At 40.2% G+C, this 121896-nt stretch overlaps 1 protein-coding gene across 1 annotated transcript; it reads left to right on the forward strand.

Moving 5' to 3' along the window:
- Positions 1-35115: 35115 nt before the first annotated feature.
- Positions 35116-108847, forward strand: LOC124798376 (neuroguidin-A). Its single transcript, XM_047261746.1, has 8 exons — positions 35116-35223; positions 35501-35641; positions 51078-51192; positions 59600-59760; positions 60364-60472; positions 69816-69993; positions 81368-81567; positions 106537-108847. The coding sequence occupies exons 1-8, from the start codon at positions 35215-35217 to the stop codon at positions 106560-106562; spliced, it is 939 nt and encodes a 312-aa protein (XP_047117702.1). The 5' UTR covers positions 35116-35214; the 3' UTR covers positions 106563-108847.
- Positions 108848-121896: the final 13049 nt, after the last annotated feature.

Here is a 121896-nt window from a genome sequence, read left to right on the forward strand (position 1 = left end):
TTAAAGAAGCCACAGTTGATCTAGAGAGTGACAAGGATCCAACCCTACATTTAGTTCTACCGTGGTTTTATGCCTTAAAACCTCACTGTACCGTACGGAATAACGATGAAGAGGTTTGTAATTTTATTCCATCTGAATATTATAGAACCACTTGTGAAATATGTATGTTGAGAAAATGTATTTTCAGGACATGAAACCTTTGAAACAAGCCGCTGATGCCTTCCTAGAACAGAAAATGTGCGTTAGTATGTTGCATAAAATTGCAACGTTTATGGTGGCTAACTACCGCACATTAAGAAAGTTAACCGAGGATGAAAAAATTGAAGTTTACCAAGCAGCACGACAGATGTGTGCTGAAGGTAAGCTCCTAAGATAATGCATATATTCTTCATCTACATGTACATGGTTACTCTGCAAGACACACGCAAGTGCTTAGTTGAGGGTTCATCGAACCACTTTCAACTTATTTGTCTCTTTTTCTCGAATTTCACGCGGGATAGAACACCTACAGCTTTCCGTCTGAGCGCTGCTTTTTTGTATTTTATTCTGATGATCATTTCTTCCAATGTATATGGGACTCAATAATATCTCTTCGAATTCGGAGGCGTAAGTTGGTGATCGAAATTTCATATATAGATCGCGCCACGTCATAAAACGCCATTGTTGTAATGATTACCACCCCAACTCTTGTGTAATTTCCGCGACACTCTTTCCCCTGTTTTACGATAATACCAAACCAGCTGCCCTTATTTAGACTCTTACGACCTCTTCCGTCAATAGTAAGGCTCTCGAACTTCGTAGCAATGCTCCAAAAGAGTGTTTTGTCATTAAAACGCCTACAGTATTTTCTGTGTGTTCATTCCTATTTAAGTAGGTCGTAATTGTAATCAGAGGTATTAAGTAGAATCTACAGCCTTTAGATTTGACTGGTTGATCTTGTAAACGAAGTTTAACGGATTTAGTTTAGTACATACAGGGATAAACTCGCTCTTGTCATTATTTATTGCCAACTGCTAATTTTCACACCAAAAATATATACCTATTTAAATCGTCCTGCTGTTAGTTTTGATCTTCTGGTGACTTTACAGGACGATAAATGATAGCATCATCTAAAACCTATTATAATTTCAACTATGTGTAGTACGATCTTCACATTATTCTGCAAATATTAATTGGAACCTGTACAGTTTCAGTACAAGTGCCCAATCACAGCAACCAAGAAACAAATCCAGGGCCGTACAAAATGGCGAAATTTGAGGACTGGGCAGAAGAGCCTCCTCTCCTACATGATGAAGTCAGCAGATACTTGCAAGAACACTGTGTGAACGAGGGAGATATTCTACAGTGGTGGAAAAATAACTCCCAACGACTTCCTCGACTTGCGTGTGTGGCAAGAAAAATATTAAATATACCAGCCACTAGTGCGTCTAGTGAGAGAATTTTTAGTTGCGCTGGAAACCTAATTAGCGAAAAACGATCAGGTCTTAATGCAGACAGACTTAACGATCTCGTCATAATTAATTCAAACACTAATCAGCAGACACATTGAAAATACAGTAGAACATTAAACGGGAAACTATGAGTTTGAGCGCAAATTTACTAATTAAGAGTGCAGATTTCTTTCTTGTGCTTTCTGGGCGTCAATTTCTGAGATAGAAATTTTGTAATGCATACAGTTCATTTTTATTTTAGACTAAACTTTTTGATTTCAATCCTCCCAAGTGACATTAATTATTGTTTGTAAACCATTTTCTGTTACTTGGATTTGCAAAAGTAGCCAAATATTTTTAGGAGTATCTGGTTTGGCCTAAATAATACTTTCAGGGGAACTGACGGAAGATTTGTAAAGATTTTATGTTGAAAAGTGTTCTGCAAAATAAAATATTCATTTGTGGAGTAAGGCAATACACATTATGAGTTTAAATTACAATTTATTTTGTTGAGTTCCACACACATTGCAAAATGTAATTTTATTCTTGTATTTCTATATTAAGGGGAATTCCACATGCAGAGTCAAGATGCTGAAGACCTATACACTACAAATACTCCTAAAATGAAGAGCGTCTTTTTCCATGAATGTATTGCAGTAGGAATATAATGGAAACTCTGAGCCACTCTCCACATCGTCTATATCTGCATCATGAGGATTCAGACTCGTCGTTTAGGTCTGTGTTATGAGGGTCTACAGTCGTCGTTTTTGATTTGCATCATGCAAGTAAACACTCGTCGTCTTAGTCTGCATCATGATGGTCCGAAATATGGTCCCTCATGATGCAGACCTATACTACAAGTGTGGACTCTCATGACGCAATCGTAGGAGCCGCGAAAAATGGCTCAGGGTCGCCATTGTATTCCCAGTACTATAGTTTTTAGACGAACTGGGTACGAAACAAGTCTTTCGATTTTGTTAAAATGCATTTTGGCAATTTAGAATGATTTTGCCAACTTTGAATGAATTCACAGAGCCAGTAAAATACATCCTGGAAACGTAGTTAAATATTTATATAATTGGTGTCATACTTGGCTGAAACATACTAAAGTTAAAGAATCTAGACTTCCAAAATCTTAATTTGGTTCTCATTGCAGTACAGTGGTTAATAGGGGCGTAGATAATTTATTCTTCTGGGGAGGTGACCAATCTTCTTTTTGGGGGGTGGAGGTTCACTTCTTTAGTACAAATATCCATCCGTTTCGGTGTTGAAAAGTGCAGCACAGACTGCATTGCGTTGCCTGGGCATTTATTTATTCCATACTCTCGTAGTCCATCTTCCCTCCCGTATTTTCTCTCTATCCATTTAGTCCTCTCCCACTATCTCTTTGATCACCTCCCCCCCCCCTCCCCATCCCTTCGCCGGCCGAAGTCGCCAAGCAGTTCTAGGCGCTACAGTCTGGAACCGCGCGACCGCTACGGTTGCAGGTTCGAATCCTGCCTCGGGCATGGATGTGTGTGATGTCCTTAGGTTAGTTAGGTTTAAGTAGTTCTAAGTTCTAGGGGACTGATGACCTCAGAAGTTAAGTCCCATATTGCTCAGGGCCATTTGAACCATTTTTGAACCCATCCCTTGGCCCATCTCCCCCCCCCCCCCCCCCCACCCTCTATCCATCTCCTCATCCTCTCTCTGTTGGATTCCGCCACCTCAGTTCATCTCCTCTTCACCTATCTATGAAAACTCATATATATCTGTCAACTTTTGTGGTGATCAGTGAATCAATGTCAAAGTTTATTGCTAGGTAGCATTTATTGTAATACTTTTTGATACGCAGCATTGATAGTTTTGTTTTCTGGTGCGTAAACAAATGAAGTTGAAGGTGTCCCGACAGGGGAATATGCGACATACAAATAGCCATGTGAAAAACATGATTTTCAAGATTGATGCCACAAACATATAACAACTGCCCTTGCGATTTATCTATCGACATGGCAAATGTAAGCTGCACTGGAAATTATAACCGTTTAAAGTCGAATGGCATGTCGGTCGGAATCTTAGTGATACTGGAATCAAACTGTCCTCACCTTTGTACTTTCCTTTTAAAATTGTGGCTTCGATTACGTTGTTCCTTAACTTCTTCCCCGCAAGCCGGGTGCCATTACAAAGACGTGGTTGGTTTACCTTTCGCAACATGATTGCCGATCCGACTTAATTACAGATTGGGAGGCGGTAATCCGGGGAAATCCAGCGAATTTAAAAATTCCGTAGGATAGTTGACTACATCATCTTGGTTAGTAACGGAATAAACCGACTTGTATGTCAGCAATTCGCCAGGTGTTATATTTTGAATCTGAAAATTCATATCGTTAACATCAAGGTTTCTTGCAGCCAATATAACACGTTCACTCAACCAAAAATGGTTTGCAACTGTTAAACGACATTTGCTGTGCGCAAATTGTCCAACACGATGACTGTGAATGTGTCAGACAGCTCTCAAATTTCAAATAGATCATAGTCATTTCGTTTAAAAGAAATGTATGTATATACATATATATATATATATATATATATATATATATATATATATATACACTCATAGGCAAATACATATATATACATATACACATACAGACATATATATATATACATATACATGCACATGCACATGTAAATATTAAAAAACCTTCTCCATGGAAACATGCGTACATAGTGAACTTTCATGGTGACCCGCAAACAATGTCAAAATCTTTTGTAAGGTACTCTCTTCAATGTACTGTCCGAAATATTATGTAGACAGTGATGTTCCTCTTGATGGTCAAGTGTGTAAAATTTCTTCAAGATCGGAATAAAATTGTAGGTTGGTGTAGAAATGTGTAAGTAAAGTATCCTCCGCCATGCACCATTCAGAATTTTAAGCAGACAGCGCCCTTCATCCTGCTTTGAATATCAAGTGTGCCAAATTTCATCAAGATCGGAATAAATACGTACAATTTGTCGAAATCCGTTATGTAAAGGAACCTCTGCCATGCACCATATGAAATTTTATGTAGACTGTGACCTTCCTCTTGGTTTCATGGTATAGTGTGCAAAATTTCATCAAGATTGTATGCAATACAAACACACGGACACAATGAAAACGCACTTTCAGTTTTTGTCAATTTTTCCAATTTTTCGGTCGATTTTCGAAAAATTTTATTTCATAAAAACCTTGTCCTGAGAATTACGAACACAGCAAAAAAAAATTTAGCCGAACTGGTCCAGGCGTTCTCGAGTTTTACGCTTATCAACACATTTGGCAATTAATTTTTATTTATATAGATAAGAAGCCCGAAATATACGCGTAAAGGAAGAATATACAAATAAAACCAATATTTTTTTACCTGAAATTAATGCATATATATAATGTTGGGGTTTGTCTTTTGGTGCTCAGGTAAAATAAAAAATTTTGATTAACGTTCATAATACGACAATGACGCGCGTAGACTAAACGGCTGCGTAGCGCAGCTCAGCAGTAATATGAGCAGGCAAGCAAGTTTCCCGCAGCCTGCCCGGGTTGGGTTCTGCTTGGCTTGGCTGGGAGTGAAGCAGCCTGCCCGTTCTGTTGACAACGAGCGGCAGCCTGACCGCCTGGCCACCGGGCAAGCATGGGCGGGTTAAAAGCGGGACATGTACACCTCTACTGCAAGGGGAATTTGTACACCTCTACTTATAACTCAGATTCCGCGGAGTACTACACTAACAAGGGGAGACCGCCAATTGTGAAATTCAGATTCGATTCATACTGCGCATAATACAAGCTCATGGCCAGAGGTGTAATGTGGCAAAGCACCAAGATGCACTTCTCAGCCGTTGTCGAGAAAATCGACAGTTAAAAGAAACCGTTGCCGTGAAATACTCTCTACGATTAATAATTTTCTACAGTGTCGTGGCACAGCGGTAAGCGCTCGGGTTCGTAATCCGAAGGTCGCCGGATCCAATCTCGCGCCATGTAACCCTTTTTTTTAGTATTTGTTTTTTGTAATTCAAATATATATTTAATTCCCGGCAATCAGTTGCAACAATTCTGCATATAATAAGTTGTTGAAAGTCGTTTGTCGTGGAAAAACTGGCGACTTCGAACATCATTATGTTTTCCGCAAACAAAGTTGTATTTCACAAATGTTATTAATTGTCTTCATAATGTTAACCACGTATAGTTAACGGAAGACGTAGAAACGGTATTCCGAAACGAATAAGTATAGTGTAAGTCAAGCGTTCGAATTAGAATAGAGACCCCGCGAACACAAATTTGCTGCGGCAGGTATGAAATATAAACTCCGTTACTCGCTCGTTACACTTGAAGGACAGATGTTGAATGGGCCGAAACGAACCGCCGCATAACAGCGGAGTTGCCTGCTAACTTCGAAAGAAGGTAGATGCGGTCCCTAGCGCGGCTTATAACATCGTCGAAAATTAGTGCGGACGGGAGAGCTTTGGTACACCCTGTTAAAAAAACGGAAAAATGGAGGCGGTACAATTGGAGAGCGATCCGCCTTCACCAACATGCATAAGCAATTCATTATTTGAATTACAAAAAACTAATAATAAAAAAAATTGCATAGCGCGAGATTCGATCCGGCGACCTTCGGATTACGAACCCGAGGGCTTACCGCTGTGCCACGACGCTGTAGAGAATTATAAATCGTAGAGAGTATTTCACCACAACGGTTTCTTTTAACTGTCGATTTTCTCGACAACGGCTGAGAAGTGCATCTTGGTGCTTTGCACATTACACCTCTGGCCATGAGCTTTTATTATGCGCAGTATGAATCGAATCTGAATTTCACAATTGGCGGCCTCCCCTTGTAAGTCACATTAGTTCCAATTGGCGGATGTCTGTTGCATGGTTTTCACGAAGTAGTGCCGTATTTATGCGGAAGGTCTATTGATGTTTACGTTCACTTGCGATGTGAGCTCTTGAAGGGAAGTCGGAGCCCACCTTGCTTCTCTGTTGTGTGGGCCCTCTAGCTGATAAGAGGCCACTACGACACGTCCATGAATGGTTTCTGTGGGCTATAAACGCTATATCACTGTCAAACGATCTTCCACTTCAAAGCAAAACAACCGCCCATTTGCTACTACCAGCAACAAGTTATAGCAGACAAGCAGACCAGAGAAATTAACGCGAGGGTTAGGAGAGGGGAGAGAAGGAGAAGGATAGGAGGTTGCTTCTCCCACCACCCTCCATCTTTCAATTGTGAACTTGCTTAATTGGTCCTCTGACACCTAGGTGAACACTTGCAGCTGCCTCCCTGTTCTGGCTGATAGCTTTTATTACAGTGATTTTTCGTGATTTTTTTCGATGTTTTGGTCGATTTCAGGTGTTACCACTGTGTATAATGATCTGAGAGAAGGGCAGATGGTGTGTTTCATGACAATTAATGGCTTCTCACGACAATTTCGAGTGGTGGTTGTATTAGAAGATCTTCCTGCTACATATTCCTTCAGATGTGGCACTGTGATCTGTATGTTTCGAGCATCAAGGTAGTTTGCCAGTTCAGTTATAAGATCTGTTATTTTAGAGCTTTTCCTTGTTGATGAGGTTTTCGAAGGGTGCACTGTGAACTAACTCTCCGCTAGCCCTCTGGGACAGTGGAATAGGATGACGTCACCAGAAAGCATCGATTAGAGAACCAGGGCTGTAGAGTGTTTGGTGGAATAGGTGGGTGCTCTTTTATCACGAGAATTGCGGTACGAAGATGAGGTATTTGATAGCGGGTATTGGGGACCGCCTAAATGCAAGCTCGTGTACCACACATGCCTATGCGGTTAGCCAAGTGCTACCATCACTGACCCGGCAGCTGAGCCTTTGTTCGTGGTCTAGACCCTTTTAATTCCAATCTCAGTTACTTTTCTGTTAACGATGAGTTATTAAAGATTTTATTTGTGTGTTAAAGATATTACCTCTTGCACCTTTTCATATAAAACCATACGCAGTAAGAATGGCAGAAGAAAGCTTGGTATGTCATGAAATTACCAGAATGTTTGCATGGAATGTTACAGAACTATCTGATAGTTGTTACAATATCCCATTAGTTGTAGTTGCAAAATCACATAGACCAGTGCAACTGGTACTTGATACAAGAGCAGTGGACAGAATAACTGAAATGGAATTAGACAGGAACCCTGTCACTGAGGAATTGCTAACTATATTTATGGGAATATAATACATAAGTACTACGGACTTAATAACAGGTTATTGGCAAATACTGCTACATGTGGAGTAACGAAAACACACTTCAGTTTTGTTTAAAAGGAAATGTTATTACTTCAAAGTTTTATTATTTACACTTAATGTTTCAATCTCAGTTTTTATTAGAACATTCGGATGAGGCTACAGGACGTCACTTAAGGGACAAGATCCTAATCTGTGTAAATAATATGGTAGTAGTATCTTAAGCTTGGTCAGAACATATTCAGATCCTAGATCAGCTATTTTCAATATTACATTCTCGGGGAATAACAATAAAGCTCTCAATGTTACAGTTTGGAAGTAGTGAGGTAAAATTTCTTGAGTACATTATAAGAATACATCAAGAAATAAACCAGATACTCACAGATTCGATGCAATTAGCCACTGTCCAGAACCATCTAAGAGAAGACCACTTAAATCATATTTAAATTTAGTCAGGTTTTACAGATAATTCATCCAAGAGCCTATTTTAAATGCACTACATATGATGTCATTACTCAAACATAACTTACCTTGGCAATGTACACAGAATTGCAAATCAGGGTTCAGTTTAATAAGAAAGAATTTAGTCACACTACCATCCAGATTTCAATTGACCATTCCACTTAGTAACGAAAACTTCAGGTTATGGTCAAGAGAATTATACATATTTGGATATTCAGAATTGCACAATAGGTTTTGCAACCAGAATTTTGACCAGCCAAGAGAGAAATTAGCTGTGATGTGGTCTTTTTACATTTTTTTTTACCTTTTAGCTGGATATAAAACAATAGTACATAGTGACCATAGCGCATTAACTCTGTTGTAGGAAGGTAGACTTTTAAACAGCAGACTCACATGGTGGACCTTGTTCCTAAAAGAATTTAATTTCATACTGCAGTATGTCAAAGGTGTAGACAGTTTGGTACCAGGTGCCATTTCCAGACTACCACTGGGATAGTAGTCTGAATATCCAAAGTTAGAATACTTTTGCAATTTAGTTGTAAAGGTAAATAAGTATGAAAGAGCAGCAGATCTAATCATAAATTAGGTTTAGCACAAGTGTTGGAGTTGTATGTTAAAGAGACACATTCAGCCATACTTAGCAAAGCCCATACGAAATTAACATAAACTGGAGTGTATACAAGGACCTACTTTTTCACAAGAGTAACAAAACAAATAGATGGTAGTCATGCATTCCAAATTAACATATTATGTTATTATCTTGGTATTCACATCTGGGTTATGAGCATTTTGGACCAAAGAAATGCACGCTGTATATAAGAAAGCACTATTATTTTAGGAAGTTGTCATGACATGTTAAGGAAGTCGTGCTTAGTTTGTCAAGATTCAGACAATGAAGATGAATATCTTACTTTATCCTATTATTCCTGTGGCTTTGTGGGATTTGGTGATCATGGACTTTTTTGGCCCTCTGCCTAGATGGAGGAGAGGTTTGGTGTACATCTTCATTGTCTTAGAATGTTGGTCTAAGGTAGTGACATTGCATCCTTTGATACTTGCAACTACACTAAGTATAATTTCCAAACTAAGAGATGATCACTTTGAGAATCTAGCTAAACTTAAGGATTTATTGTCAGACAGTGGTGCTCAATTCACTGTTAAGTGGTTCCAGGAATTTTTGGGGACAGGTGTGAACCACGTATTGATTTCAAAATACTACCACAAGCAAATGTGATTGAAAGAATTAAGTGAGAACTAGGTAGGTAATGTAGAACTTATTGTGTAAATCATCATTCTAACTGAATAGATTTTGCAAGAGATTTTGAGCAGGCCATGAATGAATTGTCATGTTCTGTAATGTGTATTTCAGTGATAGAAGTAGAAGGGAAGCAAATTGAAGCGGAATAAACAGATAAAATGGACAGCAGATGATGATGATGATGCGCTCATGCTGGGAGCAAATATTAAAGAAACATTAATTAAGGAAGGAGTAAGAAGAAGAAAGAGATGGGAAAAGGGAGCTCCAATATTTTGAGAGGTAAGTTTCGTTCTCTTAGTTAAGAATCAAAGAAAAGCGTGAAAAGTGATAAACTAATAAGTAAGTCCTTTCCCCTATACGAAGGACCTTTGTAATTATTAGAATACCTCGTCTGATAATGGCAGTGTTAGCTGACCCGGCACTGGGAAGGGAAAGGCAAGCATAGTATACAAGGCTTACAGCCTTTCATCAGAAGTCTACCTGTCATATAATAAAATTATCAAAATTTGAAGTAAAGGGATGTCCAAAAGGACATTGTAACTGCTCCAGGGAACACTTCAGATATGGATATTAATTGGACTAAGTTATATATAAAACTATATTTAAAAAGAGGACTTCGGAAGTTTAGTTGATGAAATATGATACTGGAAGCTTTCATAGTCGGTGACTGTGGATAAGGTGTTATGGCAATGGACTTTAAATCTAGAGATTCATGAGATCTAGAGATTCATGAGCCCAAACTGAGAGGTGGCACATGGTAGGATGAATTAAAAAGTGTGGTAATATAGTATTAGCGACGCTGGGGTATAGCTTTATGATAGCATGCTACTAGGATTATTTGACTTAGGTGAGAAACTCTGGGTGTTAGTCCAAGGTATAATTAAGTAATAGGGGAATTCGAAACGAACTATGGGAACACCAACTTGTTGTGGCCCATATAGTGAATTAAGCGATGCCTATGACTGTTGATCAACTGATGAGGCCGAAGTTTTCCCTCATGCAAGGTCTTCAAAATGGTTCAAATGGCTCTGAGCACTATGGGACTTAACTGCTGTGGTCATCAGTCCCCTAGAACTTAGAACTACTTAAACCTAACTAACCTAAGGACATCACACACATCCATGCCTGAGGCAGGATTCGAACCTGCGACCGTAGCGGTCACGCGGTTCCAGACTGTAGCGCTTAGACCGCACGGCCACTCCGGCCGGCCATGCAAGGTCTCTCCTCTTCCAATTTAGTGTTAGGAGATAAGAAGGCTGTTCTTGTAGTCATAGTGACAGTAACATCAGGAGTATCACTACAACCAACCATTACGAGAGCCATATTTGTTACTATGTTACCAGGTTCCTGAGTGTCACTCCAATGTAGCCCTAACTTTTGCTGTGAAACGATGCGACAAACGATGAAAACCTAAATCAGTACAACTATTATATGTTTATGATTACAGGGTAAGTCATTTCTACTCTCTCCAAGTAGTTAAAATTTTTGGGATGGATTTCTATAGTTTCCTAGGGAAAGGTAGCTGTAAATAAAATAAGTACATTAAGACTTAGATGTAAATAGAGGGAGCTAATGTTATCACAGGCATATTAAATGCATTAATTGGTGCTAGTAGTGGAACAAGGGGGGGGGGGGTGCCACCCCACTCTCCATTGTTGCCAGATGTATCCAAGATGGCGGCGATGACGTCATCTAAGAAGGCACCCTGCAGACTTGGCAACAGCACATGACGTCATCCAAGATGGCGGATTTTGCCAAGAAGTTTGGACTTTGGTGGGAAGATAGGTCAATTGGGCTACCTCCAATAATCTGATCCCCCTCCCCTCCCATCCCCCAGAAAATGATGGGAAGTTGAAATTACATCACCACAATGCAACACACTTCTAATAACCTAAGAAAATGGCGGGAAAATAGTTCACTTGGGCTACCTCCACTAACCTAAGTCACCTGACTGCCACCTCTTCCTAGGAATTGGTGGTAAATTTGAATTTTGGAGGGAAGATATGTCAATTGTGCTATCTCTACTAACCTAAGAAAATGGCGGGAAAGAAAGGGCAGTCAGACTACCTTCACTTTAGTCAACCAATAGCCATCTCATCCTAGGAAATGACGGGAAGACGGCTCAACCTGTTCTGGAATTAAGTCTTTATTTTTCATGCACTATTTATTTAAACAATTAGAGGCAGTACCACCATCAAGTGTGGTCGCCATGTGGTATGGAGTCCAATTGACCTAGTACACAGCACTGCCACCAGTGGGGACTGCCGTCCATTCTGTGATGTAACCCAAGATGAATGTCTGGAGGGCAAAATGACTCAGCCTGTGCTGGGCTGCTCAAGAGAGGAAGGAGTGTACTTTATTTATTTTGGAACAATTTATTTAGCGATGGAATTTAGATAGTATATTTATTACACTGATACAAAACACACGTTCTGACATGCTTGGGATCACACCACACAGCCTACAGACCTGTAAACTACTCATAAATAACTTAAATAATGCTCTGCAGACACACAAACAACTCCTAAATTACCGAAATAATTTCAGTACACAGCACACAGACATGCAAACTCCTCATAAACGATGCAGCACACTGATGTGCAGACACGAAATCTATTCGTACTCTGTCTAAATAACGCATAGCACAGCCCACAGACCTGGTCACAGACACCCAAACAACGTGTGCAGGCACCGCCTGCCGACCCCCTGTCCACTGGACCGCAAATGAGGCTACTGCACACGCTCCCAGAAGTGTAATGGCCGTCAGCTGCCAAGACACATATAGGTGTCCATTTGGGTCCCTCAAGCATGAGACGGCAGCATCCCTTTCATACTTGACACCCGAGAAATTCCTCTCGAAATATGAAATCACCTAGACACCATTGCTGACATGACCAGATGAGAGCGAAGACCAACTTGCAGAGCGCAGACGCCCCAAGGGCGCGCATGCCTGAGCGCTGCCGCGAGTCACTGCCAGATGCAAGCCAGCACGAACCATCACTCTCACGCCACTGCTGCCTTCAAGTGTTATACTGACGTCACAGAGCTCCAAGGCGCGCTCACGCCAGTCCCACATGTGAGATGCCTGTGGGTAGCACTTTTGTTGGCCATCACTGACGCAATACCTGCAGATACTGACGTCACAGAATAGCACAGGGTGCAATGTTCCTAGCGATCCGAACAGGACATGTGAGCTGCATCTAGCCGTGCACACGTACCTAGTGTGGCTGACGCATCACACTAAATGTTCATCCTGCTGTCAAAATACGTCTCAGGAACGTTAAAAGTTATCACCACTAAAATCCTGTGCATGCTCGCGAATATACCGTTAACAATAAAAGCATTCTTGTTGTTTGGAAAGTTAGCACTCTCTAAGCATAGACAGGGGGAAATCAGAACAATTACACAAACAGAATTCGAAGCACTGTCTTACAGAAGAGAAAAAAAAAGAGTGGAATTTTCGGTATCCTACAGCTACAGCTCTGGAGATATCCTAATGCCACAGTGGCGGATGAGTGACGGCATCCCCGCCAGAGATGGATGGCCTGCTTCAACTTGTCTCTGAACACTTGCTTTCTCAGAACTTTCTGTACAAACCTTGCCTACATCTTGTTCGAATCAGTTTGTAGACGCTCCTATGTCCCAGCACAAAGAATGTCTTGTGCATGAATAGAGCATTATGATTGTATTTTGTACAGATCACCATATTGCACCGACAATTAAAGCCTGCAAAGTGGCCTACAAATCGTCAAATACGAACAGACTCTTACTCAATTACACTGCTCTCCCACTGAGGACAGGAGCTTGAATATTTGAGGGCAAAACAAATCCTCAACCCAGAAATATATCAACGTGTACCACGTCGATGTAGTAAACATGCAATTTGTATCCCGCACCATACAAAATCAGCCCTTTTATACTGTTCGTACATATACCGCGATGACAGACAGCACTGTATACGCTCCTCGCAGAACTGGATATTTCCCTCGGCAGTCATCCACTCCCGACAGGTGGCCGGGGCGCCCTCAGCAGACCAAAGTCACTCTCAGAACTGTTCTACAAATTTCGGCTCGTTCCCCCTCGTCACAACCGCGTTATTGTTTCTGGTCCGGACCTGCTTGCTTTTTCTACACCCATCTCCACACTCTGGGATTACAAGAACACATGCATTTTAGCATGTTTTGCCATAATATTATACCATTTTCGCAGTACTTCTCGATATCAAACATACGGCAGTATCCTACCGATCGCTTGTGCAACATAATTCCGAAGATATAGACTGGAAATTATTTCTCTATAAACCCGAAACTTTAGCTAGGTAGGGCACACAATAAACCACTGACTTATCACGTCTGCTAAGACATTTAGGCGGAAACTCGAAAAAAAAGTAGAGAAAACTGATATTCCCACTCGTGAATACCGATGTTGGTGATGCATCACATTCCAAATCATCCCTATAATTTACAAGTTCAACTGAGGTGTTTCTCATGTTTAGAGAACTGGCAAACGTGTCTTCCAAATGCTAGATGCACGCAACACAATCGATCTTCTCTCCACTAAATAAAGCAGCGAAATGTGCAGAAGCAGCCAACTGAACAATTTTCGTGGGAGGGAATAATGATTGAGCACAAACACACCTCCATATTCAATCTTCTGAAGTTGCCACACGATCACGAAAGCTATCCAACACATACTAAGTATTAGTTCTCTATTCGGTCGTGTAGAGGACAACACGGTTAAGTCATTTACATTCCTACACTCCAACAGGCCTCTCCATTCAGACAGCTCCTACCGTTAAAGGAAATGTGCATCATCCCCGCACAGGTCACTGGCGTTGCACGTCAAGCACACACAGGTAGAGTCATCATCCTAAGAAATCTGTCACATATATATTTTATCCCTGTACTTACAACTAAATGTTACAATCACGGTCTCAGTTGAACGACATTCGACAATGAGCGAAGTATCGGAAATACACCCTGTTGACACCCTATGGCTCTGTAAATAGAAATATCAGTACCATTCTTATGACCTGACATACTCTTCCCTTTGCTATCACAGTACTCGATGTCAAATCCATACCTTCCTTACGAATGGACATAGTCATTTTCTTTGTACATGTCGGAACACAAACACATACTTTATAAGCCTGATGCTCAAGGTGAACCTATCATGTACCCGCTACTACTAAGTGTAATACGTCATCAATAATTTATCACTCGCGATACGAAATAATACTGACCATAAATCAACGATGGGTGGACATATCTCATAAGTTTTTCTTTCAAGTGCTATCACTGTGTCTTACAAAGAGAGGTTTGCATTATTTTGTGAGCAGGTCTGTAGGCGTTGTTTGGACAGTTTACAAGTTGATGTCGTTTCTCCACATCAGTGTACTGTATTATTTAGGAGGAGTTTGCATGTCTGTGTGCTGTGTATTGAAATTATTTCAGTAATTTAGGAGTTCTTTGCATGTCTGCAGAGCTTTATTTCAGTAATTTACGAGTAGTTTACAGGTCTGTAGGCTGTGTGGTGTGACCCCAAGCATGTCATAGCATGTGTTTTGTGTCAGTGTAATAAATACACTATCTAAAATCGATCGCTAAATAAATTGTTCCAAAATAAATAATGTACACAACTTCCTCTCTCAAGCAGCCCAGCACAAGCTGGGTCATTTTCCCCTCCAGACAGGCATCTTGTGTTACATCACGGAACGGACGACAGCACCCTCTGGTAGCGGTACTGTGCACTAGGTCAGTGGTACTTCGGACCCTATGGCGACCACACTGTTTCTCACCATTTCCCCTCGCCATCTTGTATTACATCACAGAATGGACAACAGTGCCTCTGGTGGCAGTACTGTGTATTGGATCAGTTGGACTCCATACCTCATGGCGACTACACTTGATGGTGGTACTGCCTCTAATTTTTTAAATAAATAGTGCATGCAAAATAAAGACTTAATTCCAGCACAGGTTGAGTCCTCTTCCTACCATTTCCTAGCATGAGGTGGCGGACTACTTAGATTAGTGAAGGTAGTCCAAGTTACCTTTCTTTCCCGCCATTTTCTTAGATTAGTAGAGATAGCCCAATTGACCTATCTTCCCTCCAAAATTCAAATTTCCCGCCAATCCCTAGGAACAGGTGGCGGTCAGATGACTTAGGTTAGTGGAGGTAGCCCACATGACCTATTTTCCCGCCATTTTCTTAGGTTAGTAGAGGTGTGTTGTGTTGTGGTAATGTAATTTGAACTTCCCGCCATTTTCTGGTTGAGGGGAGAGGAGGGCGTCAGGTTAGTGGAGGTAGCCCAATTGACCTATCTTTGGGCCAAAATTCAAACATCCTGGCAAAATTCACCATCTTGGATGGCATCATCGCCGACTTCTTGGATACATCTGGCAACACTGGAGCGTGGGGTGACACCCCCATTGTTCCACTACTGTTGCTATGTTGCTCAAAACAATTACAGGAATAGTGATAATCCATGGAGCATTTCTTAATCTATGAAGTGGCTAGATCTAGATAACTATTATTCTACAATAATGACAAACCGAATTTTTTCACCACAGTTATTGAATCTGATGGAACTAATTGTTGTATTTGTGTGTATAGTGAACAGTACTAGACAGGATAACTAGCAGTTTCAGAGTCTGGCATAGTAACATCCGTGTATCTTCCTTACTCAGGTTGTGGTTGTAGGGCAATTGTTAGTTGTAGTAGTGGGCAGTATGCTGGTTAGAAGCTAAGTTCTGCCCTACAAAAGTATGGGATAAAACACATTTGTCTTATTCAAGCTACTCCAACCAATTATAATGTAATCACCTTCCATGGCTACCAAGACAGTATACTTGCTGTTTCTTTATGATTGTAATTTGATTGTGAATCTCTTCGCTACAAATTCCTCCACCTGTTTGAAAGTCTTGGGCTCCACATAACGTAAGGATCGACTTGTCAGGTTGATCAAAACCACTAAATGACGTGGCTGAAACGAAAATGTAATTACTTGTTCATTTGCACTGCAAAGAAAACATAACATTAATCCAACAAATTTTGAGACAATACTGGCCATATAGTCTGTCTGTAAACACATGAGCATGCAGCTGTTTTGGTTGAGGAAGTTCACCTTTACCGAAGAACACAACGGCTGCGGTACAGGCACAACCAAAATCGGTTGTACGTTTCCTGTCCAGCAGTGTAGGGAAACGAGAGATGATTTATGTTGATTTTATTCATGTGACTTTAGCTATCACCATTAGCGATTTTATTTAATGTATTCTATGATACACTTAGTTACTCAGAAGTAATGGATGAGAGTACTATATTGCAAGATAATGAGCACCATATGAAGATGAGGTATTTTCCAAGTAAAGAGCGCTTGGTCATCTCTAATGTAATTACGGCTTGCATTAAGCTGTTGGTACAATAAGAACAAAGGGCTAATATTACCAGTTCCAATCGAAGGGCTACTTTTATACAAATATCAGCCTTTCCACATCGAAAAGGAATGCAAAACTAAATCATGTAGTTTACTAGAATCGTCAAGAAAGAGCCTCAAGAAATTTGGGAAAAAATACATCATTTTAAACGGATTTCCAAAATCGGTAATTCGGCAAACGGTGAAGAACTTTCACAAAAATAAAAAATAGTGCCAACATTAAGCAAATTACTTACTGCAGTAGAACAAATAATCAGTTTTCCTTAGCAGAAAGATATTTTGCACAAGACACTGCGTGAAATTGAATTTGTCATTAAGAGAGAGAGAACTGAGAGAGAGAACTGATGTAATTGACTGGCGATGCAAATACTTGATACAAGTAAGGAAATTAAGAGTGCAAGACGGTGAGTTACCTTACATCGACAATACTTGGGTGGACAACAAACAACATCACTATCAGAAAACGTTGGCACGGTTATAGCGTTAATGCCAGCAGGGATAATGGCAGTGGAAGCAACAGTGGTAAACATTGTACCCAATACTGGGTTTATTTATTAGTCTTTATCAATGTTATTCTCACCAAAATCTTTCCCATTATATACTTTACATTTATTCCAGCGCTTTTTCCAATTCCCTACACACTTCTAGAACTGTATCTTTGGAATAGCTTTTAGTTCTCTCAACGATGAATTTTGAATTTCATCTATGTTCGTAAAAGACTAGCCTCTAAGGTTTTCTTTATTTCTGGTACAAAAAGTCACAGGGGACGAATATGGAGGCAAGGGCATCGCTATAGTATCGCTTTTGGCCGAAAACTCAGGAACACGCAAGGAAGAGTAACCAGGTGTGTCATCATGGTGCAAAAACCATGAATTTTTCCACCACAAATCCTGACTTTTCTGTATTACGTCACGCAGACGGCATTGAGCTTGTAAGTAGTACTCCTTATTGATTTGTGAATGATGATCAGTTTTATTCAGACGAAATATGGTTTTGCATTTTTTTCGAATTTTTCATTTCTGATTTTCTTTCATATTATCTGTATGGTAAAGCCTCTTTGGTGCTACTGTGGCTGTAGCTGGGCCTGCGTTATACAAATTATTTGCATAACACCCACGCTCAGTCCACATGAACATCATCCCACAGTAGTACCACTGACAAGGGACGCTATGTTTCGATACCGCTCATGGAGGGACGCCCATTGAAGCACCCTCTGCCCGCCAATGGGAGTACTTGGACCAGTCACATGAAGCGCACCAGGCGGGTTGGTGAGACAGCGTCGTTATTTGGGGCTCTCTCTTGCCTGCCAGCTCAGTCCATGACGATACGTGTCCACTATTTCTTCCCTTTGGGAGTTCAGTGCCTCCCAGTTTCGCAAGGCGTCACTTACTTTAATCATAAGTATATGTCTGAGTAAAGCTAAACCTGATTATCTTCATAAAGAAAAATTTTATCTTAATTTTATATAAGAATTAGTGAATTTACTCATGGCACTTTTGTTGACATATTCCTGTAATCACTTTCAGAACTCAAACTAATAATCAAATTAACTAAATGAATAAGATTGAACCTTAAATTGCTGGTGTACCTATTACCACCACCGTAAAATAAAAACAGTGACTAGTAGATGGAGTATGAATGAAAACGCCTATTTAAATTCACAAAATAATGACAAGTTTTATTAAACCTTTAGTAACTACAACTTGCCCACCCTGTTGGCCGTGTGGTCTAACACACGGCTTTCTGGGTGGGAAGTGCCTGGTCCGCAGCACAAATCCACCCAGCGGATTTGTGTCAAGGTCCGGTGAACCAGCCAGTCTGTGGACGGTTTTTAGGCAGTTTCCCATCTGCCTCGGCGAATGTGGGCTGGTTCCCCTTATTCCGCCTCAGTTACACCATGTCAGCGATTGCTGCTCAAACAAGTTCTCCACATATGCGTACACCACCATTACTTTACCACGCAGACATCTCGTGTGAGACATTCCCTGGGGGTCCACCGGGGGCCGAACCGCACACTAACCTTGGGTTCGGTGTGGGGCAGTGGAGGAGTGAAGTGGACTGCGGTATTCGTCGTGGGGTTATGGACCACCGCAGCTGCGGCGGGGATGGAGCCTCTCCATCGTTTCTAGGTCCCCGGTTAACATACAATACAATACAACTACAAGTTTCTGGAGAACCAGCTGACAAATCTTACACAAAAATGACAAACACAAATACGATTAAGGTACGTGAACCATGAATTTTTACTTTCAAAATCTTTTCTTAAAGAATTTACTTTATTTACTAGCGATTCACCAAGAACATTAACACATTTAATCACACTAGGTGTCCGCAGCTTGTAGTCATGCGGTAACACTCTCGCTTCCCATGCCCGGGTTCCTGGTTTCGATTCCCGGTGGGGTCAGGGATTTTCTCTGCCTCGTGATGACTGGATGTTGTGTGATGTCCTTAGCTTATTTAGGTTTAAGTAGTTCTAAGTTCTAGGGGACTGATGACCATAGATGTTAAGTCCCATAGTGCTCAGAGCCATTTGAATCACACTAGGTGAGCGTGGAAATAGTTGCCAGGAAGTAACTGATGGAAAATAAAATGACCTTTAACAAATGTAAATTTTATTCCTAAAAGCCTTTTCAAAACATTTAAAATTAGAATCAGAAAGCACCCTCTAAATATCAAGTTACAATAACATGGCCGTAGTCACGACCGCCCACAACGACCTCTGAAAAACTACATTGGTGCAAATCTGCAACACACCAGATTACTTTAAACTAAAAATTTTAACAACTCACACAAACGCATTAACTATGCACCCTGTAACAGGGATGGAAATGATACAAACACTCACACTAAGAAATTATTTGCCACCAAAAGTGCAATTTGTTTTTACAAGGGCTATTACGGTGGAAGGGTGGCAACTTTATAGAAATGACTATTTAAATAAAACCCATGAAATTAAGACTTACATAAAATGTACAACATGCTCTACATTACACATATACCGTCTCGCAAGATGATAGGCAAGATAAAAACATATTTCAGGAATTCGGCCTTTACCTTAATTCTATAAATTCGTTAACACCGAATCCGACAAGCATGACAGAGGCAGCTATTAACGTACGGCAGACCGACAGACAGACAGACAGCCACTAACTGCCTAACCAATGTGGACGAGAGACAGACGAGCAAGCTGGGGACGAGACACTGACCAAGAACACAAGTAGAATTTAACAAGTAACTGAAACAACATATCACAAAACACTTAACTTCTAATAACTGCGATTTCTGGCAAAGACCTGGCGCAGCACCCCCAACACGCTCTCCCGAACCGACCGCTGCCAGCCACTTCAACGGACGCAGGAAGGCTCGCCGATCTCCCGCCTCACGGCGTCGCAGCTCGCCCGGGCCAGACCAATGTCGTGGGTTAACTCCTGTTGCTCTCGTGTTGACCGCGAAGCCACTACACCTCGCTATACGGCGCGCCCACTGGATTCACGTGGCGACCTCACATGCGCCGACGCTCCAGGCGGACAAGTCATCTTGTGTCCCAGTGCGCGACTCACCAACCGATCGATCCAACCGCCAATGCCCGTTGCCTGAGCAAACTCGAGCAGACTGGCGTCCTAACACATACTAGCACTCTGGACGACCGACGGACACTAACCGCCTCACCAGTGCAGACGAGAGACAGACCCAGACTAACTTGGCTGACCAACTGACCAGACTCGCCCAGACTGACACACTGCCCTGGCTGGCCAACTGCCTCCGACTGACTGACCGACTGTCGAGTTCATAGCGCCACTTAAATGCACGTTAACAGACTACCTTTCCCCTTTCACACCAGAGGGAGACACCAAACTGCGATTGCCACAGTGGCGTCACCGCCAGAAACGAAGGGCGACTGCTTTACACTACGTGCTGCGGCGCGCTCTTCAAAAGAGGAAATTTTACCACGGCTCAGTACGGTGTTTGATAAGCAAAGCATACATTGGGGTGGAAGCTATACTAATTCTCCCCTAATTAATCCCTTTTACAATGCAATCTGACATTGTTCACGTGATTCCACTGTGAGGCACAACTCTATTCAAATGAAATAACTACGATTGGGTATACCACAAACACTGGTTCACCCGAGAACAGGGAGATGTGAATATCATTTAACAGCCCTATGCCTTTGTAGCGATGATTTACCCTTTCACCTTGATTAGGCAGCGGCGTGAAACAGTGTGCGGTGGGCGAGGAGCAGTGCACTGTGGCAGCTGTATGTGGTGACGCATCCAGGAAAATACGCAAACTATGCGGCCTGGCGTTCTCATTATCAGAACTCAGGAAACTTCCCTATCAGAACCCTGAAGTCCTGGCATATTTCAGTGTGAGTTGCTTCCGTTCACTGATATGGGCAAACCCATTTGACTCATAGGCACGACAATGCGTGCTGGAATTGTCAATCGTCAGACTACCAATTCAGGGTGAATAACTTCACCCTCGTGACACACAATATATCGGAGATGATACGCAGTTCCACTGTCAGTACAGTTGGAAACTGACATTGACTCAGAGTCCACCACAAGATACAGACCACAAGTCTTATGCACTAGGGAAAGACCTGGAGCTTTCCACCAGGGGAGAACCAGAACAAGATGAAGGCAAAGAATCGCAACCGCTTTCCACCAAGCATCGGTAAGGGAGCCGATTTACAAGAACGAAACCGACTCCGCATTGCACATACCAATCAAATTAGCCTCCACTCATTGAATCCCCTCTCTTGACTGTTCTGTTGGCCTGGTAGCCAATCCAGACACAGCACCAGGGTTCACACGCTGGGGGAGCAAGCCTCTACTTTGCATATCCTGAGAGGAGCCAATCAGTAACTGAAAATCTGTCTTGGCTGTAAAAAGAAGATTTTAGACTAGGGAGGTATTGTTCTCAAGATGCACAGGAGCATTTATGGAGTGATCTAATCTTTCTGGGTCAACCATTTCCAGTTTCTGAAATAAAGCTGTGAAGCTTCCCAGATAGTCTTGTAGTCATGAAATATATGTTTTTGCCGCTCGCTAAGAGACTTCCTGTCATGGGGGGGGGGGGGGGGTTACAGTCCTGCCTCCACTAAACACATACACGAGAAGCTCTGTCTGTATTGTCACAGCTTCAAACATGAGAATGCACAGAGTTTTATGACATCCCCACTGTCTGCACAAAAGCTCACTTTACAGCAGTCATTCTTAAATGGCTTCCTCCACCCACTTTCAGCCACCCAGCCACCTTTGCGACGGACTGTCGCCTGGCCCAGGTAAAATGTTTTATGAACTGACGCCCTTTTGTCCGACCCTAACCGGAAGGAGGAAAGAGCTTTGCCAGAAGTCTTACAGGTAAGATCCACTGAGTGCTGCTAGCCAAAATCACACACACCGCCAGGTCGCTGCATTCAGCACATGGCTCCCTATTCATCTCTCTTCATGTTCTCCATCACTTCCACTACGGCCCCTCAGGTACAAGTTCTCTACAGACTACACAGACTGCCCACAATTTCCTAATGTAGAAAAAGGCATAAACCACACATAGCAAATGAGGTATTCGAGAACACCAAGATCATGGCGTAAAATATATGAATGTTAATCTGACTGAGAACGTTATTAAAGTGAGAGAGTGGCGAGTTCACTCCTTAGTTTAACTGTGGCAACCTTCCATTGCTGTAACGAGTTTGAGTTTGCTGTACCCCATAGGCATTGTCTATTGGAGACATAAAATCTCCACTTTTTAAGTTTTTCTCCTGAAACAACCGGATGCCCCACTTTCCGCTCATTTCCCTATCTGACCAAGTCCCACACATACAGATCGTTTCACCTCTGGTAAAAAGTCATCGTGCACTATACAGTTAAAATGGAAGAACACTGTGAGAAGCACAAAACTGGCATTTGACCGCTCTTGTCAAACATTTATCGGTCTTGGCGATACAGAATGGTACCAATGGGACCACTGAACCTTAGTTTCAACGTGAACTCATGTTTCATGTCCTATTATGACCCATTTCTTCATCTTCACCTTCTTCAAATCGTTTATACGAGTTGCAAACCCTTGTTTTACTCATACTGGACCCACCAAAGGCGGCATTTTACGTCTAATCGGCGATACTGCTAACAACAGACTAAATATCCAAGATGCCTAACCTTATATAGATTCTTTTCAGACATGTTTACCAACACAACGACAAAAATGTCGTGCGAATCGGACTAATAAAATACGTCACCTTTACAAATTCCCCATTACTTCTGAACAGTTTTCACATAGCTAAAATTGTTACGTTTCAACACACCCCCTGCAAAGAAAACTTCTACCCCTTAGCAGGAAAACCACATATGTGTAAGCCTTAAATTGTACAGTATAATTGCAAAATATTGTATTCAAAATCCTATTGGAATATAGCCATATGTTTAGCAGGAGGTACTAGGTGAGCACACATACAGATGAATAGGCATTCAATTCTATATTTGTAATAGATATAGGAAACCTGCCTTAAGCCTTATGCTACTTCGTTAATTTAATTTATTCTGTAATATTGTGTTTTGGAAGAGACCAAACATCTTATGTATATTCCAGCAATGTTGAGCTGTTTATCTAAAAATAAATGCTGCCCATGGTATCAGCACACTGTGTAGCTACTGATTTAAAACATGCACCATGGGAGGATCAGTACAACATTATGAAATACCATGTAGAAGCACCTTGTGACATAACTGGATAGTCAGAGTGGGGTCTCACTCGCTCAGACTATACCAGGTCTGCTGCATTGGTCCATATATACCTTACAATAATCGGAATAAATATACATTCATGGTTAAAAACAGTAATTGTGAAGTTTTAAGTTAAAAGTTGATTAGGTTTCTAAAAGGAGGTGCAGAACTTGAATTTACAATTTTTTAAGATATTTTCAGAACAATAAACATGCTAAAATAACTCACTTATCATTTCCAAAATATATGCATTACCTTTCCACAATAATGTTTGATTCAGAGAAGCTTATAGCTCCTTAAATGCAGGTTTGATTTTGATACTAACATGAATCCTGGATCTTTACACATAACTTAACTAAATTTACAAATACGTTTCTCTGTAAGAATTTTGTTAATACAAGTTCTAACAATTGTTTGTATTTGTTATAATGTTTTCGAATAGAAACTATATTTCATCATAATTTTACTATATTTCATCATTGTTATGTTCTAGGAACCTCAATTTAATTAATTCTGTCAACTAATGTCATTAAAACAAGTGCACATTTAGTTACATAGCTTTACATATTCATCACAAAATAGTATCCTGTACTGCAATATGGTCTATATCACACTCGTCCATAAGTGTCGACCCATTTTGTTATTTTAGACCCTAACCCCTTCGCCACGCACACACATAAGAACTATGGGCCAAACTTTGCTGTAGTATGCATGCACCAGAGCAAGAGCATATTATACTCTGATTTAGACATCTACATCTGCTTGTGTCTAGTTGGTGGGGAGTATTATCAACCAAGTATATAACACAAGCATATAAAGCAAAGAACAGTTTAAACAAATGTATACTCATTGTCTTTACCTAAGTTGTTAAATATTACTTCATTTTACAAATGTGTTTTCTCCATGTCCTTTCTCTTCTCCATAGAATCATTAGTGCTCAATGTGTCATCAGTAGGCATCTTACTTCCCCTTGAGTCAAAACACAGCTGTAGATAATTTATAATGATTTTTTACGTGATCTCTGCATGAATAAAACCTTACAAGTTTGAGTAGCATACAATTAAAATCTGTAGTCTCAGACAAACTTACTATCTACTAATACTGACATAAGACAAATGGTATCATATGTACATTCTTAACAACTAGATTATTTGTTCTAGCAATGGGGATTCATATGGGTATTTGGAAATAAAGTTTACAAAATTAATTAATCATGAAACGTAGTACTAACTACATACAATTCTGGTGTTTTGTCAATTTATCCAGTAGTAAGTACTGTGTAGTATAGTGGATAAACTTATATTAGAATTTTCCATTTAATCTGAATTTCATATCTATTACATGGTAACATTTTCCACATCAAAACCATCATTAGGAAAATCATGTATTCGTATTTTTAATAACTATTTCATCATCTTGAAAAGGTTTAAATTGCGTTTACTCTTAATGACATTTACTGAACTTCAGTGTTATGTAATATTTTCCAAAATTGTATTTTATAGAAATAAGTATTAATGTATAAGCTTCATAGTTCACTCAGAATAGTCTTGTAAGCATTTTATATATATATATATATATATATATATATATATATATATATATAACTCCGCCTAAGCCGGTCCCAAGCCCGGTTGTAAAAGGAGGAGGGGGAGGAGTAACACCTCGTAAAAAAACCTTGGTTCACCTGGCCCGGGTGATAGTACCTTGTGGGGGTCCCTTGCCAGGGATACGGCGAAGACCTCAACGGTAGTGAAGACGGAGATGAAGATCATCGGTACGGCGGAACTGGCGGAAGAGGCAAGCATTATCAACAAGATAAAGCATATTGAAAAGCCCAGACACGTCTGTGTGGCAACCACCGGTACTCTGGCCAGCGTCTGTTCACCATGTGAGGTGCGGCTGAACACCAAGCTCCAGGAACTAACAATCCCTGGTTCTAACTACCCAGCATTAGCTGGAACTTAATTACAAGCAGTATGATTCGTACAAGTAAAATTAATATTACCCCAGGTGGCCAATCCACTCGCCCTGTGGCGACAACCAAGCTATCGGATTCTGGGGAGCTTGGGCTCGTACGACAGAGAAAGTCGGAGTTCTCTAGTAAACGTCCACGAAAGTCCCATACATTTATTGGCACTTTTAACATTCAGACACTAATTCAGACAGGCAAACTTCATAATCTTACAACAGAACTCAACAAACAGAAAATTCAAATCCTTGCTCTCCAAGAGACCAGATTCACTGATTCAGAAACAATAGACTACAACAATTACCGTATCTTTAAAAGTAAAACAGACAAGAAAATTGGCAAAGGAGCTGCAATATTTGGCATGGCTTTTATTGTAAATAAGGACACCCTTGACTCTGTTATAGACATGAATCAAATCAGTAACAGACTAATGACCATGCGAATCAAGCACACCAACAAAATATATACATTTATTAATGTTCATGCACCTACCAACATTGCCAACAAAAAAGAACCGGAGAAGACAGAAAAATTTTGGGAAAAACTCGAAACTGAAATGTCCAAAATTCCAGAGGAGGATGTAAAAATTCTTCTACGGGATTTCAACGCGCAAATTGGCAAAGAGAGGAAATATAAAAAAACAGTCGGTAATTACCCTGCACACAAATTCACAAACAAGAACGGCATGAGACTCATCGAGTTATGTCAGCAAAACAACCTAAAAATCGTGACAACATCACTTCGAAAAGACCCCAAGAAACAAAAAACATGGAGATCACCAAACCTTCAGCTTGGTGAATTTCAAATAGACCATGTTGCGATCTCCTATGACTTCCAGAAAGAAATACACGACGTTCAAGTCCGCAGAGGGGCAAATATAGATTCTGACCACTACCTTACCAGAGTTAAAATTAAATTCACTCCAAAAAGGAAACGCCAAAGGAAATCACCACTAATTCCCAAATTTGACTTGAAAAATATCAAGGAATCAGAAATTACAGAAGCATGGGATAAACAACCAACAAACAACTGGAAAGATTTCCGAACGAAAATTATACAGAAAGCAAGAGATTTGATTCCGTTAAAGAAAATATCCAAGCATCCATGGTGGAATTCGAATTGTGATAACGCATTAGAAGAGAGACAACAAGCCTTTTTAAATTACAATTGTGACAAATCAGAAACCACACAACAAACATTTTTCAAAGTGAGAAAACAAACAGCTAAAATACTTAGACAAACGAAAAGAAAATACCTTAATGAACAGCTAAACACAATTGAAGAAAACTTTAAGAACCACAACACTCAAGATTTTTATAAAATATTCGCAAATCAAATCAAAGGATACACTCCACAAAATCTCTGCTTCCGGAAGCAGAATGGAAAATTGGCACTAACTAACAAAGAAAATTGCCAAGAACTAGCTAAATATTTCTCACAACTCCTAAATTGCCCACAACCAAGTACAAGATTCCTCAGATTACAACCAGAACACACGAATGAGACTTCACTACCACCATCTCAAGAAGAAATTTATAGTCACATTAGAAAACTCAAAAATAATAAATCATCCGGAGAAGATGGAATTGTAGCTGAACTACTGAAAAACCTTGGTCCAAATTCGTTAAAAGAGATCACTAGCATCATCCAAGAAATTTGGCAGACAGAAAATATCCCAGAGGAGTGGAAGTGTGCACTAATTCACCCATTGCACAAAAAGGGAGAGAGATCAGACGTAAACAACTACAGAGGCATTTCACTTTTACCAGTTACCTACAAAATTCTATCTGCATGTCTCCTAAAGAGGGCACAAGAACAACTAGAACATACAATTTCAGACTACCAAGCAGGCTTTCGTCCTAATAGATCATGCCCGGAACAGATATTCAACCTTAAAACTATTTTAAAGATTAAAGCAATCAGGTCAAAACCAATAATCTGCACATTCGTTGATTTCAAAAAGGCATACGATTCCATAGACAGACAGTCTCTATGTCACATTCTCGAAGAACGAGGCCTAGACACTAAAACCCGAAAACTAATTGAACAAACACTAACAGAAACCAAATCAAAAATTAAATTCAGAGGGGAAATTTCGGAACCATTCTCAATTAAAACAGGAGTAAGACAAGGAGATGGGATCTCACCACTATTATTCAATATAGTTTTGGACAAAGTTATGAAAGAGTGGGAAGTAACACTAAGGAAACAAAGCTTTTGGAAGCCAATTGAACTAGGAAGAGGTAAAGGAAAATTGAACATCCCTTATTTAGCGTTTGCAGATGACTTGGCAATTATAACTGACAGTGAAGAAACAGCAGTAAAACAAATTGAGACACTTAAAGAATGTGCTGAGAAGGTTGGCCTGCAAATCTCCTTTGAGAAGACAGAATTCATCTGCTCAAAATTAGATATTTCGAAACTAAAAACAAAGTATGGTGAAATAACTAGAGTCAAGCACTTTAAGTATCTCGGTGAAGTTATTGAACCAACAGGACTTGAGAAAATAGCACAAAAAAACCGATTACAGAAAATCAAGAAAGTATTCGGACTTATTCAAAATATATATAACAAGAAATGTCTATCAAAAGGCACTAAAATCAGACACTACAACACAGTCATCAAACCAACAGTCACATATGCAAGTGAAACACTCTCCCTGAATAGAAAATTAGATTTACACGAAATTAAGAAAGTAGAGAGAAAAATTATTAGAAAAATCCTAGGACCACGATACACACAAGATGGATACAGGCTGCAGACTACCGAGACAACCGAAAAAATATCAAACATCGAGGCAGATATCAGGAAGAGGCGGATGAAGTTTTATGGACATATAGACAGATTACCTGGAAACAGGTTAACTAAACGTCTATTGGACTATATGACATCACTTAAGGCAACAATACCCTGGGTAACTGAAGTTAAGAAGGATTTGAAAAAGGCAAAAATTGACATAACAAACACATCAGACCGGGATACATTCAGAAGAAAAATCGACAAGTGGAAGTTTACTCCAGAGACGGAATCTAAACCTTTCCGACCAAAGTGGACCGAAGAAAGGAAGAAGGCCTTTGGGGAGGCAATGAAGAAATACTGGGGAAATAAGAAGAACATTAAGAAATGTTAATCACCTGCTTATCGTTCTCCCATGGGGACATTCGCTAATAATAATAATAATAATAATATATATATATATATTCAAAGGAATACACATACAAGTTAGAGTAAAAGTCAATCATATTTCATCATGTGTAAACTTACATTAGTGCTGCTTTCAGAAACTTGTAGCTCATTTGTCGTATCACAACTCATTTCCTTTCCTCTGTATATCTTCACAAGTGTAAAAAACTGTTTGATCCAAGCATACACTTTTTTAGATTTATTTCATTTGTTTCACATTGGAATTAGCGAGGGTGGGGAGAATTTATTTGCAGATCGATGTAGTTCACATCAAGCCTGACATATAATAACTTGAAAATAATTAATAACATGAGTAATTGTGAACCTTCATGATAATGTAAACATTTCTGTTTTGCAAGATCAGTGAATCACTGTTCATATGGAGGCACGTTAGTGGAACCGTCAGACCCGAACATGAACCCATCACCCACAAAGAGGAGAGTTTTGATGAACAGGTTGGTGGACCAGTCAGTCTATGTTTGGGAGTGTTTATTAGCAGACCCTGTCTCAGTGGATACTTGTCTTGCTTCAAGTAAGTACATATCCTGACTCAAAATATGTGATGTGGTTGTGCAACACACTGCAGGTGAGTGAACAATATATCTCTAATGTTTGGTTTATTTTTAACACAATCACTTATTTGTATTACATGATCATAACTGCTTTCATCCCATAATGGCCATCTTCAGATGCTGCATAACGTCAACAAACGTTCACTGTTGAATTTTGTCCACACATGATCATTTGTTTCAAATGCCACACATAGCATATGGAGATGGCCATTGTGGGCCAAAACCAGTTATGATTGTATTGTAAAAAAAGGTTATTTTAAAATAACACAGCCACCATCTCCTTAAGGGGACATTGTACGTGAAATTCGTTGAAATTTGATATTATCTGTTTTCTACTCTAGGTTAGTCAGGTACCTGTTCTTTTGAAAATGATGATGATGTTTGGATTGTGGGGCGCTCAACTGCGTGTATATCAGCGCCCGTACAAATGCCCAACCCTTTCTCGGTCCAATTCTGCAACTTGCATGCATGATGATGAAAGGGGACAACACAAACACCCAGTCATCTCGGGGCAGGTGAAAATCCCTGATCCCGCCCAGACTCGAACAGGGACCATGTGCTCGGGAAGCGAAAACGTGACCGCGATACCACGAGCTGCAGACTCTTTTGAAAATCACTCCACAATTTTGTTTTGTTGTCAGCTGTGACGAGATTAGTTACAAACGCTAGACGATCTATAATCTGCTGTCCTCATTCGTCGCATCGACGATTTGGCACTTCAAGAATCGTTTCCTTTGCACCCAATGAGTGCACTTGGTGCACATTACTCATTATTCCTTCGTTATTGAGGCAGTTTCTTTTAGTGCTCGATAAATTCCTCAGTGATATTATCTCCACAGAGGAAACAAATTTTTCGGGGGTCCATGGATCCTCTTGATAACACTGAAGACGACAGTTCAGGAGCTGTATTGCCTCCACGACGTACAGTCGCCGCAACGTTACTTTCAGTACCTCTTCCTGCACGCATCATGCACAATAACTTCATCTAACGCTTGTTGACTCTTCTTAAGGCCATGCTGCACACTCTGTTCAATTAGCGAAAGTACACTATGTGATCAAAAGTATCCGGACACCACCAAAAACATACGTTTTCCATATTAGGTGCATTGTGCTGACACCTACTGCCAGGTACTCCCTATCAGAGACCTCAGTAGTCATTAGACATCGTGAGTGAGCAGAATGGGTCGCTCTGCAGAACTCACGGACTTCGAACGCTGTCAGGTGATTGGGTGTCACTTGTGTCATAAGTCTGTACGCGAGATTTCCACACTCCTAAACATCCCTAGGTCCACTGTCTGCGATGTGATAGTGAAATGGGAACGTAAAGGGACACGTACAGCACAAAAGCGTACAGGCCGACCTTGTCTGTTGACTACTAGAGACCACTGACAGTTGATGAGGGTCGTAATGTGTAATAGGCAGACATCTGTCGAGACCATCACACAGGAATTTCAAACTGCATCAGGATCCACAGCAAGGACTATGAGAGTTAGGCGGGATGTGAGAAAACTTGGATTTCATGGTCTAGCGGCTGCTCACACACACATCACGTCGGTAAATGTCAAATGACGCTTCGCTTGGTGTAAGGAGCGTAAGCATTGGACGATTGAACAGTGGAAAAACGTTGTGTGGAGTGACGAATCACGGTGCACAATGTGGAGAGACGATGGCAGGGTGTGGGTATGACGGATACCTGGTGAACGTCATCTGCCAGCCTGTGTAGTGCCAACAGTAAAATTCGGAGGCGTTGATGTTTTGATGTGGTCGTGATTTTTGCGGAGGGGGTTGCACCCCTTATTGTTTTGCTTGACACTGTCACAGTACAGGCCTACATTGATATTTTAAGCACTGTTGAAGAGAAATTTGGGGATGGCAATTGCTATTTCAACACGATCGAGCACCTGGTCATAATGCACGGCCTGTGGCGGAGTGGTTACATGACAATAACATCCCTCTAGTGGACTGGTCTGCACCGAGTCCTGACCTGAATCCTATAGAACACCTTTGGAACGCCGACTTCCTGCCAGGCCTCACCGACCGACATCGATACCTCTTCTCAGTGCAGCACTCCGTAAACAATGGCTGCCATTCCCCAAGAAACCTTCCAGCACCTGATTGAACGCATGCCTTTGAAAGTAGAAGTTGTCATCAAGGCTAAGGGTGGGCCAACATCATACTGAATTCCAGCATTACCGATGGAGGTCGCCACGAACTTTTAATTCATTTTCAGCCAGGTGTCCGGATATTTTTGATCTCATTTGTTAGGTCACTTCACATTTTTCACCACTGTTACATGATCTCCCTCCAGTGCTCTTCAGCGAAGAAAACAAACACCTGACGCCCTCGATATTTTACAAAACTCGCTGAGGAGCTTACAGCGCTGAGAACTGAATGCCACTAAAAGTTGAAGATGCAGGGAATGGGCAACAGAACTTTAATAATGAACCTTTTGTTGCGGCAGACAGGGCAGCATTGCAACATTATAAAGAAGCGAAGATTTACTTTATTTGTTCAAACTTGTGTGAGTCCACAAAACTTATCAGTTTTTATAACATGCGTAATTCATGTAAACATACAATACATCCTTGAAACACCATGCTATGCATTTTACTTTTGTTGAAGGCCCACAATTTCTTATTAGATGTGTTTAGGCTCATTTCTTCAAATAATTCACTTATCTGACATTTTATTATTGTACTACTTCAAGAGAACTGCTAGGTCTGGAGACTTAATTTTCTGCTTAAATGAAAGTCAATAAAATTTTCTACAACCTCAATTCTCCTGAAGTTTCTCGCAGGGTGAACGGGTATGACGATACTCGTCCAGAAACAAGAGCAAAACTTAAATTTTTTGGTAAAAAATGGCTGATATTCTCAGAAATTACAGAGTTGCACTTGGACTTAAAATGTTGCATATTTAGTGAACATTAGAAATCGCAATAGCGATTAATATATTAAAATGCATTGTCTATGAGTAATAAAGCAACAACTGAAAAAGACCAAAAATTTTGCAGTTTCTCATGTGTTACTTAGGAAGCACACATTTTTCTAAGCTGCATATGTGGATTACCTTACTGTAACTGATCCTAATAACATATCAAAAAATCAGAACTACATCATTCTTTGCTAATTGAGTCTTTTTTGCCTACGTTTTGTCTGGCCTACCACAGCAGCTCCAAATTCCCATTACAAATATGTCCTTCTAGACATTATTGTTACATTTACCTTATTACTTTTCGGAAAATTGCTGTATGGCGACAAAATTGTATGTTATATTATCAGACAATACAACCCTCGACATCTTTTATACATCAGTAATAGTTTTCATTTTTGATTACAGAATGAACATCTCCCAGTTCGCTCACAAACATTAATCTGTTCAGATAGTAGACAGTAGAAATGTTCCCTAAGGTATTGTGAGATATGAATATCCTGCCCCTCTACACCATGGTAATTGCTTTATAGACATATGGTACATCAGGTACCATTACAGATAATATAATATTTTGAGACAGAGTTTGAATTGTCAACTACACACTAACAATAGAAACTACTTGGAGCGACTATCATTTCAACACACCACAGATTCGGAGTGCTGACTTCAAGCTGTATGTCCAACAAGACAATTTCATCATACACGTATTATTTAACTGGAATTACAGCTAATAAACAGAAGAGTCACATGAGGTAACATTATGCTAATATATGAACTATGGTAAGTAAACAGTCACATTTATCAAACCATCATTTGTATTAGGGTGTTCAGTAAATAATGATCCCATCTATTTATAGGATATGAAAATTTCCTGCCAGGTGCTTCAGATTTGATATTTCTTCTGCACATGTGCAAAGTTTCGATTAATTCGTATCTGCAGTGAGCAATCAAAATGGCGTCTATGTATGTCAGTCATTACAAGAAACGTCCAGAAATTAAATTCTTGGTTGAGGAAAACGAAATCATGATGAACATCCATAAATGTTTGTGTGCAATGACTGGTATTGTTGCTTTTACAGGGTACTGTTAGGCGATGTGTAAAGTGAGTTAAAGAGTTAGAAAGTGTAGAAACTAAGCTTTACAATCAGCCTCACCCAGGATGTCTTGTCATAGTCACTGCTCTCAACTTGATGAATTATGCAGATGTCTTTATTTGTACAAACCTGTGCATCACAAGTTTCTTCGTAATTTACTCTTTTCCATGAATGCTCGCAAAAGACTACGAGATTCAAAGAGAAGTCATTTCATCTCAACTGCCAAGGCATTTTGAGGGCAATGGAGAGGTCTTTCTGTCATGGAATGTTACAGGTAACGAAAGCTGGATGCATGACTTCGACTCAGAAACAAACAGGCAATTACTGGAGTGACATCACCAGCAGTCACCAAAAAAGGATAAATTCAAGGCAGTTCCCTCAGCTGGCAAATTCATGATGACATTCTTTTAGTGTAGTGAGGTGCCTTTACTGTGTATGTGCTGCCAAAATGGTCAACTATTAATTAAGAGGCATAGGTGAAGAATCTGAACAAACTCAAGAAGCATTTCCAACTTGTTTGATTTGAGAAGAATCCAAAATAATTCTTGCTTCAACACCACAACACACAACCATGGACAAGTTTTAAAACCCAAGAACACATTACCAAATTAAGTTGGATATCATTGCCTCAATATTACTACAGTTCAAACCTGGTGCCCTCAGACTTCCATCTGTCCAGCCCACTCAATCATTCTCTAATGGGACTCACTTCGGAGATGATCAGAGCATAATTTGTGCTGTGAGAACGAGGCCAGGGGCACAGGCCAAGAGTTTTAACAGGCTGGGAATAAATGTTCTCAAACAGCGCTGGCGTAAGGCCATAGAACGTGATGGAGACTTCGTAGAGAAATAGTACACATAAAAGAAATGTTGACTGATATTGTCACTATATTCTAACCCTTGAGCTACTTTCACCCTGAGGAATTTTTTGTGTAGACCTTTGCCCAGTACATGTAGTCGATGATGTGTGGTCCAAGTTGTAAGTTCCTGCGACATGTCACTGCAACATCGGCGCTAATATTCTGAGAATTACTTTGTTCTGGCACTTACGCCTGTACCCATTCCCTCATCGAAATTATGGCACAAAACCTTGATACGTTTTCTGTTGTGGGTGCGCTGTCAATTCACAGTTAGACTCGTGGTGTTCTCTTGGGTCTATGTGATCGGCTGTGTACGTTGAGTAGCAGTTTGTGAAGATGGAGTGCACAAAAAATAATCTCAAATTCATGTAAAATTTCCTTCCACTGTGCCCAAGAATTCCATACAAGAAAGAAAGAAACAAAAAATCTGAAGAATGTTATTTCTTATTTTAACGTTACATCAGAAGAGATATGTGGTGAAGACGGTCATCAGAACATTAACATGATTGGTAGATGAAACAAGTACTTCGAGCATTCTTTCAGAGCTTCCTACATATCCACCTAGCAAGAACGGAAAGGTAATAAAACAAAATTTTACTGATGATGCTATAAAAGTTTTGAAGCATGCAAGTTACCATATCCTGAAGAAAAAGGAAAAAAAGTTTATCTCGTTCACGAAGTACATCGAATGTGAAATGAGTCTGTCGCAACAAAAAACGTCTTGGCCTTCTTAATCGGTTGTACGCATGTGTTTGCTGATTTAAAAAAACCGCGTTGCGCAGCTGAGAGCATATGCATGTCATGATACAATCTTTGTATTTGTTTTGGAAGTCAGTTGAATGCTGTAAAAGAAAATTTACTGTTCTTACCTTCACTTTCCAATGGTTAAAAAGTAAATAAATGTATTTATGTTTTTCCGTATGTGAACCACTGTCCACTAACATTTTTTTAAAAAAGGGAATTTCTTTTGACTAATGTAAAAAACACACTTGGTAGAATCTGTTCCCACGTGCGGGAGATTAAGGCTGTATTTGTCATTGTCATGTAATTTTGATCGACTCGTTAGTTTACAAACATGGTTCAGGTATGGGTTTTAATAAACTACTTCAGTTTGAAGTTTCTGAACACCTGATTTGTTTCCTGAATGAGAGGAATGCCATAATTTTTTAGTAGTGTTTCTGCCATGTTAGTAAAATGGCAGGTTTTTTAACATGAAATAAACAACAAAATGACGTGTGTACATTATAGTGCTTGGAAAAATACGTGTGCATGCTTGGATTATTTCGCCCAGTTATATTATCTTGAAGGAGAAGGCTTGTGTAACTGGTGTTTTAATACAATTGAAACATTTTCATGTTTAGGCAACAGATGACATCGTACCCCAGGATTTGCCGCAGGCATTTCAGTTATTGAAGGAAATGAATGAAAATGTGCAGCAAGTTGCAAAACTTGTTGACAATATGCTAGACAGAGTAAAGAGGGGAGAAATGTCAACGGATAAGGTAAGCTCTAACCCAGATCACAGTAAATTCCCACTTGTTTACGATAGCCGTTTCACCGGCGTACGGTGTGTGTGCGTGTGTAATAATAAATATGCCCGAAAGTAGCATTTACAAGCCTTGCGTTGTACAGAAATTTAATGTCAGCCTTGAGGAGCGCACTTTAGTTGGTTCATTTCATTCCATTCGCGGCGATATGTTTACTGTGGAAGGTAATTTCTTTATGGCTAGGATACTTCTTGGAGACTTATAACAATGCCTTCTGCATCGAATTAACAGTGGTAGTGATAATAATAGTTTTTAGATTGTCGTGATCAAAACATTATACTTGAGGTTAATTACCGTCGACATAAATTCCCAATCCTAAGGAGACATGTAATCACAAAATATGGCTGTTTTATGGGCAGCTGCGTCTGTAGAGACTAGTGTGTTGTAAAATACCATGGATTTGTTTCACATTTCCTGATTTATGCCACACACATCACGGTTTTTCTACAGTAAATGATACAATTCAGCGCTAACGTCTCTAATATGTAACCGATATTCCGATGCGTGAAAGCGTAAGGGCAGTAAAGAAGAAATATCTAACAGGCGCTACTAAAACATTGTGCTAATAAATTAGTGTATTGTATGAACTACTCCAAACTGTTTTGGTTTGCCTGGTTCAGAAGTTAGAATCTCGACAGTTTAATGTCGTTAATGGAACAGTGGATGAGCTACAAGAGAGCAGTTACACGAAAACCTAATACAAATGAGATTGCTAGCTTGTATTCTGAAAAATTTTGATAGACTGTCAAATATAAGTGATAATTTGAAAGCTATTGTTTTTAGATTGTATTCTACCTCATTGTTTCAGATATGAACAAAGTTAGACTTTCTGACAAAAAGACTGCCTGCTTGTATTAGATTTTGTTGGTTTCTGTAAACTTTCGCTGCCGCCAGCTTCTCAACTTCCATTGACACCAAGAGCCCTCAAAATATGTGAATACAGAATTGAAAATAGTCCTTGTTATGTATGAGTTTCTCTATGAAGGCCATGGATAATCATTGGTATAAAGTAAAGAAAATATTTAATTTTCATTGTTTTCAGCTTATATTGGTTAAGAGGAATGCCACTAGCCCAATATTATCAAGTGGAATACAGGGACATGCATATACTTCCGCTGCTTCTCATAGATGTCTGTCAGAATGTGAAACCCCTCCGTTATTCAGTTATGTGTCACCTGCATAACCCTGATTGTATTCATTCATTTTATGTTGCCCTCTTAGAAAGTGCAATCCTTGGTTTGCCATCTTCTGATAAAGCTAAAAAAATCTATAACTATTTGTAAAGTTTCAAGAACCAACATTAAATGATGACTGGGGATATACACAACCACTTATGTATTGCTCCTATGTGAGTCTGTAGGACAAGATCAGAGGATTAATTACAACATTCTTCCTTCACTCCATACATGAATATAGCAGGAAAAAGCCCAAATAGTGGATACAATGGGGCATATCCTCTGGAACACTGTTAAAAGTGGTTTGCAGAAAATGGATGATGATGATGTTTTAATTATAACACTTTCTTGATTATGTAATTAATAATGCAAGTGTTATAGAATGGAAAGTCTATGAAAAAACAACTATTTTGGGACTTAAGTACAAATGTCTATCTTGCAAACAGTGGAAAATCCAGGATGGAATGTAACATTATTATGAAAAGGATAGTTGCTACTCATCATATAAGGGAGCTGCTGAGTCACAGAGAGGCACAACAAAAAGACTGTCACAAAATGAGCTTTCGGCCAACAAGCCCTTGGTCGAAAACACACGCTTATACACACGCATGCAAACGCATCTCACTCGCACATGAGCACAGTCTGTGGCAGCCAAAGCCAGTTTCTGGCTTCAGCTGTCAGAGACTGTCGTTGTGGGTTTGTGTGTGTGTGTGTGTGTGTGTGTGTGTGTGTGTGTGTCATCATTCATAATGTCTGGCTTTCAGTAGCAGTTAATCTGATTGAACCATGCAAGCACAACTAAATCAAATATTCAGCTGATATTTGTTTTCATATTCTTTTTGCTTTCTTTTAATGTCTGGTCACTTTTTGAAAATGAAGACAGTGTCCAAAAAACAGCTGAATGTTGCCTTAAACCATTTCTTCCCCTTTATTCTCTCTTCACGGATTTCATTCCTAGGAAGTACACTACACATTCAATGTAGTGATGGGAGGGATATGTTGTCACATTAAGTTAATTTTAGAGTCTCGGGTATCTCAGTTGAAAGTCATTTATCTACATTCTATATTCCAATTAAACATACTAGATGTTTCACCAAGTCAAATGATACAGCCCAGCCTCCATTTAGTCGTAGTTCATTTTCGAGCATTACATGCTATTGTCTTTCTTGTTTTGTAGGTTACATTCAGCACTCTGTGAAGCGTTGCTGACTGCATGCTGGCAACACTGGCACCCACCACTACAATCTGTAATCACTAAGTAATTTTGATTGCAGTATAGTCATATTCCAAAACTGAATATCACCTTGTAACTAATGTTCAGAATTCAATCCATTCACATTTATTTCCAGTCTCATTGTGGTTAGAATTGCAGTAACTTATATACCTCCAGTGCCTTGTATTCCTCCAATTAAGAGAAGAGTATTCCAACCACAAACTCTCAGAATCAAGGAAGTCATATATGTTTCTAATGCCTTACTAACATAGTTTACAGAAAATTGTCAACAATTTCAGCACTTGCCTAATTGCTCTTGCTTATAGGGACTTCAGGATGAAGGGATTTGTAATTGATACCATTTTGTTAAACTTCTGTTGGCATACAAAGTGCGAGTGGGGTGTGGAGGATACAAGTTTTGCCCCACCCAGAGATTTCCAATGTTGGCAATGAAGTGATGTGTAGGGGACAAGCTGTGCCTATCTTATTTAATGTAGATATTACACATGCTTGTGGTGTGCCTTTTGCCAAGTGTCAGCGTACAAAAGTAGAAAATACACAGAAAAAAGAATATTTATATGATTTGTGAAAGTGCAATATTGACATATTTGTCCTAATACTGATATTTATTTATTGCAATAAGTTGTTTGTTAGTTCTAGGAAGGTGTGTTCATCAACACTGGTAGTTATTTTCCTTACTTCATTCTCTTGGTTATTCTAACAATACTTCTCCATGGAATTGTAGGTGGCTCCCAATATGGATCTAAAATTGCTTCAATTTGAAAGAAACAAGCCTATGTGTGCAACATGGCAGTCACTACTATGTGGAATGTCTACTGCAATGCTACACATAATGTTATTAACTTGACATCTGCAGCACTGGCAGTAATTGGACACAAACTGTAGCACCACAAAGTTTTGTAACTACTGTCGCATCAACAGAGTAGAATCTGTTATAGCTTAGCTTCCACTGATATCAGTATCTGTTTATTTTCATAAATTTTAACAGAGTCATCACCCTTTTTATATGTCTGAATTTCTTGTCTCACCATCACGACCATTTGTTTGGGAATGTTTATTGTGTATTTATATGGCCCCCCATGAACCATGGACTTAACTGTTGGTGGGGAAGCTTTCATGTCCCAGCAATACAGATAGCCGTACCATAGGCGCAACCACAAAGGAGGGGTACCTGTTGAGAGGCCAAACAAACATGTGGTACAGGAATAGGGGCAGCAGCCTTTTCAATATTTGTAGGGACAACAGTCTGGATGATTGACTGATCTGACCTTGTGACATTAATCAAAATGGCCTTGCTGCGCTGGTTTTGTGAATGGCTGAAAGCAATGGGAAACTACAGCCATAATTTTTCCCAAGGGCATGCAGCTTTACTCTATGGTTAAATGATGATGATGTCCTCTTGGGTAAAATAGTCCCCCATTCGGAACTCCAGGTGGGGACAGCTCAGGAAGACGTCGTTATCAGGAGAAACAAAACTGGCGTTTTGCAGATCAGAGATTGGAATGGGCAGGTAGGTTAGAAAACTTAAAAAGAGAAATTGATTTGGTTAAAGTTAGTTATAGTGGGAATTCGTGCAGTTCGGTGGCAGGAGGAACAAGGTCAGGTGAATACAGGATTATAAATACAAAATCTAATAGGGGTAATGCAGGAGTAGGTTTAATAATGAATTAAAAAAGTAGGAGTGCGGATAAGCTACTATGAACAGCATAGTGAATGCATTATTATAGCTAGAATAGATGTGAAGCCCATGCCTTCCACAGTAGTACAAGTTTATATGCCAACTAGCTCCGCAGATGATGAAGATATTGAAGAAATGTATGATGCAATAAAAGAAATTATTCAGATAGTGAAGTGATAGTGAGTGAAGGAAAGAGTAGGAAAGAGGAAGAGAAGGAAAAGTAGTAGGTGAATATGGAATGGGGGTAAGGAATGAAAGAGGAAGCCACCTGGTTGAATTTTGCACAGAGCATAACTTAATTCTCGGTTTAAGAATCATGAAAGAAGGCTGTATGTATGGAAAAGGCCTGGAGACACTGGAAGATAATGGTAAGACATATATTTCAGAACCGGGTTTTAAATTGTAAGACATTCCAGGGGCAGATGTGGACTCTGACCAAAATTTATTGGTTATGAACTTTAGACTAGAACTGAAGAAACAGCAAAAAGTTAGGAATCTAAGGAGATGGGACCTGGATAAACTGAAAGAATCGGAGGTTGTAAAGAATTTCAGAGAGAGCATTAGCAAACAATTGGCAAATACAGGGGGAAAGAAATACAGTAGAGAAAAATGGATAGCTTTGAGAAATGAAATAGTGAAGGCAGCAGAGGATCAAGTAGGTAAAAAGACGGGGGCTAGTAGAAATCATTGGGTAACAGGAGAGATATTGGATTTAATTGATGGAAGGGGAGAATATAAAAATACAGTAAATGAAGCAGGAGAAAAGGAATACATATGTCTCAAAAATGAGATTGACAGGAAGTGCAAAATGATTAGAGGACAAATATAACCATGTAGAGCCATATATCACTAGGGGTAAGATAGCTACTGCCTACAGGTAAATTGAAGAGACCCTTGGAGAAAAGAGAACCACCTGTGTGAATATCAAGAGCGCAGATGGAAAACCAGTCCTAAGCTAAGAAGGGAAAGCAGAAAGTTAGGAGCATATAGAGGGTCTATACAAGGGCGATGTACTTGAGGACAATATTATGGAAATGGAAGAGGACGTAGATGAAATTTAAATGGGAGATACAATACTGCATGAAGAATTTGACAGAGCGCTGAAAGACTTAAGTAAAAAAAGGCCCAGGACGTAGACAGCATTTCATTAGAACTTCTGATAGCCTAGGGACAGCTGTACATGACAAAACTGTATCACCTGGTGAGCAAGATGTATAAGACAGGTGAAATAGCCTCAGACACAATAATTCCAATCCCAAAGACAGCAGGTGTCGACATTTGTGAAAATTACCGACCTATCAGTTTAATAAGTCAGGACTGCAAAATACTAACACGAATTCTTTACAGACGAATGGAAAAACTGGTAGAAGCTGATCTTGGGGAAGAAATTCGACTTGACGTATATAGCTCAAGTGAAGTCAATGATACCACAAACACACATGTAGCTCCAGAACCTCAGTACTGGAAATTTCACTTGGCCTGTATAGCTCAAAAGACATCCACAATATCGTGAACCCACACACAGCTCGAAAATTCAGTACCATAAATTTCATTTGGCCCATATAGGTAAAGCAAAGTCCATGATACCACAAAACCACACACTGCTCAACAGTTCCAATATCTATCAGTTTGCGTGATGTATATAGCTAAAAGAAGTCCACAATACCACTAAACTAAAACACTCTCAATGCTCAGTGTCATCCAAATAAAGTAATAAGATGTCCATTGATCTTCTTCAGGCATTGCTCAAACAGCAGTAGTATTTTCCTCAATAAAAGCAGTTGTTGGGTGTCCTCCACAAAATTCATCACTAAGGAAAAAACTTCTCTCTTTTTGAATTCACTACTGATTGTAAGTTGTTGCTGTAAGGGACTTCTTCGCCAAATGCATTTCTAAACCGATTTTCACGTATCATTGTTTAGGCATAAACGATGATTTAAAATCATAGCTCAATAATGTGTTACACAAATTCATTTGTTGGTGCCCAAAGAATATTTAAATGATAACTGACAAACTATTTGTGGAATTTCAAACTTTGCTGCATTAGTCCATTGTGAAATCCAGCTGTTGCTTTAAAATTTGTTTTTCATACAGGAAGTGTGAAATGTGACGGTTATGGAGTCAATCATTTTTGTTACACAAGGCTATTGGACACATCTAGGTATTACAATTTAAGAACCACAAAAAAATATCATTAATTCAAATCTGCAGGCAGTTACATATTTATATGTCTAGTTTGATTAGAATTAGTCAGTCAGTGCTTTACATCTACATCACTAGTCTGCGAACCACCGGGAAGTGCATGGCAGAGGGTACATCCCACTGCACCAGTTATTGGGGTTTCTTGCTGTTCCATTCACATACGGAGCTGGAGAAGAATGCCTCTGTGCATGCTGTAATTATTCTAATCTTGTCCTCACAATCCCTATGGGAGCAGTATGTAGGCGGTTGTAATATATTCCTACAGTCATCATTAAACCCGGTTCTTGAAAATATGTTTGCAGACTTTATTGGGGTACTTTACATCTATTTTCAAGAGTCTACCAGTTCAGTTTCTTCAGCATCACTGTAACACACTCCCACGGGTCAAATAAACCTGTGACCATTTGTGCTGCACATCTCTGTATACATTCAGTATCCCCTGTCAGTCCTATTTGATACAGGTCGACTCACTAGAGCAGTATTCTCTGCTGGTGGTAAGAAATCTCCGCACTGATTGCACTTCCCTAGTGTTCTACCAATGCACTGAAATCTACCACCTGCTTTACCCACGACTGAGCCTATGTGATCATTCCGTTTCATATCCTCACAAAGGTATTTGTAGGCATTAGCCAATTCCATCTGTGACTCATTGATATTGTAGTCATACGACACTGTGTTTTTTCCATTTTGTGAGGGGCACAATTTTACATTTCTGAACATTTACAGCAAATTGCCAGTCTTTGCGCCACTATGAAATCTTATCAAGATGTGACTGGATATACATGCAGCTTCTTTCAGATAGTACTTCATTATAGGTAACTGGATCATCTGCAAAAAGTATGAGGTTACTATCAATGTTGCCTGCAAGATCATTAATATACAGCATGAACAGCAAGGGTCCCAGCACACTTCCTGAGGCACACCTGAAGTGACTCCTATATCTTACGATGACACTCTATTCAAGATAACATGCTGTGCCCTCACTACCAAAAAGTCCTCAATCCAGTCACAAATTTCACTTGATAGCTCATATGATCGAACTTTTAACAATAATGCTTTTCAGAAATCAATAAATACAGTGTCTACCTGATTGCCTTGATCCAAAGCTTTCAGTATGTCATGTGAGAAAAGTGTGAGTTAGGTTTCACATGATCGATGTTTCGGGAATCCTGCTGGTCGGCATTGAGGAGGTCATTCTGTTCAAGACTCTGTATGTACAGAACAGGGAATCAGTGATCATAAGGCCGTTGCAGCATCCCTGAATATGGAAGTTAATAGGAATATAAAAAAAGGGAGGAAGGTTTATATGTTTAGCAAGAGTAATAGAAGGCAGATTTCAGACTACCTAACAGATCAAAACGAAAATTTCTGTTCCGACACTGACAATGTTGAGTGTTTATGGAAAAAGTTCAAGGCAATCGTAAAATGCGTTTTAGACAGGTACGTGCCGAGTAAAACTGTGAGGGACGGGAAAAACCCACCGTGGTACAACAACAAAGTTAGGAAACTACTGCGAAAGCAAAGAGAGCTCCACTCCAAGTTTAAACGCAGCCAAAACCTCTCAGACAAACAGAAGCTAAACAATGTCAAAGTTAGCGTAAGGAGGGCTATGCGTGAAGCGTTCATTGAATTCGAAAGTAAAATTCTATGTACCGACTTGACAGAAAATCCTAGGAAGTTCTGGTCTTACGTTAAATCAGTAAGTGGCTCGAAACAGCATATGCAGACACTACGGGATGATGATGGCATTGAAACAGAGGATGACACGCGTAAAGCTGAAATACTAAACACCTTTTTCCAAAGCTGTTTTACAGAGGAAGACCGCACTGCAGTTCCTTCTCTAAATCCTCGCACAAACGAAAAAATGGCTGACATCGAAATAAGTGTCCAAGGAATAGAAAAGCAACTGGAATCACTCAATAGAGGAAAGTCCACTGGACCTGACGGGATTCCAATTCGATTCTACACAGAGTACGCGAAAGAACTTGCCCCCCTTCTAACAGCCGTGTACCGCAAGTCTCTAGAGGAACGGAGGGTTCCAAATGATTGGAAAAGAGCACAGATAGTCCCAGTCTTCAAGAAGGGTCGTCGAGCAGATGCGCAAAACTATAGACCTATATCTCTTACGTCGATCTCTTGTAGAATTTTAGAACATGTTTTTTGCTCGCGTATCATGTCATTTCTGGAAACCCAGAATCTACTATGTAGGAATCAACATGGATTCCGGAAACAGTGATCGTGTGAGACCCAACTCGCCTTATTTGTTCATGAGACCCAGAAAATATTAGATACAGGCTCCCAGGTAGATGCTATTTTTCTTGACTTCCGGAAGGCGTTCGACACAGTTCCGCACTGTCGCCTGATAAACAAAGTAAGAGCCTACGGAATATCAGACCAGCTGTGTGGCTGGATTGAAGAGTTTTTAGCAAACAGAACACAGCATGTTGTTATCAATGGAGAGACGTCTACAGACGTTAAAGTAACCTCTGGCGTGCCACAGGGGAGTGTTATGGGACCATTGCTTTTCACAATATATATAAATGACTTAGTAGATAGTGTCGGAAGTTCCATGTGGCTTTTCGCGGATGATGCTGTAGTATACAGAGAAGTTGCAGCATTAGAAAATTGTAGCGAAATGCAGGAAGATCTGCAGCGGATAGGCACTTGGTGCAGGGAGTGGCAACTGACCCTTAACATAGACAAATGTAATGTATTGCGAATACATAGAAAGAAGGATCCTTTATTGTATGATTATATGATAGCGGAACAAACACTGGTAGCAGTTATGTCTGTAAAATATCTGGGAGTATGCGTGCGGAATGATTTGAAGTGGAATGATCATATAAAATTAATTGTTGGTAAGGCGGGTACCAGGTTGAGATTCATTGGGAGAGTGCTTAGAAAATGTAGTCCATCAACAAAGGAGGTGGCTTACAAAACACTCGTTCGACCTATACTTGAGTATTGCTCATCAGTGTGGGATCCGTACCAGGTCGGGTTGATGGATGAGATAGAGAAGATCCAAAGAAGAGCGGCGCGTTTCGTTACCGGGTTATTTGATATCCGTGATAGCGTTACGGAGATGTTTAAGAAACTCAAGTGGCAGACTCTGCAAGAGAGGCGCTCTGCATCGCGGTGTAACTTGCTCGCCAGGTTTCGAGAGGGTGCGTTTCTGGATGAGATATCGAATATATTGCTTCCCCCTACTTATACCTCCCGAGGAGATCACGAATGTAAAATTAGAGAGATTAGAGCGCGCACGGAGGCTTTCAGACAGTCGTTCTTCCCGCGAACCATACGCGACTGGAACAGGAAAGGGAGGTAATGACAGTGGCATGTAAAGTGCCCTCCGCCACACACCGTTGGGTGGCTTGCGGAGTATCAATGTAGATGTAGATTATGTTTGAGCTCAGAATATGTTATAAGATCGTACAACAAATTGATGTCAGAGATATTGGGTAGTAGTTTCGTGGATTCACTTCTACTATCCTTCTAGTAGATGGGTGTTACCTATGCTTTCTTCCAACTATTGGGCGTGCTCTTTTGTTCGAGGGATCTACAAGAGATTATAGTCAGAAGAGATGTCAGCAACAAATTCAGTATAATACCTGATAGGGATTCTGCCGGGCCCTGGAGCTTTGTTCAGTGTTAACAGTTTCAGCTGTTTCTCAGTACCATTGACATTAATACTGATTTTACTAAAATCTTTTCAGTGGTACAAGGATTATATTGGGACAATTCTCATAGATTTTCCTTTGTAAAGGAACAGAGCCATGCTTTCAGCTTTTGTTTTGCTACACTCAATTTCATTTCATGTCTCATTCAGTAGGGACGGGGGTCATGACTTTGGTGCCACTAACAGTCTTTACAGATGACCAGGATTTCTTTGGGTTTTATGAAATATCATTTGACAATATTCTGCATTGGTAGTCATTGAAGGCTTCATGCATTGCACTCTTGACAGCCAAATGTGTTTCGTTTAGCATCTCGATCTATAGTCCTACGCTTTGTTTTATACCTATTATGCAGTAGACTATTTCTTTAGTCCGCAGCTCGTGGTCTCGCGGTAGCGTTCTCGCTTCCCGAGCATGGGGTCCCGGGTTCGATTCCCGGCGGGGTCAGGGACTTTTCCTGCCTCGAGAAGACTGGGTGTTGTGTCGTTTTCATCATCATCATTCATCCCCACTAGGACTTGCCTAGTAAGGCGGCGCGGGTCCCGCGCGTCGTTCCCCTACGCTCTGTAAAGAAGTATGAGACTTCATCATCATCATCACTATTTCTTTAAAGGTTTCTTTACAGTGACTGTATACCAAGGAGGATCTCTCCTGTTGTGAACTGTTCTGCTGGGTACATATACATGCAGTGCATTGTTAACTACAGTATAACCTCGTTAGCGCAAACTCGCGGTTAACGCGAAAAAAATATTGGTCCCAGGAGGAATACATTAGTTCTTATGGTATGTTTTATCAGTTAACACTAATTTTTGTTAAGGCGAATTACGAACTCTGTTTCATTTCCTAGCGTAATTAAATTTCACTGTAACACAAACTTCCGACCTTAGAGTATTCTAAAGCGTAATTTTTTTTCCGAAATGAATGTAGGAAATGTAGCTACAAAGCTAGTTATACGTATCGTTGACTCATTTTTAACGTATTGTAGGTCGGTAGCCGCAATTTATCACCTCAACGATCAGCGTATGCTGTACATTGTAAGACATTCAATAATGTGTGCTGCAGCATTTAGGAACGTACTCAGTGCCAGATTTGAGAGGTATTCTGTTAGTCGTAGTTGTATCGAGTTGGAATACTGAACAAAAACTACAGTTACAACCGGTACCGTAACACGCGAAAATGTCAAAGAGGAAACAGACAGCTCTAAATGTACACTTAAAGCTTAAGATTCTAGATGAAGTGGACCGTGGTACCAAGAAAACAGCAATTGCAGAGCAGTTTGGAATACCTAAATCTGCTTTATCTACGATTATTAAGAATCGAGAAAAAAATTATTAATGCTGCGGCATCAGGTTCTGGAAACAAATCTAAACGACTTTGCATCGCCAAGTATGAAGACATCGAGACATTATTGCTAGAATGGTTCAATCATATGCATGTATCTAACATACCTTTAACTGGCCCTGTGATGCAGTCAAAAGCAAATGATATTGCTAAAGATATGGGCATCGAAGACTTCCGTTGTTCTGCTGGTTGGTTGGATCGGTACCAAAAGAGACATTCAATTTCATCTGTACAAATTTGTGGTGAAGCAAGTAAAGTTGATGAAGAAAGTGCGAACAGCTGGTTGCATGAATTCAACCGATTGAGGGAAAAGTATGCCTCGTGTGATGTATTTTACATGGATGAAACTGGATTTTTCTACAATCTTTTTCCAACTCACAACCTGAGGATAAAAGGTGATAAGTGTCATGGTGGAGCATGAAGCAAACAATGTGTGACTGTTGTACTGTGCTGTAATGCTGACGGCGGTGATAAGTTTCGTCCCTGGGTTATCGGTAAATCCGAGAAACCACGTTGTTTTAAAAACCTAAATATGGACACTTTATCTTGCATCTACTCTCACCACAAGAAAGCTTGGATCGATGGCACATCATTTTTGGAAGTGGCTTCTTCGTTTCAACAGTCGAATGGTTGCTTAAAATAGACATGTTCTTCTTATATTAGACATGTTCTTCTTATATTGGACAGATGTACTGCCCATAATGTTCGTGATCTGAACCTATCCAACATAAAGGTTCAGTTTTTTCCACCCAACGCCACAAGCCGCCTTCAGCCTTTGGACCAAGGCATAATCTCTCTCATAAAGAGAGCTTATCATAAGCAACTTGCAAGAGCTGCAATTCGTGCTGCTGAAAACAATAGTGCAACCCCAAATTGGAGTCTGCTTGACACAATAAAAGCCATCGCAGCAGCCTGGAACTTAGTAACGCCACATCATATAGAGAAGTGCTTTAACAGAGCTTGGAGATGTAGCAACACTGAAGATGTCCTCGAGTTAGAAGATGCTACTTCATCTGATGAATGGACAGTTCTGCAGGACGTTTGCGAACCTTGGAATTAGTTTTGAAGAATTCATTAGTGTAGACGACGATGTTGCCGTATGTACTTCTGTGGAATCGGATGTGCCAAACTCTGTGAACGAGGTGCAAGAAGGGCCATCAGAAGAAAGTGAAGAGGAAGAGAATGTAGATACCATTCCACCTACCCGTCAGGAGATGTTTACAGCCTTGGACTGTTAAGAACGTTTCGCTTCAATATCTGATATCACTGCTGGGTTTATGGTCGCTATCATTACAATTGGTTGTGAAATTACAAATTATTATCATTTCCATGAACGTCAGTGAACCATGACCAAATTTTTTCCAAGAAAGTAACGTACATAATTTGTGAGTACTTGTAATTTTACAATCACTTTATAGTGTTATAAGTCCACAATAACGTGATTGATAGTATAGTGTATTACACGTTAATGTACTGTTGTACATGTGTACTTATTAAAATCTGTGTTTTTCACTTAACACGAACTCCTGATTTTTCGGTCCCTTCGGATTCGTGTTTACGAAGTTTTACTGTATTATTTAAAATTGAGCCATAGTGCCTCTACTAACTCATTGAGATATGATCTGATTTGTTATTTAGTTTACTGAACCTGTGTATCTTTCTGTTTGTTTTAGTTGTACTTTGGTAATCTTTGTTGCCAACATTGTGTCGTGATCCTGATACCAGTTTCGATGTGGAGATTCTCAAAGAGGTTAGGTCTGTTTGTTGCCATTAGATCCAATATATTCCTCAATGAGTGGTGTTCCTAACTATACGTTCTAGTTAGTTTTCAGAGAAAGCATTTAGTAATGTTTCACAGGATGTCGTCACTAACAAAGCTGTAATTTTCCCAATTAATTGTTGGGTGATGAAAGTCTCCACTGATGATTGCAGCACGATTGGGGAACTTACGTACAAGTGAACTGAGGTTTTCTTAAAGTTTTTGGTTACTTCAGGAGATGTGTCTGGTGGACACTAGAAAGATTCAACTGTCATTTTATGCCCACCCATGATACTGAGTCTCGCCCAACCAATCTCACTTGCAGCTTCAGTTTCTGTCTCGATAAAATGAGTTTCTTATCTACTGCGACAAGTACACCACCTCTATTTCCCATTTGCCTATCCTTTCAATGTACACTTCAATTTTCCCCAGAAATCTCACCGCTATCAGTTTCAGGTTACAACCAGCTTTCTGTACTTAGTATTATGTGACCGTCACTACTTTGCAGGAGAGCTTCAAATTGTTCCACTTTATAGTGAAAGCTTTGGGAGTTAAACCATTAGGATCGCAATATTCTCAACCAAGGGAGGCATTTCTTTCAATCTTACACTGACAATTCTGGGTTTCCTATAGCTGTCGTTTTTCTGGATAGGATGGAGAGTCACCTAATCTAAAAAAAACCTTGTGTGCACCACACACACACACACACACACACACACACACACACACACACACACACACACACAGCAACTACCTGGGTAGCAGCCTCTGACATGTAGTGCACAACCAGGAAGTCACAGCCTAACTAGACACACAACTTTCGAAGTCTCTGGTTCCGTCCTTCCACACAACTTGAAACCAAGGGGCCACGATCAGTTCTGGGTGCAATGCTTCAAATTATGAAATTTGTTGAAACTCCATGCGCAAGGCTACTCTTCTCAACATTCTCTGCCACTTGCAGAATGATCCAAGTATGTCATCGGAGCCCAGACAACAGGCATCATTTGTTCCAATGTGTGCCACTATCTGCAGGTGCTTGCACCCTCTACCCTCAGTGGCTGTTGGAATAGCCTCTTCAACATGTTGAATCAGGCCTTCAGACATACACACTGGGTGCACCTGGTGCCTTTCCTGTCCCTTGGTGCTATTTGCTGAAAGGGTATCTTCATTCACCGTATGTTTGAACTGCCAATGATTAATAGACCCATATCCTTTTATTTCCCGCCTTACATTATACAAAACAGATTTCTCCAAGAAAGGTGAAGCGGGTCGTACTGGCTCAGTCTCAGTGAATGACAGCACCTCAGACTTGGCGGGGGAATCAGTATAACACCCTGTCCACACTGTACAGGACATCTTGATCTACCATTGAAATGGCACCACCATTTATTTTGTATGGTTTCACTCTGTTTGTACACAGCTCTGTGAGCAGATGCTAGTAACACACCATCGTGCACAGTGATTTTCTCGGACTGCTTTCCAAGGCCATTCCTAACTCATCTAGTTCAACTGAAACCCATATAGGCTACGTGGAATTAAAGTGGCCTACGGTGGCTGCTTCCACATTTTAATGTGTACGTTCACTCAGTCCATGTCCCTGAAGGCTCTACGTGGTGAAATTTATGGAACACAATACGTGAATGAATGAATGTGAATGTGTCCACACACTGTTGGCTATAAATTGTATGCGGGAAATTAAAAATCTTCAAGGATTTATCTTTTAGGTAACATTTCTGCCACCTCGAATTATCAGAAGTATTTAGAAAAAAAATTATGTTGAGAGAGGTCTGCAAAATAAAATCATCTTAAAAGAGCTTGTAACCTGTTGTTAAGAAAGTGCTTCATATATTCTAAAATCATATTAGCAAGCGATAATGGCTACTGACTTGCAACTTGTCAGTAGCATTGAGAGTTGATTTTAATTACTCTGTAGACTAGAAGATTTTAGATCATAGAAGAATTTTCCAATAAAGTAACAATGTTTAAGGCTGCAGAAGGATAAATGTAGCTAAAATGTGGAATAGTAACAATATGCATAATTATATGACATTAGAATATCTAAGATAAGTGTGTTGGTGTGTAGGTCTGTTTATTGAATTGGACAACTGCTCTTTTATTTTTAAGCTTCTCTTTGTTTTAAGGAAGAGATTTATTTTAACTGGTGACTTCTGATCCATTTGTGTATTAGTTACTGTCCTTGTACTCATCCGTTTAATGACTTCATTGCAATGGTACAGTCATCCTAATATTCCTTCTTTCTCTTAAATCCTTATTCTTTCTTTACTTTTGTTTACGAATTCAGAATGGAAGCAATAATATCTGTTTCAGGGCCTGAGTTTCTTGGAAATGAAGTATCATATGTTGTTAAGCTACTTAATTAACTTGACATATGTTGTTCTGCGTAAGTGCTCTGGAAGAAAAATTGAAGGAGATCCAGCGATAGGTAAGTAATGTATTCTTTACCATTACTATGCACATATGCCACTGTATATTTTACTCTGTGTAGAAATAATTAGTATATTCTGTTTTTTCTGTAAGAAGAAAATGGCTGTGACAAGTCATGTGTCTGGTCATAGCCCTCCCTAAGATTAACAAGAACATAGAAAAATATCAGGAATTGCTTGAAAAAACTTTCAACCATATCTGAGTGTGCAAGAACTGAATAAAAAATGAGAAAGGAACTGAGTATTGGGGAAAATGTTGTAACCGACAAAAAAATATGTTTTCAGATTATGAATTGGAGTGCCTTGTCAGCACCCTCCTTCAGGATGTGAAATTCTTAGTACTGCTGACACACACACACACACACACACACACACACACACATACATAAAAGTAAAAGAAGACCATCCTAGTTTTTGGAACTATTAATTCCTTTGTCAGTGAGGAAAGAGGAATAAGTTAGTGAAAGAGGTATAGGTTGGGGAAGGTCTCTCAGATCCCAGAATGAGAATAACTTACCTATGTAAATACAGGAGGTGGTCTTAGATAGTATATTGGTAAGTGCTGTGCCAGCTTCAGTCTAGAAGTGACGACTATATGAGAAATAGAGATGAATTAAGAGGAAAAGAAATGAAATTAAGAATGCAATTAAGAGCTAGAAAGAAGGTGGGGGGGGGGGGGGGGGGGTTAGAACAAAATAAGAAAAATGCAATAAATAAAAAATAGATTATTAAATATTATTTAATTATTTTCTTCATTGCTTTTTATTTTTTTCACTTTATTCTCATTCAACTTTCCCTCTCTCCTCTCCCTCTCACCAATCTCTCTTCTTTTTATGCATCTCATTTCTTCTAGCTTTTAATTGCAGTGTTGATTTTAGTTGCAATATTCATATCCATCTTCACTTTTCACATGGTCTCCTTCACCCCTAGGATGAAAGACTGAAGGTCACACAGTGCTTACCAGTGTACTATCTTTGACCACCTCCTCTTTGTGGCACCTTTGTCTCCTCTCTTCGTCACAACATGTGGGCACCTCACATTCTGGGCTCCAAGTGACCTGCCCCATCTTTTCAACCTTCTCAACCTGTCCTCCTTGCCTCCCCAAGGAAGGGGAGACATGTCTAGAAAGTAACCTGTTCCTCAAAAATCTACCATATTTACGCGAATCTAAGCCGCACTTTTTTTCCGGTTTTTGTAATCCAAAAAACCGCCTGCGGCTTAGAATCGAGTGCAAAGCAAGCGGACGTTCTGAAAAATGTTGGTGGGTGCCGCCACAACTAACTTCTGCCGTCGAATATATGTAGCGCTACACAGGCATGCTTTGTAGGCACAAAGATAAATAATGGCACCAAAACCTCTGCGTCAGTAAATAAATTAAAAAAACAGGTGGACGACGAGCTTTTTTCCTCCGCCCCGAGTTTCGACCACTGCATTTTGGCACATTATCCAACGAAGTAAATACAAATTCCATATTGTACATCTTCAAATGCAGCAGCATTTCAATGTACTACGAAAATCCGACTGGCAAGACTGTTCGGGATGTTTGTCAATATGGCCAACTCTACGTTCTGAATTTTTTCCTACCTGTGAGAAGAGATGGTTGCTAATAGGAACTTTTATGAATTGTGAATCACATGCAGTATTTTCTTCACCATAAGAATAATACGAATATAAGCATTTTGCCATGTATTGTTTCGTGGTTGCTGCTATCTCATTTAAACCCTGTCTGCCTAATAAACTACGAAAATAGAGTGAGACAACAGCAAACGCGGAAGAATATACATATCATGTCATGTTTATATATCTAAAAACAAAGATGATGAGACTTACCAAACAAAAGCACTGGCAGACTGCTTGTGTCTTTGTATGTGCGGATGGATATGTGCGTGCGTGTGAGTGTATACCTGTCCTTTTTGCCCCCTAAGGTAAGTCTTTCCGCTCCCGGGATTGGAATGACTCCTTACCTTCTCCCTTAAAACCCACATCCTTTCGTCTTTCCCTCTCTTTTCCTCTTTCCTGATGAAGCAACCGTTTGTTGCAAAAGCTAGAATATTGTGTGTATGTTTGTGTTTGTTTGTGTGTCTATCGACCTGCCAGCGCTTTTGTTTGGTAAGTCTCATCATCTTTGTTTTTAGATATATTTTTCCGACGTGGAATGTTTCCCTCTATTATATTCATGTCATGTTTATATTCGCATTATTCTTATGCCTAATAGTGATACAGTCAGAAATGAAGCACGGCAATTGACTAGATTTTTAAATCTAAGGTGACTCTGATTTCTGTGCAGAATGTAATGAACTAAAGAGGCGCCTGCAAAGATTTTCAAACGGAGAAAAATTTTCGCTAAACTTTCGTTCAGAACATCATCTATCATACACAGTCTATTATTTGGTTCTTGTTGATCATTATCAAAGAAAGCAGTAGTGTAAGTAACAACAAACAGCAGTCTCTTGCTATTGTTTCGCTAATGAGACGATTCCTCTCCCTTTTTTTTTTTTAAGTGGCGGTAGCGCGCACAAAAGCAATCCATGCCGCGAGCGCCGAAGGGCCGTAAACGCGCCCTATCAGAATGCGACAAACAATGCATGACACAGTACAGTAATGCATTTTCAGCTTAGAGTGACGTAAACACCTGTAACAAAGAAAACGGCGCTTATCATACCAAAGAAAAATAAGCAATCAATTCAAACCAGACGAAGCACATGAAAAAGGAAGGGTATCCGTATAAATACGGGCGGAGTGCCTGACGCATAGCAATGGCTACCTGGTAAACCTTAACTGCTAAGCTTACGACTCAAACCAAACTACTGTAGCTGTATCGTCATTCATTTGACCTAAATTGTGTCTCATATTACAATAAACCAACTTTGTTTCGATTTGGAGATGGCCTAAAACTTTTCTTTCCCCTTGAATTTCGAGTCTCAAATTTCAGGTGCGGCTTAGATTCGGGAAAATTTTTTTCCTTGATTTCTAGTCTCATTTTTCAGGTGCGGCTTAGATTTGAGTGCGGCTTCGATTCGAGTAAATACGGTATACAGTCAGTGACAGCATATTTTCACATTATCAGCAAAACGAGAGAGAGAGAGAGAGAGAGAGAGAGAGAGAGAGAGAGAGATTATTGAAGGATTCCACAAACAGCAATAAATCCTTTGAATTTTTTTCTTCATTCATCCTTTCTTCCTTCTTTCTTTCCTTGACAGAGAGATTAGATGTTATTGAAGGATTTCACAAATAATAATAAGCCCTTTGGATTTTTTTTCTTTCTTTTGGTCTTTCTATCTTCCTTCCTTCCTTCCTCGCCCCTCCCCCTTTTTCCCACTACCATGACTGATTTCAGATAACAATAATGAAAATTCCTGGCCAAGACAACATGTAAAATAATTTAAAGTCAACTGCTCCCCTATAACAGACTGGTGTGTGGAGCATAGAAAAATGTAACAGAAAGCAGTATTCACACAATCTTTCAATCTCTTGCTCTTTTTCCTGTAAAATTACACAAATTCTACACAAGACACCCAAGCACACACTCTCACGGTTACAGCAAGACAGATTATTGATTATACTGCAATAATTAGTCTCATCATCGCTTGTTAATTGTATGGAAATCAAAATACTGACACCTCAAATATTCACTGTTCACAGATGGATTTGGTGCATGGTAATATGTGCATATTGGGTTCAGTATGCTTGCTATGTGGTGAGAACTTTGTGACGCTTGGCAAGCACTTTTTTTTTATTCGTTGAGCACGAGGTTAGTGCTTGTTGAATAGTGTGTGTGACTGACTCCATCTTAGTGCTCCGATTGTATCATTAATTTGATAATTATGTGGATGTAGGAGATGACCGTCCAGTAACTTATAAATACCTCTTTCATTTTATTTCCTTCATAGCATTTAAAAATTCTGGCTTCTCATCTTCTGTATTACTTTTGCATTTAGCATTCAGATACCGTATATTATTTTTACAATGAAATTGTAGTGGTCTAGCCAGAGCTTACGTTTGGGCATTACAGCACAGAATTCAGCACTGTCATGGGTCACTTTGTTGGTTACATGGTGAGAATAAGCTGAGGAAATATTTCCAGGCCCATGACTGCAGAGACAGCCGAGTCGAAACAAGATTCAGTCAAATTATTGGCAGGAGTGCATTAGTTGTGTAAATGCAGCTGTAATTTACTCAGAAAGTTAAGGAAAAACACATTGAAATTGAGGTTTAATGTCCCATAGATCAAGAAATCTCCAACTTTTCCCATCTTGTCCCCCTTCTGAAACATTATTTTGCACTCCCCTCCACACCATTTTTCTTTCCTCCTTCAGCAGCACTCATACTTGGCGCAAAAACAGTCCACGATACTGTTTACTTCTAATTATATGCAACTGTCAGTTACAACAACAACAACAACAACAGTAATAATAATTAGTGTCCTTACGAGTACATAAGAGTTAAATGTTTTTCAACCCTCAAGCGGGCACAGCAGTTTTCATATCATGAGCAGCCGCACAGCTTATTTTGTACACATGTAAAGAATAGCGCTTTTGTGTCACCGAGGTAGATATGTAAGAGCAAAATTGTAGTTTAATCTTAGTTTAATTAAACAATAATGAAATAAACTTACATAATATGAGCTAAATCACAGTTCAGTTAAACAATAATGAACTAAACTTTCATGATATCACACTGTTGCCATGGAGAGGTGCTATCCCACAGTAAATGACCCTCTTAAAGCATAAAAGAGTATAGTTGCATCAGATCCCAGCCTATTGCTTATTTTATTACCAATTATCTCATAAACAACTGCCTCATTGTGGGATTGTGCTGCTAGCTCGTAATCTGGGCCATTTTCTTGCACACATCGTAAATCTTCTGTGGCCCAACTTCCTGTCTATTTTATATTACTGTTGCGCATTTGAATGTTTGACAACACAATTTATCACCATGTTAGCTGAAGCAATGGTGAAGGAATAGGTATGGGCTCACAATTTTGAAACAATAATGGAATGGTGAAAAACAATTTTACTTGTATTTGGTGCACATTATACATAAATGTGCCAGCTCGAGGATTGAAATTATCATACATTTATATTATTGAAAGGTAGTGAAAGTTAACAGTTACAACTAGTTCATAAATAACCACAGGTGTGTGTGTGTGTGTGTGTGTGTGTGTGTGTGTGTGTGTGTGTGTGTGTGTGTGTGTGCTCGCGCACAGTTATTGGAACTGAGTAATTATGTGTGTTTCACTAAATTTTTTTTTTTGCAAATTAGTTAGTTAAAGTTTAACTGTTTCCATGTATATAGCTTTTATTTCGTTTAGAATGTTTTAATATTTGAAATATTGTGATGTACAAATGGCAATAGAACAATAGTTAACATTTAAATGCCAATTGAAAAATGGTTATAATAAAATTGTTTATCTAAGAAGGAAATAAATGCGAGTAAAAAGGCATATGGTTGAAATTCAGAAATTTTCTGACATTGGCACATTTTATGTGATATGTGTACTTGAATTTGTCAAGAAAGCCAATCCAGTCTCCAGTCCTGGTTGAATCTTTGAAACAGCAACTCAAAGATCTCCTTCCAGCTGCAATCGTGACCGATGTTTTGTCTTTTGATTAATTCCAATATGAAAAATGTTGACTGATACACATAAGTTGATGTGAAGAGTAATAACATGTCCACTGCCTTTCTTGCTAAACTGCGATATTCATTCAGGGTCTGCCAAAAGTTTTCAAAAGATTTAGATTTAAATTCATTTCAGAGTGTCCAATCACTTGAGAATTCTATTAACTCCTGCTGTTCTACTGTTAACAAGTGGTCTGTTGTGATCACGTCAAACTAATTCTAGATCCAGGGTTCTGGAATTTGTCCCAGAATTGTTGATGTAAGTTTTCAAGAAATACTATGCCACTTGTACAAATTTTACCTACATCCAACTCATTTCCCATTATGGAATCATTCAGACAAGAAAACATCTCGCAGGTACCCTTCTACACCAGAGTTTTCCAAATTGCAAGTTTTCTTGTAAACCTTTTCTCTCTTAGAAAGATGATATTACAATTTCGGTCTTGAAGTGATACTGATGTATCATTCAGTTTCTCAAGAATGATGGCCAAGCGTCACAATATTAAGAAGCCTTTTCATCCAGAAATAGAGCCACAAGTGTAAGGCTGCTGTTCTATAAGAAAAGACAAAAATCGTCCTTCAGCTTCATGACCTGATGAAGAACTTTACGATGAGACAACCAACATACCTCCTTGTGCAATGGAAGTGAATCATGAGTAGAACCCATCTCCTCACAAAGAACGAAAACAGCCTACTGTTTAAAGCTTGTATGATCTCACAAAATTTACAACACTGCCTGCATCATTCAGCACTTTACTGACTTCTGGTTGTACTACTTAAGAAGCCAATGCCTTTCCTGTTGCCATGAACCCTGCTTTACTTCCACTAAATGCTGTCACACCATTGGTACTTATACCAAAACAGTTTGTACATGATACATAGTTGTCAACAAAAAAGGAATTCACAAGAAAGAAAATATCTTTGCTTTAGTCCTCTCTTTCAGACCTTTACGAATTAGAAACTCCTCGTGCATCCATTTTCATAACAGCAAGGTACAAAAACAAGAAGCTGGGAAAGATTGCTGATACCAGTACTGTCATAAAGTTGCAGGGTGAATTTTGGGCTATCAAGAAGCAGGTGTGGTGTTGGTGTTTTTTTTTTTCCCACAGTGGCTATTGCATTAATATGATGAGCCACAGTATCAACTGAGAGTGGTATTGACTTCAGACTCCAGCCCAACTTTTCTCCACGCGTTATGTCACACACTTTGATTCCTGCGGAAAGGAGTAATTTCTCACCAGTAATGTGTGGGAATTTATATTCTGCAATTAAGTAGAGATACTCCTAAGGCTCTCTTAGGAGCTCATACCTCTATGTGAAGAATCTAACATTTCCTTTTAGTTGTTACTCATGATGCTTAAAACATTTGATGGGCATACTTACATGGTCTCAGTGTTTTGTTTGAGGGAGTCTCTTTAGTTTTATAGGCTTCAAGTCATCATTGGTAAAATCTACAAACAAAGAACACTATGTGGTAGTTCCTCTTTATTCAAAAGAATGCTGTGAAATACTCATGTCCGATTACCTACGTGATATTGATGCTCTTTTGCTTTGTGTTTATAACTAATGTTGCTAATAGGAACAGTGGAAGATATGAAAGAACATCGTACTTTGATTAAATTCAGATCATTTTCATTATGAGAACTGCATACTTTTGAAGGAGAAGAGAGACTCTGTGAATCACGTCCTTTTGATCTTTTGTTACCACTGCAAATCCGCCACTTATCTATGGGAATGGCGAAATTTCTATCACTTTATTTTAAATCTGGTAAACTACTTCCACTCAACACACAATGAAATTCAAGTTCTGGCCAACTCTCAACCTTTGAATTGAGTACTGAAGTGTGGGTGAAATCGAGTGGACAGTTGCAGCAACTTTGATTAACAATCTATTCTTGTGCGTAAATGTTTGATAAGTGGCTAACCCTGTGGATGATGGGTGACAGGGGCTGTGCGATGAAATATTGCTCATGACTTTTCTCAGCATTCCAGTTGTTTAAAGTCTGAGCACAAGTTTGGATAGTGTGAGGTTGTGAAGAGAAACTGAGTTTGTCCTATTGAAAGAAACCTCTCCAGCGTTATTGAGAGTTTATGATACACCTTTGATGCGATATCATGCGGAGTTGTACAATGAAGTATCAGTTTATACACTTACTGACTAATATAAAAAGTATATAAGACAGTGGAAGCATGTATAAGTGACAGATGCTGCCACTGGTAATGATTATGTTCTTAACATCAACAAGAACCTTCATTTATCCTGATGTAATAACATTCTGGACATGAAGATGATCACTTGACTGAAACTGATTGTCAATACATAAATACACATTACTGCGGCTATTTTGGTGATTTCATGATGCTGTTCTTGAAGTATATTGAAACTGTGCAGCATTGATTTAGCAGAAACATAGGAAACAAAAATATGTACAGATGGATGAGGATTACAATAACAATCCTTTGAAATGTGATTCCTGTGCCCCCCCCCCCCCCCTCCCACACACACACACACACTTTTTATCGTTTGGTAGAATATTGATGATGCAATAAATGCCAAAGATGGAAGAAGCTATTGTTTATATTTGATGGACAGATCTAGCTATCACCATAATACTTCTGAATATCGCAAAGAATGTGTATATCAATTGTTAGAGTTGTCAAATTGGTTTTGACCAGTGGCAGCACTTCTCTGGTTCGTTCCAGATTATTGCATATTTGTTAAGAGGTAATGTGTATTCTTGCTACAGTGTCATTCCATGTTTTTAATACCAGCATTTATGTCTGCAGATCGCCTTGTTGAAATTCGTACAGTTTTGGAGAAGATCAGACCTATTGGTCATAAGTTGAAGTACCAGATTGACAAATTGGTTAAGACTGCTGTCACTGGTTCTGGAAGTGGTGAAGATGCAACAAATTTCAGAGCTAATCCTGACAACATGATAACAAAGGTATGTTCAGCATAAAATTATGCAATCGATGGAAATTAAATAATATTGATCTCATACGTAGTGCTATTTCTTGACACACTCTTTTGTAATTTCTCATAATGGCAGTTAAGGAATGGAAGGAGGGGAAATGGTTTATGGTAGAATTAAAAGCTGTGTCAGAGGAAACGATGCACAAAAAAAAAAAAAAAAAATGTCAAATAAGCTGTGTATGTATTTGTGTATTCATATACACATTTTGTTACTGTTTGTAATCTTTTGGGGGAGGAGAATTAAAATCTTTGTCTTGCCAGCCAGATAACAGTTTTTATCGATTTCCCTCAGTCGAGTATGATTTAAAATGAATATGGCACATTTCCTTCCCTGTCCTTTTTGTATTAACCATGTCATCAACAAAGTATTGCCCCCAATCTTCTTTCCTTTCCTTTGCATTTATAGAGTGGTTCAGCTTTGTGATTAAATTGCATGGCAAAAGTTAAATAAAAATTTAGAAAATAATTCAAGTAACATGCTTATTTTTTTAAGTGTACCTCACCGCAAATAAAATACCATGAGTATTATTCGTACTGAAAGTAACACTTGCAGAATTTTAACTTCTTCTTACAGTTGGATGATGAAGATGAAAGTGACTCTGGTAGTGAAAAAGAAGAACAAGCAGAAAAAGCTGAGAAGAAAGGCATATATGTTCCTCCAAAATTGGCTGCTGTGCATTATGGTAATTAGCCTTTTGTTTGTATCTTGTAGAATTTTCAAATGTGTGTTTGCTAAGCATGATGGGTTATTGTAGAATGTTTAGCGAGTTTGTAATGTTGGGTGCTTTTGCAAGCTACACCCTAAAAACGAAAAGACGGAAAAGCATAAAAAGACTGCAAAGGAAAGGCAGTATCATAGAGATTGCCAGAACATTAGCTGACACAAATATGAAAAGTAATATAATGGGGTATGCAAGGGTTGGCTGCCAGATACCTTAATTGCTTGCAACAGCATAACAAGGACCAATTAAAAAGTAAAAAAAAAGGAGCGAGTGAGAAGTATCAAACATCATGAGGGAAAAATAGGGTTGTCACTAAAACAAATAACTAAATAGATTAGTAAAAAAGGAGGAGTATGTATTGTTAGGATGATGATCTAGATGCACTGGCGATAGTTATTACAATTCTTCTAATAATAATTCTTTATTATCTTACAATCAGAATTTAAAACTGCAAAAAAGAAGATGCTTTCTTTAGAAGTGAACACCTTACATAATGAATGAATGTCAGTTAGATTAGTTATTAAGGCAGTTACATTACGGCATTACTGAAGAGTTGCAATGAGAGTTGAATTTTACTACCATATTTACTCGATTCTAAGCCGCACTTTTTTTCTGGTTTTTGTAATCCAAAAAGCCGCCTGCGGCTTAGAATCGAGTGCAAAGTAAGCGGACGTTCTGAAAAATGTTGGTAGGTGCCGCCACAACTGATTTCTGCCGTCGAATATATGTAGCGCTACACAGGCATGCTTTTCGGGCACAAAGATAAATATTGGCACCAAAACCTCTGTGTCAGTAAATAAAAAAAAGTGAAAGACGGGGGTTGTTTCGAGTCTCAAATTTCAGATAATACGGTAATCTTTTGTTGATCATGAGCACTTTAAGTCAATGGAAAGACGATAAATATATGGAAAGTTGGCAGTGATCTCGAAAAAATATGTACAAGGGGCGTTCAATAAGTAATGCAACACATTTTTTCTGAAAGCAGGTTGGTTTTATTGAGAATTCCAATACACTATATTATTCTCCATTCTTTTGGCTACAAAATCCTATTTTTCAACATACTCTCCATTCAAAATAACAACATTACGCCACCTTACTGGGAGGGCTTGTATGCTCACATGGTACCACGCTACTGGTTGATGTCAGAGCCAACATCTTGCTGCATCATCCACGAACTGCTTCTCATGGAATGTATCCTTTGTCAGACCAAACAGATGGGAGACAGAAGGTTCGAGATCTGGGCTGTAGGGTGGATGAGGAAGAACAGTCCATTGAAGTTTTGTGAGTTGCTCTCATTTGCGCAGACTTGGGTGAGTCCTTGCAGTGCCATGACGAGGTAGAAGTTTGTTTGCATTTTTGTGGCGATGAACATGATGAAGTCATTTCTTCAATTTCCTGAGATCAGAAAGATTTGCATGACCTTGTTACGATGATGAAACACGCCTCGCCTGACGAATCACTGTGCTTTTGTTCGCTGCCAGGTCTACATAGACATTCTGCAAGTGTCTGTGAATATCTGCAACATTCTGGTTTTCCACCAAAAGAAACTCAGTGATACCTCCTGCTTGGAGTGCACTTCTGTTGCAGACACCATTTTGAAGGCTGTGGTTAGTTCCACCACCTGTCTGAACTTAATGAAATTATAGCGGCTGAAGTGGGAATACTCCATAGTTCCACAACAAATTTTACATTTTTTCAACTGAAATTGGCTGAGAAAAAAAAGTGTTGCATTCCTTATTGAATGCCCCTCGTATACAGGATGGTCCATTGATAGTGACCGGGCCAAATATCTCACGAAATAAGCATCAAACAAAAGAACTACAAAGAACGAAACTCATCTAGCTTGAAGGGAGAAACCAGATGGCACTATGGTTGGCCCGCTAGATGGTGCTGCCATAGGTTTTTTAAATAGGAACCCCCATTTTTTATTACATATTCGTGTAGTACGTAAAGAAATATTAATGTTTTAGTTGGACCACTTTTTTCGCTTTGTGATAGATGGCGGTGTAATAGTCACAAATGTATAAGTACGTGGTATCACGTAACATTCCGCCAGTGCGGACGGTATTTGCTTTGTGATACATTACCCGTGTGAAAAATGGACCGTTTACCAATTGCAGAAAAGGTTGATATCGTGTTGATATATTGCTATTGTGACCAAAATGCCGAATGGGCGTGTGCTGTGTATGTTGCTCGGTATCCTGGATGACATCATCCAAGTGTCCGGACTGTTCACCAGATAGTTACGTTATTTAAGGAAACAGGAAGTGTTCAGCCCCGTGTGTAACATCAGCCACAACCTGCAACAAATGATGATGCCCAAGTAGGTGTTTTAGCTGCTGTCGCGGCTAATCCGCACATCAGTAGCAGACAAATTGTGCGAGAATCAGGAATCTCAAAAACGTCGGTGTTAAGAATGCTACATCAACATCGATTGCACCCGTACCATATTTCTATGCACCAGGAATTGTATGGCGACAACTTTGAACATCGTGTACAGTTCTGCCACTGGGCACAAGAGAAATTACAGGACGATGACAGATTTTTTGCATGCGTTCTATTTAGCGACGAAGTGTCATTCACCAACAGCAGTAACGTAAACCGGCATAATATGCACTATTGGGCGTATGTCATTCAAGATTAATTTCTGTTCAGTTCAGTAACTGTGATGCTGATGACGACTTTTGACTAATCGGCGTACTTGTCTTTCTTTGTGTCTTTGTTTTATTGTGTCCTACTCAAGACTATGAATTGTTTTTCTGTCATTGATCCATTGCTCTCAAGGTTTGTAACTGTTCATCAGTATGAAGGCTAAGTTCGATAAACCAATATCACTCAATCGAAGTCTTAACACTCGTCTTACTATACCGTCGCGTTGAGAACGGTAAAGTTTAACTTTCATCAGTCGAATGACTTAGCAATACTTCAGTCTCTACCTCACGAATTATCAGAGTTCCAAAACTGAAACAATCTAATAGTGTCTCCATCCAGACAACTATCACAAAAGTACTCTAGAGCGACTCAAGAGCAACCAACTAACTGAACATTTCCATGTCCGTGTTGCATTGCAGTCGCATTGAATTTCCTTTTTGATGCAGCTACAACTCTCTTCCATGGTAAATGTTATCTTTGACTGAATTATTTTCTTGGATTCAACCTTCGTTCATATGATTTTGAATTTATTCTGTAGATGTTTGATAAAGAATCTATGCTAATCCTTTCCTTTTATCTCCCCTTTTTGTATGCTATTCTCAGTATTTGAATAATATAGATGTTAATCAAAATATTATCAGTGCAGATTTTATCATCAGTAGTTGCCGTCACTGTCAAGATGACTCACTCCCTTACTTTAATTGGGATTTTCTGTCCTTGGGGTGTTACAGTGTCCACCAATTGTGACTAATGAGGGGGTGAACAAGATCGTAGAAATGATTCATAATGATCTGACCACAATGTTTCCAGAATCTCCAGATTCTTTTCTGTGAAGTTGTTAAACTGGAACACTTGGTGAGTGATTCCTGGACTCTGTTGCAACTGGTGCTGAAACATACGTGGCTTACTACACTCAAGAAATGAAAATAAATAAATAAATAAATAAAAGCAAACAAATTCAAAACCGTTTCTTTGGTGTGAAAAATTGTGACCTTCGTATTTCGGACTGTAAAGGGCTTCTCCTTACTGAATTTTTGCTCCAGGGGTAAACAATTAAAGCTGTATGGTTCTATGAAACCATAAAAAAACTACAGAGTGTGATCCAGAACAAAATAGTGAAATGTTAACAGAGGGACAGTGAATGCACATTGGTGCGTGACTTTGCACTTCCCCATGCAATCAACACCACAAATCAGCTTTTGTATTGTGAAACTTAAGTTTATCCCAGTGTATAAAATGTTCAAATAACTTAGGGGCATGTAACCAGGTGTCATTTTGGACAACCCCCCATATTTCAACAGATGAACACCCTGTAATTTTCTAGGCACAAGTACAGTGACAGCACTGTACAAGGAAATTTAAAACCTTGGTTTGCAGAACATATGTCGAAATGTAAAACTCTCTCTCCCCCCCCCCCTCCCCTCCCCTGCCCCTCCCCTCCCATCACTCCCTCCCCCTCACGCACGCATCGTTTGCACTAGTGCTACCACACAATCAGATGACTCAGACGTTATCGGTAGTGGATATTGATAACCAACGGGTGAGGTAGCAATAGCTCAATTTCTCTGATGTTTGAGGTGAAAAAGAGCGTAATTCCACACAGAATTTAGCAGAAAGCTTCATCTCTATTTATAAGGTCATTTACTAACTTAATCTCAACTGCTTCCTTGATAACACTGTCCCAGTAGCTGGAAGTGAATGCCAGAATCTACACGTTGTTATATTACATAAAATGATTAGTGCCAGGGTGATGTTCTGCAATAACAGATTTGCTTGGCTGTTGTAAACTTGTTCGACACTTGTGCTCAACACACCAGTCCTCCAGGTTCTGATGGTCTGATCGGTGTATGATATGCCACAACTGCAAGGAATATGATAGACATCTGCCTTAGGCAGCCCAAGATCATCCATTTTGGATCCTAAAGGTGCCCTAATCTTAGATGGTGTTTGAAAACACATTTCATGTCATGTTTCTGCAGTATTGACCAGTCATGTTGAAAATGTTTCCTGCGTAAGAAGAAAAGGCCGTAGATGTTGGTGCCACCTCAGTATCATCATTACTCTACCTGATTCACAGTTGATCGACAGCCCAACACATGTGTGATCTTTCACTATAACCATTCTGACAAAAGGTGACTTTGTCTTGGGCTAACTCAGCTGACAAACTTTCAGGGTCTAAGATAATATGGACCCTATGGACCAAGGTATGAAGTCAGACAATAACAGCTATCAGCCTGTAGACACACATTAGTGTGAGGCGGCTTCCTGTAAATGACATTTCCCTATGTACCATCAACCACAGGTTTCAAAGCCACCAACTCCAAGGCATATTCCTAGAAGTCTTCCATAAACAAATTGGCTATAACAGGTGACAATGGGCCTCCTGTCGCAACTCAGTCTGTCTAAAAATGGTACTAACCACTGAACAAAAAGTAAATGGAAGATAACATGTGTCAAAACACGTTTGTTAATTCGACGCCAAACTTAAACCACAATTAACAGTAATGAGTCAGAGTAACACGAGTGAAGAGAGAGACCACACCAAAGTTTACTTAACTATCAGATTCATTCATATGTATTAACTTTAATCGATATAAGAAATCCACCGAATTCTTAATGTGTTGCTCACATTGACATGCTAGTGGCCAAGGTGTTTTGCTACATGTGGGCCTGGAAGGCCACATAACCTTGGAGGAACAGCACAATAAGAATTAAGATTGTAGATAGTCTCTTGCGCTAAGGAACTTTACTGCAGGAGGTTTTAGTTTTTCTGTCAACACTTTTTGCGTGATCAGCACTGATCCTGCCATATCCTAATTCAGGCAATAAACACTGTATCTTTTGAATGTAGTCCTGCTTGTCGAAAACAGCTGTAGCATTGCCCTTGACTGCAGATAAAAAACAATGTCAGATCAACTCTTAAGTTAACATAAAACAGCCCTCTCAGCTGTTATCGTATTACTCTTTGATGAACATGCCCCAGTTACATGACATGCTAATGTAGCCAGCATGTTAAGATATTTTAAAAGATCCTGTTAGGCAACTTACAAAATCAACATGTAAACACCAGGCACTGATATAAAATTTAAGCCTTCCCTAGCCCAGATAAAACTGAGTCGTGCAAAATTCCTCTGTGAGATTGACTCAGAACATCGAAATGTAGTATTATACCCCAAGCTGTGGAAACATTCAAGCATCAGCAAATGACAGCAGTTACAGAGTGAAATTCTCAATCAGATTCCAACCAAAAAACACTCACCAGCCAGTCCCAAGAAATTGCTGAAATTTTCAAAACGATCAGTGAGTATAATGGATCCTTCCAGAGCTAAAACAGCATGTTGCTCGATGTAGTTTGTGGCAGGAGAATTAAAATGGCTCACAACTATGGCATATGTTGGGACACCATTATAGTCTTGACACCATAACAAAAATGACAATGAATATTTTAATCACTCTCTACTTACACGAATTTCCTCCGACCTCCACAAGCAATAATACAGGTCCTCTACATAGAGATGAACAGTGTGAAACTTAAGTCTCTTGGCATGTGAAATGTTCAAATAACGGGAATGCAGACGGGTGACATCTTTGATGATCGCCAATGTTTCAAAGGGAGTACACCCTGTCATTTTCAAAGCACACATTATTTCATCTTCATTTATTGATGCCTTCAAAAATTTTAACATTGGTCATAGTCTGACTGGGAATTTTGTTCTATAGCTGCCATCGTTTGAAGGAGTTTGAATGTTTCCATGGCTTGGAGTGTAATACTCGAAGTGAGCCCACAAAGAGTGTTGACAGAAAGACTAACAGCCTCCTGCAGGAAAGTTCCTCGCTGCATGAGAGTATCAAGAGTCTCAATTCATTTTTGCTATTCCCCCTAGGTTATGTGACAAGGGGTTCCTTGTAGGCTGATTGTTAGTAATGTTGGTTCTCTGACATATTGTGCAGAAACACTCTTTGTTCACAAATCGGCAGTTTAAGGATCACGTTAAGAACTCAGTGGATTTCTTATGTTAATTAGACAAAATGCATCTGACTCCAATATTCTAGTAAATTTTGATGTGGTCTCTCTCTTTACTTGTGATACTCTAATTCATTACGGTTAATAGAGGTTAAGTTTGGTATTGAATCAACAAACTTATTTCAATGTGTGTTGACATCCTCTTACTTTTTATTCAGTATGAAGTACTATGAAAATACAAAAATCAAACGATGGAAAATCCAGAATGGAATCTAACAATATTATGAAAAGGAAAGTGGCTACTCACCATATAGCAGACATGCTAAATTGCAGATAGGAACATCAAGAAGACAGACACACACACCCACACACACACACACACACACACACACAAATGCAACTCTCACACACAACTACTGTTTTTAGTGTGGTTTCAGTTGCCTGAGACTGCAGTCGTGTGAGTTGCATTTTTGTGTGTGTGTGTGTGTGTGTGTGTGTGTGTGTGTGTGTGTGTGTGTGTGGGCGCGCGAGCCCGAGCATGTGTGTTCTATTTTTGACAAAGGCCTTACTGGACGAAAGCCTTATTTGTGACAGTCTTCTTATTGTGCCTATCTGCAACTCAGCATCTCTATGGAATTGCGATGAGGTGCCTATTGATACTCATTATTGCCAGTTTGTTTATGGAACATTTCAAGGAATGTGTCCTGAAGTTGGCACCATTGAAACCTGTGTATTTTTCAGATATGTGGATGATTCTTCTGTTGTTTGGCCTCATGGTAATGGGAATTTAAAAGGTTTTTTTAGAACATCTGAATTCAATCCATCCACATATTTGCTTCATGATGGAGGTGGAAAAGGATAGCTGCATTCCCTTTCAGGATGTGCTGCTGAGGAGGAAAGTTAATGGTGCATCGGTACATCTCATTTATAGATAGCGGACTGAAACTGATTTTTATTGCAGGCTAATAGCTGTCACCATAGGCTCAGTGTGAAGGACTAATTTGACCTTGATTCATCAGGCTTACAACATCTCAAGCCCCTGAAAGTGTGTGAGCTGAGTTAGCCCAACTCAAAATCACATTTCATCAGAATGGTTATAGTGAAAGACAGAGCGACAAGCGTTGAGCTATCAATCGACAATGTATCGGGTGAGTAAAGATAGCACCGAGGTGGCACCAAAGTCTACAGCACTTTTGCCTTATGCAGGAACCCTTTCCTATAGGATTGCTCGTATTCTACATAAATATGAAGTGAAATGTCTTTTTCAACTACTATCTAAGATTTGGGCCCCTTTGGAATCTTTAAGGGATGATCTTGGTTTGTATAAGGCAGGTGTCTTTTGATTACTTGCAGTTGCGAGCATGTCATACATTGATCAGATTGTCAGGATCCTGGACCACTGGTGTGTTGAGCATAGATGTCACATATGCTTGAAACAGCCAAACAAATTTCCTATTGCAGGAACATTGCCTTGGCAACAGTCATCCTATGGAAAATAACAATGTTTAGGTTCTGGCATGCATTTCCAGCTATTGGGATAGAGTTATTAAGGAAGCAGTTTGTGTGTGTGTGTGTGTGTGTGTTTTATCTTCTGGTATATGCTCTGCATACTGAGGTTTTAAATTTTTTTCCCCAGCACTTTATCGTTGCATTTGTGCTTGAAAATGACAGGGTGTGAACCTCTCAAAATACTGGTGGTTGTTGAGGACATTGTCTGGCCGCATTCTTGTGAGTTATTTGGAAACCTTTGGATTTATTCAGTTGGTACATTATTAACCATCCCACTCACAGCCCCAATCTGACATCTTCAGATTTTCATCTTTTCACCACTCTGAAGTTGTTCAATAAATTGACAACACTAGTGGATTAATCCTAGTTAACAACCTGAATATCAACAATAGTCAAAACATATAGAGGGCCAACACTCCTATGTTCATAAAATTATATAGATGGTAAGAACCAGTTGGCATATCTTTTGACAGAGTCGCTTGAGTTTTGTTTAATATGCTACATGTAGGAAGTCAGACAGTAATTTTTTGTGTTTTTATTTGATTGCTTTTTCCTTTTAGATGAAGTGTTGTAATAAAAGGAAAAATATTTGAGAGCTCACTGTAAATTGCTATTGCATGGTCTTTTGAAATATTCTTGATTTTTTGTAAGTACTCTTTGTAATTGGTTTTGTTATCAAATAGTTTTTATCCTGTGAATAAATCATTTGTAAATGAAACTGTGTTGTTTGAACTTAATACTTTTGCAATATTTTATGTGGAATTGCATGCCATCATTGCAGTCTTAATTACATACTGCTGGTACGAAACTACACAACGTCAAAGAATTCAACCTCCCCCCCTACAGTATATGTTTATTTTTGTGGCAACCAATCGTACAGTGTAATTGAAAAATAATTTGTGTGTTTCCTTATCCATTTGTTTCAAAACACCCTCATTACATGTTGTACGAATGCCACACATAAGAAATGTCTTCATGGTAAAACCTGGATAAGCGAATACATCCAACATCAATTTTTACAAGTTCTCTGCTCATCCATAGTATAAGTATGTGCTATTTTTGGTTCAGTTATAATGAAATCAATCTTAATAATATAATTGTAAAAGTATGTGTCACCTCAGTGTGATAACAAAATGTTTATTTTGGAATTTCTGAAATATATTGACACTTACAATTCAGATGGTGATGAGAGCAAGGCTGAAAAGCAGCAGAGAGTATTGGAACGGGCCAGGAAGCATGCACTACATAGCTCTGTGATGCAAGAGCTACGAGAAGAATATCTTGATACTCCTGCAGAAGTGTCACATGTCAGTTCAATGCAAGCTGTCCTCACTCGTCACAGGAAGGAGAAGGAAGAGTGAGTATTGCTTTGTAGGGGTTAATAAAATAACAAAAACAGTTTCATGCTTCGCGTTGCTTTTTTAAAGATAACACTTGCTTAAAAAAGAAAAGAAAATGGACAGTGATAATGGTCAAAGTAATTTTTATGACATGGGCAAACCATACTTTTCTCCATCTGTTACACTTGATTTTTGTTGAGAATTTAAGGAGCAAAGTTAATAGCTAAGTAAATAGTAGAGAAGCTGAGTTGTCGATAGGCAAGTGAGAGTACTCTCTCTCTCTCTCTCTCTCTCTCTCTCTCTCTCTCTCTCTCTCTCTCTCTCACACACACACACACACACACACACACACACACACACACACTAGCCCTGAGGAGGATTTGTCCAAAAGGTAACAAGTTCTATATCTTGTTTATGCGCCTATCGAGGACTCAGTACCTCAACTATTTAGTAAGTGGTTACCTTTACTCCTTAAATTATTTATTAGGGCTTTTTTTTCCCCATATTTGACTCCAAAGATTAGTCTCTTAAGATTTGCTATATTTCTTCTTAATCATACCATTTAAAATTTGTTATGTGGACATGGCTTCCCCCTTGCATTTTAGTTACAATGTTATTACACATTGTAAGAAATCATGACAGTTAGTGCTATTTTTGTTTAATAACTTGGAAACAGTCATACAAAGTGTTTTCCTGTAGTTGATCCTGAAAATGTGCTCCTTCTTCTACACTTCAAGACTTACAAAGAACTTTGTTGGGTCTGTGTGTAAAGACTATACGTTTCTCGTATTTACAAAAATGTTTGTATAGTTGAAGACATGAATAAGGAAAACAGATAATTAATAATTAACATAAGGACATTCCAAAAGTAATGTCAGATCTGCATAAAGCCATTGAAGAAATGAAGAAAGGAAAGGCAACTGTGGATGGTGTTGAAGAGGGATGATTAAAGCTGGAGAAAAAGTTAAGTGAAAGAAACTAGAAAAATTATTTACAGAATATTATCAGAAGAAGGTAATTCCCCAGAACTTGAAAAATGATATAATTGATCCCTTCAGAAGAAAAGAGACAAGTAAGATGTATTGTAGATCCATTGCTGTCCTCCCCATAAGGTAAAACGTATTCACCGAAACTATCAAAATCTGCATAGAATTTCATTTGATTTGACTCAGGCAAAGGAAAATGAGAATAAATTTTCACTTTCCTTCAAATTTGTAGATTTGTTTTGACACAGTTTCAACAAAATCTATACTGATGGGCTTTTGGAAACAAAGCATTGATGATCCAGCCTATACTGGTATACTGTAGAATACATACGTAGTGTATTCACAAAGTTTCAAGTCTGGTCTCGGAATAAAACATATACTAAATATTTGTGTACAGTGAACTAAAAGTCTTCAAAATATAACCCTTGGGCATCAACATACCACTGCAGCAATTTTTCCATTGTTCGTAAGCTCCCAGGAACTCTTCGCACAGAATGCTGTCAAGGGTCCTTGTTGAAGCTGCCTGGACTGCTGGAATCATATCGAATCCCTTCCGTTTCAGGTCTCTCTTGATTCAGGGGAACAAAAAGAAGCCACTGGGAGCTAGTTCAGGGTTGCAGGTTGGCTGCAGCAGTGCTGCCATGTTGAACTTGGGCAAAACTTCACCAGCATCAGGTGGTGTGAGAGAGGGCGTATTGTCATCGTGAAGAACTAAATCGTCTTTGATCTGTGGGCAGACACATTGGATCGATCCTTCCAACGGCGGTGCACTGCAGTGTAAAACTGACCTGTGACAGTCTGCCAGACAGGAACACACTTTCCCCAAATTTCCATCAGTTCAGCTTGTTGAAGGTATCCCAGTGCGGTCATCATCTTGAAAATCCTCACTGCCATCTTGCGATCTTTGAGCTTATTGTATCACATAAAAATCATTGGACGCAACATGTCTTTTTCTTTGTAGACCTTTCGCATTATACCAGAAGTATCTCTAGTGGTTTTGTTCAGTTATGCACAGAATTTTATCGAATAACACTGCTTCAAATGACACATTTTCCATTATTGGAGTTTTGAGGGGGGTCTCTGACACACACACACACTTGCCATTAGCGATCTACTCACACTGACGACTCAGACACAACTGCTGCTGGTATGGTCAGTTAGCTGACATACCCTAGTACTCCATCGTGTTGGTGGAACCAGTCTCTGCACCCCACTTTCCGTATGCACTGTACATGTCAGTGATACAGTTTTCATTAAACTTCTTCAAGATAATGAGAAATTCAAAACTAAATGAGGAATCAAATAGGGATTCCATATCCCTAAAACTCATCTTGGCAACCTTAATGGATTGATTTGAAGTACAAAAACATTAATGGAACATATCTGAACCTTACCCACCTTGCGGATGATATTGTACTGTCCGCATCTTGTGCAGATGAATTTCAGCATTGAAAGGAAGAACTTAATAGAACAAGCTTGAAAGTAAACCCGAAAAATCTTGTAGATTAAGACTACACTCAGGTGACAAAAGCCATGGGATACCTCCTAATATGATGTCAGACCTCCTTTTGCCCAACGTAGCGCAGTAGCTCGATGTGGCATAGACTCAACAAGTCCCCTTTAGAAATATGGAGCTGTCCATAATTGCAAAAATATTGCCAGTGCAATATTTTATGCACAAACTGACCTCAAAATGTTGTCCCATAAATGTTTTATGAGATTCATATTGGGCAGTCTGTGTGGCCAGATAATTTGCTCGAATTGCCCAGAATGTTCTTCAAACCAGTCACAAACAATTGTAGCATGGTGACATGGCGCATTGTCAGCCAAAACATTCCATCATTCTCTGGGAACATAAAGTCCGTGAATGGCTGCAAATGGTTTCCAAGCGCACTAACTTTACCAGAGGACCCAGTCCATTCCGTATAAACACAGCTCATGCCATTATGGAGACATCACCAGCTTGCAAAGTGCCTTATCGACAACTTGCATCCATGGCTTCGTGGCGTCTGCACCACACACAAACCCTATTATCAGCTCTTACCAACTGAAATTGGGATTCATCTTACCAGGCCATGGCTTTCTAGACTGGGGTGCAACTGACATAGTGAGGAGCTGAGGAGAGGCATTGCAGCCGATGTGCTGTTAGCAAAGGTACTTGCGTCAGTCTTCTGCTGTTGTAGTCCATTGACACCAAATTTCGCTGCACTGTGCTAACTGATATGTTTGTTGTACAGCCCGCATTGATGTCTGTGGTTATTTCATTCAGTGTTGCTTATCTGTTAGCGCTAACAACTTTACGCAAATGCTGTTGTTCTTGGTTAAGTGCAGGCCATCAGCCACAGCATTGTCCATGGTGAGAGGTAATGCCTGAAATTTGTTACTCTCAGTACACTCTTGACACTATGGATCTCAAATTCCATAAAGATATCTGAAATGGAATGTCCCATGTGTTTAGCTCCAACTACCATCCCACATTCAGTGTGAGTTAATTCCTGTTATGCGGCCTTAATCACTTTCGACACTGCTGTACCTGAGTACAAATGACAGCTCCACCAATGCACTATTCTTTTATACTTGTTGTATACAATACCAATGTCATCCGTATATATAGATATAAGTATCCCATGACTTTTGTCACCTTAGTATATAATAATAACCAGCTTAACAAAAAAAAAAAAAAAAAAAAATGTGCATTAACAGTGAAGCCATAGGCACAGTTGATGGGTTCTTGTATGTAAGGCAGTTGAACACAGCGATTGAATGGACAGCAAAAGAACTTACGAGAAAAATGGCTTAGATTGCTTGTGTGAAATTAAATAGGTTTTTCAGAAGTGAAATTCCAATGGCTCCGAAAACGAAATCTTACAATCGTGTGTATTGTCAATAATGACTTAAGACAGAAATTCATTAACTTTAAATGTAAAGAACATTCAAAAACTGAGGGTTGCCCACTGAGCACGCCTATTTGGAATTATTAGGACAGACAGAAAAACAAACATGTAGACTGGAATGGAAGACATAATTATGACCATAATCAAACAATGGAAAATCCAACTTGGAATAATGACAATATTATGAAAAGGATAGAGTCACAAGGCCATACTGTGAGCAACTGTGCATGATGGGAGAAGCAACTTGGTTGGTGGGAGTAAGGAGGAGGGGGAGGGACAGCAGGGACCTTAGCCACGAGGTAATGGGTGGAGTAGGGATGGACGAGGTTACTGTAAAGGTTCGGTGGTTGGCAGACTACCACTGTGGGAAGAAAAGTGAGTAGGATATTCCTCATTTCAGGGCACACTGACAGGTAGATGAACCCTGGTGAAGAATGTGATTCAGTTGCTCCAGTCCTGGATGGTACTGAGACACAAGAGGAAATGTCTGTTGTTGCTGGACATTGGAACTTTGGGAGATGGTGGATGCCTTGGAAAGGGACAGATAAACCCAAGGGTGTCACAAATGCCTTCATAGACTGCAGTTACACTCCCAAGCTTGTACAGAAATAGATCTCCCAAGCCTTTTCCCCCCTCCCGTCTAACCTACCAACTACACCAACTGCCCTACCCTGTCCCCACCACATTCCTGTATGCTCCTAGCATCTATTTTGCACAGTTCACCACTAGTTTCGGTCAATGACAATTATCAAGCCTAGGTGGCATGTGGTTTTGTGCCTTGACAAAAATTATCATTCACAGTTATCATTGTAAGAAATTTTTTACGTACTATGGTGGGCTTAAAAGAGCAAATTACAGTATAACCTAGCTTTTATGTTCCCGGAATTAACATTTTCTCGCTGTTAACAGTAGTGTTTACGTGTATTACGCGATTAAGTTTCTTGACACCAGGGCACCCTACTCAGCGGATTTGAACCGGTAAAGGTGTTAAAGTTTGAACAAGTTGTGTCGTATCTCCCGCCACTGCCAAGCTCTATTTAGCATGGTAGCTGATGGGAGTAACTAGGTTCATCTGAATGAAGGTATCATGGCCAATCACAACCATTTCCAAACTGCCTCTACTGCGCAAATCCAGTTTTGTGATTGTTGTGATTGTCGTGACACCTATGTCGAACCATATTTAGCATGTGTCGGTGTATGACCACTTGGAGCACTAGTTGACACAGTCATTCACTTTGAGTTGCTCAAAGCTTTTAGTGTAGACACAGCACTGGTTAACATATTTTATTCATGCTGAGCAAAACGTGTTTCGAGAATTTATTCTCATTGTCAAGTGCTCTATTTACGTACATATTTTTTGTGATGTTACACAAACAAACAATGTGAGTGATAGTTTGCATGTGAGTGTGGTTTTCTGCGTAACTGATGAGGCACAGTAACTGATAACCTCAAAAAGATGACGACAGTGCAAGAGACACAGAATCACACATATTCAAACCCCACACAAAAGACTATGTACATATTTGCACTTGACAATGAGAAAAAATTCTCGAAACGCGTAATGTTAAGCATAAAAAAATACCTAACTAGTGCTGTATTTCATTATTTAAATAATGAATGACAGCTGCAGGCTTTCAAAAACGTTGATTATGGCATATGAAATTGAGTCAAACATTCCTACTTCCCAGACAGTTATCAGTTCCAGTTACATTGACGGTTTTTATTACACTACTGGCCATTAAAATTGCTACACCAAGAAGAGAAATGCAGATGATAAACGGGTATTCATTGGACAAATATATTATACTAGAGCTGACATGTGATTACATTTTCACGCAATTTGGGTGCATAGATCCTGAGAAATCAGTACCCAGAACAACCACCTCTGGCCTTGATACGCCTGGGCATTGAGTCAAACAGAGCTTCAATGGCATGTACAGGTACAGCTGCCCATGCTGCTTCAACACGACACCGCAGTTCATCAGGAGCAGTGACTGGCGTATTGTGAAGAGCCAGTTGCTCATTTTCAGTTGGTGAGAGATCTGGAGAATGTGCTGGCCAGGGCAGCAGTTGAACATTTTCTGTACCCAGAAAGGCCCGTACAGGACCTGCAACATGCAGTCGTGCGTTATCCTGCTGAAATGTAGGGTTCCGCAGGAATCGAATGAAGGGTAGAGTCACGGGTCGTAACACGTCTGAAATGTAACGTCCAGGGTTCAAAGTGCCGTCAAAGTGACCGAGAAGTGTAACAAATGGCAGCCCATACGATCACGCCGGGTGATACGACAGTATGGTGATGACGAATACATGCTTCCAATGTGCGTTCACCACGATGTCGCCAAACACGGATGCGACCATCATGCGTTCCGTATTACCCTCCTGAACCCACCGATTCCATATTCTGCTAACAGTCATTGGATCTCGAGAACGTGAGAAGCAATGTCACGATACGATAAACCACAATATCAATAGGCTACAATCCAACCTTTATCAAAGTCAGAAACGGATGGTACGCGTTTCTCCTCCTTACACGAGGCACCACAATAATGTTTCACCAGGCAACGCTGTTTGTGTATGAGAAATCAGTTGGAAACTTTCCTCGTGTCAGCACGTTGTAGGTGTCACCACCGACACCAACCTTGTATGAATGCTCTGAAAAGCTAATCATTTGCATATCACGGCATCTTCTTTTTATCGGTTAAATTTCGCGTCTCTAGCACGTCATCTTCGTGGTGTAGCAATTTTAATGGCCAGTTGTGTGGATAATAAACAAGTCCCTGACATGTCTTTTGATGTCTGTTATGTATACATATCGTACATAAAGTACCAGGGGTATCCTTTACGTAACTTTTACAGCTTAAAACATTATTTCCCACATTTTACATTTTTCCGTGTTTTACACCATTTTTTGAAGTCCTTTGAAAAGTGTAAAAGTGGGGTTTCACTGTATTTTCGCTCAAATTAGGGTATAACTTTCCGGCCATTTATGCCAACTAAGCATGATAATGGTCACTGACCAAAACTAGTAGCAAATTGTGAAAAATAAATGATAGCTGAAGGTTTCACCAAGAATTTTAACAGTTATTTGCCAGTTGAATATCCCCACCTGCAAACATACTTAAATGTCTGTGTGCTTCCACAGGCAGCACTTTACTCTCCCCCACTCCTAACTGCTATCCCTTTCCATCCCCACCCCAGCCGCCTCCTCACTCCCCACCCCACACCCCCAAAATCAGATTGCTTCTCCCAAGCACAGTTGCTTGCAGTCCAGCCTCTGCAGCCAGAGACTGTGTGTGTGTGTGTGTGTGTGTGTGTGTGTGTGTGTGTGTGTGTGTATTGTATTGTATTGTATTTTGTTGTGTTGTGTTGTGTTGTGTTTGCTTTAGAAGAAGGTCTTTTGGCCAAAAGCTTATTTGTTTAGCAGTCTTTTTGTTGTGCCTGTCTGCTACTCAGCATCTCCACTACATACTGAGCACGAATCTATCCTTTTCATAATAGATAAACTGCTGCAAGAAACTCCAGTTTGCAGTGAATTTGTGTTGGTGCACGTTATTTCTTGTTTTGCTTCATATGAAATACTGAATTATTCATTAAACTTGGAGAGAGATTGCTATCTGTCACCAGTCTTGAAAAAATGAATTGTATGTAAACTGCTCTGTCCCAAACGCATGCGCCAGCAAAAATGCCAGAAAGAAATAGTCATAAACTCTTTGCGGTATCAAAACAAGATTTTGGCAAATGATTGTATACAAACAGCAAAGTATTTTGCCATATGATCAATAAGTGAAACAATCATTTGCAGCACAATATTCAAACATCTACAGATTTTTTCAATGAAATAATGCAATTTTGAAGGACTATCGATAGCTGTGAAATGAGAATTGCTGTGTGTTTTGTAACAATAAAAGTGAAGAATTTACATGTTTATTTTTTTTACGAGTATGGTCTTTCTCATAAACTATTGACCTGAATTTCCCTCAGTCAATAGTTTAATAAAACACTATTTCAGGAGTCTGTGACAATTTCAACTGCATTAGACTGTTAGTGAGATGAGTATTTGTAAATCCTGCTGCGTTTTGACAAACTAAGCACAGTATCACATAGCAACAAGAGAAGTTACTTATTATTCAAAATTCATCATAGTCCTCCTTGAATCCATCTCTCCCCTCAATATCTTCTTGATATGGCTTCTTTTTTCTGTGTTTGTAGCTCACTTGAGCGTATTCTGTCGGATTTAAATGAGCATGACAGAGAGGAAGCCTGATCGAACTACACTACTCTCGCTAATCCGGCCATTCCTGTCACATATGGGTGTTGGATTATTGAGTGTCTGAAATTTATTTCATTCATTTATTTTGTTTTTTATTTATTTTGAAAACATAGGGGATATAGTGTACTGCACTTTATTAAACCGAAGGATACAATTGTAAAACATAGAGGATATACTTTATTAAATGCAAAAATACATTAACTTTTAAAGAAAATTTAGTTCTTGTGTGTACAATGTACTGTACATAATTATACAGTCATATCATTCACTATGAAACTTATCCCTAATTTTTAACTGTCGCAATGATGATACACGATGGTGGCATGCTTTATCATGCAACCGCTTTGCAAGCATTGCATTGGTAGTGCATGTATCTCGTTGTTGCATAATGTACTCCAGGAAGACTTCGGCAGCTTCAGTACCAGCAGTGTGAGAGATCTTCATGTTCTCTCCTCCTGTGTCCTCTTCTTCATCTCTTTCATCATTATTTTCTTGCACGCTTTTGATTATTTCTTCATATGTTAAAATTTGTTCCATATCACAGTTTTCTTCATTCAGCCACTTAGTAACATCTTCATCATCAATTTCTTCTTCTCTTGGAAGGTTGTGGAACATGTCAGTCTAGAAGGTAATTGATAATTCCGAATTGACTGCCTCATCACTGTCACTCACTACTAGATCCAACTCGGCGTCAATGGATGGCCACAATTTTCTCAAGCTCTTCATTATGGTAGTGCTCTCTAATTTATCCCATGCTTCGGCTGCTTGGAAAACGTCATCACATATGTTAATTGCTTTGCACGCCTTCAGCATAGTCTCGATAGAGTTGTTTTCACTTTCGTTCGGCAAGGAGCCGAGAAGTGAATCTCGATAATGATGTTTAATTGTTTCCAAAATTCCCTGGTCCATAGGCTGTATTAGGGCTGTCGCGTTGGATGAGAGAAAGAGTGCTTGTATACCATTGGACTTTAGAGAAACATCTGAAGGATGACTGGGAGCAATGTCAATTATAAGGATAGCTTTCAGTGGAAGCTGTTTTTCTTTAGCTCTTTTCTCACTGCTCGTACAAACGTTTCAGGGAACCACGGAGAGAATATTTGTCTGTCCATGCACGCTTTCTTCTTAGCACAATACTGCACTGGTAGGAAAATAACGTGGATGTTGGGATTTTCCAATCACCGTAAGTGGTAGTTTATGACTCTCATTTGCATTACAACATGCTATTAATGTTACAAGCTGTTTCTGTTGCTTGTAACCATGAGCTTTCCTTCTTGTTTTTGGCAGCTAATGTTTTTGAAGGAAGCATCTTGTGAAAGAGTCCTGTTTCATCAGCATTATGCAAGGCATCAGCAGTTAAATCTTCTTCCTCTGTTATCTTCCGTATCTTGCTTACAAACTCATCAGCATTTTTATCGTTAGCTGAGTGATTTTCCCCAGTGACTGTCAGCTGCCAAATGCCGTGTCATTTTTTCCAATTTGGCAGCCAACCTTCGCTCACTGCAAACAATTTACTACCGCCAAGTTGTTTGTTAAATGCAGCTGCTTTTTCTTTACAACCAGGCCACTGACTGGAATTTCTTTATTGCTTTGTTGTATGAACCATCTATAAACAGCTATGTCCAGTTCTTCATTCTCACTCTTTCGCATAACCTTCTGTTTTCCCAAATCACTATCCATTTGTATTGAGTACTGTTGAATAACATCTTCTTTCTTTTTGATGTCATAAATAGTTGCCCGTCCAACATTGAACTCAGGAGCAATGGCTTTCTGTGAAGAACCTTGATTTAACTCATCTAGAATTTTGAGTTTCTGCTTGAGGCCTAGCATAAAGTGTTTGCTTTTAAAAGACATGATTCTGAACTGTAAAGAAAGCTAGTTTCAAATACAGTATATAAAGCATTGTTTAACTAAACGTTGTTGCGCACGGTAATTCATTGTGCACGTGTTTTCGGATGTGCACCAGATTACCGAGAGGCCGGACTACTGAGGGCCGGATTAGCGAGAGTCTAGTGTGTGTTCTCTCGCAACTGCCAGTTTGTTGACCTGGTACTGTGGGTTTTTCGCTTGTACAGCACTTCAAGCTCCGTTAACTTCATCTTATACTTGCTATGTTCAACTTCATCCAGTGGAACATTTCTTTGTATCCATAGCAAAATACCTGCTTTCATCCACTGCATTGTTGTAGCTTATTCCATCACAACAGAGTGATATGGCACTTGTCCATTATTATTATCAATTTTGGAGGAATATTTTGCAGCATAACATTATTTTCACAGGTAGTGTCTTCCTTAACATCCACTTTTATTGCGAATCTAGCATGTACAGATGTGGTGCACTGTTTTTTATTAATGCAACACCAACACAAAACAGTTGTTCACAATACCTGGCAATGCAGAACACTTCAACTCCAGAAAATACCACTCTACACCGAGAGATGATGGAACATAGATGCAACTACTGCATGACACCACATGTTAATGTTTATCAATGGCATGTTAACAGGGGCACTTTACCAACAGAAGTGCTGGTGGCATTGTAGGGAAAGCCAACTCACCATTGCTGTTACCTGCACGATGGCATGACATCCCCTCTGCTGACCCAAACATCAAATGTCGCACCTAGTTTTAAATGCACTGTATGCTTTAAGGAGCTTCTTAACAAAAGGAATTGGTTTCTGGAGAACAACTGTTTGCATTTGTTAATGCAACCTAGACGTCTTGTGAATATAATTTCCTTTTCTGCAGGTAAAAATATTTGGAATTTGGAAAATAAGTACATGAACAAAACATTAGATTTTGTGCAGATTTTCTCAGTGATATAGATTGCCCTATGCAATAAATTATTAAGGTGAAAAGCTAAGATTGTTTGTCACCATGGAAATGCTCCAGGAATTGAAATGGGAATTCCTGGAGGAAAGATGATTATCTTTTGGCGGAACACTATTGAGAAAGTTTAGTGAATTGGCGTATGCAGAATGATTCTACTGCCACCAGTTTACATCATGCGTATGAACAGCAAAGACAAGATAGAGAAATTAGGGCTTGTACAAAGGCATATAGATAGTCATTGTTGCCTCACTCCATTTGTGACCAGATCAGAAAAGGGAATCACTAGTAGGGGCACAAGATACCTTCAACCATGTACCATATGGTGGCTTACAGAGCATGTATGTAGATGTAGATTTAGTCTGTTTTCGAAGTAATGTTCTAAATACATGCTCTTTTTTCCTTTTTCGTTGTAGGTATGAAGAAAAATATTTTACTCGTTTGCCTGTTACGAAACAAGAGCGCCATAGACGACGCAAAATCCTCACCCTTGGAAGCTTGGGGGATGAACTGACACGATTTGGAGACATTGGTGCCCTCGAGGGCGGAGAGGGGAGTTCCGGAGTTCCAGGACCTTCGAAGAAACGAAAAATTGGTAAAGCTAAAGGCAAGAAAAGTAAGTAGATTGCAGAGCATCCTATTACTTTATTACAAAAAACCTGAAAACCTATTGTTGTTGTTGTTGTTGTTGTTGTTAGGCATCTGACAAGTAATTGTGTGAGTAGTAATACTGCGAAATGGTGCATTTGTGTAAAATGACAAGGGAAGCATTATTCAGTGTACTATGTCTCCTTAATTGGACAATATGTTAATTGTTCATTAACTTCTCTATAACCACTATTGTTTTATGTGAAAAAATATGGAAAAACAATATAATGAAAAGAATAGCTGCTACTCACCATAAAACTGAGATGCTGAGTCTCAGAAAGGCACAACAAAAAGACTGTTGGAAAGTTAGCTTTTGGCCAACAAGGCCTTTGTCAAAAATTGACAACATACACACATGCACACACTCAAGCAAATACAACTCTCACACACATGACCACAGTGTCTGGCTGGTGGAGCCAGGCCATTTATTTTTGACAAAGGCCTTGTTGGTCAAAAGCTAACTTGCCTGGCAGTCTTTTTGTTGCACCTTTCTGTGACTCAGCATCTCTGCTTTACGGTGAGTAGCTACTATCCTTTTCATTATATCGTTACATTACATGATGGATTTTCCATTGTCTAAAATATGGAAAAAATACATTATCTGGTTTCCCCCCATACTTCAGTTACCTCTCAATACCAGCTTTTCTGAATTCTATAGATGGGAATTGAGATGCCTCTTGTGGCCTATACTTCAAAACCTTGTGTAATGCCTCCACACAATGTATTATTAGTGAAAAAAATTCACGCACTGAGCAATAGCAGACAAGATGTGTATGAAAGTGTAAAATTGCTATCTCTCAGAACCAGGGGCTCCTCTTGATACAAAAAAGGAAAATAGTAAAGGAAAATACTTGTAAAGATTTCGATATAGTGAAAGTCATTCGGGGGTAATGGATCTGTACCTGTCCCACACAGGATGAAAGAGTAAACAGGATTGTACTGTGATACCAGTAGTTTATTTTTGGTAACTCTCCTCTTATAATGTTTTTTGGTGAATATCTTAACCATTATCTAAATCTCAGTTTCCCCCTGCGGGTTCGGGGGTTAGAATAGGCCCGCGGTATTCCTGCCTGTCGTAAGAGGCGACTAAAAGGAGTCTCAAACGTTTCAGCCTTATGTGATGGTCCCCTGTCGGGTTTGACCTCCATATCTCAAAATTTTTCCGCAGAGCGAGCCGATTGGGGAAGGGCGCCTTACTTGGTGCATTGTGTCCGTGTTGTGTTGAGAACTTTCGCCATCTTATTCATCGTTGCATTGCAGTCTTGCCCGCTCTCCATCGCTTGGGCATGGATGCGCTCCTGCGTGCACTTTCTGCCAAGCACTGTGCAGGGCCATTTTCTGCACTGACGACGCCCATGGACCACATGTCTCCTAACATCCAGCACGGTAGCCAGTCCGTTGTGGTGGGGCCGCCATGTACCCTCTTGGTTGTAGCCCCCTGACAACACAGGGATCGCTCTACTGATGCCTGCGCCATTAACTCCCCACGTATGCCAAGGAGTAGATGCCCATCTCCTTGGGGCATCAGGACTCCCGGCAATGACCGTCCTACCAGGTGGCTATTGCTGCGGCTGGGTGGCGCCTGTGGGGAGGGCCCTTGGTCGGAGTAGGTGGCATCAGGGCGGATGACCCGCAATGAAGCGTGGTACATCATCTATCGCTGGTGGGCCTCCACCAGCAGTCTCTAAGTGATCGAGGTCTAACCTCAACGGGAAGAAATTTGATCAGAGATCGTTTCCCTCCCTAGCTACTCCATGGGAGGAACGTCTTGCTAAAGAAGGCAGTGGAGAATATTCACCCCGTGTGCACGCGGATTGATGGAGAATCGTTCATGTCGACCAAGCCCCAGTTTTTTGTGGAGCATTTAGAGGACAAGTTCGGGGAGGTGGAGGGCTTGTCCAAGATGCACTCTGGTTCTGTGCTCATCAAAACGGCATCCTCTGCCCAGTCACGGAGGTTGCTCAATTGTTGGGGGATGTTTCCGTTAGCATCACGCCGCATAAGAGTCTCAACATGGTCCAGGGTATTATATTCCACAGGGATCTTCTTCTGCAGTCCGACGATGAATTACGCGCCAACCTCGAACGACGAGGTGTTCACTTCATCCGGCGCGTCCATCGGGATTCGAGGGATAATCAGGTCGCCACCGGTGCCTTCATCTTGGCCTTTGAGGGTGATGTCTTACCCGAAAAGGTTAAGGTGATGGTTTACCGTTGTGATGTGAAACCATATATCCCTCCTCCGATGCGGTGTTTTAAATGCTGGAAGTTCGGGCACATGTCATCTCGCTGTACTTCCAGCATCACGTGTCGGGATTGCGGACGTCCTTCGCATCCTGATACTCCATGTGCTCCGCCTCCCATCTATGTTAACTGTGGAGAGCACCATTCCCCCTGCTCACCGGACTGTCGGATCTTCCAGAAGGAAAGGAAGATAATGGAATATAAGACCCTGGACCGCCTGACCTACACCGAGGCAAGGCGGAAATATGAGCGGCTACATCCAGTGCCCATGACGTCTACCTATGCCGCTGCTGCAACACGAGTTCGCTCTCAGCTCTGCCAGAATTCACCGGCCCCCTTGGTTGCGGGGGGCACTTCACTCCCTGTTGCTCCTGCTCCATCTCCTTCAGGAGCAACACCACCCCAACCACCGGGGACATCTGTTCCCCCTTCACAGCCGGAGAAGCGTGAGCCTTCTTCGGCTCCTCTCGCTCAGAAGGGGTCCCTTGGGGCCCTCCCATCCCAGGCTTTGCCCAGTGCCAAAGCGGACGCCCCCAAGTTTGTCAAACAACCACCGGTCGCTGGTCGTAGGGCGTCACGGTCGTCTTCAGTCCCTGAGACTGACCCAGTGAGACCCTCCCAGCCAGACCCACCTAAGGCACAGCGCGCAAAGCAGTCGAAGAAAAAGGCTCCCAAGCATCCTGAAATTGTGGTGGCACCTGTCCCTCCGCAACCTTCTCCCTCTGCGTCCGAAGATGAGGTGGAGATTCTGGCGTCCGCTGAGGACCTGGATCTCGCCAGTCCCTCGGACGCAATAGATGACTGTTGTCCAGGTGGTGACTCAGTAGCAGCAGGGGCCCCGGAGGCGTAATCTGCCTCCCCAGTCCCTTCACGCCTTTCCCATCCATGGCTAATACCATCCTCCAGTGGAACTGCAGCGGTTTCTTCCACCATCTCGCTGAGCTCCGCCAACTTATCAGCCTTCATCCTTTCCTTTGCATTGTTCTGCAGGAAACTTGGTTTCCAGCAATGCGTACCCCCGCCCTCCGTGGATATCGGGGTTATTTTAAGAACCGGGCAGCTTATGAAAGGGTGTCTGGTGGCGTCTGCATATATGTCCTTAACTCTCTTCACAGCGAGTTTGTACCTCTACAAACAGCTTTAGAGGCTGTCGCTGTTCGAGTGTGGACACCACAGGCTATTACCGTCTGCAGTATTTACCTTCCACCTGATGATGCTGTCGCACAGCATGTCCTGGCTGCTCTGATACACCAACTGCCGCCACCTTTTTTGCTGCTGGGCGATTTCAATGCCCACAACCCTCTATGGGGTGGGACTGTCTCCGATGAACGCGGTCGGGCCGTGGAGCATGTGTTGGCTCAGCTCGACCTTAGCCTCTTGAACACCGGTGCTCCCACGCATTTCAGTGTGGCCCATGGCTCGTTCTCGGCCATCAATCTCTCTATTTGCAGCCCTGGACTTGTCCCATCCCTCCACTGGAGGGTGCATCCTGACCTGTGTGGTAGTGACCATTTTCCCATCCATTTGTCACTGCCCCAGTGTCATTCTTCTGGGCGCCTGCCCCGCTGGGCTCTCCACAGGGCTGACTGGCCGGCTTTTACTTCCGCTGCAACCATTGAGTCTCCCCCACAGGGTGACATTGACGAGGTGGTCCGTGTTTTAACCACGTCCATCATTTCAGCGGCCGAGGTTGCCATCCCCCGTTCTTCTGGCCTCCCTCGGCGGAAGGCTGTCCCCTGGTGGTTGCCGGAGATTGCTGAGGCTATTCGCGACCGTAGGCGGGCTCTCCAGCGTCATAGGCGGCACCCGTCTCTGGAGAGCCTCATCGCCTTTAAGAGGCTCCGTGCCTTTTCCCGTCGTCTTATTGCACGGCGTAAGCAGGAGTGCTGGGAGACGTACGTCTCATCCCTGGGCTCCCGTGTCTCCTCCTCGCTCATGTGGTCCCGGATCCGGCTGATTTATGGATCCCAGACCCCTACGGGTGTCCCTGGGATCTCCCTGGCCGGCGCTGTCTGCACGGACGCTGCCGCCATTGCTGAACCCCTTGCTGCGCACTTTGCTGAGAGCTCTGCGACTGCAACTTATCCCTCCGCCTTTCGCTCTCTCAAGGAGCGGGCCGAGCAGACGCCATTATCGTTCCACACGCGTCGTTCTGAAACATACAGTGCTCCTTTCAGCGAGAGGGAATTCCTCGCTGCCCTCGCCGATTGCCCTGATACAGCACCAGGCCCAGACTGCATCCACGCGCAGATGCTGAAGCATCTCTCCAGGGACTGCCAGAGACACATTCTCGGGATATTTAATCGCATTTGGAGCGAAGGCGTGTTCCCGTTGCAATGGCGAGAGGGTGTTATTGTCCCCATCTTGAAGCCCGGTGCGGACCCACTGGCGGTGGACAGCTATCGTCCCATTACCCTCACCAACGTTTTGTGCAAATTGCTCGCACGTATGGTGGGGCGGCGTTTGTGTTGGGTCCTTGAGTCACGCGGTCTCCTCGCTCCATCCCAGGGTGGCTTCCGTCGGGGCCGGTCTGCAGTGGACAATTTGGTGCGGCTGGAATCTGCTGTCCGTACGGCCTTTGCCCGACGTCAGCACCTCGTTGCTGTATTTTTCGATCTGCGGAAGGCGTATGACACCACATGGAGGCATCACATCCTCGCCACGTTGCATGAGTGGGGTCTTCGTGGTCGGCTCCCGGCTTTTCTTCAAAGCTTTTTATTGCGCCGCTCTTTCCGGGTGCAAGTCGGTGCCACCTCTAGTTCCTCTTATATACAGGAAAATGGGGTCCCGCAGGGCTCGGTGTTGAGCGTCGCCCTATTTCTAGTGGCCATTAATGGTCTGGCTGCAGCAGTGGGGTCGTCGGTGTCTCCTTCTTTGTATGCCGTCGACTTCTGCATCTCATTTAGCTCCACGACTACGGGAGTCGCCGAACGCAGGCTGCAAGTCGCCGTTCGCAAGGCAGCATCATGGGCTCTGACTCATGGTTTTCAGTTCTCTGCACCCAAGACTCGAGTTATGCACTTCTGCAGGCGTCGGACGGTCCACCCTCATCCTGCACTTTACCTCGACGGCCACCTGCTTGAAGTGGTGGACACTTGCCGCTTCTTGGGACTCGTGTTTGATGCCCGGCTCACATGGGTTCCTCATGTTACTCAGCTGAAGCAAAAATGCTGGCGGCACCTCAACGCCCACCGCTGCCTTAGCCACACGTCTTGGGGTGCAGATCGCTGCACGCTGCTGCGATTGTACAGAGCCCTTGTGCAGTCCCGGCTTGATTATGGGAGCCCGGCCTGTGGGTCTGCGTCACCCTCAGTGTTGAAGTTGTTAGACCCCATACACCACTGTGGGGTTTGGCTTGCCACTGTCGCTTTTCGCACTAGCTCCGTGGATAGTCTACTGGTGGAGGCCGGGGTTCCCCCGCTGCGGATTCGCCGCCATCGTCTGCTCGCCGACTATGCTGTCCACGTGCATTGCTCGCCAGGCCATCCCCATCGTCGCCTGCTTTTCCCTGCCATGGTCCTCCATCTGCCCGAACGGCGACCTAGGTCTGGGCTTTCCGTAGCTGTCCGCGTCCGGTCCCTGCTGTCGGAACTGGGGTCATTCCCTCTTCTGCCTCCCTTCCGGGTCCGTGCACCTACGCCTCCCTGGTGTTTACCCCGGCTGTCCGTCGTCCATCGTCATCTGCAGTGACTCCCTGAGCAGCCTTCAGGCCATCGACCGCTGCTATCCCTCTTCTCCTCTGGTGTCCTCTATTCAGGAGTCTGTTTCCGCCATTGCCCGTTCTGGTCGTTCGGTGGTCTTGGTTTGGACGCCAGGTCATGTTGGCATCCCGGGGAACGAATGTGTTGACAGGCTGGCCAAAGGGGCGATCGACGCCCCAGCTTTGGAGATCGGCCTCACAGCTTGCGATCAGCAGCTGGTGTTGCGCCGTAAGGTGCTTGGGGTGTGGTCTGCTGAGTGGCGAGGCATGACGGCGCCTAATAAACTGCGGGCTGTCAAGGAGACGACCGATGTGTGGCGCTCCTCCCTGCGGTCTTCTCGCAGGGACTCTGTTATCCTGTGTCGGCTGCGCATCGGCCATACATACCTGACGCACGGCCATCTTTTGCGTCAGGAGGATCCCCCCCTGTGTCGGTGTGGGTCCCGGCTGACGGTCGCCCACATCTTGTTAGAGTGTCCCGGACTGCGCCCCCTCCGGCAGTCTTTTAATCTTCCGGGCACTTTGCCTTTGGTTTTATGTGACAATGCCTCCATGGCTGACAGTGTTTTACATTTTATCCGTGCTAGTCCTTTTTTTGGATCCATTTAGGGGGGTCCTGCACCTTTCCGTTTCTGTGTCTTTTGTCCTCGCGTCTCTCCATATTTGTTGCTGTTTTGGTGTGTCGTCGGATGGTTGACTCTTTCCCTTTTTTGTTGTCATGGTCAGTCAACCAGTCTCCGGCCATCTTCTTTTCTTCTCTTTCTTTCTGTCTGGTGTTCGTCTGTACTCTTCTTTTCTGTAGTGTTCGTTGCCTAATTTGTGTTCTTTAGCACCTGGGGGGGGGGGGGGGGAGTCTCCTTCCCCTTGGGGTTTTATCTGCTCTGCGGCTTTGTCTCGCTTGTTTTTGGAATGGGGGACTGATGACCTTAGCTGTTTAGTCCCCCTTAAACATCCCAACAACCACCACCACCAAATCTCAGTTCCACAGAACTCTCAGTCGTTTGCAAAGGCTGTACCTTTAGTTCCAGCTGGTGTCTTCGAAGATCGATCCGCACCTCTCCTGACCCATACAGTGGAAACACTTTTCTGCCGTATCCTCCCCTACTCCCACCCTGCCACCCCTTGGTAACCTAAATTGGCCCCCCTCCCCTCATGACACCCCCCTCCCCCTCACACAACCACACCAGGGCTATTGTAATTTAACCCGACTTATATTTATGAAAATTTAATGAACATACAAAATTTTACATAGTTAGCCTTATGTCCTTACACAAATTACAAGGAGCCATCATTTTTATTGAAGGCAACTATTTACTGTTGTAAGAATTTATTTTATTAATATTGTGTCTTAATTTCTCTTACAGTGTAAGAAACACAGTTAAATAACTTTTGCACTTCCAGAAAAATTTTTTGTAGTATTGTAATGACTGTAAAGTACAGTTTGTTCCTGTTTGGGAGTAAGCAGAAATTCACAGATCTTAACTGGTTCTCAGCTCTCCTAAATCATTTCTTAATTTTGACCAAACAAGCAAGCCCCGTAGGTGGAGAAGATTCTCTCAATGAATGCTGTGCTTCCAGGGCAAGAAATGAGGCTTTTCACCAAAGTAATAAATCTTGTTGGCAGTTTTCTTTTTTTGTTTTTTGTATCAAAATCAATCGGCAATCCTAAAAGACATAACACTTGCAATACACTCAGGATGCATATCTGTGAGCCAGTTTTTTGCAGTTTCTTCTTTTTCAGCTGTTAACCTTCTCCTTCAGAATGTTGGATCTAACATATTGGCATGATATCGAAAGGATTATTGTGTGTGTTCCTTTCGTTTTCTTATTACATTCTTATAGTGTTCCATGTCAGGACTTTCTTAAAAATTGATCCATAGTTAGACAGATAATGCAATATTTGGATGGTGTGCTCGAAAAAGGTCCATGACTGCAAACCTGTGAGAGTTGTTGCAGAAGATGAGTGGCAACTTTATAAATCATAATATTATCCAAGATTTCAGTTATGTTAGCAGAGACTTCTCCACAGTTTCACAAGTGCTCGAACAAAGGATTGCAATAACTGTGATAGCCTCTGGCTGCCAACACAATAAAATTTAATTTACCAGATTTTGCCTTTTCAGTTTGTCAGTTTTTTCCAGTAGGGAAGTAGTTGTAAGAATGGGTTAGTGTTTTGAATAAATTAATCACAAGAATTTGAATTGAACTTTTTAATTGTCAATATGATAAAATTGCAAAAACTAATAAAACCCATAAAAATCCAATTTAACCCAGTACAGTTTTTTAAAAAACAGGGTTTTTCTCAACCCACCTGCACTTCATCCTTTCAGTTTACAACCACACTTTCTTCTCTGCAGCATTTCTGTCTTATTTTATCTTCCCCTTCCAGTTGAAATAAGCTCACTATTTTTATATACTCGAATTTAGCATATTTCGTGACAGTACTCACTTTTCCGTAAAATGTTTACAAGATGATATTTGTCTCTTTGTGTTGGCTTCAGTCATCTATTGAAGGTATGATTCCACAATGCTGTTTCGTCGGCTGCAGAAATGATCTGGTTCAATGCGTTTGCCTCATTTTTGGTGCTTCAAATGCCATTTCTTCGAATGTGGTTCCTTCTTGATGTTTACATAAAAAAGGTAGTAACAGAATTAATTTTTCCTGTTAACTAGCAAATTAATATAACGGCGACCTGCACATTGTTCCAGTGTCACACACACCGAGAGTTCACTGCCGATTGACTACGGTCAAAGATGACTCCAGCGTCAAAGACATTTCACACAACACACAAGCTTCCACTTGTAACCAGTCTGTTTGATATTGTTCGTCACATCTACTAATATTAATCACTATGCTGTCACTCTCAAACATATAAGCAAATTAGCTTAAAATAAGGCAAATTACAATTCACAAAAAAAAAAATATTCTAACAAAAATAAAAGCTGGCCGCGGTGGTCTCTCGGTTCTAGGCGCGCAGTCCGGAACCGCGCGACTGCTACGGTTGCAGGTTCGAATCCTGCCTCGGGCATGGATGTGTGTGATGTCCTTAGGTTAGTTAGGTTTAAGTAGTTCTAAGTTCTAGGGGACTGATGACCACAGCTGTTAAGTCCCATAGTGCTCCGAGCCATTTGAACCATTTGAACAAAAATATAAGAAAACATTTACAACTTCCCTCATTAGATGTGGTATCGACAAATCCAGTAGAAAATAACACATCTCCCAGATCCATTACACCCGCCTCACAGGAACCTGTGCTTACATCAAGGTAACCTCACCAGTGCCAAATTCTTATTCCATTCTATTGCTGCTCCTCCCTGTTAGCCCTGTTACCCTTTCTCCATCCATCTGCCCCCCTCCTCACCTCCTTTCTCTTCTCACTAACTCGGCTCCGTGCAAGATGTTAAGCCATTAGAGCTACAGTGCCAGGACTGTGTTGTCAGGTGGAACAGTGAAGCCTTATATGACACCCACAAATTTATGTATGTTTTATTAGTTGTCTCTGAAGAAAGACATTGTCAAAATGCTCAGTAATGTTGTCAGTTTTGTTTGTGTGAGCATCAATCGTTAAACATCTTCATTGTGGTGTGAGTGATTACGTTTACCTCTTCCAGTATTTCTACTTAATACTAACCAGTCTCTTTTTCTCCAACTCATTCCTAACTCTTGCTAGGAATCATCTCTATTCCTAAAAGCTAGCACTTTTAGTCCTTTGTTAGTATTTCACTCTTCTGCTACTGCTACATGGTAGGTAGATTTTTGTCTAACCACAGTATAGTTATTTGTGGCTCATTCATCACCTGCATAGATACTGCACAGTATGTGATGTATATCTCAACTGTTTTTTGCTGCTTTATAATTTGTAACTGTCAGGTTTCAATAAATCATAGGAAGCAAGAAACAGTGGAAGAAAGAACCACAATACCTTTCAGCTGACAGGTCAAAAACAGATGAAAGTGTTGGGGCCAGGATATATGGGGTGCAGCCTCAATGGGAGAGCATAATATCTCTAGGTATCTGTAGTATTCCAGGCAGAGATTTTTCACTATCAAAATATGCATGGAGGAGAATCTGGTAGGTATTACAAGGACTGTAGCAACTACATTCTTTCAGGCACCCCAAGCAGCTCTGAAATCTCTTATCGGCTCTAAGATCATGCAGGACAAATCTCTTGTGGGGTTAGGGGGATGCAACAGGGTAAATGTGCTACAAGGTCCTGTTCATGCAGAAATTAGTGGTGACAAACAAGCTGATAGGCTATACCGGGCAGGGGCAGTGACTCCATTTGTTGGACCGAAACCTGTCTTAGCTAAAGCAGTGGTAAAATCTAAACTGCGTTGCTGGATCAGGGGGCAGCACATAGAAAACTGTATTAAAACCCAAAAAGAAAAGTGTATCAAATTTATTATGCTGAAACCATGTTTTGAGAGAAGTTCTGTTATCTTGGACTTGTACATGAGGCAGATTAAAGTCATGGTAGGTCTAATGAGTGGCAATGGGAACTTCAGGAAACACCTGCACCCAATGGAAATAGAGAAAGAACTCCCTGGGTGCAGACTGTGTGGTACAAGGGATTAAACCACTCTACATTCAATCTTCTAATGCAGAGCACTGGAGGCCGAAAGACACAAAATATTTGGGCCATTTATTCCAGAAAAAATTGTGATGAATGTAGATCTAGTATAGGAACTCTTACTACTCTTAAAGGTGCTAGTTAGGTTTTCTAGAATGGCAGGGAGAAATACTGCCTAGTTTTGGGGTGGGGCAACAAGGGGCTAAGGCTGCTGCTATTTTGTCTCCCTGGTTAAATCAAATCAACTGTCAGATTCCTTCTTTGTCTGCTATCTGTCCAAGGTCCATCACTGGCAGGGGAATATCTTTATTACGTTCAGATTACTGTTTCATTATTGCTCAACTACTTCACAAAGAATTGGTGTGAAATACATCATTGGCTAATACAGTGTTTCTATGCAATCCCAAATTCCACCATTCTATCTCTCACATTGAAACTCTTGCCCTCCAGCAACTAGAGCTGCATGCAAAACACCCCTAGTCTTGGACTAGCACTTTTCATGTACTCCTGCCTTGGACTGCCTCTGTTCACTACCTTTACAAGAGCCTCCAATCTTAACATCCTATATACCTTTCCCGACACCCGACTCACTTCAGACTTACAATCTCCTTCCTGGTCACCAGGACCTCACCCACAATTACTTCTCTTTTGAAGGCATAACCTACGAACCAACTCATGATACAGCAATAGGCACTAGCATTGCACCATCCTATGCCGATCTATTCACGAGCCATCTAGAGGATCCTCCTGACCCCCCCAGAGTCCCAAATAGCTCACCTGGTTCACATTCACTGATAACATCTTTGTGCTCTGGACCGAGGATGAGGACACCATATCCACATCTCCAGAACCTCAACACCGCCTCCTCCATTTGCTTCACCTGATCCTCCTCAACTCAACAAGCCACCATTCTCAATGTTGATATCCATCTCAAGGATGGCCTCCATCCATATCAACCAGCAGCAACACCGCCATTTCGACAGCTGTCACCCATTGTGTACCAAGAAGTCCCTTACAGCCTAGCCACCTGTCGCCATTGCATCTGTAGTGATAAGCAGTCCCTCCCAAAATACATCAGAGAGTCTCACTGAGGCCTTCACCGAAATTACCCTCTCAGCATTGTACAGAAACTGGTCTCCTGTGCCTTATCTATCCAGTCACCTGCCACCTCCCACATACCCACCATCAGGTCACAGAGGAGCATTCCCCTTGTAACTTGGTACTACCTGGGACTGGAGCTCATGAATCATATTCTCCACCAGTGTTTCAACTACCTCTCATCATGCCCCGAAATGATTAATATCCGGCCCACTATCCTTCCCACCCCTCCCACCATAGTATTATGCCACCCACTGTATCTACACAATATACTTGTCCATCCCTACTTCACTTCTGCTTCCAACCCCTTGCCTCATGGCTCATATACATGCAATAGAACTGAATGCAAGACCTGTCCCTTACATCCTCCCACCACCACCTACTGCAGTCCTGTCAAAATCATCGACTATCCCATCAAAGGCAGGGCTACCTGTAAAACCAGTCATGTGATCTACAAGCTAAGCAGCAAACACTGTGCTTCGTTCTACGTGGGCATGACGGTCAACCAGCTGTCTGTCAACGTGAATGGCCACCGACAAATTATGGCTAAGGCACAGCTGCACTACCTGGTTGGTGAGCATGCTGCCCAACATAATGTTCTTCATTTTAATGACTGCTTCTTGGCCTGTACGATCTGGGTCCTTCCTGCCAACACCAGCTGTTCTGAATTGCACATGTGGGAACTCTCCCTGTGTTATATCCTACATTCCTGTAATCTCCTTATCCTCAATCTTCACTAGTCCCTGTCTTTCACCTACCTATCCCTGTCCCTGCTCCCACTCCAGCACTACACGGCCGTCCATTCCACCAACACACCCTACATTCTTTTTTCCCTTTCTCTAGTTTGTTCCTCCTCCATTCTCATTCCCCTCCCTTCCTCCCTCTCACCTCCCAACTACACCTATCAGCCATGCCCTGTTACCATCATGTCCCTTCATACTTCCACAAGCACCACTACACCTTCCCTCCCCTCCCCCCCCCCCCTCTCTCTGTTATCCCTCCCCCTCCCAACCCCAGTCTCCTTCTTACCCCCACACCTCTATTGTTACTCCCATGAGGTGCTGTTGCAGTCCACAGTCCAGCCTCGTGTATATGTAGTCTGTCTGTGTGTGTGTGTGTGTGTGTTCTAATTTAGCAAGAGGCCTCTTGGCTGAAAGCCTAAATGTACAGCACTTATTTCCATTCTGCCTGTCTGCGACTCAGTGTCTCCTCTATATGGTAAATAGCAGTCTATCCATTTCATAATATTCTCATTATTCCATCCTGTACTTCCCATTGTTTAATGTTCACAGATGTAGAAGCATGTGAAACATTGATGCATACGAGTCTGTCCTTAGCTATAACAATAGTATTATAATAAAGTAGAGTGCTGCTCACCTAATAACAAAATTAATAAAATCCAGAAAAAAGTGTGTGTGTGTGTGTGTGTGTGTGTGTGTGTGTGTGTGTGTGTGTGTGGCAAGTAAATAACGTAAATAGCACATTCCAGAGAGAAGTTCTAAACTACTCTAAGGAACTCCTCCACAGAATAGGGGGTGTCTCCCGTAGTAAAACTTTTCAATTTAGATTTGAATATTTGTGATTTATTACTCCAATTTTTTTCAGTTCTTCTTTGTACGTACTGAAAATCAAAGTTTCTAAATGGTGCACACCTTTCTGTGTAGCGCTTAAGAATGACATCTGTGTTCATGTCAGTTATCTATCTAGTATTCACAGAATAAATACCACAGTTTCTTCTCAGTGAGTCAATACTGTCAACAACAAAACCTATGAGAGAATATATGTTTGGGATGGTGGAGTAAGAATACAAACACACCAAACTATGAGCTGTGTGAAGTTTGCAAATTGGCATTGCAGATCAGCCTGCCTGTCCTTTTCAGAGAGTTGTCTCATAACATTAACACCATATGCGGTAAAAGAGTGAAACTAAGCAAAGTATCAAGCCTTCATGTCTCATTGTCGAGAGAGTGTGGCAGCTATTCTTATAATACCAGTGGTTATAGGATTCAGAAAAGACCCTTTTTTAGGGTAGGGAGGACAGAAAGAAAACAAATTTTAAGAGAGGTTAGAACTGAGACAAACCTTCAGTTTGAGAAAGAAATCAAAAAACATAATTCCAGCTTATTACATCAACATAAACAGCCATTGGTTAAGAATTTTCAACTGTCAGCAGATATTTTAACTCCATCCAATTTTAAGTCAGTCAATGTGAAATGTCAGCTATCTTTATTGCATCAAAATATTCGAGGACTGAGAAATAAAATTAATGAATTAACTATCTGCATAGATGAATTAGAGTCTTCAAACCCAGCTGACATAATCTGCCTCTCTGAACATCATGTGACCACTGGTATAGAACTTTTAAGTGTTACAGGGTTTAGGTTAGCATCTCACTATTGTAGATCAGAAATGGAGAAAGGAGGAGTTGCCACATTCATCAGGAACTGTCATAAATTTAAGAACATAGACATTCATAAATTTTGCCTAGAACAGCATATGGAAGCATGTGCAACAGAATTAGATTTTCACAAAAAATCTTTCATAATATTAAGTGTATATCGAGCACCTGCAGGTAACTTTAATCTGTTTGTAAACCACCTTGAAGCTGTACTGGCCCATTTAACAACCAAAAACAAAGAAATAGTGGTTGCTGGTGATTTCAATGTAGATTTCCTTAAAGACTCTCCCAATAAGAACCTATTTGAGTTAGTAACACTATCATTCAACTTAATTCCCACAGTAAAGTTCCCCACTAGGATAACCACTTGCTCACAAACAGCCATTGATAATATCTTTATAGAAAAGTCAAATGAACAAAATTATATTACAAAACCAATAGTCAATGGCCTCTCAGACCATGACATGCAGTTCCTTCTGTTAAATGTTAATACTGAACAGGATATAAAATCTGTTAAATCTGAGCTCAAGAGGGTAATCAGTAAGCCAAAAATTGATTATTTTAGGACACTCCTCAGAGACATTCACTGGACTGATGTTTACAGTGCTCATGGCATGAATGAAAAATATAACATTTTTGCTAATAAAATGCTTACCTTATTTGAACACTGCTTTCCCCCAAAACTTACCAAGGTTAGAGCAAAGTCTACAAAGAAGCCATGGATTACTCGAGGAATAGGGGTATCTTGTAAAACAAAAAGAAAACTGTATCTGTCAATCCGAAACATTTCCAATGTTGATGCTATAGCACATTATAAGAAATACTGCAAAATATTAAAGACTGTAATACGGATGTCAAAGCAAATATATTACAAGGAAAAGATAGTCATATCAGATAACAAAATAAAGACAATATGGGATATAGTGAAGGAGGAGACCGGTAGAACCAGACATGAAGAGGAACAAATAGCATTAAGAGTAAATGATGCATTGGTGACAGATGTGTATAGTGTTGCAGAACTTTTTAACAAACATTTTATAACTGTTACTGAAAAGATGGGGTTGTCAGGTTCGGTAGATGCTGCTATGGATTACCTTAGACCAGACATTTCAAGTAACTTCCATAATATGAATTTGACCCTCACTACCCCAACAGAAATAATGTCCATCATAAAATCTTTAAAATCAAAAACATCTAGTGGGTATGATGAAATATCAACAAAGTTAATTAAAGAATGTGATTCTGAGCTAAGTAACATATTAAGCTATCTGTGTAACCAGTCGTTTATCAGTGGAATATTTCCCGAATGGCTGAAATATGCTGAAGTTAAGCCACTGTTTAAGAAGGGAGATAAAGAAATAGCATCAAATTTCCGTCCAATTTCACTGTTGCCAGCATTCTCAAAAATTTTCGAAAAAGTAATGTACAGTCGTCTTTATAACCATCTTATCTCAAATAACATACTGTCAAAGTCACAGTTTGGATTTCTAAAAGGTTCTGATATTGAGAAGGCTATCTACACTTACAGTGAAAATGTACTTAATTCATTAGACAAAAAATTGCAGGCAACTGGTATATTTTGTGATCTGTCAAAGGCATTTGACTGTGTAAATCACAATATCCTTTTAAGTAAACTAGAATATTATAGTGTAACAGGAAATGCTGCAAAATGGTTCAAATCTTATATCTCTGGCAGGAAACAAAGGGTGTTATTAGGAAAGAGACATGTATCAAGCTATCAGGCATCATCCAACTGGGAACTAATTACATGTGGGGTCCCACAAGGTTCCATTTTGGGGCCCTTACTTTTTCTTGTGTATATCAATGACCTTTCATCAGTAACATTACCAGATGCCAAGTTTGTTTTGTTTGCTGATGATACAAACATTGCAATAAATAGCAAATCAAGTGTAGTCTTAGAAAGATCAGCCAATAAAATATTTGTAGACATTAATCACTGGTTCCTAGCCAATTCTTTGTCACTAAACTTTGAAAAAACACACTACATGCAGTTCAGAACTTGTAAGGGGTGTCCCAAGAGTATATGTCTAACATATGATGACAAGAAGATAGAAGAAGTGGACGGTGTTAAATTCTTGGGATTACAGCTTGATAATAAATTCAACTGGGAGGAGCACACCACAGAACTGCTGAAGCGTCTTAACAAATCTCTGTTTGCAATGCGAATTTTGTCAGACATAGGGGATATAAAAATGAAAAAGCTGGCATACTATGCTTACTTTCATTCCATAATGTCATATGGGATTATTTTCTGGGGTAATTCATCAAGCCAAGCTAAAGTTTTCCGGGCACAAAAACGTGCAGTAAGAATTATATGTGGTGTGAACTCAAGAACATCCTGCAGAAGCCTGTTTAGGGAACTAGGGATACTAACTACAGCTTCCCAATATATTTATTCCTTAATGAAATTTGTCATTAAAAATATATCACTTTTTCAAACCAACAGCTCAATTCATGGAATCAATACTAGAAATAAGAATAATCTTCACAAGGATTTAAAGTCACTTAGTCTTGTACAAAAAGGTGTGCATTATTCAGGAACACACATTTTCAATAACTTGCCAGCAGCCATAAAAAGCTTAACAACCAATGAAATTCAGTTTAAGAGAAGCCTAAAGGATTTATTGGTGGCCAACTCCTTCTACTCCATTGATGAATTTCTGAGGAAAACCAACTGATTCGTATATAAGTACAACATAACTTCTGCACAATTTCAGTGCAGTAATGTGTTCACTGAAAATTTGTGTGTGTGTGTGTGTGTGTGTGTGTGTGTGTGTGTGTGTAAGTATAATCTAACTTCTGCACCATTTCAGTGCAGTAATGTGTTCATTGTAAATAAGTATTACAGTAGTTGTATTACATGTTTCTTACCTTATAAATAAATATAAAACTTTTTTATTTTAAATTCAGTGCAATAGTATTTGTAAAATGACTCTTAGTGTTCATTAAAAAATGACGATCATTCCACTTGGGACCTGTGGAATGGTACATTAGCTTATTTGTTTTAGTTTAAATATTTGTCATGTATTGTTGTTTTTCTGACATGTTCCACATCCTGGAGGACCTCCTCACTACGGATCAATTGGAATGAAAGTAAATCTAATCTAATCTAAAAATGAAGGAAGTAGCAACCAATTTATGCACCAAGATCTTGAATGTGATACTTCCAAGAAATGTGGTAATGCAAAGTCTTCATGGAGTATGAATAATTTAAGGAGTAAAGGCAACTGCTCACTGAATAGCAGCGTGTTGATTGACTTCACTGACTGTTTGACCAGGTCTGGACAGTAAAATTTCGTGTCTACAAAAGTTCAGTGCCTTGTTGTAGTTAAGTGTCAATCTGTTCTCTGAAAGTCATCTGATACCTACTACCATATTAGCTACATCATTTACATTATGTTCCACATGTTTCAATCTGCCAAGAGGTTTTTTTCCCCCATCTATCATATTTAGTGGCATATCATTGATGTATATCAAGAAAAGCAATGGACCCAGAACAGAACCTTGTAGTACCCTCCCACTTCATGTGACTCAAGTCATATTCGTATGCCTTCCCTGTGGGTTGAAATAGGAGGACAACCATCTGCTTCCTACTGTGCAGGTATGAAGTTAACCACTGTTGAACTTTCGTCCTAATCCCATAATGTTCCAACTTGTGCCAAAAGTATTCCATTGTCCGCATCCTCAAATGCTTTTGTTAAATTGGAGAAAATACCTACTGTTCTCACAGTATCATTTTGCCACACTAACATCTAACACACAAAGGAATATACTGCATTTTCTGTGGATACTCCATTCCTGTATCTGACACCCTATTTTGTTAACCGAGGTGTGCCACTACTCTCTCATACATTACTTTGCCAAAAGCTTTTGAAAACACTATCAACAAAAGAAAATGACTGGTAAATATCTGAATTACCTCTTTCCCTCTTTTTACAAAGTGGTTTCACTGACCACATCTGAAAGACGTATTGCACTGGTGACTGGTTACAGAACTAATGTATGGTGCACTGATCTTCATAATCTTATTTGATATTGATGTACGGAAAGTTTTGGTTGAAAATTCTGAATTATTTTGGAATAAAGGAGATGACTCACCAAAAGGCGGATATTGATTCATTTTCATCTTTGCTAGTTTCCTTTTTCTACATGTGATAGTTGTCGTGAAATGTTGGATTTTGAGAGTTCTGTATATATATTTGTACCACTAAAATTTTGATTTAACTTGCTGACAATTGACTAGAAGTGATCATTAAATATTTAGCACAACTCTGGTGGATCACTAAGTTTCATTCTCAAGAGAGGTATAATACGCAGAATACCCACATTCTAACCTGATACCTTTAACACTAGACCATATTGTTTTAATTTTGTTCTGATAGCTTTCTATTCTTTTGGTGACATGCATTACTTTAGTACATCTGTTGATATGCTTCAGTACTTTGGAGTATTGTCTGTTGTGAAATTGAATAACTGGGCTCTGGCTGTCCTTCATATCTAAGAGATGTTCTAATGACCTTAGCCATCCAAACTAGTTCTTTATTAGTGCAGCATATCTGCATGCAAATTTTGTGGGGAAAGGGCTGTCAAAGAATTTGACAGAAATCCAAAAAAAGATATTATATTTATTTGCTCTGGTTGTCTGTGTCATGGTCATCTTGCCAAATTTGACCATTTAGATTGGCTTTAAATATCTAAATTTGTAAATGAATTCAGGTCTCCACATCTTTTGTTTTGTACCTGATTGCTTTCTGTATTACTTTCTGTGCTTCGTTTTCTGACAGGCCATTACTAATTTTTCCCATATTGTGCTCATCAACTAGAGAGCAATTAAGGAGTTTGAGTATGATCATGCTGCTACTTGTGTGAACTTTAGTTGGGAATTACATTGTCTGTGCCAGACTGTAAGATTTCTAGTGAGTCCTATAACATTCTTTTCTCTTGAGAATCATTCAGAAAGTTTATATTGAAAACCCCACACAAAATTAACTGGAATGCTACTCCATTGGGAAAATTCATGAAAATTGCAACAGTGTAGATAATTTGATGCCTCTCGAATGATGATTGGTGAGTGATTAGGGACTGTACTAGCAAGGTGCTTGTTTAGAATGTGTCCTTCAAAAGCTTGTGTACATCGCTTTTCCTTAGTACAGTATGGGAAGGCTGAGGTGCTACTCACTGCATAGAGGTAATGTTAAGTCACAGACAGATATAGTGAAAAGGAATGCTAGAAATATTCTACTTTCAGACTACTTCCTTCATCAGATTCTCACAAGCCCAACCTCCCTCTCTCCCTCCCTGCCTCCCCCCCTCCCCCCACTTTCTCTCTCTCTCTCTCTCTCTCTCTCTCTCTCTCTCTCTCTCTCTCTCTCTCTGCCATTGTCATCTCTAGACACTAAGGTCCGAATGCAAATGCACTTGTGGTGAGCAGCAAATCTAGTTGGAGTGGGTAGTGGGGGTATGGAAGAGGCATGGGTAGGGATGAGGGATGTAGTACTAGAGTAAGAGCAGGAAAGGGGATAGGTAGGTGGAAGACAGGGAGCAGCAAAGGTTGTTACCGGGGGGGGGAGGGGGGGGGGGCTATGAAAATAAAGGATATGTTGCAAAGTGAAGCACATTGTGTTGTTGGCTACCTCAGACACAGTTGCAATTGTGCTTTAGTACCTGGATACAGTAGTGACTGTGTGTGTGTGTGTGTGTGTGTGTGTGTGTTTTCTGCTTCTGTGAAGGAGTTAACCCAAAAGCTGATTATTTCTAGCATTCCTTTTCAATGTGCCTGTCTATGCTCAGCACCTTCTCTCTGTGGTGAGTAGCGCTTTATTGTTTTCGTGGTTTTGTTACTCCATCCTGGCCCTCCAATGCTTGACTTTCCCTTTTTCCTACTTCAAATGTCTTGCTTTGTTAACAAACAAAACTTCTATGATTTGTTTGGGGAAAAAAAATCAATCCTTAAATGCAGGACTGTGTGTTTGAACTCATTTTTTTTTAAATTAAGACAAATAATTGTTTTACACTGTGGCACAATTTAATGTGCAGAGCATTATTCAATATTCTAAGAATTATCAGAGTATCCAAGTTTTCCGTTTACTACACATTTTAATACAAAAATCTGCAAGCCACCAGCAATGTAACGAAAGTGCTCTACATGTACATCTATACTCTGCAAACCACTGTGCAGTGCATGGCAGAGGCTACATCCTATTGTACCAGTTATTAGGATTTTACCCATTCCATTCATGCATGGAGCATGGGAAGAATGATTGTTTGAATGCTTCTGTGCATTTTAACCGTATCCTCATTACCCCTATGTGAGCGATATGTAGGGGATTGTAATATATTCCTAGAATCATAATTTAAAGCCATTTTTTGAAACTTTGTTAATTGACTTTATCCGGAAAGTTTACGTCTATTTTCAAGAGTCTTGAAAGTCAGTTTCTTCAGTATCTCTGTGACACTCTTCTAAGGATCAAGCACACATGTGCCCATTTGTGCTGCCCTTCTCGTGTACGTTCAGTATTCCCTGTTAGTCCTGTTTGGTACATGTCCCACACACTTCAGCAACATTCTAAAACCTGTCACAAGAGTGATTTGTAAGCAGTCTCCTTTGTAAACTGATTGCATTTCCCCAATGTTCTACCAATAAATCGAAGTGTACCCTCTTGCTTTACCCGTGACTGAGCCTCTGTGATGATTTCATTTCATATCTGTACAAAGTGCTACACCTGGGTATTTTTACGAGTTGACTGATTCCCGCATTGACTCATTAGTGTTATAGTTATGAGATATTACATTTTTTTCATTTTGTGAAGTGCACAATTTTCCTCTTTTGAACACTTAAAGTAAGTTGCCAATCTTTGACCCACGGTAAAATCTTGTCAAGATATGACTGAAAAATTTTTATAGCTTCCTTCAGACAGTATTTCATTACAGATAAGCTTTGCTCCACTATTAATCTCCATTTTGTGACTCAGCATATTTACTGTATATGTGTGTGTGTGTGTGTGTGTGTGTGTGTGTGTGCAAGAATTCTTATGCCATTGTTCTATACAATCCGATCTCTTCCTCCTCTCTCTCTCTCTCTCTCTCTCTCTCTCTCTCTCTCTCTCCCCTCTCCCCACCCCTCCCCTCCCTCTCCCTCTCTCTGCCCCCCCTCTCCCTCCTCTCTCTCTTTTTCTCTTTATTTGTGTGTGTGTGTGTGTGTGTGTGTGTGTGTGTGTGTTTTTTAAGAGGGGAGCAGTTAGTTAAGTTTATAATACAGTGTTATCAGAAGATTGAGTTCAACTGTCTTAACTTCATCTTGGGAACTAAAGAACAAAATGGGAAGTGGCTTTAGTTAGGCATGAAATCTGGTCTCGGTGGCCCAACATGAAAGAAGTCATCAGCATGCATGAATACACATTAATAGTGTCATCTTTTCACTCTTTTCCAGAATTGGACTTCCCTTTCTTCTATCCCCTTTCCTGAAACATTTTTAAATACAACCATAAACAAACAGATGTTTGTATTAAAGCTCTCTCATAACAAATTCCTAATTTGAGTTCATCAAATTTAACATTGTGCAAATTTTTCTCAACACATGTGTATTACAAGTGAAAGATTACAGCATTTAATGAGACAAAAAATAGAAATTATATTCAAAGTTATCAAATACTGTTCAGTGAGAAAAACTAAATGAAAACTTTGGAACAGACATTCAAGAGTCAGTTTGGTATAGTCCTTATGACTTTGTAGCTAGAAGCAACTCAGATTCAACTATGAGGTTCTGTATCTGGTTTATTAAATTTAATGGTGATAAATTAAGCTGGCCTGTAAGAATGACAGATATTTAAAAGAAACAATATTACCATTCCAAGAAGATCCTCAGAACACCATTAAAACAACAGTTATCACACAAGGTACGTCAATGGGCTTAATTATGGGAAATAGCGTGCAATTCCTTGTTCAACCATCCTGCACTTCAGGCAGGTGGCAATATGGTTCCTCAAATAACACAACAACTAATATTTTTTCTTATTGTTGCCCTGCAGAGCTATTGTTCCATCTCTAATGATATTTATGTGCTTGTTTCTAATCTTCTTTCCTTTTTCCAATTGTTGTAACCAAACAAAATGGCAAGACATAAAATGTGCATAGTGGTGGCTCATAAGTTAAACTAACAGTAGTTTGAATGAAAATTTTTTTCTGTGGATTTTCTGTTGCTGGTATTCTATGATGATTATTAATTAGAACATGCCTCTGTGGTGACACTCTGTCATGGAAATTTCTGTACATTGTGACCTGAAATGCAGTGAACGTAGAAAACCTTCAGAGTAGGAAAAAAAAAGCTCTTAGCAGTCAAACCATTGTAGTAAAGGGTAGTAAATCAGCAAAACTTTGTTCTACACAATACTTTGTGAAATGCTACTGACAGCAAAGAGTTAAGTAAATTGGGTGGCACACTAAGTGAAACACAAATTTTCCACTATAACATAAGCCAAAAAAGCTTAAATTAGGAACTATGGAAGAAATGAAACATTTCTGTTGTGAAATGGAAAATACTTTAAATATAATGTCCATCTGGTTGTAATTTGACTGGTAGCTTTCTTTGCAAAGAAAACAGTGAAATCGTTTCATTTTAGTTGCTGGAGAAAATTCCATAGCCATTTGACAGATTTCTGACTCTCATATTTTCCCTAAAGTCACAAGTTCTTACTGTCTGCACGATTAACCATAAGAATATAAGACTATCCCCTTTCCAGATCCAAACAGTTGATATCGTTTAGATACCGACTGTATAAATGGTTTGGATATAAGAGGTCTGTCTAAAAAGCATCCGATCTTTGATTTTCCCATGCAAAATAGAGACGATAGCGCGGCGCCACTGTAGACAGCAAAGGAAGAGACCTTTATGCGCATGTGTGAACTTTGTCCCTGTCTTCCAGCAAGTCAGTCGCTGCCTGTCGGTCACTGAGTCAGGGGCTACACAACGTGTTCATTGGATTACCGATTCTCTCAAGATGACTGAACATGCCGAGCAAAGATACTGCATCAAATTTTATCAAGAGCTTGGTGATTCTCAAAGTGAAACAATTCGTAAGATTCAGCAGGTGTTTGGAGAAGATGCAATGCGTGTAACACAAATTAAGGAGTGGTTCAACCTATTCAAAAATGGCGGCCCATCAGCGGAGAGTGACCAGCATTCTAGCAGGCCCCAAACTGCTCGGAGTGCAGCTGTTGTCAAGTGGGTGCAAACTTTGGTGATGGCAGATTGTCATTGCCCAAGAGGTTGGAATGAGTAATTCTGCACATGCAATTTTGCGTGATGGTTTGAACATGCACCGAGTGGCTGCGAAATTCGTGCCCAAGTTGATGTCACCAGAACAAAAAGGCTCCATTTTGATGTTGCATAGGATCTTCTTAACACCACCAACACAGATCCTGGGTTCTGAACACCGTGATAACTGGAGATGAGTCGTGGGTGTACAGGTACAACCCAGAAACAAAAAGATAGTTGTCGCAATGGAAGCATCCCGAGTCTCCAAGGCCGAAGAGAGTGCGGCAGATGCAAAGCAAAGTCAAGGTGATACTGACTGTCTTCTTTGATGTCCGTGGAATTGTGCATCATGAATACACACCGGAAGGACAAACAGTGACAAAGGAGTATTATCAAGATGTTCTTCGTGACGCAGTTTGGCACAAAGGACCACATGTGGACGGCAAAAAGCTGGCAACTGCATCACGACACCACCCCCGCACATTCATCCCACTTGATCCAAATTTTCTTGGCCAAACATAGAATTAAACCCGTTCACCAACCTCCCTTCTCTTCAGACATGGCTCCTTGCAACTTCTGGTTGTTTCCAAAATTGAAGACACCACTGAAAGGATCCCGTTTTGAGAAGAGAGAATGCGGAACACGATGACGGAGCTGAACACCATTCCAAAAGAAGACTTCCAGAGGTGTTTACAGCAGTGGAATGATCGGTGGGCTAAGTGTGTGCAAGCACAAGGGGCCTAATTTGAAGGGGATTAGGGTCTCAACCCTGTCAGGTATTCGAAATATTTTTTCTGGCCAAAGGTCGGATACTTTTTAGACAGGCCTCGTATGTGATACATAGTTTGTTTAAATGGTAGTAGTTTCATAGGCATCCCTGATTGACACAGCTAATCAGATTGCTCCAGTTGTTATTTTCTGTCACGCCTTTCAGGCTTCTGCAGTAAAAAGAGGATGTTCTATTACAATAAACTATTAAGCATTAGTATTAGAGACTGAAGAAGTCAGTGAAAACACTACCTCTCATGTAGTGCAAATAGTCTGCTATTAACTTTGTGAGAGAGATTCATGCAAATCACTTTCATATGCCTTTGGAAAAACTGTAAAATGCCTTACTCCAGTCAGTCAGTGACACAAAGTGCAGTTGTAGGCTTAGTGTCCATGTTAATAAAAAGACGCTCATCACAATAGGCCTGCAAGCGAATAGTTTTCCATGAACAGCATATTTCTGCCCTGGATGGAGACAGTTTATCATTAATCTTCCATTACCAATTTCAGTTACTGATTCCATCTGGAGAGGAACTTGGCTTACTCTGAGTATGCCATGCATACTGCAATTGAGTTTTGTATGTGCAACTAATGTTACAGTGTGTTTAGTGGGAGGGATGAGGAAATTATCAGGGGAGGAACATCATTTTTATAAAATATCATTACAGTGTGTTTAGTGGGAAGGATGAGGAAATTATTAGAGGAGGAACATCATTTTTATAAAATATCATTACAATGTGTTTAGTGGGAAGGATGAGGAAATTATCAGGGGAGGAACATAATATTTATAAAATTTCATGTAATAGGAGACACTGCAGTGTAAATGTACTACTGTGCTTTTTGTTTTGTAGGGATGTCATGATATAATTTTTATTTTTTTAACAGGTTTCAAGAAGCGGAAGTTTCACTGAATACATCGCTTCTGTGTGTTGAAGAAAACACACACTTGAAAAAAAGTGACGGAATTGGGTTAAATATGTAACTTAAGTTGGAGAAAATATGTGGAGTGGTCTCGATGAAGGTTTGCTGGGACCATAATTTTAAAAAGTCAGGGGGAGCAATTATAATTGATTTGTGAAACAACGTAAGCTGAAATGTTTAGAATCTTCATTATCAGACACAGGCTGATTTAACTGCCATTATATATCAAAAAGGACAGTAATACCCACCTGCCTTGATAGCAAATTGCACAGTGATCTTGCAAGTATGATTTGTGTTTGTAGATATTTTATTGGAAGTGTTTGTTAACAAAAATGTTACTTTTTGTCCGCATGTAATACTTTGTTGTCGTATGTTACTGTTTGGCTATGCTTTGTTTGTCAATTGTTTGATGTTGGTGTTTTTATAGTATTTCTTTGTTTTGCTATGTGAAACTGCAAAGTGTAAGTTGGCACAAAGTTCTCTTTTTTACACTGTTTTGAATGCAGTCATCCTGAATTGATAATTGCAAGTTCTGAGACCTTAATTTTCTGAAAGAAGCAGTAGCAAGTTACGATGTGAAAGCAGGGAGGAATGTGCAGATTTCTGCTGTAGCTATTTCATTCAATCTCCTTTTTGGTGCTGTATTCTACAGTTTGCCTTTTCTGTGGATGTTGCACATCTATATAACTTTCTGGAACCATATGCACTCACATAATTCTAATAATGCACATCTCATTTAATACCTGTTACATTAAAATTTATTCCAAGTAGTTTTGAAAATAAAGCAGGATTGTAAAATTATTAGGATAGACTCTTGGAAGTAGCACTAGCTAATGTGATCAGTAGAATATTTTTGATAATTAGTATCTGTGACTGTAGAGGAATGTTTAAGTAATGGAAGAATTCTGTATTCCCATGCATGTATTTGTATGAGCCATCACTCAGTTTTCAAATTTGGTTCTTGTTGGCAGTGAACGTTGTATGTCAGTGATGTTGATGTATTATATAACGTTAATGATATTGATAATCAAAGGCGTCACTTACAGTGTTCTTTATTAATCTGTTGTAACAGTGGTCGACCACAGGTCCTGCTCACTACCTCATTACTCAGATCAATTTATATACTAATTATATTTACAAAAAAGGAGAGAAATTTATGCACAGAAATAAAACATAGTTTTGATTACATATGAATGTTGTGTGTCGTAGGTATATTTAGATGTCTTTTGTGTAATGATTGTTGGAAATAATTGACATAATATGAATTACATCATGGTGCTGAAATACGTAATTTGTGGGCATTATTAAGTGACATTAGGTTTAAACTATATTTAAGTAGATCTGATAAATTTTCACAATGAGCAAATGTGATAATTAAGATTCCTACATTAATAATTCAATGTATTACAGACTGCATCTGCTGTGATTACAAATGTACTGAAAAACACATTAATAATGAAATTACTCATTTACGTGCAGCCTTTATTTCTTAAGTGGCACAGAATAAGTCCTTATTGTAATATACATTTTGCACAACCGTGCTGCAGTTTGAAGTATGTGTGTGTATTTACAAAAGACAGTGTGCCAAATGGCCTGAAAACATAATGTTCAGTGGCAAGATGTTGTGTTTCTGATAGGTTGTCTATTGAAATTTTGTAGTTCAGATATTTGTGTATTCCTGTTGTTTATACATATTGTTAACTGGAAATACAGTATTTGATTTTCAGAAAAGAAAAATAATGTGCTGAGAACATATCGGTTCCAGAAAGCCATCCTGATTTGAGACATTGTTTTCATTTGTTTAGGATGTTAAATGTTGCTCATTTCTTCCATGTCAAAGTGTATATACTGTTGCATTCTTTGACACTGTTGTGGCAGCATCATCCACAGAACAATATTTTTGGTGACCATAGGGATGATGCTGTCCAGCACTTACTACGAGACTTACAGGTCCTAGAATAATGAGCTTAAACTGTATCTATTGTACTACAAGAATCAGTATCACAATAGGTAAAATTTGTATTATGAAATGCTCTGACAAAAGCATATTGTCATATTAAAAGTATAAGAATAATAATGCATTGGAAGGAAAGATAATTATTTAAGCTATACCATATCTTGTGAGATTATGTTACTGTTGTGAATATGAGCACAAAAGTCACAGAAATTGTTTCCTATAGCTCTAAGGAAGCCTTGTTTTTCTTTAATTTTGAAAAAGGTGAGACTTTTATGAAACAACTGACACACTTCAAATAAATTATTACATTTTATGATACTTGATCATTTGTGAATTACTCCATGCCCCTCCCCCCTTTTTCCCAAATTAATCTGCTTTTTAAGGTACAGATTATGAAGTGTCTACTTGACTAATCCCATATATGGGATAGTACAAAGGCTGTCAGCACACACTTCTAGCTTGTTTGTTATTCATCCTTGGCATCTGGTCAGGAATGGGGTAACGAGAAATTGACTTGAATACAAGACGTCATGATCGAGACGGCGCAACAGAAATCATGCCGATGATCTGCCTTGATAACTGCACCCATGGTAAGTACATATTTAAATCATTATTTCACTATAGTACAGAGTGTATACGACCCGGGACAACTGGGAGATCCGGGAGAAAACTGGGAAAAACCCGGGAATTTTTCGTTGTGTTAGTTTCCAATTAAATTTTTGTAATTTTGACTGGTAATAATCGATACTCTAACAAATGATATTACTGTATCGCGCTATTGCAGAATAACAGCAAATTGTGTCAAAGGCTTTAGGAGGACTATACAATGCTTCATAACAACAAATTGCCTCCAATGAGCGTGCAGTCACAACTTTTTACATTAGATTCGTTTTAGCAGTTACGAGTGGGCTCATACGCATGCGCAATTGAGTGGCGTATGAGTAGTACCTTCTCCCACTTCTGGCTGCAGAAATGTGGCTGTTGGCTGTGTAAACAGTCGCAGCAAACTGCTAGATGCAACCGGGAAAAATTTTACTGTTGTGCCCAAGCTGCCAGATTCACGCATGCGCAGCAGGCTCAGATCTATGAGGGAGAGAGAGAGGTCCCAAATTCATATTCTTGAAGAGGAAAAACCTTGTTTCACAAAGCGCCTAGCATCCAGCGCACGTTGGCCTATCGATTACTCATATGATTTTGAAATGCATCCCTGTAAGTTGATTTCTGAATGAATCGTAAGTTGATTTTTGAATGCGTGCATAGTGTACGTGATGTCTCTGTCAGGGGAATCCTCATCGCATCTAGAAATAAACTTTCCTGCAGGCAAAAGGGGACCAGGCTATACGAGCTGAGTGGAGTAAAGCCGAACGAGTGAACGCCAATCGCTGTCTGTTCTGTTCTTGATTGGGTTTGCGAATGATTAGCGTTGTTATACTTACTAGGGAAATCCATAGATTCAGACTTCCAGAGTGGAAATAAATGACTAACAGGAATAACAGGTGAGAAAGATTATGTGTTATCTTCTCGGTGTATTCAGGAAAATGAAATTGTGTCATCAAATTTTTGACCAGATCGCTACACTAGTAAGGGCCAGTTGTACAGTCCCCGTCTAGCAGCCGCTTAAGTTCTATTCTGGAAGAAGCGTGAAAAATGGTTTGTATGAACATAACAACACCTAACCAGAGAATAATCAGAGATAACTAAACCTGTGATTCTGGCAGGGTTAGTGAAGTTAACCGGCGAATAAGTTTTGACAAAGGCTGGAATAGTTCCAGAATTAGTGATGACAAGATTGATTGTTAGAACGAGGAAGGAGAAGAAACGGGAACATCACACAAATTAGGGAAGAATATGATGGTTCCAAATTTATATAAAAATCTCATGCTACTACTTTTCGATCTCATGCTTGAGAAACAGGAGCGTATGAACGAAATGTGAAACTATTTTCTAACCTACTTGTAGTAGGCCTAATAGGCATTTTATGTTGGTCTTCATGAATTATATTCTGTCATGTTATAAAACCAAAACAGTCTCATTTATTTGGTGTGTGTTACAACTTCTGCAGTGTTATAAAGGCCTATTTTGTTTTATCTAGCAGACAGTGACAAAATAGACTTAATCAGATAGTGAAACCACACCAGTCTTGGGTACTATTTGTATTAATAACTTACACAGTATTAGACAACAATATTTAGATTTTTCATGTAGCAAAACGTTTGACGAACTTTGGTGAGGTAATAGATTCTTTCGCAGAAAGGAAAGCACGCCATGTAAAGCTGTAGCAAGATTAGAGAAAAAATAATGCTAGGTGCTAAGGATTGAAGATATGTGTACTGAAGAACCTTCAACATCGCAGCATGTCAGCAATCGTTGGTTAATATATTAACAAAATAAAAACCCGCCCCGAATGCAAAAAAAAAGCACCTAGTGTTAAGCGTTAACCCAGGTTTCGGTGTAGATAACTACACCTTCTTCAGAACAACAATAAAACCCACAAGTGCCTAAGAAGACCTTTGTCAATGATTAAAAGAACACCATAGCTATACATTTATAAAAGAAAGGAAAACACAAACAGTACATATGTACAAAGTCAAAACCACTACTTAACTTAATGGTGTACGCTCCAACTCATACCGGCCTATGTTCGATGGGCCATGACCCCCCATAAACTGCAGCCACAAACGGTCGCTCACTTACAAGCCTGACCCGCTATCTGTAGATAGGCCGGTGTGAGGTGGAGCGTACACCATTGGGGTATTAAGTTAAGTAGTGGTTTTGACTTTGTACATATGTACTGTTTGTGTTTTCCTTTTCTTTTTTGTTTATAAATGTATAGCTATGATGTTCTTTTAATCATTGACAAAGGTCTTCTTAGGCACTTGTGGGTTTTATTGTTGAAGGTGTAGTTATCTACGCCGAAACCTGGGCGTTTTGCAATCAAGGCGAGTTTTTACTTTGTTAATATGTGTGTGCTGTCTTGTTTGTCTCGTCTTTACTGGTTTTATGTATCCTATATTTAATTTTATCTCACCCAAAACAAAGTTATTAGATAACAGGCAATAAAGAATGCAAATTTTCTGAAGAGTTCTTGTTCTCCTGATTACAAATAATCCCATCCAGTATTAATTGCGAGGTTTTTTTTTTAAAAAAAAAAAGAGGGGCAGGATGTCAAACGGGGTGACTGGGAGCAGTAGAGGGTCCACAGGACATTTTAATTTCCACTGTCCTGAATATAGTTTGATGGCATCCAGTACAAAATATACACATTACAATTCCGCAGAGCGAAATACAGTGCCGTGCGATAGAAGAATGCTGTGTGAAGAGGGGTGGCACAGCACTCTGGCACACTTAAGACCAAATAACATTTCTTACATTTCCTCGAACATATATGTTTTATGTATCAGACTCTTCAGAAAGATGTGCATACAAAATTATCACATTTTTGAAAATTAAATTTTTTAAAATTTTTGACTTCGTATCTCATACGCTCGAGGGAGAGGGGGGGCGGGCGCCATTATCGCAGTATTGCCCTGGTTTGGAATTATCGTAGAACTGGGGCTGATGCGCAGAGCAGTCTGAGTTGTAGTGGGGAATTGTGTAGTCTCCACGTGACCCGTGTTTACACTTTAGTAAGTTTGCTGTTTCCTCTTCATTTACTGCTCTCACATCAAATGAAAACAAAACGGATTTCTGTGGCTGGGAGCTATCAAGTGAATTAAAAGACATTCACATAATCACGGAAGGCTACAATATGTTATTAGTTTCAAATTTTATTTTATTTCCACTATTCTGACGTTTATGCATTAATCACCTTGTAGAACAATGAAGTTATTTTTGTCGGTTTACTAAAGAAATTTGGTTTTTATTAATCTTTTACACTGAGGCAGTCAATGTGTTTGAAACAAAGTATTTAGTTCCTCACTGCAGCTCGCTGCATTTCAAGTGCACGTTTTCATCTTCTAGCACGTATGGCATTATGCCATAATATAGAATCAAAAATTAGTTAATACAGTACTGGTACTCCAAGAAAATTAACATCCCGGAACCCACACTGAAAAGCTTAATATCAGGTCGAGGCCTACTTCATTGGGAATCTGGACCTACGAATGTGCTCTTTAAGTATGCACTTTAAATGTGCCATTTTAGTATGATTCACGGAATTCCGATGCTCTTGGAGTATCCTCTTGTGTCTCTTTTCTTTTAAGACATAATGTAAGATCTTTGGATGTTTTACGCGTGTTAACATACGGGCTTCCTGCGTCACAGTAGTTGCCAAAACGTGGCAGCGCCTGTCATCTAGCGCTCTCTGACAACTACTGAAACGAATCTATTTCTAACAGGTCGCGGGAAAATATTGCGAATGGTGGTTTGAAAAGCGTTACTTTCAAAGTAAATTTCCCTTTACGCAAGTTGAACTATGTGCAACAATGTATGATGAACTTAATTACAGAGCGTTTGATGTCAAGTCATTTAGAAATATTTTTTGCCCAGACATTCATGTCGTTACCATGAGCAAATTGATGCAGTGCTACGGGAAGCTATCTCTCTTCTGCAGCAGCTAATTTATTTGTGGAAAACTTTGAGGACAAGTCACTGGACTCGGTTAAAAATTTTACTGGCACATTTGTGTAATATATCTTAAAATGTAACACGCGCAAAAAAAATCAATATTACATGTGAAAGCTTAGCTTCCCTTGCAGCTTATTAACCTTAGAGACCAATATTATATCTTTGCTTTTCTTGTAGCAACACAACATATATTAATTAAAAACATTATCTTTCCAGTTTGTGTATCCACGCTACTTAACAGTGATGTTATTAGCTGACGGCATCACATGCCCTGTGGTCTGAATATCCACTGTCATCAGGAGGTGGGATCACGTGACATGAGCTATGACTGGCTCACAAAATCACATCGCAATCTCGATTACAATGGTTCAGAAAGTAACGTGCGGTGTTTGGTGGAATTCGAATTTATATTTTCGTAATACAAAAATATGCAGCGTACATGTTGCTGCACATCAAAAATCTTTCCAAAAAGGGGTTTTCTTCCCTGAGTTTTGTTTTCTAAAGTGCTGGGAAATTCTGCACCCGTGTATAAAATCATAACCATTCAAAGGATTGATAAATTTTACAATTCTGAGGGAAAATATACTGTTACTTAATAACACGGAAAAAGTGTGTTCTCATCTGGGAGAAAGTGTATTTTTAACCGGGAAATCCAGGAATTTTTTTCCTTGTCCTCATATACACCCTGTAGTAATATTTTGATCTTTCCATTTTCTTCCCCTCTTATTAAAAAATTATAGTATCAGAAAATAGCCACACTTTTCGTTCATTGAGCATGTGTCTTAAAGCCAATTTTTTGTGTGCTATGGGCATACTCTTTTTATGATATTTCATGATAAGTTTAGTGAAAGAAATTATATTGCTCGAACAGTTCACAGGTGTACTGCCAGTCTATAGTGTCTAACGGGCACAATATTTCAGCGATCAGACACGTCGCCAACGTCAGGTGCACTGATGAACTGAGCTGCTGAAGGTGGGTGGAAGTATTACATCCCATCCCCTCGCGAGATGTTCGCTCCACGGTCTGCGAATGCGTGTCAGCACTCGCTGAGACGCAGGCATCATCTGTGGTGGCGTCAGTGTAATTGCCTCGTCCGTCCTAGTTGCCCATTCGTTTCCTTTGCTGAGCATCTTTTTATTAAGAGTCACTGCTGGTTCCCATGCCCTGCTGAGGTTGTAGCTGCAATCTCGGTTGATGAGTCCATCCCTGTTACAAATTTCGATAGCCTCCCAGTATTTAGATGTCTGTGCCAAGCATATGGAGACGGAAGAAGTCACGGAGAAAGAGATAGCCGCTGCCTATATACTGTATACTGGTGCACTATCGGAGAAAATAGGATGGATATTGAGGAAATACCGAGTAGGAACTGTCTTTTGCCCACCAGATAAAGCACAAGCATTATTGGGAAGTATCAAAGACGATTTCGGTTTGCAGAAGACTTATATTGAACAGACAGTGCGCACCATCGCAGATCGTTGCCAAGAACATCAGAGGCACACTCGACTTGTTTCCCCCAACAAGTTGGTGGTCGCAGAACACTGTTTGTCCGAAAATCACGAAATGGTCTACCAACTTGGCACAGACATCTAAACACTGGGACAGCGTTGTTAGAGGGGCTATCGAAATTCATACCAGGGATGGACTCATCAACCAAGATTGTGGCTGCAACCTCAGCAGGGCATTGGAACCAGCATTGAGACTAATTAAAAAGACGCTCAGCGAAGGAAACAAACGGGCAACTAGGGTGGATGGGGCAATTACACAGACGCTGACGCCAGCGTCTCAGCGACCGCTGACGCGCGGGTGCGGAGAGAACACCTCATGAGTGGAGGGGATTTAATACAGCTGCCCGCCCTCAGGAGCTCAGTTCGTCAGTGCACCTGACGATGGCAACATGTCTGATCACCGAAATATTGTGCCCGTTGGCCACTATGAACCGGCAGTACACCCGTGGACTGTTCGAGCGAGAAATACGCCGGGAGAAATTGAAGAATCACAGAAATTATATTCTTTAAGATGTGACATAAGTAACTGCTCGCATCCCCCACTTGGGCACTGAATAGGGCTAGAAGTACTGCTTTCAGCTACTATCTGAAATTAAAAATAATATTAATGAACATTGGAGCTCTCTCTCCCATCCTTTCCCATTTCAAAATAATGAAGCAATTTTTTTTGAAAGTAGATGGCAAGGAAAGAGCAAAGATGCAACTGTTGTGATGCTTATTCCCATAATGTACCCAAGATGAAACTTGGAAGAGCTCTATCGGAAAATAATATCCAAATTTTTGGTGAAACTGAAAAGTTTCACCCCCTAAACCTGTTATAAAAATTTATTTTATGTTCTAGCTTCTGTTTTTTTTTTAATTTTTATTTTTAATGATATCTGCCAAAATATTCCTGGCCCTTTTGCCTCCATCTGAACTGTTTAGCTTTGTATGGTATGTAAAAGTGAGATAACTTAAATAAGATGATGATCAGAAGAAATCTATCAGTTTTTATAATTTCAGTACACCACTGTAGAGGGGTGGAAATAAAATTAAGTACTCTCATTTTAAATGGTTTGTATGAGTGAACAATGAAAACTTCAGAAAAATCCAGTAATATCGGCATAGACATGATGTTCATCTGACATTAAATGATACACATTCCTAATATAATCAAACAACTAATAGCTTGGAACTATCCCAGCTAGAATTATGTGTGCTAAATGTTGTAAAACGTCCTCCTTTGCCATCACCACTGTGACAAACAAGACTCAATCGTCAACAGCCTTCCTGGGCTCACTGCACCAGATGTTTATCACCAGCTCGTGTCCCATTGTACTTCATGGCTATGAATATAAGACACTGCAGGGACTAGCTTGTGGCTGAGTTAACTGAGATTAGAGTGTTATTCATTCTGGTACATTTTAATGAAATGACAATTAATTTGTCTTTATTATTTGATGATTCTCAAAATGTTTCCGTCTGTAGGTGCCTCATAATACTTGTTGAGGCTATTGGCAGATTTGGCGTGCTCTTACAGATAGCATTTTTAGTGACAAACAATCTACCATTGATACATAATTTCTGAAAAAATTGTTGGTCATTATCTGATGAACCCATTGGCATGCCATTTTCTTTAATATCCAAGCTAAGGTTTTAGTACCTCTGGCTGTGAATACTAAGAATATTCTGGCCATGTACTTTTTTCACCGGGTGATTTGAGGTATCGACTGTTTTCACAGAGAAGTACCACTGTTTCTTATGTCTTGAAGGTTTTAGGGTTGGCATCAGGCAAGACATTTGATTTGGGCATATGTAATTTTGACAATATGAAAATTAACTGGAGTTAGGAGTAATTTGCCAGTATTGATTTTGAAATACCTAATCTCAATGGTGATGTATTTTTATTTTTTAAGTGCTGGATGTGCACAGATAAGTGTCAAAGATGAAATACAAAGTAATTAGTGACACTTTTGCGAAAGGCAGATTTTGTTGTATAAAGGAGCTGTAGACCAGATGTGTTGGATGTCATTTTTGTGGCACAGTGGGTGAAGTTTTAGGGTGTTGGTACACAGCAGTCAGACTTATGGCTGGTCAAATGCAGCCAAGTTTACATGGAAGTTTACCAGCAACATGCACACAGCTGACTGCAGCGAACTGCCCCATCCAGTCATTATTTTGTCATGCGACCAGCCTCCAGTCAGTAAGCTGGTATGGCCAGATTTGTATGCAGCTGAATGAGGCAGTGTACACACTAGACTGGCAGTGTGTGGCCAGCTGTCAATGTGATTCCACCTGTGTGGATTCTTTACGGTTGATTGTTTGTTGCTGTGTTTCTGCACAAAAGGATCTGTCTGTCATCATGGGCTTCAATTTGTGATAATTTAGCAAAAGTATACTTAGTGGGACTTGTCATCTGAAGATTATGCTGATAAAAAAACCTGAAAAAGTAAATGTGGAAGGGAATGACTATTATGTTCGCTGACATTGAATGTGCAGACCACAGGAACAAAACACACCCAAGTTTTTACCTTCACTTATATTTTGTTAACATAATGTACTCATAAGTCAGAGACTGTAATCTAACTGCCATGGCAGAGCACTTTCGTGTACAAAGTAATTGGTAAGTATGTTTGTGTAGTGTGAATTGGATATATAACTGTGTACACATTGTGGAATGTCCTCTTGAATTGGAGCATGTCCATCCACTGCCTCTATGAATTGCACACCATCTCTGTTTTGCACGTAGTTCTATAGAATACAACATCCTTAACATTGTGTACAGGGGCTTGTGAAGATCCTCCAACTTTTTGCCACTATCCCCAACATGCACTCTGTGAAACATCTAGCTTGTACATTATGAAAGTTTAATATCATTTATTTCCTAAAAAAGTAACAAACATTCTGTTTATAGAGGGGGGGGGGGGGGTTGCAACATAGGATATATCTATTATTTTTTTTCATCTTTCATTTCATGTCATGATTCCAAAGGTAGACAGCCATAGCTATTCCCATAACCTTCATGTGGCTAAGCTGTGGCCAGTCGACTGCCAGCTGCAGCCCAGGTTGTGATAGCTGCAGCGACAGCCAGCCACTGGTTGTGGTGGCACTACTGCACCACCGCTCTTAAGCTTCATTTTTATGATTTAGAATTTTAATGACAAAGAAACTTGAAATGTGTGTTGTGCCCTCTTTTTTACTTGCAGTGACAATGCTTTTCAGAGACAGGGAATTATTTTTTCTCTTAATAGTGTCGACGCGCAAGTCGCCGAAGTGGCGTCAAATCGAAAGACTTGCATCAGGCGGGCGGTCTACCCGACGGGAGGCCCTCGTCTCACGCCATTATATTATATATTCTCTTAATAAAAGTATCTTTTCTCTCTCTCATAATATCTGTTTTGATTGTGCATGTAACTTATTACTGTGGAGGGAGGTATTACCTACAGATGGAAAGAATACAAGGTTACTATGCTGAGTAATTCACATTTTATTGTAAGTTTGAATTCTGCTGTTTAGTATAAACAGCTTGCCATTTTTTCATGTTGCACCTTGAGAAACACTTGGATACTCACTTTTACGTCTGACATGGACTACTTTGAGGCAGGTAGCAGAGCTGCCACATTCCACATCCAGGTAGAAAGAACATGACACTTCATTCAATGCATACACTAATTCAGTGTACAACAACAAAAAATTGGAGTCATTATGTTGTGTAATGATTCTTTATTAGGAAGATGGGAACATGCAACAATGTTACGAAGTTTCGAGAACCAGTCTTAAGTGAGAAATCTCAGAATAAGGCTAATATCATCCTGTAGGGGCCACAAAGACAATATTAGTCTGATTATGGCTCACTGCGAGGCATTTAAGAAATCTTTCTTCCCTCACTCCTTAGGCAAATGGAATGAGAAGATACCTGGATTTCTCATTATTCTGGGGTAGAGCCAAGATAAGCACAAAACTGTACTATTATTGTCTGCTTGTACGGTTAAAGTGAATGGATAGTTTTGGGATTAGTGTGCACTACAGCTTAGTTACTAGTGCCCATACAAACTTTTTACGAATTTAGTGAGATGCATCCAATGTAGGGACTAAATAAAAAAGAGAATGACAAAAAGGAAACATGGATTATTGTTGGTTCACTGATGTCAGAGTGCCAAGCAGCAGCTGTCTTATGTTAAATGTCTCCTTCCAACTGGTCTTGAGAAAAGTCCTATAACTTTGCAGAACTGGACTGCATAGGGCTGCAGGAGATGAATAGAAAATTAACTGAAAAAATTATATAATGCTAGATTATAGAGTTAGTTACGAAGAAAACCTGTTATAGCATTGATCCATTTATTTTATATTTGCTGGGTTACTTCCATGCATTATGTTAATAAACTGTAATCCATGGTCACTTGGAGTTGGGTACCTACAAAAGGCCATGCTCAGAGTGGCACCCTGAAGCTGCTCTTCATTGCACCAAGTAATACACAACTGGATAGTAGCTGATTGGATGTGTGTGGTGTGGTCCAGCAAGTAGAGGTTTTTTTAAAAAAAAATTCTGCTGTAACCATAATAGCAGAATTGAAAATAGGGAGAATTTTTGGAAGCTTACAAATACTGTTTGTTAAGTATTTCATAGTAAATTGTTTGTGGACTATATTCGTATATTCTGCAAATTTTGACAGGAATATCTTACTTGGAATATCATTCCTTGTTTATTGCAGTGGAGGTATTTATATGTTCGGTGCATTTTTTTCTACTTCTCTCTCCCCACTCCCACTCCCTTCATTGACTTGTTTATTCTGTGGAAGTGTTCAAAAATTTATGAGCCCAATGCAGACATAGCTCATAGAAAATCAATTTTTGTGGCATAATATGTTGAAACAGACAAATCCTGTTACAAGATTCAGATCATTTACCGTGAAGAAATCATGTTACAATTAATTTTGTGCTTCCAACAGCACTGTATATTGTCTATATTTGTCGTAAATTATTGCTATTTAAGTGTCTGTTGCAGTATTCTGTTAATGAATATAATAATGTCTATGAACCAAAAGTGCAAGAGACAAAGTTCCAAGAAGTTTAATGTTATTAGTAATTTTCACTTGTTATAACACAAACATCTTTCTTGGACATAGTAGCTTCAGTTCTTGAATAGAAATTGTGATCCATGTAGTGTAAAAGATCCTGAAATTTAGTTGCTCCATGTAAGCAGCTGGAAATGACGCTCGCTGCTCTCAAGCGTTTGGAAGCTGCTGCAAGTGAGTGCATTGGGTGAACTCCTGAGTTTCACACACCAGAGATATCCAAGACATCTCAAGTACTATCCTTGCAGAACCTATTCCTACCCAATGATTTGACTGTGACTGGTGAGTCAGTGGTAAGTCTGGGCCCTGTACGAGGGACCAGGGAGAACTCAAGGTTCATCACTCACCCCTCTTACCATGCCCGAAGAGCTGTCTCCCACTGATACTAGAACTGAGCTAGTGCAGCACACCCAATGCACTTGACCTGTTCAGAACCCTGCTGTTTCTTGTACGCTGAGGTGACAGAAGTCATAGGGTAGTGATACCTACATATATGGGTGGCATTAGTGTCGCATACGCAAGGTATAAAATGGCAATGTATTGGTGGAGCTGTTATTTGTACTCAGGTGATTCATTTGAAAAGGTTTCCAACATAATTATGGCCGCACAACGAGAATTAATAGACTCAGTCTCTGATAGCCTTCACTCAATGATTGAGAGCAGCAGTATTTGCATAGAGTTCTCAGTGCTAACAGACAAGCAACACTGCTTGAAATAACCACAGAAATCAATGGGGGACATACAACAAATGTATCCGTTACAGCAGTGCAGCGAAATTTTGTATTAATGGGATATGGCAGCAGACGACTGACATGAGTGTCTTTACTAACAGTGCAACATCACCTGCAGTGCCTCTCCTGGACTCACTACCATATTGGTTGGATTCTAGATGATGGTCAGATGAGTCCCAATTTCAGTTGGTAAGAGCTGATGGTAGGGCCTGAGCGTGGTGCAGACCACACAAAGCCATGGGCTCAAGTTTACTATAAGGCACTGTGCAAGCTGGTGGTGGCCCCCTATTGGTGTGGGCTTTGTTTACATGGAATGGACTGGATCCTCTGGCCGAATTGAACCAATCATTGCTGGAGATGATTATGTTCAGCTACTTGGAAACTAACAAGAATGGAATTTTTATGGATGACATTATGCCCTATCGCTGGGCAACAATTGTTTGTGACTGGTTTGGAGTACATTCTGGACAATTTGAGCAAATGATTTGGTCACCCAGACTGCCCAACATGAATCCCATCTAACATTTATGGGACATAATCAAGTGATCAGTACATGCATGGACTCGTGCACTAGCAACAGTTTCGCAATTATGGACAGCTATAGGGACAGCATGGCTCAGTATTTCTGCAGAGGACTTCCAGTGACTTGTTGAGTCCATGCAGTGTTGAGTTGCTGCACTACAATGGGCAGAAGGAGACCCGATGTGATATTAGAAGGTATCCACAACTTTTGTCACCTTATTGTCTACATGGGAAGCAGACACTAAAGGATAAAGTTTGGTTTATCATTGGCAATTTGAATATATATGATAAATAATAGTAACCCTTAGGGCAATGGCAGCAGGGGATAAATAGGATCATGTTGTGCACTCAGTGTGTATGCCTGGGGTTGTTGTTTGACAGCTGGAAGAGGCTGTTCTGACAGTCATTGAAAGAACAGCACGCAATCATCTGCAGGTTGTGGCAGACAAGGGTACAAAAGACAACTGTCATATGGGCTCCTCATTCCAGCCACAGGCAGATAAGGTCAAGATGATCAGCTATGCTTATGGAATTTCAATGAGATTTACAATCCAGTTCCAACATCAATTGTAACTCCTTTTTCAGAGCCAAGTGGAAGGATTGAACCAGATATTCTGTGATAAGGTAGGCTGAAACTCCCTGGACTTGCTTGACAGGGTCAAGTGTGCATTACACATCAGAGGATGCTACCTAAGTACATGACTGTGTGTGGAATGCACACAAGGAATTTTGTGGCTCCATCCAGTCCAGATGATGATAGCTGGATGAGACCCCAAAATATTAGTGTAAGAACCAAAGAATTGCCCACCACAGACAATATGAGTACAGTCCTAGTCATCAATAGCCAAAGAATTCACAACAAACTGATATGAAAGACTCCTACAAAGCAATGGAGTTTGTATGGTACAAACTTGAAACTGAAATTTTTGTGCCAGATATAAATTTATATCAAAAGGATGATTATCACAGAAGGAAGGGGCAAACAAAA

The sequence above is a fragment of the Schistocerca piceifrons genome, chromosome 5 (genome assembly GCF_021461385.2).
Source record: "Schistocerca piceifrons isolate TAMUIC-IGC-003096 chromosome 5, iqSchPice1.1, whole genome shotgun sequence".
Classification (NCBI taxonomy): Eukaryota; Metazoa; Arthropoda; class Insecta; order Orthoptera; family Acrididae; genus Schistocerca; species Schistocerca piceifrons.

Excerpts from the sequence above, each read along its gene's own strand:
- LOC124798376 (XM_047261746.1), top strand. Across the intron at positions 51,193-59,599 it reads TGAAGGAGATCCAGCGATAG|ATCGCCTTGTTGAAATTCGT; the intron begins GTAAGTAATGTA and ends TTATGTCTGCAG. Across the intron at positions 60,473-69,815 it reads ATTGGCTGCTGTGCATTATG|ATGGTGATGAGAGCAAGGCT; the intron begins GTAATTAGCCTT and ends CTTACAATTCAG.